The sequence below is a fragment of the Schistocerca serialis genome, chromosome 1, assembly GCF_023864345.2.
Source record: "Schistocerca serialis cubense isolate TAMUIC-IGC-003099 chromosome 1, iqSchSeri2.2, whole genome shotgun sequence".
Taxonomy (NCBI): Eukaryota; Metazoa; Arthropoda; class Insecta; order Orthoptera; family Acrididae; genus Schistocerca; species Schistocerca serialis.
In genome coordinates, this window is record NC_064638.1 from 1082806005 (window position 1) to 1082950183 (window position 144179).

Here is a 144179-nt window from a genome sequence, read left to right on the forward strand (position 1 = left end):
GTATCGGAGATGAAAAGCGCGTGCTCAGCACATAGACCAAGAAGTAACAACCCATTTGCATTGCACTTTCCCACCCCTTGTTTACCCATGACGTCTCTCCAAAAACGGTTGTCCCTTCCCACTCTGGCATTGAAATCACCAAGTAAAATTAATTTATCTTGAATGGGTATTTTAGAGGGAGTACTGTTCAGTTGGTGGTAGAACTGATTCTTTGTGCTTCATCACTGTCTAAAGTAGGAGCATATGCAGAGACGAAGGTGTTGAATCTGTCTGAACCAATGGGTACTCTAAGAGTCATCAGTCTTTCATTAATTGAGACAGGTGTAAGTCGAAGATCTTTCACTATTTTCGTTTTTACGGCAAATCCTGCACCATGGATGCGTGGTTCTCCTGCATCCTTTCCCTTCCAGAAGATGGTGTACCCTGAACGTACCTCACTAATGTGTCCCTCACCTGAGAGTCTTGTCTCACTCAAGGCAGCTATGTCTATATCTAGCCGGGCTAGTTCTTGGGTGATAAGAGCGGTTCTTCTCTCTGGTCTGTAATTGTTCACGTCCAGGAGGGTCCTGACATTCCATGTCCCTATTGTCATAATCATTTCATTTTTCTTTTGTTTACGTCCGCAGTATAAGGTGTGACCTACTGGGTGCAGATTCCCAGCCCGGTTCAAGTGTGACTTTCGATGTTTAGCCCACATTTTCTAGGGCCTTCCCCATTCAGGGTGGGCAGCGGTCAAACTAAATAGGCCTGCCCAGTCGCAGATGCAGGACCGGATTCCCGAGTAGTCGCACGGGTTCTCAGGAAGGCGACCATCACACACCTGCCGCCAGTGTGCAGGTCCAGACTAGTAGCTTCCAACCTCACTCGGAGCCTGCTGCCATCGTCCTTATCCAATCGCCATTGGTCTGTAGAGAAATTGACAGGAGAAATTGCCATTTGCGTGAATTTGTTTAAGGTGTATTACGGCTTGCGAGGAAGTGACCCACACACTATGATTCTAGAACAATTCATCACGGCACATATGTATGTGACATGTGACTTCAGGTATCAGAACTGCAACGAACTGCCGCGAGCTCAATGATGGCTGAGCGGCGCCTTTACAGCCAGTTCGTCTGGCATGACCTCTTCCGCCTCCACGATCGTTGAGAACCTGGGGTATAAGATTCTTCTTCCGTTCGCTTCGCCGTTGGGTCGAAGGGTAGATAATAGATACTAGAGAGGAAAGTGAAAGACACCCTTGGGCCTCGGAAACCTAATACCGTTGGGGTCGAAGAAACCAAGAGTTGGCCGAGGGGGGCCGGACAGGAAAGGAAACAGGAGAAGCCTGACACAAGTAAGTGGAAGTAATGCCAGGCTTAGCTAAGGGCCCGTGTGGTTGCCACCCACATACTCCCAAGACGGGAGCCCTGCAGGGGCCCAACTGTGTACAACATATGATTTAGATCAGTTTGAAGTTGTTCCCAACTGGGCACAGGTGGCAACGGCTAGAACGTTTAATTTTACTTTTGACATGATCACACCTGCTCCAAAATGTGAATACTGCTTTTTAACAACGTAATTTTACGATTTAGCCACATTTCAATCTGATGAAAACAACCCTTGTAGGTGTCGAAACGTAGGTCAATGTATCTACGGTTTATGTGCATCAAGTAGGCGGTTTAATCCTATGTTGAGACAAGTACAAGGTTGCTGAGTAACAGCCATGATCAAAACTGCCAAATCAATAAAGACAAATTCGACTAAAATCTTCCGTTGCTCACGCACATCATAATTATGCACAGGCAAGCAATGCAACAGTAAAATAACCTCATAATCTTCGCTTTTCCAGTTTGTCTCTACAAAATCATAATTCACAATTCATCCTCCTCTCACTAGCTACACTTAAGAACCCTACTGCAACGACAATGCTAGCAGCAACCAAAGGCCGCAGTCCTTGTACTAGGAACCTCTATGGTGTAACATATCGATTATTGAAAACTATTGTTTGAAAAATGTTTAGCGTGAAATGTGATATATGAGATATGCAAAGAAAGTATGATTCTCACATCACTTTCCTTGAATATGTATATGTAACAATTTTGATACATAACACAACATCATTATCAGGTCTAACACGACTTTAGGTGGTTCTAACATCCTTCTCAGCTGTCAAACTTCTCTATGAAGTTACCTTCATGTTTATTCTCATTTCAGCTCTCGAAAAAACCATAAGTTTCTGAAGCACTGTTTTCTATTCCAAGCCCCCCCCCCCCCCAACTCAGATGAAATCAATCCAGAGAAGTACCGCTGGCTTACTGAGACTTGATACCTCTGTAGGCTGGAAGTCTACCTACTTGGAATGTTCTAGAATCTAGAACGTTCTGGAAACCAATACAGGCTTTCCATCTGGCCACATTCGAGTCATGCGCATGACTGTGTTTCTCTCCTTTCTCTCGGAGTTGGCCTCTTATCTTAGCTGCACAAGTAAGACAAAAACAAAACTGGCTTCCAGCTCACTTCCCTCCTTTATGACGTTTTGCGTACTCACTTGAAATTAATTCCCACAGTGAAACATAAAACAACTTTTGACTAAATTGAACACTCAGAACTAAATAGGTAGGTATTTAAGGAAGGAAGAAAATAAAGAAGATATAAAAAGATACAATGAAAATCCCATAAAATTAGCACTAGAGAAGAAAAGGAGCTGTAAGAAAGTTTAACAAAAACTTATGATTGGTAAATAAAGAAGTAATATTAATTCAGAAAAATACAGGGAGCAAAACAGACAAGAAAGAAATTTTAGATGACATAAGAAATTTCTGCACCCAGTTACATAAAATAACACATTAACTACTAATAACACCATACGCAAACTGAAATGACGAAGTCCCAGAAATCCTCCCAAAAGATATAAGACAAGTTTAGTATTTTATCCATCTTCGGCAGCTCCAGTTTTATCTATCGAAATAATGAGCAACCAGCTGCATAAAAGAGACTTTATTTCCTTAACCGGTTTCAGGCACTTTGTGCCCTTCTTTAGAAAGTTGTAACTACCACGTTGACACATATACTGCGATAGCTGTTACTTTCTGAAGAAGAGCACTAAGTGCCTCAAACTGGCTATGGAAATAAAACTTCTTTTTTTCCAACTCGTTGCTGATTATGATTTGAGGGATTAGCGTCCCATCAGTTTATTCCTTGTTATGTACAAAGTTTTCACTGAAGTTTTTGTACTTTCAACATTGCAGCCCAGTCAGCAATCGTGATAATCTAACATATAAGAAACTATGAGCCTCGATTGCGCTAATGAAACCAACCTTTACCTAGGTTTCAGCCCACATAATTGAGCCTCCTTCAGAAGATATAGCTGAATCTATAATTTGTCTAAGAGGGCATGGTCTAGAAATAAAACTACGCCTACTCAGGCTGTTTTAGTTTTATTTATAGACCATTCCCTCTTAGGCAAATTATAGATTCAGGTATATCTTCTGAAGAAGGCTCAATTATGTGGGCTGAAACCCAGGTAAAGGTTGGTTTCATTACCGCAATCGAGGCTCATAGTTCCGTATATATTTCACTGAAATCTCTTCAGGCCGCGTCAGTGTTATTGCGGAAAACGCACAACCCATAGAACAAGCTGGATTCCTCATTCGTTATAACGTATGTACCAATACATGCGCCACCCGTGAAGGCATTAGTCCTGCCAATGTATATGAAATGCCACTGTGAATAGCATTTGTACACTCTGAAAAGAATTTTCATTCGGTCAGCTACACTGCTGGTGTGCAGTTACTGAGGGAACAAGGTGTGAAATTATGTCAGCCACATTGCTATTATACTGGTACTGACCGAACAAGGTGTGAAAACAAAGTACATAAATACATTATGTAACATTTGTGATAACTGTCATATGAGGGAATTTTCCATTGAAAGAGGAGTGAAGTAGCAAGACTTTATACCCGAAACTATTTATTGTAATCCTTGACATGGGTAAGCCCAAAATTATTTTTGAAGAAAGAGGACATAGAATAAATGGAAGAAGACTCATTTATTTGGCATTTACAGAGGTTACAGTAGTCCTAGGCAGAAATATAACAGAACTGCAAGCCTCTGTAAAAGTTTTTTCAGAGAAATGCGAAAAACTAGACCTTAAGATAAATCTGTCCACAACCATTACTACGCACAACAATTGGGCAGCAGCAAGACAAATAATGTTGAACAACATTCTAAAAAATTTTAATAAATCGGTTTATTTGTGACAGTTAGTTGCTATCCACGGCGACTTAAAACCTGAAATTTTTTGCCGAATGTAGTTAGGCTGGAGGGCTTATGGAAGAAACGCAACCGGTTATAAATCTAATATGCCAAGAGAATTGAAAAAGTTTGCTTTAGAACAGTGTGTTCTTCTCTGTGAAACTTGGATTTTAACCGGATTTTTCAAAAGGAAACTAAGTATAGCTCAGCGAGCCAGTGTAAGGTTATTGCTATGTCTCACTAAGAAAGATCAGAAAAGAAGGAAGTCATAAGGGCAATAACAGACATTCAAGATATAGTGGAAAGAGTAACGGTCTAAATTGGAAATGGGCTGGAGATATAGCACGAAGAAACGATGGACAAAGATAGTACTAGAATCAAGTCCCAGAAGTGGAAACAGGCAGGACATACCGCACGAAGAAACGATAGACAAGGACAGTATTAGAGTGGAATCCTTAGAAACGCGAAGAGCGCGAGATAGACCACTCGACCGCTGGGATAAAGAAATGAAAATCACATCAGGCTGGCTTCAACTGGCAGGTTCAAATGGCTCTGAGCACTATGGGACTTAACTTCTAAGGTCATCAGTGCCCTAGATCTTAGAACTACTTAAACCTAACTAACCTAAGGATATCACACACATCCATGCCCGAGGCAGGATTCGAACCTGCGACCGTAGCGCTCGTGCAGTACCTGACTGTAGCGCCTAGAACCGCACGGCCAGACGCTTCAACTGGCAGAAGACAGCTAGAGAGGCACGGAAACAACTCCCGGAATTGCATTTGTTTCTCTGAGATTAATGAAACTACACCTTGTAAGGTTTTAACTAACTAAATAATAAATAAGTAAATAAATAACGTTTCCCGATGGCATGGTGGTTATAAATAAACTCACGCTACTTGAGCGAGCCCCCATGAAAAGCGAATGATCATAGGACAGGGAAACTTTGTAGAAACAACTGTGAGGACAAGTTGACGAGAAATAACGAATCAACTAATGAACGAAACACCTTCTAACTTACACATTAGAAGGTAACATTTGTTAATTGCATACCGTGTTCACGTGAGGCTACAAACGGTGTACAATGTGACGACCAATTGCATTCACGTCCACCTGGAACTAGATATTGCTCTGCTTCCGCCTAAAACATTGGGATGTGGTGTTGGGTACCTCCCTCGCTGTGATCTTCTGTGACATACCCCCCGCCCTACAGGTAACCCCACAGCCAGAAATGACAAGCATTGAAATCTGGTGACCTTGGTGGCCACGCAGTTTGGAATGACCGACCAGTGATTCAGTTTTATCCAGATGTGTTACGGAATAATCGAGTGACCTCACGAACAATGTGAGGCGTATCTCCATCGCCCATCACAACAGCTGAGTCCAAAGCGCCTCACTCACATAGAACAGGGATCACGTTATGGCGGAGCAGATCACAGTAACGAGTGCCGTTGACGCTGCATGTCCTTGGTCCCTGGGGTCAGAGTCAGAGGTTAGTTCCGGCGGAACCGCGAAACCGCTACGGTCGCAGGTTCGAATCCTGCCTCGGGCATGGATGTGTGTCATGTCCTTAGGTTAGTTAGGTTTAAGTAGTTCTAAGATCTAGGGGACTGATGACCACAGATGTTAAGTCCCATAGTGCTCAAAGCCATTTGAACCATTTAGTTCCGGCGCCTAACGGCAAGTCACGACACTAAAACCATTAACATCACACATTCTGCAGCCCACGGTTTGAACATCATTCCTGTAAAGTTAGCTACCCGTACGGTAAGTAGTTTCCCGTCTACAGTAGCTCAAGTGTAATTGTAACCACCCACTATTTTCTCGCGAGTACATAAACTGATTACATAATTAGAAAAGTGTATTTTCACAGCTTGGAATTTTGCATCCGTTACCTTAGTGTGAACGTTAACGCCAGTACGATTCGTCGGACATGGAACGGAGTGAGGACATTTAGTGTGTTAGAAAGATCAGCTCATGAAAATATTCGAGTAGCCACGCTTTTCGCTGCTGCACTGTAAACGACCAGCAGTGTAATTGAATCTAATTCGAGAAATAAATAGCACGCACCAGCAGCAGTAGCAGGTAGGCATGCCGAGGAGAAAGAGCGACCGTCCCCCGCTCTGGTGGCGGCACGGATGGCGGGGCAAGCGACGGACACCCCGGCTGACGTCTCGGGGCGGCGCTGCACCCGCGGGAAATCAAGCCCACGCCTCGTTACGGCGCAGCAGGAGTCGGGCCTCAGGGCTCGGGGCCCTTGCCGGAGCCCTTCCGGAGAGAGACCTAATCTCGGTGATCAAAGGAATGCTTCCGCCTCTTTAGAGCCGGAAACCGCACACGCAAAATGGCTTTGATTTCCCCCTGCCCCGCGGCTGAAGAGCTTATTGGTTGTCCTGCGTCTTCCGATCGTTGCAGGTAGCGATTGAAGATTATTTTCTTTCTTTGCTTTGACAGAAGGAAGAGTTTTACTGCGGAGGAGAACTTTACTGCTTTCCTGGAACAGTTGAAGAGAAACAACACCACTTGTGCATTAAGTGAAATGCAGTCAACTTACTTAAACATTTCAATTAAATAATGTTTTATAGTACAGAAACAGTAGAAGAAGAACGGGAAGAGGGTTGAGAAGAGGGAGGGCTTGAAGACTCAGCTACCACTAATTACTCTTATGCCGTAGAATGTTTTACATGGGATGGTCATTACAAGTCGCCATGAATCCCGTGGTCATTCCTTTCGAAATGCGACCATTCATCTATCTGAGCTTATGATTCGTGTCTGGCATTATCGTCGTCATGACTTAAGCCTAGTCTTCCTTCAAATGGTTCAAATGGCTCCGAGCACTATGGGACTTAACATCTGTGGTCATCAGTCCCCTAGAACTTAGAACTACTTGAACCTAACTAACCTAAGGACGTCGCACACATCCATGCCCGATGCAGGATTCGAACCTGCGACTGTAGCGGTCACGCGGTTCCAGACTGAAGCGCCTAGAACCGTTTGGTCACACCATCCGGCCCTAGTCTTCCTTCCTTCCATTAATTGTTGTTGTTGTTGTTGTGGTCATCAGTACTACGACTGGTATGAAGTTGCTCCCCACGCTAGTTCATACAGTATGTCCTTGGAATACAAACGCTGTAGCTTCCCCTAAAGAAACATCAAGATACGTTCACAGGATTTGTTGACCAGAAAAAAAGCGTTCGATAGTATCAAATGGGACAAAATGTTCTAAATTCATAGAAAAATGGGGGTTAGGCGAGTAATATAGAATATGTACAGGAGCCAAGACAGAACAGTAACAGTAGAAGAACATGAAGGAAATGCTCGGATTAAAAAAGATATAAGAGAGGGATGTAGTCATTCGCCCCTGCTATTATAACACTACCGTCTGCTACTGCTATACCATAACCTTAAAGTTGGAAGCAGGTCGTGAAATAAAACTATCTTGTTAAAGCAATTATGGTATAAAGCAACAGAGCAGTGTTACCCTCTGAGAGGAGTTTTGTTACGTTGACCGTGTTGTACCTAATGGAGGTAGCTTATCGGAACTGAAAGTCAGAATTACGTAAATATGTGAACAGTAACAAACAAATTTTGCCTATCTGCACTGTTTAACTGATAAAGAAAACGGTCGCCAGCCTAACTAGGCAAGAGAATGATTAACATTCTCGTTCAAGAAAATAGTTATTAGTAACTTTAATTGATATACACAACCTATACTTTGTCACGCGCGAGGGCAGTGAACTCTGACACATACATATGTTTACAGTAAGATTGAAACTAACAGTTAGAGCAGCACAAACTACTTGCAAAATTATAACAGATACCGAAACACACTATTACTTTCAGGGCTTATACAAACTGAATGGTCTTTATAACGTTATTATTACTATTCACTGCAGAATCATTAATTGGATATAGCATAAGTCTCTCTCAGTTAAATACTTTACTATTTAAAATGAAAGTTAATTGGAATCCACTAACAGGTTACTTTTCATTGTCTTTTGAATAAAGAAGTTACTGTTTACATAGATAGTTGTCATTCTATTAATAGTTCTGCAGTATGAGCACAATAGGCAAACTATGAATCCTGTTACAACATAATATGCACTTTTAATACCCAAAAGAAACAAGTGCTTAGCAACCTTGAGTATATAACTTTTCACAACTGCAGTTTTCCACCTTTACTACAGTGAGACACCAAATTAACATATTTGTAAAATACTGACTCACCTTCTGTGATTTACAACAAGCAGCAATGTGATCATTTACTTAGCAAAACTTTATAAGCCTCAGTCTTAAGAACTTTTAATTTCGAATTTGGCAACAACACATTAACAACCAGTTTTAATAGGAAAATTATTTTCAGAAAGCATCATTTACTTTAACTCACTCTCTTGCCACATTAACTTTAACTTTCTTTTTACTATGTTCAAGAGCTATTAATTAGGAAAACACTGGGCTTTATTGTTCTTTCAGTAGGGATACTCGGTAATCACTTTAGTTCAAACGGAGAGGAACCTGTGAGGTGTTATGATAAGGAAAAAAAATCAAGGTAGGTACATAAATTCAGTTACATATTACCTTATATTTGAGCACACTAACACATCCATTAAGCTGATCCTTCACTGTACATCATTGTAGCATTCCGATGCAATGATTGCGCAATGTGGTGGCAACTGCATGTTGGTAGGTGGAATTGCAGGTAGAATTGCTGGACTCTGTCAGTTCTTGGTGGCGATGATAGATACAAATTCCAGATTCGTTCCATCTATTTATCCATCCATCCGAGGCATTGGAAAGTAGCAGAAAAAGCCTCTCTCGGAACCAGCACAATATGCATCTTTTACACGGCAGTGCACAGTTTTGTAGCTCATCCCTGACTCATAGTTCGTCCCCGACTGACTTTTTGTTCCACTTTTTCTACCTAGGCCAACAACAATTTGCGCGCGCTACACAGTTCCGTTCCCGAGGGGAACCACACTACCTCTTATACACAAAATCACTAAGATTCCTAAGTGAGGATCAGCAGTTTACATAACAGCAAACAAACGCATTGAATAACACAGGACATTTGCACATATTAACATTACAATTATATATTGTAAGTTTTGTTCCCTCCAAATGGGACAAAGAATTTAAATGACAGAAATACCACACTGCATAGAATTATACTATGACATCAAAGTTTTAACAAAGAAAGGAGTATACAATTTTATGTTATCGATTCAATCCAACAACATTTACAGAAACTCAACGTTATAACTTAAACCAAAACAAAAGGCAAAATAAATCAGTACAGTATTAGAGCTATGGTGTTACACATGCCCCAAGTTTCGTTGAAGTTGCCCGTCAGGGATACTTCAAGGAAACATCCATAACACCTAAGTGGTGTTGGCCGCAAACAAAAAAAAAAAAAATTTTCATCCAACTTCAGTTGGTAGAGAAAAAAATACATATTACAAACATACAGTATATACGCTAAGAAATTTCATACATTTCTTCCAAAACATTTTCAAAAATAAGACAATTACAGTAATTTTCTTTTTCACACAGGTTTAAGGATACTAATTTTGCACCGTTACACAAGATATCCTTAAGCATGTTCATTTCATACACATACAGTTCAAGTAATAGACAAACAGTACACGAAATAAATCTGCATGTTAGTAGAAAGGGTATAGCCTTCTAGAAAAAAATTAAATATACATACACAACAGCACAGAACATTGTAACTCAACAAAACAGAAATTTGTCTTTCAATGTTTTTAAAGAATGTAACTTTCAGAGACACACAAATATACTCATGATCACAGTACATTTTGCAAGTTTCAGCAATTAATGAAATATTGAAAAATTCAGTTTGCACTCACATATGTACAAATATTTAAACAAACAGCTATGAATACTTTTTCCAACTGACTCCTTAATACAAAAATTACTTTTCAAGGTTTTTGTTTCAAAATTTTTAACTTTAAAGCTGCTCTTCATTAATAGCAGTCCAAAATGTTTGCTGCACATAAAGACACTAACCTATTCAGAACCTACCTTAAATCATCCCTGCTGTGTTGTTAAAACAAGACAGTCCAAAACTTTAAGTTATTCCAAAAAACCTAGTATAAAAAACATCTACATCCATTTGAATAAGAATGCATATATATTTTATAATAACATTTCACTGGCTTCAATAAGAATAGTCAGTTCATAACACATTGACAAATAAACCTAACTTACTTCACTGCTTGCCTCAGCACTAGCAGTCCATGTTACACATTCTGCCCATTATTTGTTTCGCAGTCTTTGTATATAAACACTTAGGCACAAAAACATAATTTATATTAAGAACACTAAAAGACACATTTTTAAATTAACACACTGCCCCATCCTCTAGGTTTGGCAGTTCGTAACCACTTATCAATTCCTTGCCCCACATTGGCAAGTCCTTTGGCTACTGCTCACATAGCATTTTAAGTAGTCCTCATCCTCAGGACCACAGCATTTTTATTGTTTAGTCTTGTTTTCCTGCCCAACAACATATTTTTGAGCAGTTTATTGACATCATTTCCAGGTTTTTCCATCATTATGTCATAGCTTTGTTACAAATTTCATTATCGGTATAAAACATGAAACCTGTAACTTTGAAATAGTAATTAGACACTGGTAACAAAATCATTTCTTTTCAAATGACAACATCAGGTAACAAACATCATTAATTGAGAAAATTGACTTGTTAAGGAATTATTTGAGGGTCCAAGATTTTTAGTTTTTCTCCCCACTTACTTACTCAGAATTATTTCTTTTAAAGTCAATATTTAGTTTAATTATTTTTACACACATTTAGGTTATCACATATGTCAAGATAAGTACAATAATTTTATCTACTAGTGCAAGTGGTTTCTGCCAACTTTTTGTGGCACTAAACACATACATCTCACATCTACTTTCCAGACGTTAGTCAGGTTTATCTCATAAATTTTAAACACACATACAGTTTTTCAACATCATAATTATCCCTATTTTCAAAAAACACATTTACATTCAGTCATATTATAGTATTCATTTACCTTGTTTTCAGTATTCTTACCTTTTCTCACCCATATTTTTCTTTCCAATTACTTTTCTGTTACATTTTTCTTTACAATACCCACTATACTTTCATTATTCTTGGTCATTTTCTAGTGTACCCAATTTAATTATTCATTTATTTGACCACAAACAATACATAGTATCTTACATTATTTCCACGCTTTTTAGTTTATTTTGATAGAGAAGAAGGAAAGAAGATAGTAAAAGATCTGAATGATGAAGAGGAAGGTTGGCAGCACGAAAAGAAACGGAAGTAGTGCTGGCAACGACTCGGGTCCCTGGTGCTCGTCAAGCACCTGACAGTGCAAAGAGTGCATGTCCCCTGGTGGTTAACACCCTCATCTGAGGACTTGTAGCTTTAAATACACACACTGCAAACATAAGGCCTTTCAGATTTTTAACTATATTAGAAATAAATTATTATCTTGTGGAGTTCTTTGCACTTTCATAAAGTTACCATAAGCATCATAATTTATAAAGTTTTCAGGTTTCTCGCACTACATGGCCCTCTCTTCATAATTAGACTGGCAACAATAAGTATCCAATTGAAAACGAAACAATTCCTAAGCAAAGTCAAACAGTACACTACAGTAAATAAGCAACAACCTGCCACAGGTCTCAAGGTCAACAAAACAATAATTCACTTTCAAGTAACACTTAGATAGCCTACAATAATAATAAATTCATGCATTATATTAACAATATATATATACATACATCCTGCCCCCAGTCTCTTTATTAACAAGGAAGTCTTTCATGGTTCATAAACAGTGACTTAAATCTGGTGGCTTTTTAGGGCTCCCTACTTTCTACAACTTTCACTAAGCTATTCAGATCTTGCCAACGTTTTGTTTCATCAGGTGGCTTTTTAGGTTTTGAAATTCCAAAGTCTTTAGCAAGGTACAACATTTCCTGTTCTGCTATCAGGTGGTTCTTTTTGTTCCTGTAATTCACACTCCTTCAAAACATTTTTTAAGTCTTACCCCAGTATGGTATCATCTGGAGGTTCCTGCAAATTATGCACCTGTGTTACATTACTGAATAATTCATTCGGTTTTGGCCCAGCTCTACTTTCTTTATCTTGCTTTGGAAAAATGTCATTAATTTTCTCATACTCCTTTTCAGTAAAAGTATATTCACTTTCGTTTACACCTGAAAATTCATCTTTACTGGAGTCATCACTACTCTCTTCCTCGCCATCAGATTCACTTAAGTACTCGACTTTTGAACAATAAGGAAAGTTCATATATTCATTCTTATCTGTATTCATATACCCTTTATAATCTGAACTATCACTGATTTTGTTTTCGTCATCAGATTCGAGCAGGAAAGCAACTTTTAGACAGTGGAGCAGATTATCTCCAGATGCTTCAGCTACTTTGTTATTTGAATCATTTTCTACACAATACATATCGTTTGGACACTCAGTCACTTCAGCTGTAACACTTTGAACAATTTCAGGCTTAAATTCATACTTAGTATAATCGTCATATACTTCGATAACCTTCATTTCATTTTCTTCCATGCTATCATTCCCAGACAATCGTGCGAAATTCCTACTAGACCCTTCTGCCTCAGAACCACAAAACATCTTTCCATCAACAATAATTTCGTCTGCACTGCTTATAATGTCATGTTTACTAACGTCCTCCTCTACATCAGTTTCAGCTTTTATTAATTGTGCACACGTCTTTTGCGTGGCATATTCTACATTCCTTTCCTCTTTATTCATCATAACCTCCCCCATATCTACGTCTTTTACCTCATACACATCATTAACAGTACAAATATTCCCCTTTTCACTCGCCTTTTCTGTCTCCCTTTCTTTCTTTAATAATGTATTTTCGCACGATTCTGATATTGAGTTATCCTTATCATATGACATATTAACTTTATTTCCATTTTTACATTCATCTATTACTGAAACCGGCTAACGGAAGTGTCCGATCCCGCCTATTCTGTTTCTCTCTACGGCAGTCATCTTGTTCTGACGTCTGCCATTTGTGTGTGCCGCCAAGTGCAATGTACGGTGCTCCCACAAGCGCTGCCCGGAGCATAAACGGTCATGTGACATCGCTCTGGGAACGCCACTATGTATCACTCCGCGCCCGTCTCCTATAGGCGCGTCCTTAACCTTCCTGTCCTGTAGCTTACATCTTTCCTTCTCGAATCTATTATTTGACAGCTTTTCTTTGGGCCCAAAACCGGTCTCCGCGTGAATCCGGCCCGTAACACACGCGGTTTTCAGTTTTCCATTTCGTCTCTAGTTTGGAAATTCCGCACCATGTATCCTCTGCCGCGCGTCGTATAATTTCCTCTACCTCTCGCACAACCTCTTTGAATCGTGTTTACACGAAATCTATCGTTTTCAGGTCGTTCGTTTTGGTCATTACTTTCCCGCGAATAATTGTTGTTATTGTGGGGATGGGACTCGCGATTTCTTCGCCAATGATCTTCATCCCCTACCCTTTCCAAAAACGCAGAAAAACTTCTTTGTGTACTCCCAACATATCGTTTAGAATCCTCAGGCAGTTTCTGCCAAAGAACCCAAACGATCTCAGCTGCAGTCCTCCTAGCCTTCAGATGTATCAGCTTTCTGTACCATGATTCGCAAAACTCTTTCATGGTTTGCCTACCTCTGGCATAGTACAGCCTGGCCATTGGAAACTCACGCCACAACTGGTCTTGTTTTTGATCTGACCAGTACTCGTCAATAAATTTTTGTTTAAAGTTTCCAAAAGACATCTGGTTAGTATCCAGATTCAACCCCCATCTTTTTGCTTCTCCCGCTAATGCACTTATCACAACATTGATTTTTTCCTGGTCAGACAAATATTCAGGAAAATTTCTTTCGCAATTCTTTACAAAGTCTAGGGGGTGCCATCCGTTATGCCTCTTTGCAGGGTCGAATTTTTCTTCGCCCTCTAATATTTTACTGAAGGGCATTCATTCAGTAAAATGTGTAAGTCCTGTTTGTACTTTTTTTTTCCAACTCATACATTTTGCCTTGGATTTGTGAAGTGTTATGTTCACACTTCTTTTCGCAAGTAACAATCTGGTTAGTTCTCTACTTGTTTCTGTTACAGATTGTTTAATCTGTGCTAATTCCGCGTTACATTCTGTTTGTATTTCGGATTTAATACCGAATACCTTTTCGTCTACTTTAGTACTGACTAAGGGTTCTATTTGATCTTGAATTTTAATTACTTCAGTGTCAAATCTTTCGTTAATGTCATCAATTTGTCCTTGTATGTTGGCAATATTGCCATTGATGACAGTAATTTCGCTTTTGAGGTTTTTAATTTCATTACTCACAATGTCTACTTTACCATCAACCTTCTCGATTCGTTCACTAAGATTCTTGCTTTGTGCTTGCATTTGCAGACTTATATCACTACCCTGTGCTGCTAATATTGTCACTTTGTGTTGCAATTTGTGCTTTAATATTGTCATTTGCGCAGACAGTATTCTAAGCAAGACAGTCAGGTCTAGTGTCTTTTCACTTTTTGATTCTACTGCATTTTCGTGTTCAAATCCTACACCCCTTTCTGTTTTTGGTGATTCAAACATATCCCTCGACTCATTAGCATAGCCACTGTCTTCGATAACATCGCTCATATTGTCTTGCTTAGTACGAGCGACATTCAAAGCTTCTATCTGTTTATTTACATCGGCGTGGTACCGTACGCAATTTAACTCGCGAGTAATGCCATCTGTTGGTGTGCTGCCTGAACTGCTCTCGATTGCTTTCTGTTCTCGCGTATCTAGATTTATTTCTAATTTCTTGTCCATTTTAGTTGCTATTAAGTATTGATATCTTTAATTTTCAATTTAAGCTGAACTTTCGCTATCCGTTCTGTCAAATAATGTACAGGTCCGAGCCGCTGGACGTTTTATGTTCACTCTATGTTTGTAAAGTGCCACATACTTATATAATTTTTTCCGGCTCTAGGTGTATATTGAACAACGTCCTGTCACGCGGCGCCACGTATAACACTACCGTCTACTACTGCTATACCATAACCTCCTCTGAGAGGAGTTTTGTTATGTTGACTGTGTTGTACCTAACGGAGGTGGCTTATCGAAATTGAAAGTCAGAATTTCGTAAATATGTGAACAGCAACAAACTAATTTTGCCTATCTGCACTGTGTAACTAATAAAGAAAACGGTCGCCAGCCTAACTAGGCAAGAGAATGATTAACATTCTCGTTCAAGAAAATAGTTATTAGTAACTTTAACTGATAAACACAACCTATACTTTGTCACGCGCGAGTGCAGTGAACTCTGACACATACATATGTTTACGGTAAGTTTGAAACTAATAGTTAGAGCAGCACAAACTACTTGCAAAATTATAACAGATACCGAAACACGCTATTACTTTCAGGGCTTATACAAACTGAATGGTCTTTATAACGTTATTATTACTATTCACTGCAGAATCATTAATTGGATATAGCATAAGTCTCTCTCAGTTAAATACTTTACTATTTAAAATGAAAGTTAATTGGAATCCACTAACAGGTTACTTTTCATTGTCTTTTGAATAAAGAAGTTACTGTTTACATAGATAGTTGTCTTTCTTTTAATAGTTGTGCAGTATGAGCACAACAGGCAAACTATGAATCTTGTTACAACATTAATATGCACTTTTAATACCCAAAAGAAACAAGTGCTTAGCAACCATGAGTATATAACTATTCACAACTGCAGTTTCCCTCTTTTACTACAGTGAGACACAACATTAACATACTTGTAAAATACTGACATACCTTCTGTGATTTACAACAAGCAGCAATGTGATAATTTACTAAGTAAAACTTTATAAGCCTCAGTCTTAAGAACTTTTAATTTTGAATTTGGCAACAACACATTAATAACCAGTTTTAATAGGAAAATTATTTTCAGAATGCATCATATACTTTAACTCACTCTCTTGCTGCATTAACTTTAACTTTCTTTTCACTATGTTGAACAGCTATTAATTAGCAAAACACGGGGCTTTAATGTTCTTTCAGTAGGGATACTCGGTAATCACTTTAGTTCAAACGGAGAAGAACCTGAGAGGTGTTATGATAAGAAAAAAAAGTCAAGGTAGGTACATAAATTCAGTTATAAATTACCTTATATTTGAGCACACTAACACATCCATTAAGCTGATCCTTCACTGTACATCATTGTAGCATTCCGATGCAATGATTGCGCAATGTGGTGGCAACTGCATGTTGGTAGGTGGAATTGTAGGTAGAATTGCTGGACTCTGTCAGTTCTTGGTGGCGATGATAGATACAAATTCCAGATTAGTTCCAGCTATTTATCCATCCATCCGAGGCATTGGAAAGTAACAGAAAGAGCCTCTCTCGGAACCAGCATAATATGCATCTTTTACATGGCAGTGCACGGTTTTGTAGCTCATCCCCGACTCGTAGTTCGTCCCCGACTGACTCTTGTTCCACCTTTTCTACCTAGACCAACCACAATTTGCGCGCGCTACGCAGTTCCGTTTCCGAGGGGAACCACACTACCTCTTATACACAAAATCACTAAGATTCCTAAGTGAGGATCAGCAGTTTACATAACAGCAAACAAACGCATTCAATAACACAGGACATTTTCACATATTAACATTTCTACAAAAAATTATTCACACAGAAATTACGATTATATATAGTAAGTTTCGTTCCCTCGAAATGGGACAAAGAATTTAAATGACAGATATACCACATTGCATAGAATCAAACCATGACATCAAAGTTTTAACGAAGAAAGGAGTATACAATTTTATTTTATCGATTCAATCCAACAACATTTACAGAAACTCAACGTTATAACATTAAACCAAAACAAAAGGCGAAATAAATCAGCACAGTATTAGAGCTATGGTGTTACACTATTCAATCTGTACATCGAAGAAGCAATGACGGAAACAAAAGAAAGGTTCAAAAGCAGGACTGAAATTCAAAGTGAAAGCGTTACGCCGGCCGGAGTGACCGAGAGGTTCTTGGCGCTACAGTCTGGAACCGCGTGACCACTACGGTCGCAGGTTCGAATCCTGCCTCGGGCATGGATGTGTGTGATGTCCTTAGGTTAGTTAGGTTTCAGTAGTTCTATGTTCTAGGGGACTGATGACTTCAAAAGTGATGTCCCATAGTGCATAGAGGCATTTGAGCCATTTGAAAGCGTAGCAATGATAAGATTCGCTGATGACAATGCTATCCTGCGTTAATGTGAAGGAGAATTACAGGCTCATCTGAATAAAATGAACGACCTAATGAGTACAGAATATGCATTGAGAGTAAATCGATGAAAGATGGAAGTGATGAGAAATAGCATGAATGAGAACAGATATAAACTTAATATCAGGATTGTTGATCACAAAGTAGTTGAAGTTAAGAAATTCTGCCGCCTAGGCACCAAGATAACCAACGACGCAAGGAGGAAGAATGACATAAAAAGCAGAACAGCGCTGGGAAAAAGAGCACTCCTGCCCAAGAGATGCCTGCTAGTATCAAACATAGGCCTTAATGTGAGAAATAAGTTTCTGAGATTGTATGTTTAGAGCGCAGTATTCTATAGTAGCGAATCATGGAGTATGTGAAAAGCGATAAAGGAAAAGAATCGAAGCATTTGATATATGGGGCTACACAAAAATGTTGTATATTACATGGTCTTATAAGGTAAGGAATGAGGAGATTCTCCGGAGAATCGTCGGGGAAGGGAATATATGGAAAACTCTGATAATAAGAGGGTACCGGACAGTAGGACATCTGTGAAGACATCTCGGAATAACTTCAATCATAATAGAGGATGGCCGAGCGGTTCTAGGCGCTACAGTCTGGATCCGCGCGACCGCTACGGTCGCAGGTTCGAATCCTGCCTCGGACATGGATGTGTGTGTGATGTCCTTATCTAGGTTTAAGTAGATCTAAGTTCTAGGGGAGTGATGACCTCAGCAGTTAAGTCCCATAGTGCTGAGAGCCATTTGAACGATTTTTGTAGACGGTAAAAATTGTATGAAAATAGAGATGGAATACAACCATCAAATAAGCGAGGACATCGGTTGTAAGTTCTAATCTGAGATGAAGAGATTGGCATAGGAGAGGAATTCGTGTCAGGCCACATCAGACCAATCAGAAATCACAAAATATTTCTAACGTTCTTTTGGCACTAGTGACGACGTTTATTTAACGATTGTGAGCTACAGGAGACTTCTGAAGAGTGACGTTCTGCAGCATGTAGTTGTGTGTGAGTATATCAATTACTTAAAATATGACTCGAAGGCAATAACTGCAGCACATTCATTGCACAGCATTCCCTAATTTTCATGTTAGTGCTTATCTGAGATCCACAGTGAGAGTAACATCACATTTCCCATACATTCAATTTTTTTTAAAGTTATGTTTCACTATATGGTTTAGTAGCGACAACACTACTGAAATCTTTGGAGTCACCATCGCTAGGGTAATGAGTATATCGCACACGAGGTCCACCAACTGACCTAGTAAAACAGAGACTACCTCCTTGTTTTCCATACCACCACTCGAACAGCGAAGTTTTTGTCACATATATGTTCATTTACCTTCTTGGTAGAACCTTGGCAGTGTTTCGTCAGAAATTCGCAGTCCAGCACCTTGCCTGTATCTACAGAGGTAACTGTGGCAATTTCATTCAGCGACGTATGACCTCTCTTCTGCTAGGAACCGTTCTATGCAGCAATATTATCAGTGGATTCACAAATATCTACAGTTTCTTTCGCTGCCCTCTGCATAGAAGCTTCACGACTTCTGTTAGCGCGTTATACAAACCTTTGTAGTATCTCCCAAATTTGAAAGGTGACGGTGGGAGATCCATCACAGCGCAGATCATCTGGGCAAATTTTCTTCCGTTCCCAGAACGCCTTATGGCATTAGCAAGGCGAATACCCACTTAACAGTATTCTGTGCATGTTACACGAGATGTCACTGTGCGATTCCTTACTTTACGCATTTGACATTCCACTACAGTTTTGATGGATAGGTTTCTTCTCTTACATATTTCCCCACTAAACGTAAGGGATTTTCCACTATTACAGTATTTACATTTAGCAACAGAGAAAAGCAATTCTGAAAGCTTACACAAAATAGGGAAAGTCGAATAAGTTGACGATATGAAGGTGTATTATAATTTTTCTGGTCTTTACTTTGAAGTCAAATAGTTTATTTATGGAAAACTTATTTGTATATGTAGCCCCTTTAAATTAAAGCTCAAACATTTCGTAAAACTAAACACTCTTTCAGAAGGACATATTTTTGTTAGTGAGGGTAATATGACGTCGAAGTATGGGTAAGATGACGAAATAACAAGTTTATTTTATTGATGGTTATCTGTTTATCACAAAAGTCAAAAATACGATATGTCCCCTTTGCTTTCCTAGTATTTAAGCACTTACACTACGCATGAGCTCCTCTTGGCATCGAGAAAATTGATATCACATTTCTATCTCCCCAACCTCAACGTAAAGAATGCATTCTCTTTCATCGACATTATCAGAATCACTGCCAGCGTACTCAGTTTCGATTGATGAGCTTGAAACTAGTCGCCGAAGTGTATTCCAGGATTCCTTCTTTGTTTCAGTCTAAAACAATCTTCCGAATGCAAGTTTGCGTTTAGAGCCTTTGTCCTTTATTTCTCTTTGCATTCGCATTATCTTTTAGTTTTTATCTTTCTTCATTTTTCTTTGTTGTTTCTTGTTCTCATTGTCGTCTTTCCTTTGTGTCTTTTCTTCTAGAGTTATTTTGACGGGTTTTCTGCTTATGTGTAGATATGGCGACTTATTTCTTCGATTCCTTGGACTTCCTTTGGGTGCAGCTTGAGGTAACGAAGATAAAGCTGAGGTAGATGTGGACTTGGTGGTATTTGTCGGCACTTTAAATGCACTTTCTGCGTGGGATAATGTAGGTAAAATAGATATGGGTGTATGCTTAGATGAAGGCTCTGATAGAGATTCTGCTTGAGGTTCCGGAAGTAAAATAGAGGTAGTTGTAAAGTTGATGAAGACCCTGGTAGTGCGACAAATTCTGCACTTGGGTTTGCTTATATCCCAGGCAGAGCATCTGATTCGGACGGTATTTCATTGATGGCATTGTCCATTGTTAGTGACATCGCGAAGTCTTCATCACCAAATATCTGTGAATTTAAAGGCTCAAGTCCTGTGTCTATAAAACCCTTGATCGGATTGCTCAAAGATACATCTTTACTAAGGGCAATGTTAAAGAGTCTTGCTATTACTCTTTCTGTTACCACTAGAGCTGGATGATTAGCAAGATAGTCAGTACAAGCTTTGCTATGGGCAGTCTTCAGAGAACCGTAAGATGACACATCCACCGATTGCAGTCTGTGACTTGTGTGTCGTGTGAAACGTAGAAGAGCTATGAAATTATCTCTGCAGAGAGTAATGCCTTCCAAAGTGAGATGTGAAGTATTGAGAGAGGGTAAGTTACTCTCCCACCTTTTTTTCATAAAGATGTTGTTACAACGTTACGCAACTTGAGTTGAGACTCTAGAAAGTTAACAGCCTGTGATGGAGCCTGGTAGGCGTCTAAAAGTGTGAGGTATTTTTATGGTTCTTAGTTTGTAGAAACGGCATGTTGGAAGTTGAAAGCAAGGGGCGGCGAGTCTATCCCTCAGTAAATCTTGCCGGACAGGCCCACGGCTGCACAGAGTAGACATAGTACCTCCTAGTCGAGACAGATCTCCAGCAGGACAATCCCGAGCTGTACCTGCATTGGCGCCAGCCAAAGGCTGGGCTGGAGGCAACGGACTGAACTGACACGTCTACACAGTGGAGTCGTAGACCGGGCATTGTGTGCTGTGCCATGCCTAATAAAAATTTACAAGTTTTCGTGTTCGCCGATACTGCAAATAGGCCTGTGACCCACTTTCATCGGCCGCCTCAGTCATACAAGAAACTCTGGCGTCTGAGAAACGTTGAGAGATAGAATCTTCATGACACCTCATACCTAGGACTAACATGTTCCAAGGCACAGTCGATTTAGATAAAAATCTTTATCATTGTATCTGTTCGCTTTTTGCTGTGGGAAGTGACGCGACTTCAGAGAAAAACATCTTATCCCTCCGTGAAAACGTAAAAAGGCCAATAATTGGCGGTTTCTTTTTTTTTTTCAGAGATGCAGGTTTCTTAACTCTTGCGCTAGTAAGACATGAGTTTGTGCTGTCGTGTAGGAGAGGAGATTTAGCGCCTCTAAAGGCCTCTGATAGGCTCCAGACTGGGTGAAGGCGGTGTCGTTCGTGCACTTTGCAGGAAAACGGAATTTTTTACCTGGAGATGTGCGAGGCACTCGGGTTCTGGACTTCGGTCGGAAAGAAACTTTTGGTCGAAGCTCTGGCATGTGTGGTTGATACTTGGGACCTATCCTAAGACTGACTTCACTTGCATGTAGTTAGACTGGGGAGTTTGTGGTGAAGTTCTTACTGTACCAACAGTGTGACTTCAGATGTCTCGGGCTACTCGTTTGCTGAGGCCACACTTATTCGTTTATGGTTTACCAGTCTTGACGTTTGGCATCCTTGTGCGCTCTGTCGTGTAAGTGAGCCAGATTGGTCCTTGGTACGACCAGCGAACGGGTGTGTCACACACTGAAATCTACCGTGATTTCAGGGCTCCGGTAGAGAGTAAATTGCGATCCCTCTGCCTGATCTCCAGATCATGAGACTTTGCATTTCTTTTGTGGCCGCGATCGATTCACAGGTGCCGCCTTACGCCTTGCCTCATCTCGCCAGCTGCAAGCTATAGCGCTGCACGAAGTAAGCAGTGTAAAGTACCGCTGTTCCGCCATTGTCCGGGCATGCAAATCCCAATCGCCACTTCCTCTCACCTGCACCTATCGAAACTTCTATAAATCATTCACCCAAGTCTGCTCAGCATCAGAACAATTCAGATTGCGTTATACACATTTTTAGGGCCAGAGCAGTTGACTCACTTTTCCCACCCAGGATCCTTGTCCATTGTGGTCTTAAACCGCCTTTTAGTTGTTTACGATATTCTATCAGAATTTGTTTAACATTAATTACGTCTGACTTTGTTTTCTTTATTTTTGGGAAAATAATTGTTGTCAATAAACTAAATTTTGCTTACATTCTCAATCATACATCACTTTTATATAGTCACCCAAAGCGTTAACTTCCATTGTGGCGTCACAACCCAGGATAACGTTCGTTGTGTACTATCTTGCCAGGATAACTTTCACTGTGAATGACCCTGCCAAGTAAACATTCATTGTTTTGACTCTGCCAGGCTATCAATAAATCATTTTTTTACAGCCCACAAACGGGTTAACATTCAGTATGATTATCTATTTCTCACTACAGGTTTAACGGGATTTAACACTATTTTCATATTTTGCGCGCTACACTGCCTCTTTCCCTGATTCCTAGCTCCATTTCCTCCGATCTATCTTCTTTATATAGACTGTCCCCGAGTTTATTATGTTGCCTTTCATCAAAATGACACGGCTATACAATAACAAAGGAATTAAAAGCATGGAAACAGAGAAGAGACGGATAATATGACGAATGGCCTCGTACCAGTTTCTCGGAGTGGCCGAGCGGTTCTACGCGCTACAGTCTGAAACCGCGCGACCGCTCTAGTCGCAGGTTGGAATCCTGCCTCGGGCATGGATGTGTGTCATGTCTTTGGGTTGGTTAGGTTTAAGTAGTTCTAAGTTCTAGGGGACTGATGACCTCAGCAGTTAAGTCCCATAGTGCTCAGAGTCATTTGAACCTTTTTGAACCAGTTTCGCTCCGCTCATGACGTCCCTTATGTGTTACAGAGACCTGCGGTCAATTGATCTCGTAGTTGTCACGTCGCAGACGGGCTGTGACACTACGATGCGCACAAACAGCAAGCCAAACTCAACATTCTGGCCCGACTGAACGACCGCCGTGTCATCCTGCGCCTACGGCGTCATCGGATAAGGTATGGATCGCTCTCGTGATCGTTGCCGAATGTCTTGACTTTGGAACTGATATTTCTCATCCACGTAGCTAGCTCCTCAATTGGCCTCACCAGGCTGAATGCATCCCGTTCCAGTCTCCTCATCAAAGAAAAATCCCTGACATTCCCTGGAATTGAACCCGCGTCCTCCACATATCAGCCAGACACGTATACCATTAACCAGACACGTCTACCATTGAGCGACGGAGTCTGACGAGTTAATTGGGGGGGGGGGGGGTGTTGATTATTTACACCAAAGCGATGTGTTTATTAAATGTCGAAATTGATTACGAAGTAACTTTGTTGTTTATTCTTCTTTGCCTTTACTCATTATTACAATTAAGTAAACTTTAACCATGCGGGCTTAATAATAATCGATGTACCTGACCTGATAGCTAATGAAGTAGATCTAATACGTAATGCATTAATAACGAACAGAGTTGTAAGTTAGTAAGCCGTGGAGGCAGATGGGAAGTGCGGTTACAGCTTCGCTCATCAGATCGAGCTGTTTACGTCGCGGTTCTCAAAATGGTTCAAATGGCTCTGAGCACTATGGGACTTAACTTCTTAGGTCATCAGTCCTCTAGAACTTAGACCTACTTAAACGTACATAACCTAAGGACGTAACACACATCCATGCCCGAGGTAGGATTCGAACCTGCGACCGTAGCAGTCTCGCGGTTCCACACTGTAGCGCCTAGAACCGCTCGCCCACCCCGGCCGGCGTCGCGATTCTGTTTAACGAACTATTATTTAACTCGGTTATTACTGAACTCCACAAGTCACAATGCGGTACATGGCTGAAGGTACTTTCTACCACTGCTAGTCGTAACCTTTCTTGTTCCACTTCCAAATGCAGCGACGGAACAACGGTATCAAATCTTTCAGCACGCCTCTGAAATGTATCTATACCTTCCTTTATTCTGATCTGGTGGTAATCCCAAACACAAGAGCATCATAAAGAATGCGACAAGCGAGTGTTCGGTAGGGGGTCATCTTTGTTTATGAGTTGCAGTATACTATAATTCTACCACTAAACTGAAGTCGACCATTCCCCTTTCCTACAACCACCCTTATGTGCTCTTTCCAGTTCAAGTCTCTTTGTAAGGTTACGCTCAGATTTTTAATCGACATTACTGTGTCAAACAGCACATCACTGTATTAGACTATTACAGGATTCTTCTTCCTAATTACGTACATCAACTTACATTTTTCCACATTTAGAGCAAGCTGCCATTCATCACACCAAATAGAAATTCTGTCCAAGTCATCTTGTTCCGTCTTACAGTCACGCTACGCTACGGCGTCATAGTTAGACGCATATGTGAATATCTCACAAGGTTTGCACAAGCACCCACACGATCTGAACCCTTTTCGGAACTAGGGTGCAGTGAATTTCACTGCCGAAGATGAATGTAACCTGTAGGTTCTGCAGGCAAACAAGCGGAAGCATTTTATCAGTTAGTATCTCTTCTTCCGTTGGATGGTTAAAGACTATGGCAGAAATATCAGGAGCCCCGTCCAGACACCAAATGCTCCTGAATGGTCATTTTGGGCTCATTAGCCCGAAATATCGGGGTTTAATTTGTTCAATGTGAAATGGGGTAAATACCAATTTCTCTCCCTAAGCGAAGAGGCCAATACTAATAACAGATCAAAATTAAATTGCACTAGGACATAGCTGCAGTGTGCAAGATAGCATCAGAATCTCACCACGATCTACAAAAATAAATGGAAAACTCTTCCGTTTTCGCCTCGAACAGAAACTTATATAAAGGCTTGCAGTTTCTATTGTTGATTACAGTGATGACATCCTGCAAGGTGTTTCTCACAAAATTCACGGTAAGTGGATGTGATGATGAACTCCTGGACACGATACGTCTGCGACGTCCGATCTTTCATCATATTTTATCATGTTATGCACAGCTATCTTTCTACGTGCAGATACGCGCAGAGATTTCTATACAATTTTTCACCTCTGCTGCCTTTCAACTTACACTGTCCCTCATAAATCCCTTCAACCTTAACGCTATTTTTTGGACAACTTGGCAGAAAAAGAGTAAAATCCTTTCTGTCCTGCTTCATCACTCAGCCTCTTTCTCGAAGTCCTATCCAGTAGCAAGAACCTCACTTTGGAATGACCTCTCTCGGTCGATGTATCACAGAACTTAAATAACATCCCTTGCTTCAAAAGACGGGTAACGACAATCAAGTCTGATTTGCTCTCGTACGCACTCCTCATTCAATTACATCCTTCTTTCCAACCAAATCTTCCTCCTGCCATGTTCTCTTAGTTGGTGCAATAAGCCTATTTCAGCACTGCCAATGTTAGAGCCTTCAGTAATCAGCTCGTAATCTGGAAGTAATTGGGTCTTTCGATCGCGAGATTCAAATTTTGTTCCTTTAATACTACAACAGAGATTTTTGCGTGGTTCGTCTTCCACTTGTGCACATAGTGAAGGTGTCCTGTGTGAAGTGCCTATTAATGAGTGGGATAAATAATTCGAACCTATATGAAGATTTCCAAATATCTCGGAATCTATGAAATTTGGTGGGAAATTTTTTACCTCGACTTAAGCCCCTTTGCTATGGTGTGATTAAATAGTAATGGAGGAATCTTCAGTCCTTCCTGTTACTATGTTTCGTATGTCTGTTTTAAAACTTGTGGAGAATTATTCTCCTTTTTTGTGTAGATTCACAACTTTCATGTTCTTACCTTGGAGATCATTCAAGCTGGTGTTTATTTATAGCTTCATTTAAGTGTGATTTCTACGAATGGGGCACAATTCACACACTATTCTTAATTTAACGTTCGTCATATATTCCACAAGGGTTATCAATCGTTCTCATAAATTTACAATCTTTATCAGAGTTGTCTTTCAATTGTCTCTCTTCGCCGTGTATTCCTACATCCTCTAAATGCAACAAGCGAATTTTGAGGCAGTTGCTAATCAGATTTTAGGCGTAATGATTGTCCCTGGGTACTGCATTTCGTTGCCGTACGGTCCAGCCTCTTACCGATGTGTACAGATAGTTCACTTGGCAAACATGGTGGCAGAGTGAAATAAGAGTTACATCAGTTATTTGCTTCTTCATTTCGATGCCCCAAGGTAAGGAACTAAGTCGATAATATACGTCAGCACGCGTTACTAGTTATGCATAATAACAAATAATCATACAAAATTAATTGCTTCATGCGAAGAGAGGTCAAGGTTAAACAGGAGTAATAATAAGCCTCCATTTCATTTCTTCTTGCAACATCACAAACAGAGCAATTACCTACCACTAGAAGGTACCTGCAGTCATATAAGTAACAGGTTTTTAAACACATAGTAGTAACTCAGCAGCTTTGTGGCTCTTGCCAAGATGAGTGGTAACCATGCAATGTTTGTTTAGTATCATGATAAGAGAAGGGAGAAAATGAAACCCAGTGCAAGCACATAGTCTACTTCTTTCAAACAGCACCAAAGGGACAGCCGATTTCAGCGTCTCCATCCGACTATCGATGACCACTAACAAGGTCACGTGCTTCTCCTACCCAGTTATATCAGTTTGCGTGGTCATGTTCCGCAGTAGCTGTTATATTCAGCTGTTTTTCGTCTTAAGCGTACTACAATTTAAGCGTGTGATACAATGATACAACAGACGCGTTTCACTTTTTCTTTTTTTTTTAGGAAGCATCATTAGCGGTCGTTTTGTAAATGCAGTATACATAATATAGTTCCATAAGTTGCTATTAGTAGATAAAAAGAGTTTTTCTTCATTTGGTGTACAGTTTGTTTGCGGTGTTTACTGCGTGAAGTGCAAAAAGAAAAAGCGAGCTCCTATGGACGATAAAATCGCGAAGGATGAATGTACAAGCAGGTTTTCCTCGACTACAACCTATAACGCGGGAAAGATGTGTTGACTTCAGAAAGTGTAAAAAACGAGTAATAAATACCGTAAGTACACTGTACACTAAATCCATAAAGGAGCATTGTTTTTAATGTACACAAAGTTATTTTAGGAATTTGTTATCTGTACTATTGAAATCTGGATGTTGACACGTTTATTTTCAATTTCTCCGAAGGTCGTTTTGACTTTTCTAAATTCTTAATCAGTCCCATCAACGATGATTTTTTTTTATTTCTATACATTTTTCCTACATTTATTTCCCCTTTGCTTTCCTGCTCTTACTACTTATTTCATTCATGAGTGATTTCTTTTACCATGCTGTATTTCTGTGTTTCCATGAACACTTTACTTCTTTCTTTCGTCAGTCGATTTTTTCCTGAGTTTTCTTGCACATACCTTCCCTGCAAAAATATCTGTCTACTATGACTACTGTTTTTTGAGATGTAAATTCCTCCTCAACTGACTACTGTAGTATTCATTATCGCAGTATCTACAGCTTTAGTTCTTCTCAATGATTCTCTGAAACTTCAGTCTACTCTTTATCGTTACTAAGCTGTTCGTATCAGCACCTGGCTTTTCCTTACAGCACAATATTTGATATTCTCGCCTGGCCATGATGTAATCCAACTGAAATATTCTCGTATGTCCCTTCCTTTTCCAAGTACACCTCATCCTCCTGCGATTTTGGAACAAAGTGTTGAATATTACTAGTTGGAATGTATTTCGGTACTCTATTAGCCTTTCTCCTCTCTCAGTTCTCCTACCAAAGCCATATTCTCTTACAGTACTTGTCCCCTCATCCCCATTTGTCTACTGAACTACCCTCATATACTTCTCTGTCTCTTCATCCCCTGTATGTGTCGTCGACATGTATATCTGAACTATTATTTTAGTGTAGGTTTGCTATCGATTCCGATGAAAGTAACACTATCGCTGAACTAGTCGCAATAAATCATTCTCTTTTCTATCTAATCTTGACGAATGCTAGTCCCGGTATATAATTTTCAGTTATTGTTGAAATTCTTACCTTCTTTCCATTTCACGACACTTACCCCCAGTATACCAGCAATGGACCTTTATTTTTCTCTTCGCTATTTTATTGTTTCCCTACCGCATTTAAGCTTCTTACACTGCACGCTCTGACTTGTAAAATATTACTGTTCCGTTGGTTATTCAATCTCTGTCTCATGCTCACCTCTCCACTGGCAGTCTCCTTCTGGAGATACAAATGAAGGCCTAATGCGGAATGTTCCACCAATGAAGAGATCATCATGACACATTTTCGATTACAGACCACATGTCATGTGAGTACTCCTTGTGTGTTTTTAATGCAGTGGTTTCCATTGCCTTTTGCATCCTCATGCCGTTAATTGTTGCTGTTTCTCCGTAGTTTTAGGTAGAGTCAGCAACTTCAGGGTCGAGAGGGTGCTCCGGATCTCTTTCCTCTCCTGAGCCCTCTTTGACAAGACCTTTGGCAGAACGAAGGTGGTTCCTTGCCCTAGAAATCACCGCCGGCAATGCTGATGATTCTTATTAGAAATTTAAACGTGGCTGGGTCCTAACATGGTATCAGTGGCGCCTAGATAACTGGTAAAAGATATTACCGCTATACTACCATGCCCTACATAAAGTAAATTTGCTAGTATCAAACCTTGGAGCTAATCGGAGGAACTGTGCTATGAAAATGAACATCTGGAGCGTGCATTGCGTGGTAATGAATGACAGATTGCGTGAAAAACGGTTAAGAAGCCAATAGAAGCAATGGGACGCGGTGTTAGAGAAGGATGTAGAAAATTAAAATAGGGATTGAGGTTTGCCACAGAGCCAGCGAGGAAAGGAGTATATGGTGGCGTAACTAGAGGAAGAGCCAGCATGATATGATACAGCTTAAGGCCTCAGGGAGTAATTTACATGTTACAACAGGGAACCGCAGACAATAATAATGGTAGAAGAAGAAATTGGAGTATATAGAACAAATAACTTAGAAAGTTGAGTATAAGCGTTAATCTTAGATGAATAGATGAGCTGTTGGAGGGACTGGATATGCCTCTGTATATAATGTAATTTTCAGTCAGAATGGTTCACTATTCTCGTAGAAGACTTTTGGATTCTGTTTACAATTTCTGGTGATTTTAGGCTGATTAATGCACATGGAATCCCGAAGTATAGAACATCTTTTATAGTAGGACTGCACCATTGCCACAATTTATTTCATGCAACAGTCCAACATTCAGCGGCCCATCCTTTGTGTGTGGGACAAAGTAATGAGCTACGCGAACATCTGCAGAAAGCATCAGTCAACAGCACATGCTGAGAGGTGTTATCGTGGCTGCGCCATTTACTGACGTGAAGTCACAAGTTGTAATACCGAAAATGCAAATAAAATACCTTCTCCACCATTCAAAATTTTCGCCGTTTGATATCCGTTGATAACTTTCACCGTACTTTTGATTCTAAAGCTGTAAGCTGTATTACAGAAACTATACTTAATACGTAATCGATGTGGTAGTGTATTTATTTTTGACTGTATAGAGTTGATTGTAACTATAATGAACACATCGTAAATTGCTTGGTAATAGCCAAGGGAGCTTTATTGAAATGTATCGATAGCAGCAGCAAAATGGTAGCAGCTCTTTCTTTGTTTGTCTTCGCGTATGGAGGGTCCGTGGCGTTGCGAGCAGGGAGGAGGCAGAGCAGCTTAGAGTTATGAAAGAATGCGGGAGTGCTGGTTGGGCGCTCCCGCAGAAGCGGTTTGCAGCTATGCTCGCGCCAGTGTGAACGCGCGTGATCCGTTCACCTGCGAGTATTGAGAGCACGGCAGGAGAGGCCTGGCGGAGGAAGCTGCAATTCCCGTTATTGCCTGTCTCATAATTATCAGTGGCTCTGGCGACGACTCGGGATTCTCGAACAACAGTAGCAGCAGCAGCGACAACGGCAGCTCAGCATTGTCGTCGGCTACATTCTTCGTCGTCCGCACACCTACAACATCGTACGACTGTCAAATGACAGACATAATAATGCAGAGGCTTTACCCAGTTTATTTCTTTCACAAAGTTTGAATAACTTGAATAATAACTTGCAATAGTTCATACTTGTAGGGAGCTTGTGTTGTCATTGTCCTCAGACATTATTACCAAGCAGGTTTCCTTTACCTTTCTATGCAGTCACTAGTGCCGTAAGAATATGAAAGTTGATTGACTATATACCGCGTTGTAGTAACGACCTCCTTTTCTGCCAATGCAGTTATCTGCCATAAGGTGGATGGATGATCTTTCTTTTTATTCAATGACTCACCCATCACGATGTCAACACAACACTCAAAACAGTCACTATCGAGATAAAGATACACTCCCAATAATAATAGAATCTGACCTCGTTGGTGAATTACAGACTGACTGTTACATTTGTTCTTCGTTATTACAAATATAGTGTCAAAGACACCAAGTATCGTAAGAATATGAAAGTTGATTAACTATACACTGCAAGTTTTGTGTGTTTGCTAATGACCAGTTTCAGTCTAAATTCTGTGCCTCAGTAACTGTTCATTCTTGTATTACATAACAGAGGCTACTTAAAGTAAAGTAAAATTTCACTGCCAAAGCTAATAACTAAATATACTGCACAAATTAGGAGTACGCATTTCATTTATTCTGTACTTAGCTTAGCGAGTGACTTCTGCTGTCCTGGTATGTATTTTGTTGTTGTTATTTTAAATGTAAAACCAATTGCCTATATGCTTAAAGTAAATTCAGTTCAATCTTTCAATAATCAACAGTAAATTGCGTGCCTTTTTCTAAGTTTTGCATTATGTTACACTGAGGTTATTGAAAGTAATTTTCGTTTTTTTCATAACAGAGTTTAAGTTAAGTCAGTCATTCATTTAACCATATAATTTTACTTTCAAAATTTAGTATTTCAGAATAAGTAACTACAAACTCAGTGCTTTCTCATTCATTTATTCTCTCATTAACTGTTGTGCTGTGGAACAGCACGACAACCTCCTGTTGCCACGCCAGTGATTATTTACTTACATTTCTTTGCCATTACCTTCTGGAGATTCATGGCCCATCGGGCTGACGACCTTTAATTACCCCGTTTTATAGATAACCGGTGTTTTCTTTGTGTTATCAGTGATTTTTTTTAGTAATTACTACGTGGTTCTCTTCTCCCTCCCCCCTTCCCCTGTGCGGTTAGTGAGCGATTGCACTATACTCCACCCACTTCCAAGTTTTCACCAGTATTTGCTTAATTTTTGAATAGATTCTTCGTTCAGAAGAGTCTGTTGTACACTTTCCTCCAACTAAAAGTGGCGTTATTTTCCTTCAGTAAGGATAGCCTTAATCACTGCAAATTTTTATTAGCCATATGCTATCACCGTCAGTTATATCGCAATCCAGTTGACCGATTATGAAGAGGGAGTTTACAAAGTCAGATCTACACGAAACCGCTTTGTAGTAACAACTTGCTTCTGCAATGCAGTAATCTGCCATAAGGTATATGGATAATTTTTTGTATTCAATGCTCACCCGTCACAATGTCAAAACACCACTCAAAACAGTCACCGTCGAGATAAAGGTACTTATTCCACAGTGCCAGAAGGTCGGAGGAAAGTAATGACAACTCATCTTAACAACAGTAATGCTACAGTCTAACTTCTTTTGGCGAATTACAGACTGACAATTACATTTGTTCTTCGTTATAAGAAATATAGTGTCAATGAAGGTTTGACATTCGTAAATGGATATGGTCCAATTTAGAAAATGCGACAACTGACTTGTTCTCCTTTGTAGGTGATCGTCCCTGTTCAGTTTGTAACATATCCACCATGTGAAGAAAGATATCACTCACATACTAACGTACGCCACAACGATCTTTTGCAAGGAGGATACAGGGCGTATATATCAGAAGGTGATTCCTCGCCATGAATGCGACAAGAAAACTATGATTTCTTAAAACGAAATCAAACATAACGTTACATAAGATTTGAGGTATTCCGAATTGGAATATGAAGTACGCTGAAGTTGTAACACCATTATCAAATGGTTCAAATGGCTCTGAGCAATATGGGGCTTAACATCTGAGGTCATCAGTCCCCTAGAACTTAGAACCACTTAAACCTAACTAACCTAAGGACATCACACACATCAATGCCCGAGGCAGGATTTCAACCTCCGACCATAGCGGTCGCGCGGTTGCAGACTGAAGCGGCTAGAACAGCTCGGCTACACCAGCCGGCAACACCATTGTAGATTATAAGCAGTTTATACAGTGTAATTATGTGTATGTAACTATGAAGTGATTTTTCTGTACTATTTAAGATCTTTGAATTGTCAGAGGGAAGGTGGAAGTCTATGATGTATATATCGTAAAGATTTAATAATGTTTAAAAATAATGAAACTTTATAAAATATGTATGCACGTGAAAGGGAAATTTACCTCTGAATACTGCTTCATACTTAGGGAAGTTGTATTATATAAAGGAAAAGGTGTAGGAAACCCCTCCGCCGCGGAAAGGGCTTGGAGCGCGGGAAGAGGTGGAATTGGCGATCGATCTAGGTGGCAATTGAGAGAGAGAGAGAGAGAGAGAGAGCACATTACGCAGTCAGAGGCGATCAGTTGTACAGTCAACACCGTAGGTGTCAAGTGAGGCATTCGGAAGCCGATTTATGTTAAAATTGCCTCGGATGTGGTTTCGGCTTTAATATGGTGCTCTTCTATTATGGCATGGCTCTGAAATGATTAATACGTCGCCAAGAAGAAATTTGAAAAGAGCCTTGAACTGCAAGAAGTGAGACCAGATTGCTGACACGTCCTTGCCACCACTATTGCGCCACTGCTCCGCCAACTTCAGGAAATCAGATATGTGTATTAGTGTGGATCAATATGTTTGTGTGTGTGCTTTTTCAATACTAATTCAAGTGATAAAAATGCGTGTGTGAACTTTGAAATCGTCCTGATCATAAAACTGTTTCAGGGTCCTATCCTAGACGTGCAAAAGACCAAGTATCCTGTTTCTGAATGACCTTTGAATTGTTTATAATTTGAATCTGCTAAAGTAATCACAAGTAATGGAAAAGGCATATAATCTGACTTACAGGAAATTTAATTTTGACTATTACCATAAACTATTTTCTGATGTTTTATTTGAGAATAACATTTTAGTAAACTGCTGTATAGTATTGAAATATAAACCAATTCAAGTGGGGTTACGAATTCACGTTAGTGTAATGCAATTTGTCTCTGTAATAGTTACAGAATTTGCCTGTAGATTAAATATTAGTTTATTGGCCCCACTATATTCTTTTCTATTATGAGGAAGTTAAATTGAAAATTGCTTTGGCTAAAGGAATCTGAAGTATTTCCATAAAAGAGAGAGTACGAAAAAGTGTTTGTACAGTGTTATTTTATTGCATTTGTGATGCTTATGAGTTAGTAAAATCAGGTCTCCTGTCATGCTTCACTTAGTCTCGTGATGTCTTTGATAACATTTTGGTGCTGACTAATTAATGATTCAGATGATAATTATTATGAATAGAAGTAATATACATTTATCCTTCTGTGATTGCCAATTTATACAAGTAATAACTACTGCTATATACTGTTCAGTTCGTCTGGTAGTCGTTTGTGTTTATTGCACTTTACAAAGAGAAAAGGAATGAAAGTCTTTTTTGCTAAATTATATTTAAATTCTTTGAACTTAATGTTTCAAATTATTATGCCTTATTAGACTGCCAATCATTTATCATTTCATTCACTAGAACTTAATTACTTTCTTAGCATCCAAAATTAACGTCTTTCTGCTAATTGCCATTTATACGAAATTCAAGTTCGATATCCTCTGTTCATTAGATAAACACACGGTCAAACTTCAAAATTCCTCGCAAAGGGTAACACTTATTGCATGTTAACGTTATATTTGGCACAATACAACGTACGTCCATAGGTGTTAAGTATCTAGAAATCAAGGTTGTGTATGACTATCAGCCACATTAGATTAGGCTAAATTGGATTCCTACAGAATGCCCACTCCTTCCAACAGTATTTCGTAATCATTACATTTTACATTAAATTTGGACTGAGCTGCGTAATTCGATGGCTAGTGGACATGTTTCAGAGACATGTATCAGGGATTCAGTCGTCAGTCCGCCCTAAAATTTTTCTTATTAATGCCAAAAATGACGAGTTGTACTGTCATTCGAAATTCACTTTAAATATAAATCTTCCTATAAATGTGTGGGTAAATCCGTTCAAAGGTTCTCAGAAGGTCCCACACCTCCGATAGGATCACAAATAGCAAAGCGCTGCGATGTGCAAACCAACCTTCGGGTTGGAGAAAGATTTTCTTTTGCATTGATATATATGGTAAAATAAATGTTACACAAGTTTTCCACTGTTTTATTACAATTCGTGTTCCTTCATGTATTCACATTTATCAGTCAAAACCTGAAGAAAGTAGTAACATCACCACACAACAGCAGTCTGTGAAAGTGATACAGTTATGTTGCAAAGATTAAATCACTATATCTTCTAGAACAACTTGTCTATCGATTAACTGCATTTTCTTAGTTACTCTCTCTACAAACAGCCAAGGTATCAGCTGCAGTACGATAACGCCGGAAGTTCTAAAGTATCTTGACTCGTCATGTCAGAAGCACTGCAAGTTCAGTTTACTTAAATCACAGGAACCAAGTTGACCTTTCCTTCCTAAAATAAGATGAAACAAAATAGAAAATGTGTAATAAAATTTAAACTTTCATGTGTACACAAACAGTGAAGCAAGATAATCCTACGGTACATTTCTGTCGAACATGGCGAATCATTTACTCGGTTGTTTCTAGAATCAGAAAACTCATATGAAGGTCACTGGTGTATTCATATTAGCACTATTTTTTCATGCCCCTTATAAACTTCTTTATGTATAATTCTAATAAACGAATATGAATTTTAACAATGCTATTGCAAATTCTGTTCAACTACATTCAGTCTACATCGATACCTACATTGAGAATACGAACTGACGTGTATAAGTAGCTATTGTGTCACACTTTTATAAAGCAGAAATGTTGCCTTGCTTGCTTGTAGAACACTTAGTGCTGTTAAGTACAACTGAGAACTGAAACGCATACTTCAAATTATATCTCCAAATCGACTGTACATAATTCAGAGAAGACAGGCGTCGTAGTACCATTATTATCAAAAAATTTTCCACAGCATTCATGGACGGAACATTAAGAGTACAGACTATTTTCTCCTTTTCAAGCTCCCTGTTTGAAGTCTGCAGTCCACAATACCGACAAAATCAAACATTTGTTAAAAACGAATATTTTATGTACAAAACATTAGGCGTACTTATGCGAATTTTAATTGTAATCGAAATTCCATATTTCATGAGTAACTTAGTTTTCCACACGCTTCACCAATTTGCTGTGAAGCAGTGCAGTTACTTGTAGTCCTTCATTAGACGTTAAATATATTATTAGTTCTAGAACTGTTCCTCATACGTTATAGGTCATATTTTCCACGGAAATGCGGGGATAATAAGCCAAATATGTAACTTTCATAAACAAATTTTGTTGCAGTCATACAGGATCTACATTAGCGAAATTGCTAAACTTATTATAAAACCATATACACATGCAGATACCACATCATCGAAATCTCTGTAATTACGTTTTCAACATAATTTACAACACTTTAGGTTAAAAGCAGTTTTATTCCATAGGTCCCAGTTTGTGATTTTAAGTTCAACTCTCACTAAGTACAAGGCGAAAAGTGGCTTTCCATATTACTCACATTTTGCAAGAGAATAGTAACATTATAAAGTAACGTAGACAAATAAACATGAAAAACATAATGGCTCAATGAATATAAACTTGATTGTTGATATTTAGCACATGTTTATGTAAGTATGGCACACTATCCGGTAATCTTCCTTATACATCATTAATCGACAGGTAATTTTATGTTTATAATCACTGTGTCAATTAATGAACTCAATTATGTCGTTCACAGTGATAACATAAAATTACTCAACAAATGAAACTTATGAAGAATCACAAGAGAAACATTACTATTCTACAACGCTAGTGAGCTCGAAAATGATCGAAGCTGTAATAGGAACAAACTAAACACTGTAGCTAGTCACAGTCTACTGAAACAACTTCACACGACTCTCTTCGATGCTTAATTCTTTGCCACCTGTAGAAAGTAGTGTGTTATTCGTCAAACTGATGTGAAATCTAGCCAGATGAAATGAGCACTTGTTAGGACATACTGACATTTGACTCTTACGGAAGGAAACCGAAGGAGTTACTTGTCCCACAAAGAGAAATAAAAAATGAGGTGAGATGCAGATGTCTTCGGCATACTGGTAGTGAAATAACGCTCCTGCGGTTCGTAGTAAGCAATGGATAACACGTTTCTTTAAGTAATTTCCATCGTTTTATCTTGCTTCATTAGTGATACAAAAAAATTTTCTTAAATTGAATGTTATACTTCACTATCGGAGATTACCCTGCATTGGAAGATTTTCTCCGGTGAGTTTCATCACCTAGATTAAGAAGCGTTAGATCTCTATATTTGTCTTTTCCTAATTTCCAGATACAAATTATACATTGTGTTTAAAATAAAAACTGTATTTGCTTCAAAATATCCTTTGATTACAGCATTTAAGAGGTTTACGACGAAATAAAATTCGCTATGATTACTAACCTTTGCCAAAATTGTTGAATGAATATCTCACAAAATAAAAAATGAAAATGAGAATTATGCCTTATATGACTCACGCTGCACAATGACACAAGCAGGAGTGTCACTATGTACTTCACGCAGAATGTAACTTGGCACTTCCCCTTGTGCATCCTGGGACCGGGAGAAGTTTAACAACTGATATACTTTGTATTGACAATATTTGGCGGTACGTGGTACTTTTTTTGCAACAAGCTTCTCATGTCCCCTGTATAACATTGTTTTACTGATTTTTACCTGTCTGTGTCCCTTCTGCTCTAGCAGTAACATATGTGCAAGTTAGTATTATATTACACCCGCTGTACGACGACTGTGTATGTGGGCGGAGGGACTCCATACATCCGCACTAAGTGCCGAGTGTGGGTAAAAACTGCATGTTGTCCCTATACGACAGTAATACCACCCACACTCCATGCCGATGGTATGCAAGCTAAATATCTGAAGCGCAACGCATTTATCAGCAGCACGAGAATAGTAACCGCCAACATGTCAGGATTCTCTGACATTATGAAAGGGTAGTATACTCCAGATTATTGCTCGTACGGTCATGTACCTTGTGGTACTTACTCTCACACAGATATTCCGCCTGGCGCTTTGTTGCTATAAATATAGCTTCGTAATTCACTCTACCGCTCCTGATGACGGAGGCTAGCCGACTAAAACATATAGTGCGGTGAATAAAATAAATCATAAAGGCATAGGTAGAACATTCCTCTTATTACTGCTGAATTTCGAGGTGAAAGAGTCGTCAACGTTCCATCTCGTCACGGAGGATACTTCCGTGAAACAGCATAAAGTCAAGAGATGGCAAGTGTGCACCGAAAATACGAATGTTTTGTAAAATTGATATCGATATTCACGCATTAATATTATCCAACTGGTATATCGATCCACCTCCTCGGTATAACGGGTCCTCGTAATTCTGCATTTGTTTTTCTTTTCCCTAAGTAATTGATGTAAGTACTCACTGTTATTCACCCACATTGCCAAATACTGTCTTTTCTGTTGTACTCTTCAGTTCAAATAAAGGGTGCTGCTGCAGCTACTTGCCTGTCTATTAAGGGAAAATTCCTTCATCTCTGTGAAAGGTACATTTTGCCGCGCGGGATTAGCCGAGCGGTCTCAGGCGCTGCAGTCATGGACTATGCGGCTGGCCCCGGCGGAGGTTCAAGTCCTCCCTCGGGTATGGGTGTGTGTCTTCGTCCTTAGGATAATTTAGGTTAAGTAGTGTGTAAGTTTAGGGTATGATGACCTTAGAAGTTAAGCCCCATAGGATTTCACACACAATTGAACACTCCTTCATCTCTCCATACTTTCTGTTCGTGCAAGCTTCGATCTCGCTTTGGAAATTTTGTACCTCGATTTCTCGCTGCTTTGTGATGTTTACCAACCTATACCTTTCTGCAGCCGTTTTGCTGTTATCTCTCTCGTATTTGTATTAATGTAAGTTCAATGTAATTAATTTGCCTTACAAATTTTCTTTTATTTAAAACAATTAAAGTCTGGACATATTTTTTCATAACAAACAAAACTTGTCAAAGCTTGAGCGAAACTAATGACAGACCTCTTACGGAACAAATTTAGATAAGAACATCTTTTCTTTTTGAAAGTAACAAAAAATTTTCACATAAAAGTCACTCATTTGGAAAAATGTATCAACAATCAAAGGAACGGAAACGTCGATTCACACTTCCTATAAGACCACAGCTGTAATATTACTTAGATGTTCTATGGAGATGTCAGCATACCAATTTTTGAGAAACGTTTTCCGTCTCTAATTAAGCCTCGAAACGCTTTATATGAACATGAGCCAGTAAATAGTGACTTCCTACGGTGTACAATATTGTGAGGTAGTGCTCATTTACCGTCCCGCCTCAGTTGTAAATTTTTAGTTAGTTTCGGTCACTTTCGTTCATGTTCAGATCTGAGGAGTTGCGTCACAAACCCGTCTTATCTGTCCAGAAGCAAATATCAGAGTACTGATACTACTCTTATATTTGGTTCTGAGTAGAGAAGATAGGCTGCTTACACAACTACTTACAAGGGAACCTCCCCATCGCACCCCCCTCAGATTTAGTTACAAGTTGGCACAATGGATAGGCCTTGAAAAACTGAACACAGATCAATGGGGATAACAGGAAGAAGTTGTGTGGAACTATGAAAAAAATAAGCAAAATCAACAAACTGAGTAGTCCACGCGCAAGATATGCAACATCAAGGATATTGTAAGCTCAAGAGCGCCGTGGTCCCGTGGTTAGCGTGAGCAGCTACGAAACCATCGGTCCTTAGATCAAGTCTTCCTTCGGGCGAAAAGTTTGATTTTTTTTATTTTCAGTTTATGTCACATCTTTTTTTGGGAGTGATTATCATATCCACAAGAAAACCAAAATCGGGCAAGGTAGAAGAATCCTTTAAGCCATTCGCCAAGTGTAAAAGTTAGGTGGGTCGACAACATATTCCTGTCATGTGACGCACATGCCGTCACCAGTGTCGCATAGAATATATCAGACGTGTTTTCCTGTGGAGGAATCGGTTGACGTATGACCTTGCGATTAAATGTTTTCGGTTGCCATTGGAGAGGCACGTCCTTTCGTCTAATAATCGCACAGTTTTGCGGTGCGGTCGCAAAACACACACACACTAAACTTATTACGGTTAACAGACACGCCAATGAACGAACGGACAGATCATAACTTTGCGAAAGTAAAGAAGTAAAGTTTTCACTCGACGGAAGACTTGAATCAAGGACCTCGCGTTCCGCAGCTGCTCACGCTAACCACGGGACCACGGCGCTCCTGAGCTCACACTACCCTTCATGTTGCCTATCTTGCACATGGACTACTCAGTTTGTATATTTTGTTTATTTTTTCATAGTTCCACACAACTTCTTCCTGTTTTCTCGATTGATCTGTGTTCAGTTTTTCAGGGCCTATCCACTGTGCCAACTTATAACTAAATCTGAAGGGGGTGCGATGGGGAGGTTCCCGTGTTAGATCTGACGATGATCCAGAGTGATCGAAACATGAAGTCTAATTAAAAATGTCCTGCTTGAGACATAACAATAAATGAGAATTGTCTTACATATCTATGCAGTTGCTGAATCTCTCAAGACTATTATGTGGAGTACAGTATAATTATCTTTTTGTACTATTGTCTTATGCAGTCTCAGTGGGCTCTAGCTTCAAATGTCCTTGCCGAGAAGCCGAAAAAAAAAAAAAAATAAAACAAGAAGAGGTAGTCAGCCTCCTCCAAACTTCAGTCTCTCCTACAGGACGTGCGTAACGCTATCGATAGTAGTGGCGCCGTCGATGTATCGATTCGCCTGCGCGCTCAGTCGACCTCCTCGATGACGGGCCCGTCCTGCTGCTGCTGCCGGCCGCCGTAGCCGCCGCGGCCGCCGCCGCCGCCGGCCTGCTGGTGCAGCCGCGACATGAGCGGCGCGCACAGTGCCCGCACGTCGCGCAGGCGCTGCTCGTAGTCGGCGCGGTCTGCGCCGGGGTGCGCGTCCAGCCAGCGCAGCGCGTCGTCGCAGGCGTCCCTGGCGCGCCGGCGCTCCGCGTCGGGCAGCCTGGAGCCGGCGTCGTCGAGCGCCTGGCGCGCGCCGTACACGTAGCCCTCGAGGCGGTTGCGCGCGGCCACGCGCTCGCGCTGGCGCTCGTCCTCGGCGCGGTAGCGCTCCGCGTCCGCCAGCATGCGCTCGATCTCCGCCTTGGACAGCCGGCCCTTGTCGTTGCGGATGGTGATGTTGCGCGAGTGGCCCGTGCTCTCGTCGCGCGCCGACACGTTCAGGATGCCGTTCGCGTCGATGTCGAACGTCACCTGCAACAGTGCCACAGAGGAGCAAGTTATTTCACGAAGTACTACTCTTATTACATTTATACTCCTCTGTTCACCATAAGAAGAGTGACAGTGAGCCGTGTTGGGCTTATGCGTTGATTTAAACCTTGGTTCTGTAGTGTCGCGGAATAGTAAAGAGTTGGAAACGTGGAATATTGTCAAAATTTCGTTGCCTATGCCGACCTCGGTGAAGATCAGTTTGGATTCCGCAGAAATGTTGGAACACGTGAGGCAATACTGACCCTACGACTTATCTTAGAAATTAGATTAAGGAAAGGCAAACCTACGTTTCTAGCATTTGTAGACTTAGAGAAAGTTTTTCACAATGTTGACTGGAATACTCTCTTTCAAATTCTAAAGATGGCAGGGGTAAAATACAGGAAGCGAAATGCTATTTACAATTTGTACAGAAACCAGATGGCAGTTGTAAGAGTCGAGGGGCATGAAAGGGAAGCAGCGGCTGGGGAGGGAGTGAGACAGGGTTGTAGCCTCTCCCCGATGTTATTCAATCTGTATATTGAGCAAGCAGTAAAGGAAACAAAAGAAAAGTTCGGAGTAGGTATTAAAATCCATGGAGAAGAAATAGAAATGTTGCGGTTCGCCGATGACGTTGTAATTCTGTCAGAGACAGCAAAGGACTTGGAAGAGCAGTTGAACGGAATGGACAGTGTCTTGAAAGGAGGATATAAGATGAACATCAACAAAACCAAAACGAGGATAATAGAATGTAGTCGAATTAAGTTGGGTGATGCTGAGGGAATTAGATTAGCAAATGAGACATTTACAGTAGTAAAGGAGTTTTGCTATTTGGGGAGCAAAATAACTGATTACGGTCGAAGTAGAGAGAATACAAAATGTAGACTGGCAATGGCAAGGAAAGCGTTTCTGAAGAAGAGAAATTTGTTAACATCGAGTATAGATTTAAGTGTCAGGAAATCGTTTCTGAAAGTGTTTTTGTGGAGTGTAGCCACGTATGGAAGTGAAACATGGACGATAAATAGTTTAGATAAGAAGAGAATAGGAGCTGCCGAAATGTGGTGCTACAGAAGAATGCTAAAGATTAGATGGGTAGATCACATAACTAATAAGGAGGTATTGAATAGGATTGGGGAGAAGAGGAGTTTGTGGCACAACTTGACTAGAAGAAGGGATCGGTTGGTAGGGCATATTCTGAGGCATCAAGGGATCACAAATTTAGCATTGGAGGGCAGCGTGGAGGGTAAAAATCGTAGAGGGAGACCAAGAGATGAATACACTAAACAGATTCAGAAGGATGTAGGTTGCATTAAGTACTGGATAGAGTAGCATGGAGAGCTGCATCAAACCAGTCTCAGGACTGAAGACAACAACAACAAACATGCCGAGTGCCAGAGGCAGTAGGTTAGCCAAGAGGTAAGAGAATTGCGCACGTATCGGAAGGCGGAAGGTGTCGTCACGCAGGGGCAATGGCCTGGTTACACACAACAGGCGAAAGAGAATTGCTTAGCACGTGGGTTTTGTTAGACGGAGGCTTGCGTACAGTGCAAGACAAAGGTATAGCGTCAGCTGTACTGCATTTCACAACTTCGCGTAAGTCTGCCGTAACAACACGTAACTCTGTCGCAAGAACACCTAAGGGGCGAGTACGAGAGATGAATCAGCAGTATAAGTGGAACGAATGCGTTTATTACAAACGAGCATGTCGTCAGGACGTCGCTCGTGCTTCCTTTAAATACACCAGCTTTGATAGCAACAAGACACTGGCAGTTAGACTTGCAGTTAGATGTGTACTGGGTCGCTGCAAGGAGCTCAGCTCGGTGATCGACATGTTAATCATTATTAAGGAGATGTTGCAGTAAGGGCAGCCCATCCAGCAGCTGACGTGAGGGGACAGTACCAGCTCTGGTCCTCTCTGCTGCTGCTGTCAATCATCAACACAGGATTAGCAGACATCGCGGCAGACTCGCTCGCAGCCAATGCTGACCACATCAGTGAGCTGTCGTCGAGATCGTGCGGAGCCTAGGCCCTGTGCATCCACCGTCACAACCGGGTGAGCCGACGACACTGGGGGATTGCAGCCCGTTCCACCGGTCCACCTCGGACGAGCCACCAGGAGGAGCAGGGAAGAAGACGGGGTGGGATAGAGTACACTCCGCACTACGAGAACGCTTCTCGTGCCGACAGCGCCGGGACTCCAACCCGGAGCCTCCTACGCGCAGCGGCTTGCTGTCCGCCGCCGAGCTGGCCGGCCAGCCGGATGCCGCCAGCCATGCGCGGCCGAAGTAAGGGCATTCCAACGCTACGTCACAGCACACGGCGCTGCGCTAGCAAGACTGGTGCGGCCCGGAGCTGGTGTCTCCAGTCCACCGTAGGCGACCGGGACCACTGGACCGCCTACAGTTCCTATTCTGTGTTTGGTTTCCCGCGGTTATTGCGATTATCCTGTTGTTCGCTCTCTCCGTGAGAGGCAGCAGTGGTGTGTATCGATATTCAGACCTTGTACTATCTTTGGTCTGGTATTCATAGTTTCCGGCTGTGCTGTGTGCGGGCAATCGGTCGGTTGGCTTGTATCGGCAGAAATCTCCGCGGGGCGTAGTTTGGCCGGGCCCAATGGTGGTCAGTACGAGTGCCGGAGTGTGTGGGGCTGTTCCCTTTGCTACGAGGTCCATGGCTCACCTACCCTGGACACGGAGTTTGAGTCTGGATTTAAATTACCAGTAAGTCAAGAGCGTTCAGATAGTGCCGTCTGGTTCTCGTTGTCAGTTGTTGGGACATTCCCGTGAGCCACAACGTCTGTGTTTGAGTTGGTGAAGGTTTAGCCACAGTCCGGTGGAGTCTAACTAGTTATCGGCAATTGAAGTGCACAGCGGAATTTCCTGCCTTGTGGCCATTAGCGTTCCAGTTACCTGTCCTGGCCGTGGACCTAAATTCATGCAGTGTCCTTCCACACCATGTTGTCACTGTCCAGCATGGTGTGTACTTTGACAGCTTAATGTATGCTTGGTTGTGGGCGTCCATGCCTTGTAGGTTGTGTGAGGTCGAGTGGAGCCCAAATTACCTTGTCGATGGGTCCGTTGACTGTCTGTTGGTTGGATTGTCATCGGATCGACGATGGTTGGGCCGACTGTCTGTCTGACCTGAGTGATGGTTAGTATTTCAAGTGCTGGCCGACCCTCAAAACTTCTGAGTGCCATTAGCTGCACTGCCATCTTATTTTCTGTTCTGTGTATCTGTGTGTATTTGTATGGCTCATAGCCGATGGTTTTGAATTAAAGTTGAATAGTTTTTAGTGGTGTTTTAAGTCATGGGCCTTCAGCCGTTTTAAAATTAAAATTAATTGCTTGTCAAGTGTTAGATTGTTTAGGGTCTTCAGCCTAATTTAAGATAAGGCTTTGTTGTTTAAATTTATTTTACCTTGAGTTTTAAGTCATGGGGCCTTCAGCCGCTTTTAAATTAAGGTTGTTGTTATTCAAGTGCTAGATTTTCGTGCCTTCAGCCAAATCATAGAACTTACTTAACGTGAGGCCTTCTGCTTTCAAACTATTCCCTTTGGCGTCTGAATTTTGAGTTAATGGCTTTTAGCCTTTTTTAAAAATTAAAGTGGTTGTGCCCTTAAGGCATAAGATTTTGTGGCCTATTCAGCCGATAACTAAATTCAAGAATTTGTACTGTAATGTTTGGTCAAATAAATAAAGTTATATGTGTTCGAGTGTAACTGACAGCAGCTCATTTTGGTCCCTTTCCACAATTCCAACTACCTGTCTTGTCCTGCGGGTTTAGCAGGGCGTCTCAGACAGAGTTAACGCTTAAATATACGCTTCCATAACTGATGATGTCGATGGCGTTTGTGGGGCGCTCAACTCCGAGGTCATCAGCGCCCGTAAAAGAGCCCCAACATTCACACAGTCCAATCTAGCCACTTTCACGAATGATGATGGTGATGGTTAAATGATGAGGACAACAAAGTCACCCAGTCTGCGGGCAGAGAAAGTCCCCAACCGGGCCGGGACTCGAACACGGGACCCCGGGATCCAGAGGTAGCAACACTAGCCACTAGACCACGAGCTGCGGATATAACTGAAGACATATGTACACACAACAGCGTGACCGTTTCCTACACATAAAAAAAAAACAAATACCTCGTAGGATTTCCCGGTGTAATAAGTCTTCAAAGTCTCTTTGGGTTTGCTGCCGGATCCTAAAATCGGCCCGATTCGATATTGTGGAGATCCAACTGTTCACCATCATTAGGAGAATGCTGCTGCTGCTGATGAGTCCCCCAGCGGGACCGATTAGCAGAAGCAGGATTCTCCTGAAGACGGCGAACAACTGGATCGCCGACATATCAGATCGAGATGTTTTTTGGACCCGGCAGCAAACCCGAAGAGACTCTGAAGAAAAACAAACACCGTTTACAACACATTTTAATTTATTGTATAAGCATGCACTGCATCATCCTAGCCGTCTGGCACAGCACTTGCAATACCCAGGTAGAGTAAATAAAAACAGCTTGTCTTTAAAACCGTCTACATCGTTTATTAAAATTTATTTATTTATTATGACGCTTCGTCAACTCTCCGTTCTCATTAGTCGTAGGTTTTACCAGTGACGCAGAAACACTTTAATAAATAAATATATTTTAATAAACGCTCTAGACGATTTTGTGCACAAAACATTGACACTAATGCAGACTCTTCAGGAAACTGTTCCAGTTTTTGGGCGGGTTAAATATTAACAGACCTCGGAGACTTGATTTCCTATCCAAGATCAGAGCGTGTAAGGTAAAGACAACCTTCCACCAGCAGGGATTCGTGATTTATTTGAATTCGCAACATTAGGGGTAGCGTCTTTGATTGCTAATCAAAACGTCCTCGGTCGTGATTTCGAACCGTGGCCCACTTAAATTTCAAAAAAAATATCATCAACAGTGGTGGCGGAAGACTTCCGCCGTAAGAAGTCACCCTCATTCTGCCAACGTCCTTGGGAAAGAAGGCGGAGAATCGGACAGAGGCTCAGCTCATCCTCTTGCCACTGGCGTGCGAAACTGTCCCTAAGGGCGGGAGAATCAGCAATGATCAACGGCAGGAGAATGCAGAAGGCAATGGAAAACACTGCATTAAAGACACATAACGTCTATTCACGCCATGGGATATGTAATTGAAAACGTGTCATGATGAAACCTCAGATGTTCAAATGTGTGTAAATTCGTAAGGGACCAACCTTCTGAAGTCATCGGTCCCTAGACTTACACACTACTTAAACTAACTTAACGCTAAGGACAACACGCCCACCCATGCCCTACGGAGATTCCAGAATAGCCCAATTTCGGATATCCAGGAGGGAATAGCCAAAGCGGAGGTGCCCATAAGAAAAAGACTAAATAACCAAAGAAAGGACATTGTTCTACGAGACGGGACGTAGAAATTGAACGTGGTTGGGAAACCAGAAAGTTTGAAAAGTGAAATGATAAGGCTTAAGCAAGAATTAGTGTGTGGGGGGGGGGGGGGGGGCGGTTTGGGGAAAGAAGACAAGGATTTGTGGTCGGATAACATAGGGTAATGTCAACAACAGCATAATAATGGTACAAAGGGACTAGTATTCGTTATGAATAAGAAGGTAAGGCAGAGGGTGAGTTACTGTCAACACTTCAGTGGTAGTACTGTTCTCAACAGAATGAAAAGCAACACCGACAACATCAATTCACGTATACATGCCGATTTCGTAGTCTCAAGATGAAGAGACAGAAAAGTATATGAGGATACTGAAAGGGTAATACAGTACGTAAAGGAAGATGAAAATCTCATAGTCGTGAGGAACTGGAATGCAATTGTAGGGGAAGTAGCAGAAGAAAATGTTACAGGAAAATATGGGCATGGGACAAGGAATGAGAGAGGAGAAAGACTAATTGAGTTCTATAATAAATTTCTGCCAGTAATAGCGAATACTCTGTCCAAGAATCACAAGAGGAGGAGGTATAATGGGAAAAGACTGGGTGATATGGGAAGGTGTCAGTTAGATTACATCGTGGTCACACAGAGATTCCGAAATCAGATTCTAGACTGTAAGGCGGATCCAGGAGCAGATATAGACTCAGATCACAATTTAGTAGTAATGGCAAGTAGGCCGAAGTTCAGGAGATTACTCAGGAAGAATCAATACGCAAAGAAGTGGGATACAGAAGTACTAGGGGATGACGGGACACGCTTGAACTTGTCTAAGGTGGTAGACTAAACAGTAAGGAATAGCTCATCAGGCAGTGCAGTTGAAATGGAATGGTCCTCTCTAAAAAGGCAACCACAGAAGTTGGATGGAAAAACATAGGTACGGATAAGTGTAACTGAGAAGAAACCATGGGTAACACAAGAAATATTTCAGTTGGTCGATGAAAGGCGGAAGTACAAACAAATTCAAGGAAATATAGGAATACATAAATGAGTAATAAATAAATAAATAAATAATAGAATAAGTAGCAAGTACATGGAAGCTAAGCCGAAACGGTTGCATGAAAAACGGAAGAAATCGAAAAGAAATGATTGACGGAAAGACTCACTCAGCACACAGAAAAGTAAAACACCAAAAAAAACTTCCTTGAAATTAAGAGCAAGGGCGGTAACATTAAGAGTGCTATGGGAATTCCATTGTTAAATGCAAAGGAGAGAGCAGATAGGTGGAAAGAGTACACTGGGGGCCTCTTTGAAGGGGAATAATTGTCTGTTGGTATTATACGAGAAGAAGCAGTAGTCGATATAGAAAGGATAAGGGATCCAGTATTAGAATAAGAATTTAGAAGAGCTTTGGAATACTTATGAGAGAATAAGGCAGGAGGGCTACGTAGCATTCAATCACAATTTCTAAAATCACCCGCTGAAATAACAAACAAAACTACTATTCACACTGATGTGTAAACTGTATGAGTCTGGCGATGTACCATCCGACTTTCGGAAAAACGTAGTCAACACAATTTCGAGGATTGCAATAGCCGACAAGAGCGAGAACCATCTCACAATCAGCCTAACAGCTCATCCATCAAAGTTGCTGAGCGGAGAAATATGCAAAACAATGGGAAAGAAATCTGGCGATGTGTTATGATTAGTATTTTGAATTTAGGAAAGGTAAGGCACCAGAGAGGCAATTGTGACATAGCAGTTGATAATGGAAGCAAGACTGAAGAAAAATGAAAGCACCCTCATAGGATTTGTTGACCCGGAAAAAGCGTTCGACAATGTAAAATGTTACAATTTGTTCGAAATTTTGAGAAAAATATGGGTAAGCTATGGGGAAAGACTGGTAACGTACAATACGGACAAGAACCATGGAGGAATAAAAAAAGTGGAAGAGGAAGAACAAAATGCTCGGATTAAGAAGAGCGTAAGCCAAGGATGTAGTCTTTCGCTCCCACTGTTCAGTCTATACATCGAGAAGCAATGACAGAAATAAAAGAAAGGTTCAAGAATGCAATTAAAATTCAAGGTGAAACGATATCAATGATAAGATTCGCTGTTGATACTGCTATCCTCACTGGAAGTGGAGAAGACTTAAAGGATCCGCCGAATGGAATGAACAGTCTAATGAGTACGGGGTATGGATTGAGAGTAAATCGAAGAAAGACGAAAATAATGAGAATTAGCAGAAATAACAACAGCGAGAAACTTAACATCGTGGCTGATGATCACGAAGCAGACAAAATTAAGGAATTCTGATACATAGGTAGCAAAATAATCCATGACAGTTGGAGCAAGAAGGACATCAAAAGCACGCACTACCACCGGCAAAAAGGGCATTCCTGGCAAAGAGAAGTCTACTACTATCAAACGCAGGTCTTAGTTTGAAGAAGAAATTTTCGAGAATGTACATTTGGAGCACAGCACTGGATGGTAGTGAAAGATGGACTGTGGGAAAACCGGAACAGAACAGAATCGAAGCATTTGAGATGTGGTGTCACAGGAGAATGTTGAAAATTAAGTGGACTGATAGAGTACGGAGCTAGGAGATGCTGTGCAGAATCGGAGAGGAAAGGAATATGTGGAAAACATTGACAAGAAGAAGGGACAAGGTGATGGAATATGTATTAAGACATCAGGGAACGACTTCCATGGTACTATAAGGAGCTGTAGAGGAAGACAGAGATTGGAACGCATTCAGCAAGTAATTGAGGACGTAGGTTGCGAGTGCTACTCTGAGATGAATATGTTGGCACAGAAGAGGAATTCGCGGCGGACCGCATCAAACCAGTTAGAAAACCGATGACTCTAAATAAATAAATAATAAAATTCTGGCTTTACACAAACATAGGTAATGTGATACCTCTGCAATGGAGCGACCTTCGCCAATTCACAGCGCAAGCGGCTCAGGAGAAACCACGACCCCTTGGAGGGAGCACCTGATTTGTGGACACTGGAGCCATTCTACAGCCACACAGGGGGTAGGCGGGAGGAAGCCTCGCCTCGCTTAAGAATGGACACCTCGCGAAGACTCTAGTGGGCAATGAGAATCGTGCCAAAACTGATAGAGCCCTGCAGACACTGGGACGCAGTCACAAAAGCATCAATTCTGCTGGCTTGCAGTGGCCTTTTTTACCTGTCTTAGAAAGCAAGATTATGTCGACCATTCCAGCTCCCCACAGGCACTGGGATGGAGCATGAATAAAGCGCCAAGAATTCGCAAAGGAAGTTGCTTGAAAATAAAGAACAGCAAAAGAAGTAAGCCTGCTTAAAAAAACGTTTTATGGCCAGTAAGGACATTCTATGTAAATCCAGACTCGAGCAGATTCTCCGACGGAACACGAACGTGGGATTGGCCAGGTGTGACGCAGAGACTGTCGTCCACAAGGAAGAGTTCTGTGGCTGCTTTCACAACAGCTCAGGAATCCAAAACAACATCGAACAACATGTGTGAGCAACGCTTGGAAAGCCTAGGCAGTGAAATCTTGAGAAAGATGCCATTTCCCAAGTCACACAGCAGCCCTTGCAGTATAGAGCACTTCCTCCCTGCACTGGGAGCCGTGGTCATGAAACAGCGATCAGTTACTGGGCAGCGTTGCAAATATATTCCGCCAATGACAACGTCGAGACGAGAAAAATTTCGAAGAGTCGTTGAGGAATGGATGAGGAGCGAAGGAGAAAGTCGGTGAGACAGCACAGAAGCAAGGTGACATGGCGTCTCTTCCATCCATCGCCAGCATCCACCTTCATAATCGGGAAAACCCTGTTCGGCTGCGCGAACGTACGGAGACCTTTCAACGTGGAGACCAATCTAGGCTGTCGCTGCACGGGCGCGGCACATCGACGAGAACTCCCGACTCAGCCACACGGCTAAGAATTAAATCAAGACCCTAAGCTGTCGACAGGCGTTGATATACATCAACGGGGACAGTCGAAAATGTGTGCCCCGACCGGGAATCGAACCCGGGATCTCCTGCTTACACGGCAGACGCTCTATCTATCTGACCCACCGAGGGCACAGAAAATAGTGGGACTGCAGGGATTTATCCCATACACGCTCCCCGTGAGACCCATTTCCCCAACTTAATATCTACACACTACATTCGTAGTGCCCCTGCCCATTACACTCATTATTCGCCACACACCGTCAGGTGGCTTGCGGAGTATGGATGTAGATGTAGATGTAGTTAATCTTACCGAGTCCCGTAAGAGTTTCGGCAATGCGTGTGCATCCAGCACAGGAGGAGAAGGTCAATGGCCGGTTAGCCTTAACTATATATGAAGATGGTATATGATCTGTCGGACATGTCCGAAAGAGCAGATGCCATCTTCACACTGCTAAGAGGCGACACATCGTCTTGGCACAGCGGTTGGCGCCGTCTTGACGATACGGCAAACGTCTATGAAGAATGGTGAGATGATTAAAAAAATGGCTCTGAGCACTATGGGATTTTATATCTAAGGTCATCAGTCCCCTAGACTTAGAACTACTAAAATCTAACTAACCTAAGGATATCACACACATCCATGCCCGAGGCAGGATTCGAACCTGCGACCGTAGCAGTCGCGCGGTTGCGGACTGAAGCGCCTAGAACCTCTTGGTCACACCGGCCGGCTGAGATGATTCATTCTTCCCTTCTTCCCCATAATAATTGAGTCTTGTCCATGCCCAGTCAAATTAGCCCTGAGTTTGTAATACTTTTGTTTCTTTTTGTGTAAAAGTTACTAAAATTAATGCAGTCGTGTAATGCTTTATTCATATAAACAAACTGTTCCACTCGTTTATCAATCTCATAACCGTTTCCCTTTTCGATATCACTTAATTAGTGATGTTATTTAATTGTCGATTCCCAACGTGGAGAAATGTAATTAGTAATCTGTGAGACATTTTATGCAAGAGATCAAATATTACAGATTTACTACATTTTTGGCCCACCGGTGGGGCGCTCTCATTGGTAATTACCATGCATGTGATATCATAAAAAAGTTTTCCTCATTTACTACATTTTTGGCGTCCAATGCGGGACGATCTCATTATTCATCTACATGTAATTTGATGTACGATGCGAGAACTTCTCCCGATTCGCTATAATAAAGAGCTGTCAAATGAAACCGAGTCAGGAGGAAAATAAAAAAAAGTAAACTGTTCGTTATTTCAAAAGTAATCGCCATAACTTGTAACACCATAGCTCTAATACTCTACTGATATATTTTGCTTTTGTTTTATTCAATATTACATCATTGAGCTTCTGTAAATATGTTTGATTGAATAGATAACACAAAATTGTATACTGCTTTCTTTATACAAACTTTGATGTCATGGTTTGGTTCAATGCAAAGTAGTGTATCTTTCATTTAAACTCTTTGTCCCATTTGGAGGGAACAAAACTTACTGTATATGATTGTAATTCTGTGTGAATAATTTTTTGTAGGAATGTCAATATGTGTAAATGTTTTGTTTTATTTAATGCATTTGGTTGCTGTTATGTAAACTGCTATTCCTCACTTAGGGCTCTTAGTTATTCTTTATGTAAAAGTTGTTGGGGTTCCCCTCGGGAACGGAACTGTGTAGCGCGCGCAAATTGTGGCTGGCCTATGTAAAAAGGGTGGAACTGATAGTCAGTCGGGGACGAGCTAAGAGTCGGGGACGAGCCACCAGTCGGGGATGAGCTACGAGTCCGTGCACTGCCATGTAAAAGATGCATATTGTGCTGATTCCGAGAGAGGCTTTTCCTGCTTCTTTCCAAGGCCTCGGATGGATGGATAAATAGCTGGAAATATTCTGGAATTTGTATCTATCATCGTCACCAAGAAATGACCGAGTCCAGCAATTCTGCCTGCAATTCCACCTACCAACATGCAGTTGCCACCACATTGCGCAATCATTGGAACGTAATACTATAATGATGTACAGTGAAGGATCAGCTTAATGGATGTGCTAATGTGCTGAAATATAAGGTAATTTATATCTGAATTTATGTACCTACCTTGATTTTTCTCCTCATCATAACACCTCTCAGGGTCCTCTCCGTTTGAACTAAAGTGATTACCGAGTGTCCTTACTGAAACTACATTAAAACCCAGTTTTCTAATTAATGCCTCTTGAACAGGGTAAAGAGAAAGGTAAAGTTAATGTGGCAAGAGAGTGAGCTAAAGTTAATGATGCTTGCTGAAATAATTTTCCTAGTATAACTGCTTATTAATGTGTTGTTGCCAACTTCAAATTAAAATTTCTCAAGACTGAGGCTTATAAAGTTTTGCTTAGTAAATGATCACATTACTGCCTGTTGTTAATCGCAGAAAGTGAGTCAGTATCTTACATAAATGTTAATTTTATGTCTCACGGTAGTAAAAGTGGAAAACTGCATAGTAGGAAATTATATGTTCATGATTACTAAGTGTTTGTCTCTCTTGTGTATTATAAGTGCATATTAACAGTATAACAGGATCCACAGTTTGTCTAGTGTGCTAATGCTAGGTAACAAACAACAGAAAGATCTCTATTTATGAAAACCATAATCTATTTATTAGAAAGACAGCGATAAATTACCTGTCAGTGAATTTCAACTAACTTTCATTTTAAATAGTAAAGTATTTAACTTGGAGAGACTTAACCTAAACCTATGTCCAATTTGTGATCCTAGAGGGAATGTTAATGGTAGTGTTATAAAGACCACTCAGTTTGTGTAAGCCCTGAAAGTGGTAGTGTTTTTCTGTACCTGTTATAATTTTGCAAATAGTTTGTGCTGCTCTAACTGTTAGTTTCAATCTTATCGTAAACATATGTATGTGTCAGAGTTCACTGCACTCGCGTGTGACAAAGTATAGGGTGTATTTATCCATTAAAGTTACTAATAACTATTTTCTTAAACGAGAATGTTAATCATTCTCTTGCCTAGTTAGGCTGGCGACCGGCTTCGTTATCCGTTAAACAGTGCAGATAGGCAATATTTTGTTTATCACTGTTTAAATATTTACGTAATTCTTACTTTCATTTCCGATAAGCCACCTCCGTTAGGAACAACACGGTCAACATAACAAAATTCCTCTCAGAGGGTAACACTGCTCTGTTGCTTTATACCATAATTGCTAAAACTAAATAGATTTACTTCAAAACCTGTTTCCAGCTTTAAGGTTATGGTACAGTAGTAGCAGACAGAAGTGTTATACGTGGCTTTTCCGTGACAGGACTATTTGTTCTGTTGGTGCATACTACTTAATAAACCAAACTTGGTATTTCATAGTATAAGCTACGTAAATGCTGCTGTTGTAGTGTTATAAACTGTTAATACATTTACCCCACTATGAGACAAGATAGTCAGTGCCATCTTGGAAAGACATTTGCGGTTGCCTACTGAGCCGTGATTGTACAAAGGCGTGGGCATCTTCGTCTCAAGCAAAGTGATTAGCACGAATGTCTATTTTCAGGGCCCCGGCAATATGGAAATTGCATCGGCAGAGATCGGGACTATATGGAGCATGTGTAAGGGCTTCCCAACGAAACATGCGCAGCGTACTCGGAATAACAAGCACCCCAGCTCCGGGATAATCAAGATTACCTTTTTATTCCACTGCAAGGGCCCCCGTTGCTCATTAACTTTCTGGAGCACGACACTACAACTCAAAGACCTTGTAAAAAATAACTAGACTCACTGACGGCGCTGCAGTCGCGGGATAATTTGAACCTTCAGCTGGACGCCATTATAGTGGTGGTAGTCTGATGTGTTGTGTAGTACTGTTGTTTATGAAGACCCTGATTCAACGTTGTATATTTGTTGGGGCGTACATACAGTATTTGTTACTCGTAATTCTACTGTCTGTACGTTCCAATCAAAAGAAGTACAATGGTGAAGAGTTGTGCAGCGATTAATTGTACAAATAAATTCGAGAAAGGAATGAATATTACATTTCACAGGTATGTGGATATTTTAAGTTGTTTTGTATGTCAGTGCACTTGTTTAGTAAATGTTTTTGTAACACGGTATTACCATAATGTCTGTGCATATATTTGCAGGTTTCCTTTCTCAAAACCACAGCTGTTACAAAAATGGTTACACGCTCTCAGGAGGCAAGATTTCCGACCGACACAATACCATTTTATATGTACCGATCATTTTGAAGAAAGTTGTTTCCTTGAAAATTACGTAAATCGCAGAAAGCTGAAAGATGATGCTGTTCCATCCATCTTTCGTTTTCCAGACCATATACAGCAGAAGATAAATTTTTCTTTGTGAACCACATTTTATTTTAACTATAAAAGTTGAGTTGCAAGCAACACGAAATTTGAGTTAGCAGGCTTTTTATCGTTATAAAATGCAACTGAATGTGTGTAATTGTAATTTGATTTCACAAATTCTCTCGATGGAACAGTTGTTGAGTTTTATTTATTATATGAAAAAACCACACATATAAACTGAAGTGTACATCTTCGAAAGTAAATATTGTGACTAATGCGATACTGGATGCCTGCCTGAAGTCTTGTTTGTTGTAGCTGGCTGATCGGTAGTGTTTTCATGGTCTAGGTTAGGTTGAAACTCGATAATTTGGCCGGCCGCGTTGGCCGAGCGGTTCTAGGCGCTTCAGTCCGGAACCGCGCGACTACTACGGTCGCAGGTTCGAATCCTGTCTCGGGCATGGATGTGTGTGATGTCCTTAGGTTAGTTAGGTTTAAGTAGTTCTAATGACCTCAGCTGTTACGTCCCATAGTACTCAGAGCCATTTGAACCATTTTTTTCGATAATTTGGTCGTGAGTTGCCAAAGCACTACGCCATATATAACGCACTTTTCGTCATAAAATCTAAAAGCAAGGTAGAGTCAGAAAATATCTATTAACATAGTGGGCAAATCTTCGAGTATTTTGATGCATTTTGCGTACATCTATCGTAAATGAACTACAAAAAATGCTAGGTGTCCAGTGGACAACTATTAGCTACGGCAGATTCCATGTACTACGTAACATAAATTCATAAACAGTGACTAATTGCTGTTTGTTCATAAATTAAAAACTATATTGTAGTAACGTATTTAAATGAGGCATTATGTTTGTGACCTAACTCTAGGGAAGGCATTTTATAACCAAAAGCGATGTATAAACATTCGAAATCAGTGCGTCAGTTTACCACTCTAATGGTCGCCGGTATAGCGTCCCCAGTGCCATATTACGAAAAGACAATATTTATAAAGAAGACATTCATAATTTGTAAGAGATTTTTTTTTCTCATGTAGCCTTAAAATAGTAATTTCTCTGTGTAGGTTTAGATTGCAAAGAAATAATTTATGACAGAATGATCTAAAGAGACGCCCAGTTACACTCTTTTGTTAATTTTTTAGTCGACTTCACTTCCTCTTTTGTCTTGAATGTGTCTAGAGGGACATCTTGCGTGTGCTGACGAATGTAAGCATATTTGTATGAGTTAAGCATATAATATACTGATTTAATATTATTGTTCACTTTTAATTTGTAAGAGGTGATCCCGATTTCATGTCCGCCTTCCTTGAATTAACCTGCATTCAAGTAATTTACAGCTCAACAATCGCAGCGGCCGATGCAGCCAACGACGCCATTACGTGGCGATATTAACTTATGAAAATTTAACGGAAGCTGAAAAACTCGCCCGCTATTAGCATAATATCAATTTTTCTCCACAGCCGCACGAAGTTGCAGAAATACTTAGCTTTAAGATTCTTATTTTCAGTACCATAGCCGAGACCCAGAGCCAGGACTCTGACTACAATACAATGGTTAACGGAGGTAAGAAAATACTCTCGCGCGTGTGTGGGCCGCAATTGTAATTAATAACTAAAGATCTTTTGCTTTAACGTCAACTGACTAGCCGAGGAAATTTATATGAAAAGTTTATTACATTGTTCAACTTAAATATCATTTTTATTAAGGCCCACCACGTAAGTCGGCAACAATCAAAAAATAATAATAACAATAACAATATATACATTAAATTACGACGGCCGACGGACGCGAGATTGGCGCCGCAACTTTGGGGCCCGATTAATATGATTCTATTGTAATGAATGTAATTATGTATGTGTCTAATTGTTGTAAAATATTAATGCTTGTATGAATTCTTTTACATGTACAACAACAAAACCACACCCTGAGGAGATCTGGAGAGGAAAAAGTGTAGAAAAGAAAAAGGATTGCGAGAAAGAAAAATAAGTAAGGTAAGGCCTATTGTGCAAGCATCCTGTGTAGCTCTGTGCGGAATATCGAACACATGTGCACATGAGATACCTTCGGTGTTTTGTGTATTTATGTGTTTATTTTTGGAGGGGATAATTAATCGTGTGTGTATCAGTGTTAAAGATTCGTCAGTGGCTTAAAGTGAATTTAGTATGGGTAAGATAGGACAACCTAAAGCATCCGTACCAGAAGAACAAAATTCTGTTAATATGGAAAGTGAGGATCATTTGCAATACGTAAACGAATCCCAAGCCACCGCCTCGGATAACATAATTTCCGGAGCGGGGGGCGAGGATCTGTGGACGGTGAATGACGCTCCACAGCAGAATGGGAATAGAGTAACAACTCCACTGCCTGGGCAGGGGGGCCAATCGAGTGCTAGATTAAGTGGGGCACCAGTATGCTCACCGCTTGCAGACCCATTTGCAGAATTTCTGCGCAGGTTAGAAGAAAGAGATAGGGAAAGAGATCAGAAACTGGCTCAGATGCTCCATGAGCAAGAGCAACAAAGAGAACTGAAAGAAAGGGAAAAGGAAAGAATGTCAGAACAGAGGGAAAAACAAAGAGACGAAAAACTGGCTCAGATGTTCCATGAGCAGGAGAAAAAATTAACGCAAAAGCTCATTGAGCAAGAGCAGCGTAGTGAAGCAAAACTCGACAGTATCCAAAGCGAACTTGCCGAGATGCGGGACGCGTGCAAAGAAATACCCGATCTTGTGCAAAGCTTAGCCGGAGAGATGCAAAAATTACAGATATCGCAGGCTAGGCTTGAAGACAATGTCCAGACTTTAACCAACCGCGTGGATAATGTGGAGATAGATGCACGGAAAAGTATTGACGCATATTTGGAAGTGCAAGCTCAAAAAGTAGAAAAAGAATTAAATGAATGGCTAGAAGTAAAGGATCGCGAGATATCTGCAAAGATTGAAAGCGATGTAAAAACAGCTGTAGAACAAGCGACTGCGGCCGCGAGTGTAAATATTGACGCTAGCGCTGCCGCACTACGTGCCGAATTAACACAGATCAAATCCCGTGTGACAGCGGAGTTGCCAAATTGGCAACAGGAGGTCGCGCGGAGACTGTCTGCGTTGGAAAGCAATGTAAACAGTGGCGGACAGATCATGAATCCGACTTCGCGTACTGATTACTGTAATAACGCTGACGGTAGGCAGGGTGCGAGTGCGCAACCGCAACCTAATGCGAATTATGAGCACGAACAACACGCGATACCGTGCAGCGCACATCACGAAGTGATGAATGTCCCAGAATGTAGCAATCAGATGTGCAAAAAAGAGGACAATGTAATAAAACACAGGACATTCCAACCCTTCAATAGCGAAAAACGAAATGTCCACCCTGTTGTATTTATTAAGAGCTTCAGGAATGTGTTTCCCAGGACATGGACGGAAAGACAAAGAATACAGTTCGTGGTCTCCTTTATTCAAGGTGACGCGGCACTGTGGGCCACCGACGTGTCCGAAAAATGTCTAACCATGCAACAGTTTGAAGGTGCATTCTTGCAAAAATTCTGGTCCGATAGCGTCCAAGAAAGACTACGAAAGGAGTTGTACAGTCCAGAAATGTACAATCCTAAGATGGGAACGTTACGCAAATATTTCGAAAAGTTGTAACCTCCCCACCGCAATTTTAAAAGACAATATAGCAATACTTAATAGAAATGGGAGCCAAGTGTAACCTCCCCACAAAAATTTTAAAAGAAAAGGACGATACTAATTAGAAATGCTGATGGACATGACTCTATGCGTAACCTGCCCACAATGAAATGTACTGACAATGGCAACAAAAATGTGAAATTCGCAATCTGACTCAAATATAAATCCTTCAAAAAATTAAAGTCCATTCAGTGACAAGAAAATTCAATTAAACCGAAAGATCGGTCTTTGGCCCTGTGTAAAACAATCAGAATTAAAGTCTTACCTCAGAATAAATGGATGTCACATATCTGCTCTTGTTGTTGCGCACCGCTTGGAGGAACTGCATTGCAAATAATAATATTCTCTTTTTTTGTGATTCTAGTGAAATTTTTCTTCAAAAGAAGTGGAATGAAATGGGAAGTGCAACGAGATCTTCAGTTCAATAAAAAATTAAATTTTTGAAAAAATGCTTTTGAAATAAAAATTATTATTAGGGAACTTGTTGGAGAATAATTACAATAAATAAATTTTTACATTATCTAATGATTATATTAATTAATGGTATACCTTATTCACCATCTTGACCAGTGTTGCCGACCGCCTACATCATACAACCGCACTGGGCTGTTACTACTGACCGACCGCTCTGCATGACGACTACTGACTGAGTACTGCTCTGCATAGCGACAACTAGACAGAGCTACAGACTCGCAACGACTGCTACTAACAGACTCGCAACGACTACTGACGGACTCGCAACGACACCTCTGACAGAGAACCGCTCGCAACACTCGCGCGGTCAAGCGCATACTCTCTGGTCACAGATGCTACAATGCCTCGCCATCGCTGCTGCGTTACATACGTGTTTCATAACCCTCCACTGGGGGGGCAAAAATTTGGCAGCGATGGTGAGTCATTTGGACTTGCCAATCGCGGCAAAATTTTTCTTTAATTAACAAAATTCTACAACTTACAGAATATTTAAATGTTGTGCACACGCACTAAGTACAAAATATACCAGACAAAGACAAAATGTGAGTACAAAACATAGTAGCAAATCAGAAAAATGTATATACAAATTATTTGACAGATAATAAAGTGCACAGGCACTGAAAAAATTCTTTAGCATATGCAGAACAAATAAACAGACTGGCAAGAATAATTAGATGTAGTACATAAAGTAAATGTTGTGCACACGCACTAAGTACAAAATATATCAGACAAAGACAAAATGTGAGCACAAAACATAGTAGCAAATCAGAAAAATGTATATACAAATTATTTGACAGATAATAAAGTGCACAGGCACTGAAAAAATTCTTTAGCATATGCAGAACAAATAAACAGACTGGCAAGAATAATTAGATGTAGTACATAAAGTAAATGTTGTGCACACGCACTAAGTACAAAATATATCAGACAAAGACAAAATGTGAGTACAAAACATAGTAGCAAATCAGAAAAGTATATACAAATTATTTGACAGATAACAAAGTGCACAGGCACTGAAAATTCTTTAGCATATTCAGAACAAATGAACAGACTGGCAAAAATATTATGTTGACAAGTGACATAAGTGTACTCGCATTGGAGTTCAGCGAATCGAAAAATGTATAACCTATTTTTTTTTTTTTTTTTTTTTTTTTTTTTTTTTTTTATGTGGCAAGAATCAGGATAGGAAAGGGAAGGATTGCATCATGGTTGTAGCACTTTAGATTGCACACAGCTGCTCTGAAAGTCCATATCTTTCCACAGAAGTACAACACCAAGTGACACAACTTGAAGTTCTTTTCCCATCAGAATTTATCAGTGTAGCCAAGACACTGAACTGTCGTAGTAATGTTCCATGTTTTCATTTTGGCAGTACATTAGGTACACCAAACAGTGGGACCATAATAATGTCTTCATCGCTCATGGTGGTGGACAGCATGTCGTGTCAACACCACACTCTTACAAGGCACACCAACGTAGAATTAGTGCAAAACCAAAGATAGTGCTCCATGATCACTAGGATAAACAGGACAAATGGACATTGCAGTAATTCAGGGTAGTCAGCTTATGAGGTGAAGGACATCAAGTCACATAATATTGACAATTACAGACTTAATTAGTAGTTTGTGGCATTCATAGCCCAGTTATTGAACATTTCTGTACCAAGTATGTAGTATTACAGAAAAATGTTCATTAATTGTTGTACATAGAATCAGTAGCCTTCTTTTCCTGGTTACAAAGCATTATGAAATAATCGCATTCTTTTCAGTTACAGAGTATAATTAAGAATCATTAACCTTCTCCTAATTACAGTTAATTAATCATTTGTCATTCCAATAATCATTAGCCTTTTCCTAATTACAGTTAATTAATCATTTGTCGTTAATTGATCATTTGTCTAATTACAGTTAATTAATCATTTGTCGTTAATTAATCATTTGTCTAATTACAGTTAATTAATTAATCATTTGTCATTTCAATATAGTAAGAATTATTGGCCTTAATTAATTACAAAGCATTATTAAACAGTACCATAGTTAATTAATTATGTGTCATTACAATCTATTAAGAATCACTAGCTGGCATCATGGGTAATCGTATTACAATAAACAGTGGCGGTCCTTGGCCAGTTACAAAGTATATTTAGTAAGACAGAATAATGTTCATCAGAAGTCTTAGTTAAAAAGGAGAGTCAATTATTGGCCTAGCATTAACATAATACATTGAATGATACAAATTATTGGCACTCATTGGCTATTAACCAAAACATGAAAAGTCAACATGGGAAAAAAAGGGCTAATTAATGGCATAATTAATAACAATTCTTCAAGTGACATTAATTATTGGCACTCAGTGGCCAGCAAGTATTGAATAGAATCATCATTCAGTATTATTCAAATTATTACGAAGTCATTATTAAAAATCAGTTAATTATAGTCATAGCATTAATAATCATGGGCATTACAAGTACTCATTACAATAAACAGTGTTCCTCATTCAGTAGTATTCAGATCATTACGAAGTCATTATTAAAATCAGTTAATTACAGTCAAATCATTAATAATCACAGGCATTATAAGTAGTATCATTACAACAAACAGTGGCAGTTATTAGCTAGTGACAAAGCATTATTTTGAATATAGTCTCATTAAGAGGTCATTACTCAAGTGACATGCTATTCAGAGTTGATCAGTATTATTCAGAATTATCATAAACTAGTGACATTATGTGGGACTGGTAATACATTTTTTTGGTAGCAATACATTGCGTTGGGATCGATAATTAGTTGCTGAAACATAACTATTTGCTTTTGACCTATTGCAGCAAATGAGGATAGGTAACGTCATTCGTCATGAGTCAGCTGTAGCAAGATTATGTAACAAGGCAGTACATGTGATCACATTTATAAACGATAGACACAAATGGGTAAAAAAATATAAAAATGCAAGTACTAGAACAGGTATAATAAGTAACAGGTTTAGTCAGTATCATGAAAAACTTCTCCTGGAAAAATTACAAAATGGATTATTGACCTGAAAGAAGAAACGCACACTATGCTGAAAAGTAGTGAACTTCGAATTAACAGGCAGTGAAATGTGTATAAAAATGTGTTCCATAGCTGTCCTTTCCAAAACTTTCTGTCATCCTACTATGCAATGTAACACCTGCTGTCAAAGCAAACTGCAACATATACTTAAATAACTACGTAGCATAAATACATAACTTCAACATTATCCTCATCTGTAAAGAAAAAACTTCATTATCCACATTACCATAACTTCATTATTATCATCACCTGTAAAGAAAAACTTCATTATTCATAATACCATTTCCTTCATCATTATTCATCAGTATTCATTATCATCTGCAAAAAATCACTTCATTACTTATTATTCAACTATTCCTTATCTCTAGCATATTTCATCACTAAAACTAAGATGTGTAGTTCTCTCTGACAGCCTGCATCAATCACCTTGTATTCTGAAAGAAAAAATTAGTTAAGACTGCTATTCTTCGATGAGTATAGTATATTCTTGTTAATGCCTGTTAATCCTGATCCATTTACTCTTCCTCATAAAGTTATTGCATCTCCTTTCGTTTATTCCGTAGGTGAAATTCCCATTTATGTTAAATTTATTTCTTAGAATCATCATTCCTTTCTGAAATTGATGAACAAAGATTAATGTCCTGCATTTAAATCATATACCCACTAGATAATGACTGGTTTATGGTGACATAATTAACCATACAGCATAACATGACAGAAAACGTAATATGTTAAAGACGTTGACAGTGTTCAGATGCAAAAATGTACACCGAATAATACAATGCAGCAGCAAAAAAAAATGTTAAACAGTCACGATCTTGAGGTGTCATATGGCAACAAAAAATGTCAAAGTCAACTGGTGTGTGTTATATCTTAACTATTTCACAGTACATACAAACAAAACTTGAAAACAATCATACACACAAAAAAGTGGAAAATGTGCACGGTCTGATGTGTAACGACAAGAAAAGCGACCTGCTAACCTTACCTTGCCGGGCACTTGCCAAGAAAAAATACGATAATCATCAGTAATTAGTCACGTGAAATAATTGCATTAGTAAATGGCATCATAGTGTGTTGAATCATACAGTGGTTTCACTCAATAAACGGTTTAATGTTTGAGATATGGTGATTGCCTTTCGATTTTCTGGTTCTCAAAGTTTCGACGTGTACAACATTGGGGTGAGGGATGCTGCGAATCCGATATGGACCTGCGTATAGAAGTTCAAATTTACTGCACTTACCTTTTAATTTGCTGGATAAATAATGTGTACGTACTAGTATCTTCTGTCCAACGTGAAAGTCGCGGCGTGTACAAACCTGTTTTTGCTGTCTTCTCCGGCGCTCTGCGGCACGTTTGATGTTCTTCAGCGCAATGTCAATTATTTCGTGGTGTCGTAGGCGACGACTTTTGGGAAATTCTATTAATTCTTTAATTTTGTTCGGTGGTTCAACGTTTTTCAGTATAACAGTCGGAGATAGCATAGTGGATTCATTTGGAATGGAATTAATTACATCTTGGAATGAGAGTATGTGTGTATCCCAATCAATATGTCTTTTGTGGCAGTATATTCTACACAGTTTACCAATTTCCTTCATTAACCTTTCACAAGGATTCGAAGAAGCGTGGTACTTGGATATATAGATCGGAGAAATGTTTCTGGCTCGTAACATGCGTGTCCATACGCTACTACGAAATTGAGATCCATTGTCAGAAATTACTTTCATTACATGCCCTACAAGAGATAGAAAATGTTTTACAAATGCTTTCGAAACAGTTTTGGCAGTAGCTTTGCGTAACGGAGTGAAAGTAACAAATTTTGAAGTGAGCTCAACAGCGACAAATATGTAGCAAAAACCTCTGTTAGTTCTGGGAATCGGACCAAAAATGTCTACTGCGGCCATGTGTCTTAATTTAACAGGTATAATGGGATATAATGGAGGAATATGTGAAGTGGTGTCTGATTTAGCTTTCTGGCAAATTTTACAAGACGCTAAAACTCGTCGTATACGTTTCTCCATGTTGGCAAAATAACAGTTCTGTCTCAGTATAAGAAAACATTTTCTTGCTCCGTAATGTGCGTAACTTAAATGAGTGTACCAAATTAATTTGTTGACCAGTTCGTCAGGAATGCATAATAACCAATTGTTGCTGTCAGGATGAGAGCGGCGAAACAGAATGTCATTGCGGACAGTGTAGTGGTTTCTAATCGTAACATTTTTCTTATCTTGCCAAAGGTGTTTAATTTCTTTCCACACGTTGTCTTTATTTTGTTCTTGTGCTATGTCCTGTAATGACGATGAAATAAAATTTTCAAATGCAACTTGCTGAATGTACATGACACTGAAATTTGCTTTGCAGAAGTTGGTTGCTACGTCTTGCTGATTGTTGCCGAGAGAACGCGATAGTGCGTCTGCTATAACATTTTGTGTACCGGGAATGTGAACTATTGTAAAATTAAATTCCTGTAAATATAGTTTCCATCTGCTTAATCTGTCGTGCGTGAATTTGGCCGAAAGTAAAAATTGTATCGCTCTGTGATCTGTGTAAACTGTGGTATGCCTGCCATAAAGAAAGTGCTTAAATCTCGTGAAAGCCCATACAACACATAATGTTTCTAATTCTGTAACGGAATAATTTCGTTCAGCGGGTGACAAAATGCGACTTGCAAATGCGATGTTTTTAATTACTATAGAATCATCTTCTTCTACTTCCTGGAAAATGTGTACGCCTAAAGCGGTGTTGGAACTGTCGGTAGCAATGGAAAAATTTCTAGTAAGGTCTGGGTGCGATAAAAGTGGTGCATTCAACAGAGCATGTTTCAAATAACATTCTCGTGAGCAAAATTCTGCGTGTCAAAAGTAATGTTTGCGTCACTGTAATATGCAGTCTGTGCTCTATCTGGTTAAATTCTATCGTACGTCCAGTTATTTACGGGAGGATGCTGTGGCATTTCGACTATTTGAACTGTTCTGTTAACTATTCCTGACGTATTACGCTATGGATGACACCTATTGTCTGGATCATTCATGATTATTTGTTGTTGCTGATGTTGTTGCTGCTCATAAGATCGACTGTTACTAAATGTACGCTGAAAATTGTGCTCGTTATTTTTACGTCTGTCAAGACAGTAATTTCTATACGGAGCATTGCGATACGAGTTGAAATAGTGTGTTGTCTGTACGTGGTTATTTCTTTGCTGCCATGCGTTATTATTTGTTGGAGCTGGGACTACATGTGCACGCGGCGAAACATTAAAGCCTGGTTGACCTTGTAGACTTCATTGTTGGTTACGTATGCTAAGCGGCTGACTTTCATGCTGTTGTTGTGAAAAGGTCTATTGTTACTAAAATGTGGTTTGCTATTGCTGATAATTTTACACATACTGATGATTACGATTTTATCTGTTATTAAAGTTACTCTGGTTCTGGAGTGCCTACTGAAAATTGTCACATTCGGTAAAATATTTCTCATATCCGGTTTTCATTATTCGTTTCCTAATACTACGTAGAGCAATAGTTAAAGAGCAGTTTTGATAGATATAAAGGATAGTGGAAGAGAAGGCAGCAGTGCAGAAAACTAAACATGAAACAGCACTACTACAGCTCGGGGCCCTATGCTCGCTACGGCACATATTCATTAAAGCGTAATGAATCCCCTGAGGTCAATTACGCACTGCAAATAAATTTTAGCTTTTGTGTTACAGGCAATAGCGGTAAAATTTCAAAGGCAAATTGTTGTATCCGTGCTAATTCAAATTTCTTCATTACACGCAATGCTGTTGTAAATACAAAAATAAATTGTCGCATCTGGTTCAAAGCTAGCTTCTGCATTACAGGTAGTAGCGGTGAATGTACAAAGATAAATTGTCGTATACAGTGCAAAGCGTGTATCTGTGTTCTCCCATTATTAAATTCCTTACATTTTCTTACAAATGCACACTGCTTATTATCAACGTTCTCGTCACTGAATTTGAGAACACGTTCGGGTTTGTGTGTGAATCTGTTTGTCTGTGTCGTTTCGTACTTCAAGTTACGTAGCTTTTCAGATTTTAAGTCGCGTGGCTTTTCGGATTTTACGTCTCGTAGTCTCTGTAAATTACTCACATTATACGCGCTGCGTGAGTCTGACACATGTTCATAAAGTGGCGTCTGTTGCGGTATGTTATTAACTGAAATGTTTTTCATCTCTGTTACTTCTTGTTGTAAATTTGACAACTTCCTACGTAACGTATTGTGAGATGAATCGATCTCATTAATTGTCTGCTGTAAATTTTGAAATTCAGGCGTTTGGATAAATGAAACCGGTGCAGTATCGTCTGATTTATTGTCATTAGTATTTTCGATAGCATCAATACGACTGGCCAATTCATCACATTTTTCAGTCAGTATTTTAACCTGATCATCGGTTTTAGAATCAGACGCATTAATCTGTTTTTGCAACTTGCGCGTAGTTTCGCTCAGTTTTTTAACATCACCTTTGATAACATCACAATCCTGTGTTAGATCTAATTGTTCGAATCTATCTGTCACTGTTTGAATATTTACTGTGTGTGTATCTGTTTTTGATTTAAGGTCAGAAATTTCATCCCGTAATTCCGCGTTCAATTGTTCTATGGTATTAATTTTGTCGGACACTGTAGTAATATTATTGTCTACATACGTCTTCGCTTTCGCGAATATTTTACGTTTGTCCTCTTGTCTCTGTGCAGTGATTGTTTCCATGACTTGTCGTTTTACTTTGTTTTGATCTTGAATAAATCTGCGGAAACGCGTGTTACTGTTCTGTATGTGCTGACTAAAGCGCTCGTTAATCTGAGTGTTCTGCTGTTCGAATTTCGCGTCTATCTTTGCGTCCATAGTGCGCGAAAGTTCTACCGTCATTGCTTTAAACTCGTCCCGTAATTGTGCAGCTTTTTCAGAGCACTGTTTAGCGACTCCGCTAATTTCGTCTCTGAGTGTTTCGGTTGCGACTGTTTGCATTTCTCTTAATTCTTGCGCAACAGATTTAATTTCTTCGCTATTTTTTTGTGAACACGCCTCAATTTCCGCGCGCAACTGTTCCTTAGTGTCATGACACTGCGCGGCAACGTCTCTAATTTGCTCACTAAGCTGTCTGTTCTGTTCCCTAAGTTGTTTAAAATCTTCACTCTGTTGCCTGAAATTGTTGTCTGTTTTCTCACTCTGTTGTTTGATATTTACGTCATTTTTATCAAATCTTTCATTAAACTGTTTGAAATTTTGCCGCAAAAATGCCATAATTGGATCCGATTCAAAATTAGCATTTCTATTCTCTGTGCTGTGTGGTGGTATATGTGCAATTGTCACGTTCTGTGCTACCATTTGGTCATTCTGCATTTTAGAAAAAGGTTTACCAGTCAAATGTACATTATCAGTCATTGTTTCGGAATTAAATAAATCCGCCCTACTTTGTGTGATCTGTTCATATTCATTAGACAAATTTGTCTGTTCGTTACTTGGGTTTTCCAAATCGGGTGTGTTAAGCTCTGCAGCGCTCATTACAATAGAGCGTTCTGCGTCATCAATTGTCGTCAAGTTAACAGACGAGACAATTGAGTTCGTTTGTTCATCATTAAGGTGAAAGTCATCATTAATGGTTGTATTGCACTGATTGTTAGTGAACGCAGGATTGTCATCATCACACTGCGTGTCATAATTACTATCGGTCACGCTGTTTGAGTCGGTAATTTCATTCAAAATACCTCGCGATACACTATTCACAGTCTTTCGCGGCATTTTTTACAATAGTCACAATTTTTCAGAAAAATAAATAAGCACAATGCAAAAGCAACACACAAATACAACAAAGCAACAAATTGCCGTTGACCTGTAGAGAGAAAGTCACAATATTATTAAAAGCGTTGCGCTAAATCCTAATTATATCTAAGCAAACAAGAGCAGATATCTGACTGTTGCTCAAAAGACTCTCAACGAAATTCGATCCTGGACTGGGTGTCGCCAAGTGTAACCATCCCACCGTAATTTTAAAAGAAATAAATGACAATATAGCAATACTTAATAGAAATGGGAGCCAAGTGTAACCTCCCCACAAAAATTTTAAAAGAAAAGGACGATACTAATTAGAAATGCTGATGGACATGACTCTATGCGTAACCTGCCCACAATGAAATGTACTGACAATGGCAACAAAAATGTGAAATTCGCAATCTGACTCAAATATAAATCCTTCAAAAAATTAAAGTCCATTCAGTGACAAGAAAATTCAATTAAACCGAAAGATCGGTCTTTGGCCCTGTGTAAAACAATCAGAATTAAAGTCTTACCTCAGAATAAATGGATGTCACATATCTGCTCTTGTTGTTGCGCACCGCTTGGAGGAACTGCATTGCAAATAATAATATTCTCTTTTTTTGTGATTCTAGTGAAATTTTTCTTCAAAAGAAGTGGAATGAAATGGGAAGTGCAACGAGATCTTCAGTTCAATAAAAAATTAAATTTTTGAAAAAATGCTTTTGAAATAAAAATTATTATTAGGGAACTTGTTGGAGAATAATTACAATAAATAAATTTTTACATTATCTAATGATTATATTAATTAATGGTATACCTTATTCACCATCTTGACCAGTGTTGCCGACCGCCTACATCATACAACCGCACTGGGCTGTTACTACTGACCGACCGCTCTGCATGACGACTACTGACTGAGTACTGCTCTGCATAGCGACAACTAGACAGAGCTACAGACTCGCAACGACTGCTACTAACAGACTCGCAACGACTACTGACGGACTCGCAACGACACCTCTGACAGAGAACCGCTCGCAACACTCGCGCGGTCAAGCGCATACTCTCTGGTCACAGATGCTACAATGCCTCGCCATCGCTGCTGCGTTACATACGTGTTTCAAAGTATATAAACAAAACCAGGTACTGGGACGAGCCAATGTCCGATCGTGATATAATCAGATTAATAAAATTGAAGTTGCCCAGTGAAATTAAAAGATATTTCATCAATGTGCCGGAATACGATATAGAACAATTCATGGAAATAGTGGATTCTGTTGACCTATTGATCGAAGATATGAAAACTGAAAACAAGTGGAACCATGCAGGCTATAATCAACACAAAGCCGATTACAATAGCAGCCACAGTAACGGTAGTAACTTAGTACCAAATGGTAACGGGAATAGGCAAGAGCACCGGCAACAGAATCAAGGCACAAACAATGGCAATGGTTATAACGGCAACGGTTATAATCGTCAAAATCGAAAGAGACATCATGATGGACGCATGAGTAATGGATATAATGGTAACGGCAATCCGCAATGGCGGAACAACCGAAACCAGTGGCGTGGTCGTAACGAACCGACACCACAGTGGCAACAAAACACAGCGCCACAATGGAACGCCAACCCAGGTCCGTCACAGAACATGTCAGGGAGTTACAACCGACCACCACAAAACCAGAGCCATACACAATATCAAAATACACCATCGGGGAGGCAGGGCGGCCAACCCAACAGTAGCAACAACAACAACAACCAGAACCACAATGTGAGGTTAGTGGAAGTGACAGACAACTGTCAACCCACTAATACTCATCCGTTAAACTAAAGACAGCCACAATACGCTCTCCGTTGTTGGCTGCAGGATGGTGTAGTGAGGGCACATTCACGGATGACAGCCGTAAACTTTGTATGCTGAGGTACAATGAAGGAACAAAATAGAAAAGGAACTTGTAGACATACCGCAGACATGTAACCGAACCGACAAAAGTGTTGTGCAGGCTATATTGCAAGCAGATATGTATGGAGCACCAATACACATAATAGTCGATACCGGTGCGTCAACCAATGTCATGAGCGCAGATTTTTACAAGTACTTGAGTCAAAATAATAGAATACCAGTATTGCCAGTGAAGAATTGTCGTGTTACAGGTGCAATAGGTGCACAATCTCATATCATAAAGCACCAGGTGCAAGTCGAGTTTACGGTAGGAAATGAAGCAATGAAAAGCTCGTTCCTAGTAGTTAAGGGATTAGGTGTTGCTTACATCCTGGGGATGGAATTTTTACGCCAGAGGGACGCAAAAATCGACCTCTTGTGCGGGGAAGTAAGCCTTATGAATGAGGATAGACGTGTAATTTTGCCGTTGTTGAGGACACGGGAAGTGCACGGTAAATATTGCCGGAGCTTTCAAACGAGATTCGAAGGAATACAGGTAATGAATTTATATTCTGACTTAAGTACAAGACAAGCATGTTATAAGGAGTTTATTACTGAAGACAGAGAGGAAAAAAGGAAACTGATAGCCATGAAAGTTAGGGAGTCAGAACATTTGACTGAAGCACAACAAAACGAATTGACTCAGCTACTTACAGATTATGAGAATGTGTTTTCGGAAAAACCTGGTGTTATCGAGGGCTACACCTGTAACATCGAAGTGGTACCTCACGTTACTTTCTGTCACGCAAACTACACCATCCCGTGGTCAAAGAAGGAGGCAGTTACCAAGGAAATAAGAAAAAATACTTACAAAGACTTAAAGAAGTTCGCTCAGTAGAGCAACGTTTACATTTGTGTGTAGTAGGTTAAGTTTATAGTGTATATTTTCTGTGTGTAAATGTTCCGATTTTAGTGTAATATTTAAAGACAATGAGGCACACAAGATTAGTGCGATTCAATTTTGTAGATGTTAAGGAATAATAGTATTTTTAAACAATTGCATTTTGAAGAAAAAAAAATGAACGTAGGTTTAAGAATATTTTACAAATGTCATGTTTAAAAATGCTTTAAAAATATGTTTAAAAAAAAGTCAACAGCATGTAACGATGAAAGAATTTTTCATTAGTGTGTCATGAATATTTTTGAACTGTAGTAGTAATGAAACTTATGAAAATTTAATATTATAATGTATATGTTGTTCCATGTATTTATGTCTATACCGATCTTGAAATATGCTCAATCATAATTTACTAAACAACATGAGTGCAGGGTGTACATCACCCAAGGTACCTCATGTGTTGTGGACAAAGTACAAAGCAAATCTGTAAACGCGACTACCGCTAAGCACTGTTAAAACATATTGCCATCTGCTAAGGCAGAGATTTGCACGAATTTGTAGTGCAAACAAAAGTCACAAATCTAACATTAATCTAGGAACTTGCACGCTAGGCCTAGATTATAAAATGTGTACAATAATGCGAGAGGCAAGGTTTTGTAAAGTCGAGCCTGGCTCTGGAGAGCAAGTACGCAATGAGTGGGCAGACATGACATGGGGACTTACCTCAGATGAGACGGAAATACAATTGTATAGTCAAAAAAATCTGAAGGCAAGTACTACTCTAAGTGGAAAATAAAAAGAGATAATTAGTGCGAGAGACTGGTAAAACCCAGCACTAGCCAAAATCCAGTTCAGACTGAATGAAATACATTAGTGTTTGTGAACTAATCGAAACAGTTACTTTAAGCAGTGTGAAAAACTGTGAAGGTGAAACTGTGATATGGACAGTGAAGTGCTAGTATTGAACGTTCAACAGCGGTGAGGACGCCAAACGCCAATATTACGCACGAAAAACTGTGAATTTGCCTATAAATGTGAACTGTTAACGTGAAGTGAACCCACAGTCAATATTTTTGGGACAGACTGTAATTTCAGTGAGTACAACAATGCGAGATTGGAATGCGATGCGTGGACTGTTGCAAAACAGCGACCGCAGAAACCGCGAACGTTTGTGCTAAGCTCGTACTGGGACACTCACCAGTGCCTGCGAGTGCGGCGAAAACATAAATAATTTTGTCAAGACAAAAACTGACGTATGATGGAAACAGTATTGCATCAAAACTGCATTCACGGGAGAAGGTCCATGTCATGTATTCTGCAAGACAGTGCTAGCTTGACACTCGGAAACTGGCGAAAACTTAACAACAACTGCCGCACTAATAAATGCTCCTTTCCCACTAGCGTAACCATCTGAAGCGGGAAACAAATATTACGTTGGTTGTGTGTGTGTTTCATGTACTACGTCGGAGATGCGTAGCAGAGCTGACTCCTGCCAACAAGAGCGGGGGGCGGATATCATCCCACTCCGCCACGCCCGGCCGAGACAGAAGCGCATCGCCAACGGTGCAGCCGATCAGCTGATTCTGACGTTCCGCGACGGCGAGACACACGCTGGCGTCGAGCGGGCGTTGACCTCTCCGCAGCCGCCGCGAACGCCGAGCATCGAACACACCAACCGACGCCGTCGCGAGCCAAACGTCGCGGCGTAGATCATCAACGACACCGCAATCAATTGTTTTAATGACCTCATTTTTTGCATAGTGCAACAAAAATATTTGTATGCACATCCTGTACTCCAATGACATCCCAGAAACAATTAAGTGAAAGTGACCAAAGCAGTTAGTCTGTCGCTCCGCCGAGGTTTTCCCCAGGTTTCCCTACGGCCGCGCCAAATGGGGAGCGAACAGTTGACACCCCTGGGACTTCAAATATTCCGGACTAACTCGTGATTGTATACCTTTGAACACTGCAAAAGTTGCAACCCTAAGAAGAAGCAACCAAAATAAAACTAGTTGTATTCTATGTCCTTTTGTACATGACTGCATACGTAACCAATTGTATATTATATTGTTATGTAGATAACTTCATCTGTATTACACTTTGTGTGCAACACACCTCAGTAATTACAACATACGATGTGACATATATAGACTATGAAAGAAAACTCTGCGTGTGGACACTGTGGACATGAAAGTGGAAATATTTATGTCAAAAAACACGAACATTTTTTATGACATAAACATTTCGGGGGGCAATATAGCGTCCCCAGTGCCATATTACGAAAAGACAATATTTATAAAGAAGACATTCATAATTTGTAAGAGATTTTTTTTTCTCATGTAGCCTTAAAATAATAATTTCTCTGTGTAGGTTTAGATTGCAAAGAAATAATTTATGACAGAATGATCTAAAGAGACGCCCAGTTACACTCTTTTGTTAATTTTTTAGTCGACTTCACTTCCTCTTTTGTCTTGAATGTGTCTAGAGGGACATCTTGCGTGTGCTGACGAATGTAAGCATATTTGTATGAGTTAAGCATATAATATACTGATTTAATATTATTGTTCACTTTTAATTTGTAAGAGGTGATCCCGATTTCATGTCCGCCTTCCTTGAATTAACCTGCATTCAAGTAATTTACAGCTCAACAATCGCAGCGGCCGATGCAGCCAACGACGCCATTACGTGGCGATATTAACTTATGAAAATTTAACGGAAGCTGAAAAACTCGCCCGCTATTAGCATAATATCAATTTTTCTCCACAGCCGCACGAAGTTGCAGAAATACTTAGCTTTAAGATTCTTATTTTCAGTACCATAGCCGAGACCCAGAGCCAGGACTCTGACTACAATACAATGGTTAACGGAGGTAAGAAAATACTCTCGCGCGTGTGTGGGCCGCAATTGTAATTAATAACTAAAGATCTTTTGCTTTAACGTCAACTGACTAGCCGAGGAAATTTATATGAAAAGTTTATTACATTGTTCAACTTAAATATCATTTTTATTAAGGCCCACCACGTAAGTCGGCAACAATCAAAAAATAATAATAACAATAATAATATATACATTAAATTACGACGGCCGACGGACGCGAGAGATTTTTTGACTATACAATTGTATTTCCGTCTCATCTGAGGTAAGTCCCCATGTCATGTCTGCCCACTCATTGCGTACTTGCTCTCCAGAGCCAGGCTCGACTTTACAAAACCTTGCCTCTCGCACTATTGTACACATTTTATAATCTAGGCCTAGCGTGCAAGTTCCTAGATTAATGTTAGATTTGTGACTTTTGTTTGCACTACAAAATCGTGCAAATCTCTGCCTTAGCAGATTACAAAAAATGCTAGGTGTCCAGTGGACAACTATTAGCTACGGCAGATTCCATGTACTACGTAACATGAACTCATAAACAGTGACTAATTGCTGTTTGTTCATAAATTAAAAACTATATTGTAGTAACGTATTTAAATGAGGCATTATGTTTGTGACCTAACTCTAGGGAAGGCATTTTATAACCAAAAGCGATGTATAAACATTCGAAATCCGCGCGTCAGTTTACCACTCTAATGGTCGCCGGCCAACTATTCAATTTGTCCGCTCTTCACAGTCGACCACTCGTGCGGTTGTGGGGGCCTGCTACAACTTAACGCACAGCGGTACGTGGACAAATGGAAGGATTTAAATGCGTCTTCAAATCCAACCGCCCAGGAATCTTGACGGATGGCATCATTCTGTCGCAGGACAATGCCCGAGCACATGTTCCCGACGTTGTTTCGAGTATGCTGCAGAACTTTCGTTGGGGCGCCCTTACAAATCCTCTTTATAGTCCCTATCTCTCCCACACGTGATTTCCATATTTTTTTGAGTCCTGGAAAATACATTCGTGGCCGTCGATTTTCGGACGAAGATGTGTCTGGGTACAATCACGCTTCCGTATGCAACCGCTGACGTTATTCTATGCACTCGATGGTCGTCTTGTCTCACAGGGCGATAGAGTATGAACCGTTATGGCATTTACATTTGAAATAAGCAAATTTTCCATATCTAGTTTTTATTTTAGTGCCTCTTATATTTTAATCACAGCTACATACATATAAAACAAATCAGAGAAGAAAGCTGAACCATGAGAAGCAGACCAAGGTGACAAAGGGGTGGAGGAGGCATCGGTGATTCTTACCACATGTCTGGCGCCTTCGGTCTGCTCTCGCATCATTAAATAATCGCGAACACCAAGCGAGCGGAAAGCAGTCGATATTGGACGAGATTGTTACGTTCTGCTCGGATTGAACAGTTAATCTATTACTACTGCATGGCGGTGAATGCCTACAGGAAGACACGGTCGCAGACGGTGACCACGCTTTAGCTGCTGGTAGGTTTCTAAGCTGTAACAGATTGGACCGCATGTGACTCTGGGCAGACCTTTTATAGGCTAACTGGTGACACTCTGCTTAGCCTCCGGCATCAAAAAATAGCACTTTACTTCGTGAGAACATGAATGGCCCGAGTGTACTTCCTGTTATGTAGATATTGCCCACTTGCTTTTTGCCCCAGAGGTTCCCTGCCCTGGTGCAGTCTCAACAACTGGAACTGCGGTTTCTTCTTCATCTGTGTGTATCCCAGGAGCAAAATCATGTTCCTTTAGAACTTCAACCGTCTTTAACTGTTGCCATCATCCAAAGTACATTATTAACCCCTCTGGAAATGAAAGGAGCCGAAATCTGTTGCCAGATTTCGGTTCCTCAGTCTATTTGGAATTATTCATATAAACCTTCTCCTCTCCCTGGGATTTCTGTAATGGTTTGATTCGTCGTAGAATTTTCAAGTACTTCGACATAACATTCATATTTCAATAATGAATACACCGGAGGGCTATTCATCATCAAAGTGTCCTGAATATATGGTCTTATTTTTTATTCATTGCGTTAAAATACTGACCAGTCTTGATCGGAAGCTTTATAATCACTCTTCAAAATGGCAACCGATTTCGATTTTTATCAGAAATCATCTTCAGCCCATGTCCCTTCAGACGGTGAACAGAGTGGCTGGAGCATTGGTAAGTGTCGGAGGACACCACTGGTAACCGCTATGGTGCAATTTCGTATGACAGCAGCAGCACTCTAGCGCTCATCCCACGCACCCTGACAGCAAACTTGTAAGTCAGTCTGGTGATTCGACCATTTATGCTGCCATTCATGAACAGCAGTCCAGGGGGCATTTTCTGATAGGATAACGGTCGTCCACACACCGCTGTTGTAACCAAACGGCCTCCACAGAGTCGACATGTTGCCTTAGCCTGTGCATCACTAAATCTGTCTCCAATCGAGCACATATGGGACATCATCGGACGGCAACTCCTGCGTCACCTCCAACCAGCATTAACTGGCCCTGCATTGATCAACTAAGTGCAACAGGCATGAAACTCCATCCCAAAAACTGATATCCAACACCTATACAACACAATACCTGCACATTTGCAATCATGATTCGATATACTCGTGGCTGTACCAGTTACTTATGATCCAGCGTTTCATTTTTGCAATGGATTTCCTTGCACTTACATTAACTGGTGTGTCGGAGGACACCACTGGTAACCGCTATGGTGCAATTTCGTATGACAGCAGCAGCACTCTGGCGCTCATCCCACGCACCCTGACTGCAAACTTGTAAGTCAGTCTGGCGATTCGACCAGTTATGCTGCCATTCATGAACAGCAGTAGAGAGGGCATTTTCTAACAGGATAACGGACGTCCACACACCGCTGTTGTAACCTCGCGTTTCCACAGAGTCGACATGTTGCCTTAGCTTGTGCATCACTAGATCTGTGTCCAATCGAGCACATATGGGACATCATCGGACGGCAACTCCTGCGTCACCTCCAACCAGCATTAACTGGCCCTGCATTGATCAACTAAGTGCAACAGGCATGAAACTCCATCCCAAAAACTGATATCCAACACCTATACAACACAATACCTGCACATTTGCAATCATGATTCGATATACTCGTGGCTGTACCAGTTACTTATGATCCAGCGTTTCATTTTTGCAATGGATTTCCTTGCACTTACATTAACTGGTGTGTCGGAGGACACCACTGGTAACCGCTATGGTGCAATTTCGTATGACAGCAGCAGCACTCTGGCGCTCATCCCACGCACCCTGACTGCAAACTTGTAAGTCAGTCTGGTGATTCGACCAGTTATGCTGCCATTCATGAACAGCAGTAGAGAGGGCATTTTCTAACAGGATAACGGACGTCCACACACCGCTGTTGTAACCTCGCGTTTCCACAGAGTCGACATGTTGCCTTAGCTTGTGCATCACTAGATCTGTGTCCAATCGAGCACATATGGGACATCATCGGACGGCAACTCCTGCGTCACCTCCAACCAGCATTAACTGGCCCTGCATTGATCAACTAAGTGCAACAGGCATGAAACTCCATCCCAAAAACTGATATCCAACACCTATACAACACAATACCTGCACATTTGCAATCATGATTCGATATACTCGTGGCTGTACCAGTTACTTATGATCCAGCGTTTCATTTTTGCAATGGATTTCCTTGCACTTACATTAACTGGTGTGTCGGAGGACACCACTGGTAACCGCTATGGTGCAATTTCGTATGACAGCAGCAGCACTCTGGCGCTCATCCCACGCACCCTGACTGCAAACTTGTAAGTCAGTCTGGCGATTCGACCAGTTATGCTGCCATTCATGAACAGCAGTAGAGAGGGCATTTTCTAACAGGATAACGGACGTCCACACACCGCTGTTGTAACCTCGCGTTTCCACAGAGTCGACATGTTGCCTTAGCTTGTGCATCACTAGATCTGTGTCCAATCGAGCACATATGGGACATCATCGGACGGCAACTCCTGCGTCACCTCCAACCAGCATTAACTGGCCCTGCATTGATCAACTAAGTGCAACAGGCATGAAACTCCATCCCACAAACTGATATCCAACACCTATACAACACAATACCTGCACATTTGCAATCATTATTCGATATACTCGTGGCTGTACCAGTTACTTATGATCCAGCGTTTCATTTTTGCAATGGCCTTCCTTGCACTTACATTAACCGGTGTGTCGGAGGACACCACTGGTAACCGCTATGGTGCAATTTCGTATGACAGCAGCAGCACTCTGGCGCTCATCCCACGCACCCTGACTGCAAACTTGTAAGTCAGTCTGGTGATTCGACCAGTTATGCTGCGATTCATGAACAGCAGTAGAGGGGGCATTTTCTAACAGGATAACGGCCGTCCACACACCGCTGTTGTAACCTCGCGTTTCCACAGAGTCGACATGTTGCCTTAGCTTGTGCATCACTAGATCTGTGTCCAATCGAGCACATATGGGACATCATCGGACGGCAACTCCTGCGTCACCTCCAACCAGCATTAACTGGCCCTGCATTGATCAACTAAGTGCAACAGGCATGAAACTCCATCCCAAAAACTGATATCCAACACCTATACAACACAATACCTGCACATTTGCAATCATGATTCGATATACTCGTGGCTGTACCAGTTACTTATGAACCAGCGTTTCATTTTTGCAATGGCCTTCCTTGGACTTACATTAACCGGTGTGTCGGAGGACACCACTGGTAACCGCTATGGTGCAATTTCGTATGACAGCAGCAGCACTCTGGCGCTCATCCCACGCACCCTGACTGCAAACTTGTAAGTCAGTCTGGTGATTCGACCAGTTATGCTGCCATTCATGAACAGCAGTAGAGGGGGCATTTTCTAACAGGATAACGGTCGTCCACACACCGCTGTTGTAACCTCGCGTTTCCACAGAGTCGACATGTTGCCTTAGCTTGTGCATCACTAGATCTGTGTCCAATCGAGCACATATGGGACATCATCGGACGGCAACTCCTGCGTCACCTCCAACCAGCATTAACTGGCCCTGCATTGATCAACTAAGTGCAACAGGCATGAAACTCCATCCCAAAAACTGATATCCAACACCTATACAACACAATACCTGCACATTTGCAATCATGATTCGATATACTCGTGGCTGTACCAGTTACTTATGATCCAGCGTTTCATTTTTGCAATGGATTTCCTTGCACTTACATTAACTGGTGTGTCGGAGGACACCACTGGTAACCGCTATGGTGCAATTTCGTATGACAGCAGCAGCACTCTGGCGCTCATCCCACGCACCCTGACTGCAAACTTGTAAGTCAGTCTGGTGATTCGACCAGTTATGCTGCCATTCATGAACAGCAGTAGAGAGGGCATTTTCTAACAGGATAACGGACGTCCACACACCGCTGTTGTAACCTCGCGTTTCCACAGAGTCGACATGTTGCCTTAGCTTGTGCATCACTAGATCTGTGTCCAATCGAGCACATATGGGACATCATCGGACGGCAACTCCTGCGTCACCTCCAACCAGCATTAACTGGCCCTGCATTGATCAACTAAGTGCAACAGGCATGAAACTCCATCCCAAAAACTGATATCCAACACCTATACAACACAATACCTGCACATTTGCAATCATGATTCGATATACTCGTGGCTGTACCAGTTACTTATGATCCAGCGTTTCATTTTTGCAATGGATTTCCTTGCACTTACATTAACTGGTGTGTCGGAGGACACCACTGGTAACCGCTATGGTGCAATTTCGTATGACAGCAGCAGCACTCTGGCGCTCATCCCACGCACCCTGACTGCAAACTTGTAAGTCAGTCTGGTGATTCGACCAGTTATGCTGCCATTCATGAACAGCAGTAGAGAGGGCATTTTCTAACAGGATAACGGACGTCCACACACCGCTGTTGTAACCTCGCGTTTCCACAGAGTCGACATGTTGCCTTAGCTTGTGCATCACTAGATCTGTGTCCAATCGAGCACATATGGGACATCATCGGACGGCAACTCCTGCGTCACCTCCAACCAGCATTAACTGGCCCTGCATTGATCAACTAAGTGCAACAGGCATGAAACTCCATCCCAAAAACTGATATCCAACACCTATACAACACAATACCTGCACATTTGCAATCATGATTCGATATACTCGTGGCTGTACCAGTTACTTATGATCCAGCGTTTCATTTTTGCAATGGATTTCCTTGCACTTACATTAACTGGTGTGTCGGAGGACACCACTGGTAACCGCTATGGTGCAATTTCGTATGACAGCAGCAGCACTCTGGCGCTCATCCCACGCACCCTGACTGCAAACTTGTAAGTCAGTCTGGCGATTCGACCAGTTATGCTGCCATTCATGAACAGCAGTAGAGAGGGCATTTTCTAACAGGATAACGGACGTCCACACACCGCTGTTGTAACCTCGCGTTTCCACAGAGTCGACATGTTGCCTTAGCTTGTGCATCACTAGATCTGTGTCCAATCGAGCACATATGGGACATCATCGGACGGCAACTCCTGCGTCACCTCCAACCAGCATTAACTGGCCCTGCATTGATCAACTAAGTGCAACAGGCATGAAACTCCATCCCACAAACTGATATCCAACACCTATACAACACAATACCTGCACATTTGCAATCATTATTCGATATACTCGTGGCTGTACCAGTTACTTATGATCCAGCGTTTCATTTTTGCAATGGCCTTCCTTGCACTTACATTAACCGGTGTGTCGGAGGACACCACTGGTAACCGCTATGGTGCAATTTCGTATGACAGCAGCAGCACTCTGGCGCTCATCCCACGCACCCTGACTGCAAACTTGTAAGTCAGTCTGGTGATTCGACCAGTTATGCTGCGATTCATGAACAGCAGTAGAGGGGGCATTTTCTAACAGGATAACGGCCGTCCACACACCGCTGTTGTAACCTCGCGTTTCCACAGAGTCGACATGTTGCCTTAGCTTGTGCATCACTAGATCTGTGTCCAATCGAGCACATATGGGACATCATCGGACGGCAACTCCTGCGTCACCTCCAACCAGCATTAACTGGCCCTGCATTGATCAACTAAGTGCAACAGGCATGAAACTCCATCCCAAAAACTGATATCCAACACCTATACAACACAATACCTGCACATTTGCAATCATGATTCGATATACTCGTGGCTGTACCAGTTACTTATGAACCAGCGTTTCATTTTTGCAATGGCCTTCCTTGGACTTACATTAACCGGTGTGTCGGAGGACACCACTGGTAACCGCTATGGTGCAATTTCGTATGACAGCAGCAGCACTCTGGCGCTCATCCCACGCACCCTGACTGCAAACTTGTAAGTCAGTCTGGTGATTCGACCAGTTATGCTGCCATTCATGAACAGCAGTAGAGGGGGCATTTTCTAACAGGATAACGGTCGTCCACACACCGCTGTTGTAACCTCGCGTTTCCACAGAGTCGACATGTTGCCTTAGCTTGTGCATCACTAGATCTGTCTCCAATCGAGCACATATGGGACATCATCGGACGGCAACTCCTGCGTCACCTCCAACCAGCATTAACTAGCCCTGCATTGATCAACTAAGTGCAACAGGCATGAAGCTCCATCCCACAAACTGATGTCCAACAATTATACAACTCAATACCTGCACATTTGCATGCATGATTCGATATACTCGTGGCTGTACCAGTTACTTATGATCCAGCGTTTCATTTTTGCAATGGCCTTCCTTGCACTTACATTAACCGGTGTGTCGGAGGACACCACTGGTAACCGCTATGGTGCAATTTCGTATGACAGCAGCAGCACTCTGGCGCTCATCCCACGCACCCTGACTGCAAACTTGTAAGTCAGTCTGGTGATTCGACCATTTATGCTGCCATTCATGAACAGCAGTCCAGGGGGCATTTTCTGACAGGATAACGGCCGTCCACACACCGCTGTTGTAACCAAACGGCCTCCACAGAGTCGACATGTTGCCTTAGCCTGTGCATCACTAAATCTGTCTCCAATCGAGCACATATGGGACATCATCGGACGGCAACTCCTGCGTCACCTCCAACCAGCATTAACTAGCCCTGCATTGATCAACTAAGTGCAACAGGCATGAAACCCCATCCCACAAACTGATATCCAACACCTATACAACACAATACCTGCACATTTGCAATCATGATTCGATATACTCGTGGCTGTACCAGTTACTTATGATCCAGCGTTTCATTTTTGCAATGGCCTTCCTTGCACTTACATTAACCGGTGTGTCGGAGGACACCACTGGTAACCGCTATGGTGCAATTTCGTATGACAGCAGCAGCACTCTGGCGCTCATCCCACGCACCCTGACTGCAAACTTGTAAGTCAGTCTGGTGATTCGACCATTTATGCTGCCATTCATGAACAGCAGTCCAGGGGGCATTTTCTGACAGGATAACGGTCGTCCACACACCGCTGTTGTAACCAAACGGCCTCCACAGAGTCGAAATGTTGCCTTAGCCTGTGCATCACTAAATCTGTCTCCAATCGAGCACATATGGGACATCATCGGACGGCAACTCCTGCGTCACCTCCAACCAGCATTAACTAGCCCTGCATTGATCAACTAAGTGCAACAGGCATGAAACTCCATCCCACAAACTGATATCCAACACCTATACAACACAATACCTGCACATTTGCAATCATGATTCGATATACTCGTGGCTGTACCAGTTACTTATGATCCAGCGTTTCATTTTTGCAATGGCCTTCCTTGCACTTACATTAACCGGTGTGTCGGAGGACACCACTGGTAACCGCTATGGTGCAATTTCGTATGACAGCAGCAGCACTCTGGCGCTCATCCCACGCACCCTGACTGCAAACTTGTAAGTCAGTCTGGTGATTCGACCATTTATGCTGCCATTCATGAACAGCAGTCCAGGGGGCATTTTCTGACAGGATAACGGTCGTCCACACACCGCTGTTGTAACCAAACGGCCTCCACAGAGTCGACATGTTGCCTTAGCCTGTGCATCACTAAATCTGTCTCCAATCGAGCACATATGGGACATCATCGGACGGCAACTCCTGCGTCACCTCCAACCAGCATTAACTAGCCCTGCATTGATCAACTAAGTGCAACAGGCATGAAACTCCATCCCACAAACTGATATCCAACACCTATACAACACAATACCTGCACATTTGCAATCATGATTCGATATACTCGTGGCTGTACCAGTTACTTATGATCCAGCGTTTCATTTTTGCAATGGCCTTCCTTGCACTTACATTAACCGGTGTGTCGGAGGACACCACTGGTAACCGCTATGGTGCAATTTCGTATGACAGCAGCAGCACTCTGGCGCTCATCCCACGCACCCTGACTGCAAACTTGTAAGTCAGTCTGGTGATTCGACCATTTATGCTGCCATTCATGAACAGCAGTCCAGGGGGCATTTTCTGACAGGATAACGGCCGTCCACACACCGCTGTTGTAACCAAACGGCCTCCACAGAGTCGACATGTTGCCTTAGCCTGTGCATCACTAAATCTGTCTCCAATCGAGCACATATGGGACATCATCGGACGGCAACTCCTGCGTCACCTCCAACCAGCATTAACTAGCCCTGCATTGATCAACTAAGTGCAACAGGCATGAAACCCCATCCCACAAACTGATATCCAACACCTATACAACACAATACCTGCACATTTGCAATCATGATTCGATATACTCGTGGCTGTACCAGTTACTTATGATCCAGCGTTTCATTTTTGCAATGGCCTTCCTTGCACTTACATTAACCGGTGTGTCGGAGGACACCACTGGTAACCGCTATGGTGCAATTTCGTATGACAGCAGCAGCACTCTGGCGCTCATCCCACGCACCCTGACTGCAAACTTGTAAGTCAGTCTGGTGATTCGACCATTTATGCTGCCATTCATGAACAGCAGTCCAGGGGGCATTTTCTGACAGGATAACGGTCGTCCACACACCGCTGTTGTAACCAAACGGCCTCCACAGAGTCGACATGTTGCCTTAGCCTGTGCATCACTAAATCTGTCTCCAATCGAGCACATATGGGACATCATCGGACGGCAACTCCTGCGTCACCTCCAACCAGCATTAACTAGCCCTGCATTGATCAACTAAGTGCAACAGGCATGAAACTCCATCCCACAAACTGATATCCAACACCTATACAACACAATACCTGCACATTTGCAATCATGATTCGATATACTCGTGGCTGTACCAGTTACTTATGATCCAGCGTTTCATTTTTGCAATGGCCTTCCTTGCACTTACATTAACCGGTGTGTCGGAGGACACCACTGGTAACCGCTATGGTGCAATTTCGTATGACAGCAGCAGCACTCTGGCGCTCATCCCACGCACCCTGACTGCAAACTTGTAAGTCAGTCTGGTGATTCGACCATTTATGCTGCCATTCATGAACAGCAGTCCAGGGGGCATTTTCTGACAGGATAACGGTCGTCCACACACCGCTGTTGTAACCAAACGGCCTCCACAGAGTCGACATGTTGCCTTAGCCTGTGCATCACTAAATCTGTCTCCAATCGAGCACATATGGGACATCATCGGACGGCAACTCCTGCGTCACCTCCAACCAGCATTAACTAGCCCTGCATTGATCAACTAAGTGCAACAGGCATGAAACTCCATCCCACAAACTGATATCCAACACCTATACAACACAATACCTGCACATTTGCAATCATGATTCGATATACTCGTGGCTGTACCAGTTACTTATGATCCAGCGTTTCATTTTTGCAATGGCCTTCCTTGCACTTACATTAACCGGTGTGTCGGAGGACACCACTGGTAACCGCTATGGTGCAATTTCGTATGACAGCAGCAGCACTCTGGCGCTCATCCCACGCACCCTGACTGCAAACTTGTAAGTCAGTCTGGTGATTCGACCAGTTATGCTGCCATTCATGAACAGCAGTCCAGGGGGCATTTTCTGACAGGATAACGGTCGTCCACACACCACTGTTGTAACCAAACGGCCTCCACAGAGTCGACATGTTGCCTTAGCCTGTGCATCACTAAATCTGTCTCCAATCGAGCACATATGGGACATCATCGGACGGCAACTCCTGCGTCACCTCCAACCAGCATTAACTAGCCCTGCATTGATCAACTAAGTGCAACAGGCATGAAACTCCATCCCACAAACTGATATCCAACACCTATACAACACAATACCTGCACATTTGCATGCATGATTCGAAATACTCGTGGCTGTACCAGTTACTTATGATCCAGCGTTTCATTTTTGCAATGGCCTTCCTTGCACTTACATTAACCGGTGTGTCGGAGGACACCACTGGTAACCGCTATGGTGCAATTTCGTATGACAGCAGCAGCACTCTGGCGCTCATCCCACGCACCCTGACTGCAAACTTGTAAGTCAGTCTGGTGATTCGACCATTTATGCTGCCATTCATGAACAGCAGTCCAGGGGGCATTTTCTGACAGGATAACGGTCGTCCACACACCGCTGTTGTAACCAAACGGCCTCCACAGAGTCGACATGTTGCCTTAGCCTGTGCATCACTAAATCTGTCTCCAATCGAGCACATATGGGACATCATCGGACGGCAACTCCTGCGTCACCTCCAACCAGCATTAACTAGCCCTGCATTGATCAACTAAGTGCAACAGGCATGAAACTCCATCCCACAAACTGATATCCAACACCTATACAACACAATACCTGCACATTTGCAATCATGATTCGATATACTCGTGGCTGTACCAGTTACTTATGATCCAGCGTTTCATTTTTGCAATGGCCTTCCTTGCACTTACATTAACCGGTGTGTCGGAGGACACCACTGGTAACCGCTATGGTGCAATTTCGTATGACAGCAGCAGCACACTGGCGCTCATCCCACGCACCCTGACTGCAAACTTGTAAGTCAGTCTGGTGATTCGACCATTTATGCTGCCATTCATGAACAGCAGTCCAGGGGGCATTTTCTGACAGGATAACGGTCGTCCACACACCGCTGTTGTAACCAAACGGCCTCCACAGAGTCGACATGTTGCCTTAGCCTGTGCATCACTAAATCTGTCTCCAATCGAGCACATATGGGACATCATCGGACGGCAACTCCTGCGTCACCTCCAACCAGCATTAACTAGCCCTGCATTGATCAACTAAGTGCAACAGGCATGAAACTCCATCCCACAAACTGATATCCAACACCTATACAACACAATACCTGCACATTTGCAATCATGATTCGATATACTCGTGGCTGTACCAGTTACTTATGATCCAGCGTTTCATTTTTGCAATGGCCTTCCTTGCACTTACATTAACCGGTGTGTCGGAGGACACCACTGGTAACCGCTATGGTGCAATTTCGTATGACAGCAGCAGCACTCTGGCGCTCATCCCACGCACCCTGACTGCAAACTTGTAAGTCAGTCTGGTGATTCGACCAGTTATGCTGCCATTCATGAACAGCAGTCCAGGGGGCATTTTCTGACAGGATAACGGTCGTCCACACACCGCTGTTGTAACCAAACGGCCTCCACAGAGTCGACATGTTGCCTTAGCCTGTGCATCACTAAATCTGTCTCCAATCGAGCACATATGGGACATCATCGGACGGCAACTCCTGCGTCACCTCCAACCAGCATTAACTAGCCCTGCATTGATCAACTAAGAGCAACAGGCATGAAACTCCATCCCACAAACTGATATCCAACACCTATACAACACAATACCTGCACATTTGCAATCATGATTCGATATACTCGTGGCTGTACCAGTTACTTATGATCCAGCGTTTCATTTTTGCAATGGATTTCCTTGCACTTACATTAACCGGTGTGTCGGAGGACACCACTGGTAACCGCTATGGTGCAATTTCGTATGACAGCAGCAGCACTCTGGCGCTCATCCCACGCACCCTGACTGCAAACTTGTAAGTCAGTCTGGTGATTCGACCAGTTATGCTGCCATTCATGAACAGCAGTAGAGGGGGCATTTTCTAACAGGATAACGGCCGTCCACACACCGCTGTTGTAACCTCGCGTTTCCACAGAGTCGACATGTTGCCTTAGCTTGTGCATCACTAGATCTGTGTCCAATCGAGCACATATGGGACATCATCGGACGGCAACTCCTGCGTCACCTCCAACCAGCATTATCTGGCCCTGCATTGATCAACTAAGTGCAACAGGCATGAAACTCCATCCCACAAACTGATATCCAACACCTATACAACACAATACCTGCACATTTGCAATCATGATTCGATATACTCGTGGCTGTACCAGTTACTTATGATTCAGCGTTTCATTTTTGCAATGGCCTTCCTTGCACTTACATTAACCGGTGTGTCGGAGGACACCACTGGTAACCGCTATGGTGCAATTTCGTATGACAGCAGCAGCACTCTGGCGCTCATCCCACGCACCCTTACTGCAAACTTGTAAGTCAGTCTGGTGATTCGACCAGTTATGCTGCCATTCATGAACAGCAGTCCAGGGGGCATTTTCTGACAGGATAACGGTCGTCCACACACCGCTGTTGTAACCCAACGCCCTCCACAGTGTCGACATGTTGCCTTAGCCTGTGCATCACTATATCTGTCTTCAATCGAGCACATGTGGGACATCATCGGACAGCAACTCCTGCGTCACCTCCAACCAGCATTAACTAGCCCTGCATTGATCAACTAAGTGCAACAGGCATGAAACTCCATCCCACAAACTGATATCCAACACCTATACAACACAATACCTGCACATTTGCAATCATGATCCGATATACTCGTGGCTGTACCAGTTACTTATGATTCAGCGTTTCGTTTTTGCAATGGCCTTCCTTGCACTTACATTAACCGGTGTGTCGGAGGACACCACTGGTAACCGCTATGGTGCAATTTCGTATGACAGCAGCAGCACTCTGGCGCTCATCCCACGCACCCTGACTGCAAACTTGTAAGTCAGTCTGGTGATTCGACCAGTTATGCTGCCATTCATGAACAGCAGTCCAGGGGGCATTTTCTAACAGGATAACGGACGTCCACACACCGCTGTTGTAACCTCGCGTTTCCACAGAGTCGACATGTTGCCTTAGCTTGTGCATCACTAGATCTGTCTCCAATCGAGCACATATGGGACATCATCGGACAGCAACTCCTGCGTCACCTCCAACCAGCATTAACTAGCCCTGCATTGATCAACTAAGTGCAACAGGCATGAAACTCCATCCCACAAACTGGTATCCAACACCTATACAACACAATACCTGCACATTTGCAATCATGATTCGATATACTCGTGGCTGTACCAGTTACTTATGATTCAGCGTTTCATTTTTGCAATGGCCTTCCTTGCACTTACATTAACCGGTGTGTCGGAGGACACCACTGGTAACCGCTATGGTGCAATTTCGTATGACAGCAGCAGCACTCTGGCGCTCATCCCACGCACCCTGACTGCAAACTTGTAAGTCAGTCTGGTGATTCGACCAGTTATGCTGCCATTCATGAACAGCAGTCCAGGGGGCATTTTCTGACAGGATAACGGTCGTCCACACACCGCTGTTGTAACCCAACGCCCTCCACAGAGTCGACATGTTGCCTTAGCCTGTGCATCACTAGATCTGTCTCCAATCGAGCACATATGGGACATCATTGGACAGCAACTCCTGCGTCACCTCCAACCAGCATTAACTAGCCCTGCATTGATCAACTAAGTGCAACAGGCATGAAACTCCATCCCACAAACTGATGTCCAACACCTATACAACACAATACCTGCACATTTGCATGCATGATTCGATATACTCGTGGCTGTACCAGTTACTTATGATCCAGCGTTTCATTTTTGCAATGGCCTTCCTTGCACTTACATTAACCGGTGTGTCGGAGGACACCACTGGTAACCGCTATGGTGCAATTTCGTATGACAGCAGCAGCACTCTGGCGCTCATCCCACGCACCCTGACTGCAAACTTGTAAGTCAGTCTGGTGATTCGACCAGTTATGCTGCCATTCATGAACAGCAGTCCAGGGGGCATTTTCTGACAGGATAACGGTCGTCCACACACCGCTGTTGTAAGCCAACGCCCTCCATAGAGTCGACATGTTGCCTTAGCCTGTGCATCACTAGATCTGTCTCCAATCGAGCACATATGGGACATCATCGGACAGCAACTCCTGCGTCACCTCCAACCAGCATTAACTAGCCCTGCATTGATCAACTAAGTGCAACAGGCATGAAACTCCATTCCACAAACTGATATCCAACACCTATACAACACAATACCTGCACATTTGCAATCATGATCCGATATACTCGTGGCTGTACCAGTTACTTATGATCCAGCGTTTCATTTTTGCAATGGCCTTCCTTGCACTTACATTAACAGTTGTGTCGGAGGACACCACTGGTAACCGCTATGGTGCAATTTCGTATGACAGCAGCAGCACTCTGGCGCTCATCCCACGCACCCTGACTGCAAACTTGTAAGTCAGTCTGGTGATTCGACCAGTTATGCTGCCATTCATGAACAGCAGTCCAGGGGGCATTTTCTGACAGGATAACGGTCGTCCACACACCGCTGTTGTAACCCAACGCCCTCCACAGTGTCGACATGTTGCCTTAGCCTGTGCATCACTAGATCTGTCTTCAATCGAGCACATGTGGGACATCATCGGACAGCAACTCCTGCGTCACCTCCAACCAGCATTAACTAGCCCTGCATTGATCAACTAAGTGCAACAGGCATGAAACTCCATCCCACAAACTGATATCCAACACCTATACAACACAATACCTGCACATTTGCAATCATGATCCGATATACTCGTGGCTGTACCAGTTACTTATGATCCAGCGTTTCATTTTTGCAATGGCCTTCCTTGCACTTACATTAACCGGTGTGTCGGAGGACACCACTGGTAACCGCTATGGTGCAATTTCGTATGACAGCAGCAGCACTCTGGCGCTCATCCCACGCACCCTGACTGCAAACTTGTAAGTCAGTCTGGTGATTCGACGAGTTATGCTGCCATTCATGAACAGCAGTCCAGGGGGCATTTTCTAACAGGATAACGGACGTCCACACACCGCTGTTGTAACCTCGCGTTTCCACAGAGTCGACATGTTGCCTTAGCTTGTGCATCACTAGATCTGTCTCCAATCGAGCACATATGGGACATCATCGGACAGCAACTCCTGCGTCACCTCCAACCAGCATTAACTAGCCCTGCATTGATCAACTAAGTGCAACAGGCATGAAACTCCATCCCACAAACTGGTATCCAACACCTATACAACACAATACCTGCACATTTGCAATCATGATTCGATATACTCGTGGCTGTACCAGTTACTTATGATTCAGCGTTTCATTTTTGCAATGGCCTTCCTTGCACTTACATTAACCGGTGTGTCGGAGGACACCACTGGTAACCGCTATGGTGCAATTTCGTATGACAGCAGCAGCACTCTGGCGCTCATCCCACGCACCCTGACTGCAAACTTGTAAGTCAGTCTGGTGATTCGACCAGTTATGCTGCCATTCATGAACAGCAGTCCAGGGGGCATTTTCTGACAGGATAACGGTCGTCCACACACCGCTATTGTAAGCCAACGCCCTCCATAGAGTCGACATGTTGCCTTAGCCTGTGCATCACTAAATCTGTCTCCAATCGAGCACATATGGGACATCATCGGACAGCAACTCCTGCGTCACCTCCAACCAGCATTAACTAGCCCTGCATTGATCAACTAAGTGCAACAGGCATGAAACTCCATCCCACAAACTGATATCCAACACCTATACAACACAATACATGCACATTTGCAATCATGATCCGATATACTCGTGGCTGTACCAGTTACTTATGATCCAGCGTTTCATTTTTGCAATGGCCTTCCTTGCACTTACATTAACTGGTGTGTCGGAGGACACCACTGGTAACCGCTATGGTGCAATTTCGTATGACAGCAGCAGCACTCTGGCGCTCATCCCACGCACCCTGACTGCAAACTTGTAAGTCAGTCTGGTGATTCGACCAGTTATGCTGCCATTCATGAACAGCAGTCCAGGGGGCATTTTCTGACAGGATAACGGTCGTCCACACACCGCTGTTGTAACCCAACGCCCTCCATAGAGTCGACATGTTGCCTTAGCCTGTGCATCACTAGATCTGTCTCCAATCGAGCACATATGGGACATCATCGGACAGCAACTCCTGCGTCACCTCCAACCAGCATTAACTAGCCCTGCATTGATCAACTAAGTGCAACAGGCATGAAACTCCATCCCACAAACTGATATCCAACACCTATACAACACAATACCTGCACATTTGCAATCATGATCCGATATACTCGTGGCTGTACCAGTTACTTATGATTCAGCGTTTCGTTTTTGCAATGGCCTTCCTTGCACTTACATTAACCGGTGTGTCGGAGGACACCACTGGTAACCGCTATGGTGCAATTTCGTTTGACAGCAGCAGCACTCTGGCGCTCATCCCACGCACCCTGACTGCAAACTTGTAAGTCAGTCTGGTGATTCGACCAGTTATGCTGCCATTCATGAACAGCAGTCCAGGGGGCATTTTCTAACAGGATAACGGACGTCCACACACCGCTGTTGTAACCTCGCGTTTCCACAGAGTCGACATGTTGCCTTAGCTTGTGCATCACTAGATCTGTCTCCAATCGAGCACATATGGGACATCATCGGACAGCAACTCCTGCGTCACCTCCAACCAGCATTAACTAGCCCTGCATTGATCAACTAAGTGCAACAGGCATGAAACTCCATCCCACAAACTGGTATCCAACACCTATACAACACAATACCTGCACATTTGCAATCATGATTCGATATACTCGTGGCTGTACCAGTTACTTATGATTCAGCGTTTCATTTTTGCAATGGCCTTCCTTGCACTTACATTAACCGGTGTGTCGGAGGACACCACTGGTAATCGCTATGGTGCAATTTCGTATGACAGCAGCAGCACTCTGGCGCTCATCCCACGCACCCTGACTGCAAACTTGTAAGTCAGTCTGGTGATTCGACCAGTTATGCTGCCATTCATGAACAGCAGTCCAGGGGGCATTTTCTGACAGGATAACGGTCGTCCACACACCGCTGTTGTAACCCAACGCCCTCCACAGAGTCGACATGTTGCCTTAGCCTGTGCATCACTAGATCTGTCTCCAATCGAGCACATATGGGACATCATTGGACAGCAACTCCTGCGTCACCTCCAACCAGCATTAACTAGCCCTGCATTGATCAACTAAGTGCAACAGGCATGAAACTCCATCCCACAAACTGATATCCAACACCTATACAACACAATACCTGCACATTTGCATGCATGATTCGATATACTCGTGGCTGTACCAGTTACTTATGATCCAGCGTTTCATTTTTGCAATGGCCTTCCTTGCACTTACATTAACCGGTGTGTCGGAGGACACCACTGGTAACCGCTATGGTGCAATTTCGTATGACAGCAGCAGCACACTGGCGCTCATCCCACGCACCCTGACTGCAAACTTGTAAGTCAGTCTGGTGATTCGACCAGTTATGCTGCCATTCATGAACAGCAGTCCAGGGGGCATTTTCTGACAGGATAACGGTCGTCCACACACCGCTGTTGTAAGCCAACGCCCTCCATAGAGTCGACATGTTGCCTTAGCCTGTGCATCACTAGATCTGTCTCCAATCGAGCACATATGGGACATCATCGGACAGCAACTCCTGCGTCACCTCCAACCAGCATTAACTAGCCCTGCATTGATCAACTAAGTGCAACAGGCATGAAACTCCATCCCACAAACTGATGTCCAACACATATACAACACAATACCTGCACATTTGCATGCATGATTCGATATACTCGTGGCTGTACCAGTTACTTATGATCCAGCGTTTCATTTTTGCAATGGCCTTCCTTGCACTTACATTAACCGGTGTGTCGGAGGACACCACTGGTAACCGCTATGGTGCAATTTCGTATGACAGCAGCAGCACTCTGGCGCTCATCCCACGCACCCTGACTGCAAACTTGTAAGTCAGTCTGGTGATTCGACCAGTTATGCTGCCATTCATGAACAGCAGTCCAGGGGGCATTTTCTGACAGGATAACGGTCGTCCACACACCGCTGTTGTAACCCAACGCCCTCCACAGAGTCGACATGTTGCCTTAGCCTGTGCATCACTAGATCTGTCTCCAATCGAGCACATATGGGACATCATCGGACAGCAACTCCTGCGTCACCTCCAACCAGCATTAACTAGCCCTGCATTGATCAACTAAGTGCAACAGGCATGAAACTCCATCCCACAAACTGATGTCCGACACCTATACAACTCAATACCTGCACATTTGCATGCATGATTCGATATACTCGTGGCTGTACCAGTTACTTATGATCCAGCGTTTCATTTTTGCAATGGCCTTCCTTGCACTTACATTAACCGGTGTGTCGGAGGACACCACTGGTAACCGCTATGGTGCAATTTCGTATGACAGCAGCAGCACTCTGGCGCTCATCCCACGCACCCTGACTGCAAACTTGTAAGTCAGTCTGGTGATTCGACCAGTTATGCTGCCATTCATGAACAGCAGTCCAGGGGGCATTTTCTGACAGGATAACGGTCGTCCACACACCGCTGTTGTAACCCAACGCCCTCCACAGAGTCGACATGTTGCCTTAGCCTGTGCATCACTAGATCTGTCTCCAATCGAGCACATATGGGACATCATCAGACAGCAACTCCTACGTCTCCTCCAACCAGCATTAACTAGCCCTGCATTGATCCACTAAGTGCAACAGGCATGAAACTCCATCCCACAAACTGATATCCAACACCTATACAACACAATACCTGCACATTTGCAATCATGATTCGATATACTCGTGGCTGTACCAGTTACTTATGATCCAGCGTTTCATTTTTGCAATGGCCTTCCTTGCACTTACATTAACCGGTGTGTCGGAGGACACCACTGGTAACCGCTATGGTGCAATTTCGTATGACAGCAGCAGCACTCTGGCGCTCATCCCACGCACCCTGACTGCAAACTTGTAAGTCAGTCTGGTGATTCGACCAGTTATGCTGCCATTCATGAACAGCAGTCCAGGAGGCATTTTCTAACAGGATAACGGTCGTCCACACACCGCTGTTGTAACCTCGCGTTTCCACAGAGTCGACATGTTGCCTTAGCTTGTGCGTCACTAGATCTGTGTCCAATCGAGCACATATGGGACATCATCGGACGGCAACTCCTGCGTCACCTCCAACCAGCATTAACTAGCCCTGCATTGATCAACTAAGTGCAACAGGCATGAAACTCCATCCCACAAACCGATGTCCAACACCTATACAACACAATACCTGCACATTTGCATGCATGATTCGATATACTCGTGGCTGTACCAGTTACTTATGATCCAGCGTTTCATTTTTGCAATGGCCTTCCTTGCACTTACATTAACCGGTGATCTTGCAGTGTTAATCATTTAAAATGGTTACCTAGACAAAGGAATTACCGAAATTTCATTACTGTACATTAATTATTAATTAGTGTTGCGATTTTTTCCGCCATTGTAGTTTAGCTAGCGACCAACTTACGTGGAGTAAACGACAGTCTTCATCATCTGCATTTGTTCTTCTCTAACGATGATATAGGACATATGGTGTACCAGTACTATACGAAACTTGCTTGCATCCTTAAAGATCAGTTTAACCGTGCTATCTGGATGTCGCATTCCTAATCACTGATGGTGGTCGTAAGGATGATGTCCAAACTGTAGTGCGAAAATTTCAGTTTAACGACAGCGCCGACGATTTTCTAAACCCCTTTCAAAGGAATCATTGCGGCTTTTGGCGTTACTAGTTTCAGGAAATCACGGAAAACGTTAATTTGAGGAGCTGGATTGGGATTTGAACCACCACATTCCTAAATAAGAGCACAGTTTCTTATCACACTCTCTTTTCACTCCATGATCTCAAACATCGCCCAGTCTATTAACAACGTGCACAGGAGCATCCGGTACTTGTGTGACCCTGGAACAGATAACAGTACAGGCGAAAAGAAAAATATATTTTCAGATTTTATGGTAAATATGAAGTATCTCTTTATCCCTCCACCCCAACATGCATAGACTAGTAGGCACACAATTCAGTGACCAATAGGAATGTTAAAAATACCTTTAGTAAAACTGCCCTTCTGATTGAAACGAAAACTGTTAAACTAAACCTTAAACTATTGGCTACCAGTACACACTCAGAAGCAAATTACCTAAAATGAAATAAATAAATGAACGAAGCATCCGTGAACAAATGCGAAAACACACCAACAAACTGCGTCTCGTTCCAAACCAATGACAAATTATGACGCATACACCGCCTGACACAAAAATGAGGAAAGCAGAAGATAGGGTCGGATGTCAATGTAATTGCGCACACGTACGCATCATTGATGGATACATCAACGGCTGGAGTTTGTGTGACAGGAAAAATGGTCACCAGACTGCATTCATTTTCTTTGTGTTGAGTTTCGTTTCTGGTTCTGGCAGGGTATATAAGGGGTGTGAATAGCAGGCGGATATTGAGTGATGATTGTGAAGCTCACAGAGATGCCACGTACTTCTGGGAGACAGCTGCTGACAGTGTTTGGAAAGGGCCTCATTGCGATTCGTCATTTGTCCTGTTAGTCGAAACGAGCAATATTCAAATTTTTTGGGCTCTTAGGTGTGATATTCCACTGCATGGGAATGTGAGGGCAGAATAGTCCCGTGAATGTTCCGATCGACCACGTCTATCCACCAAAATGGAGGATCGCTGCATGGTGCATCATGAACAGTATAACTCCTACCAATCCGTGCCTGCCATTCGAGAACAAATAATGGACTCCTTGCAACATCGTCCTTCCACGCCATTGGTCAATAAGAAGTGTAAAACGTCGTGGTCTCCTGACCTTCATTGCTTACATATTCCGCCCTCACAATCATATTACGCACATCAAGACGCTTCATTCGCACCCAAACTCGATAAGATAAAGTCAATGTTGTATGAATTCATGTAAACGATATGCAAATAACAAGTGCGCACCAGGGTTGAAATACTCGAGGCTGGCGTACACACATACAATCCAGACACAACGGTAACAGGAGCTTTTAGTTCGAGAGAGGCAGACCACACACCGGGAGGCCGGTCCCTTCATAGGATGAGTCAACCTCGGCCGCCTGTGGAGCAGACAGCATGTGCCCGAGTGAAAGGGGGAACGACCACGTGTTCGGCTTAAAAGCAAATTCCGCTACATTGTGTGGGAGCGTCCAACCTATGCATTCTTTACACACAGCACGCAGTTTCAGAGATTTTCACAGGGAGGCAGCAAACGCCAAACGCCAATACTACAGATTTCCGGAGTGGTCGCCTTAAACGAAACGTCATTCTCCCGTTTTAGAAGAGCAATGCTGATTGGCAGACGATATTTCTGACGCCTTGAGCTGAAGGAGTAATGGAAGAGACCGGAAGATATATCCCTTCACATCTGGCGTGGAGAGGCGCCGTTCCGTTGTCGCTCTTGGAGCGAGGAACAAGTCTCTCCTCAGTACTTCACTGGAAGAGCACCTCTGTCGAGAGCGAATCGAAGTGCGACTTCATAGTGAGCCCTTACGTTCACTGTGTTGGCCGACACACTTATTGTGCGGTGTGAAGGGACAGAGTTATAGTTAAACGCCTGCGAGCGAATTTTTGAGTGGCATCGCGGTGGGCTGGTTATCTGACCAGTGTACCACGCCAACAGTTAGACTAGGGGCGAAAAGGAATCCTTGACTTCATCAAGTCGTAGGGAGAGTTTCATTGGCGAACGTCAATCCAGATAGAACGAGAGTTATCTTATTTGTCAGCAGCGAGCAGCGCAGACAGCAGTCATCGCAGCTTACGGTGTTGTGCACTACAGCTATTGCGAGCCCCATATTTCCTCCACAACAGTACACTTCACTGCGTTTCACACGCGACAGCCTCGACCGTACCTAGCAACAATCTAAAGGATAATTATTCAAGTTGAGTAGGCGCGCCTCTCAGCCATTCTGCCAAGTCAATAACAATCTTAAACTTTGTATAGAAATTTCATTACGGGATCCTATCCTTGAGAGGTAACTTCACATTCCGAAAAGAACCAGGATATAACTTGTTCAATTCATAAGTAAAAGTGCCATTATGATTTCCCAGAATTTTTGCAAAATAAATAATAATTTTCGTTAGTTTCATGTTTTTCTTACACTAATTAGCACTACTCCAGTACCCAAGGATCCCACTAGTTACGTAAGAAATCTTGTGAATTTTTGTGTCATTTCCTTACAGCGGACGACACCAGAAGATATTTATTGCTGAAGGTTTTTCAGGCATTTCTCTTTACAACGTTAGGAGCGTCTGTCTGACTTCTGTAGTAGTGTGGGGGAAATTGCATCTTGCAGGAGCCACAGGGTAAAGGGTACATCTCAGATTAATCCGTTGCGCAGAATAACAGAAAAGCAGATCAACCCCACGCTCACAGAAGCAGCAGCCGGACTCCAATTTGTAGCACAATACAAATGGCTGCGTTTGCAGTGGTGCCGTAATCGTGAAGCATGGACTGCAGATGAATTGGGTCACACTGCTTTCAGTGTCTAATCGTAGTTCTATACTGCCTGGAATGACCATTGTCAATGAGTGTGGCGACGATCTCGATAGAAGTCCCATTCTTCAAATTTATTGGAGACGCACAGTGATGTTATTGAGTGGGGACCCATCGATTGTGACTTCAGGTCAGCAGGTAGTAATTCAAGGAACTGTGGCGGCACAATTATACGTCACGGACATTCTGTGTCTCCGTGTCTTACCTCCCATGCGACCGTGCTGTGGTGCCAATTTTCAGCAGAACAATTTTCATTCACACATGGCACATGTCTCTAAGATCAGTCTGCGTCATACTGAACCATTCCCCCGGCCAGCAATATTCTCACATCGTCTCCTACAGAACCCGCGTCCAACTAGTTCGTACGTACATTAGGTAATCAAAAGTATCCAGACAGCCCCAAAAACATAGTCTTATACAGAAGGTGCAATGTGCTGCCACTGCCAGGTACTCCATATCAGCATCCTCTAAAGTCAATAGACATCGTGAAAGAGCAGAATGGGCCGCTCCGTGGAACTCACGGACTTCTATCGTGGTCAGATGATTGGGTGTCACTTGTGCCATACGTCCGTACGCGAGATTTCCACACTCCTGATCATCCCTAGGTCCACTGTTTCCGATGTGATAGTGAAGCGGAAATGTGAACGGACACAGCACAAAAGCGTACAGGTCGACCTCTTTTGTTGACGGACAGAGACCGCCGACAGTTGAAGAGGGTCTTAAAGTGTAATACGCAGACATCTTTCCAGACCATCACACAGGAATTCCATACTGCATCAGAATCCACTACAAGTACTTCGACAGTTAGGAGGGAGGTGACAAAACTTGGATTTCATGGTCGAGTGGCTACTCAAAAGCAATACATCACGCCGGTAAATGCCAAACGGCGCCTCGCTTAGTGTAAGGAGCGTAAACATTGGACGATTGAACAGTAGAAAAACTTTGTGCGAAGTGACGGGTCACAGTACATAATGTGGCGATCCGATAGCAGGGAGTGGGTATGCAGAATGCCCGCTGAACGTCATCTGCCAACGTGTGTAGTGCCAACAGTAAAATTAGGAGTCATTGGTGTTATTGTGTGATAGTGTTTTTAATGGAGGGGGATTGCACCCATTGTTTTGCTTGGCACTATCACAGCACAGACCTACAATGATGTTTTAAGCACCTTCTTCTCTCTCACATTGGAGAGCAATTCGGGGATGGCGATTGCATCTTTCAACACGATCGTGCACCTGTTCATAATGCACTGCCTGTGGCGGGGTGGTTACACGACAATAACGTCCCTGTAATGGACTGTCCTGACTTGAATACTACAGAACACCTTTGGGATGTTTTTGGACGCCGACTTCGTGACAGGCCTCGCCGACCAACATCGATACGTCTCCTCGGTGCAGTACTCCGTGAAGAATGGGCTGGCATTCCCCAGGAAACCTTCCAGCACCTGACAGAACGTATGCCTGCAGAAGTGGATGCTGTCATCAAGGCTATGGGTGGGCCAACTGCATACTGAATTTCACCATTACCGATGGAGGGCGCTACGAACTTGTATTTCATTTTCAGTCAGGTGTCCGGATACTTTTGATCACATAGTGTAGCACCGTCCAAGTGCCAGTATCCAGTATCAAGCACTTATTTACTGTGGTCCAACTTGCCTCACGAGAGAATTCAAAGAGCTTATGAGATCACCCTCAACCGAGTCAGTGCCTGAATCGAGGACAGAGATAGTGCACCACGATACTAAAAAGTGGACTCATACTGCATAGTTCTTTGTAAATTTTACACGATTTTGTCATCATTGTAATAATATCACATATCTATAGAAGTAGCTGAGTTTCAACTAATTCTCCTCCTTTTCTTGGGGCTTCAGTTTTTTTGGTGCGCAGTGTGCTACATTAACAATCTATAAAGAAAGTTTTGAAATTATGCGTACCCTGTCTGATCCAAAACGTCCAGCAACATATTAGGGGGCGTTAATGTGAGGTGTGCACCCTTCGCCTTCACGACGGCTTGAACTCAGCTGTGGACACTTTCAGTAATGTACCTGAATGACTGTGGAAGAACGTTAGGCCATCGTTCCTCAAGAGCAAGAGTCGCAACCAGAGGACATAGTGAGACGGGCACCGATGAAGACGTTGCATCTCATCCCATGTACGTTCTTTTGTGTTCAGGTCGGAACTATTGACACGCCAGTCCATTTCAGGAATGTTACTGTCCACAAACTAATTCCTCACACTTTCTGCTTTATCAGAGCGTGCACTGTCATGTCGATATAACGAATTATCGTCTTTGAACAGTTCCTCTATTCTACGCCGAACACAATGCTGTAAAGTGTGTTCATATTCGTCCGCATTTTGCGTTTTCTTAAGTACGAGGCGTGTTTTTTAAGTAAGTACCGTTCAGAAATTAAAAAAAGACGTGCTAAGATATCTCAATAATTTTATTTCTACATGAAAGCCTGTACCTTAATCTACGCACTGACGCCATTACAGTCTGATTCTTCCTTGATTACGTTATGCACTGAGTGTTGAAGATGCCTCCGATAATTGTGAGTCCCGCCGACTGTGAAGTACGGGCTGTTATAAGATTTCTTAGTGCTAAAGGCCTAAAAGCGATCGATAATCATCGTGGTATCTGTGCAGTTTACGGAGAAAATATTATGAGTGATGGAATGGTAAGAAAGTGGGTGAGAGCATTTAATGATGAACAACGGAGTGGGCGTCCTTCGGTCGTTAATGAAGGTTTGATGCAGGAACTGGACAATAAGGTGAGAGAAAACAGACGCTTTGCTATTTCTTACTTACGGGATGACTTTCCTAATGTTTCTCGTAGTGTTTTGTGTGGCATTATGGCAGAGCACTTGAATTACCGAAAACTGTGCGCACGTTGGGTACCGAAAATGCTGACGGATGTGCACAAAACCAAGCGTTTAGACAGTGCATTGGCTTTACTTGAGCGGTACCACAACGACGGTGATGATTTCTTAAGCCAAATTGTTACGGGCGATGAAACATTGGTGGTCTACGTCACACCAGAATGAAAGCAACAGTCCATGGAAGTTGAGCAAGGGCATCGTTTTGCTGCAAGAGAATGCCGGTCCACATGTGGCGAATCAGACCAAAGATCTCATCACATCTTTTCGATGGGAAAGTCTAGATCATCCTCCGTACAGCCCCGATCCTGCACTTGAAGAAACACCTGAGCGGTCAGCGTCTTCAAGACGATGACGAAGTCATAACAGTGGTGATGCAGTGGTTAATAAGTCAGGAGGCAAACTTATATGAGGAGGGTATTCAAAAACTGATACAACGTTGTGACAAGTGCCTCAATAATGACGGAAATTATGTAGAAAAGTAGATTAAGCTACAGGCTTTCATGTAAAAATAAAATTATTGAGATATCTTAGCACGTCTTTTTTTAAATTTCAAAACGGTATTTACTTAAAAAACACTCCTCGTATAATAAAGAGATCATATCGCAACCACGAAAAACATCTCCGTATCGTAATACCACCTATTCTTTTACTCACTGTTGGCGGGTAACGTTCTCTAGTCATTCGCCAAACTCAAACGCCTCCCTCGAACTGCCAAGAATATAGCGTTATTCATCACTACAAATCACCCGTTTCCAGTCATCCACTGTCGCATTTTACACCATCTCAAGCATCACTTAGAACTGACTACAGAAATATGTGTCTTGTGAGACCCTGCTCTTCCATTGTATCATACTCTTCTTCAACTCCCTACGTACAGTCATGCTGTTAGCTTGGCTGTCGGTAGCAGTTTACAAGTCACGAGTGATTCCATTGTTGATTTCGTGCGATGTTTGACAGCCACCTTCCGGAGTGGTCGACGATCCCTATACGTCAGTACATGAGGACTGCCTGGTCTTTGGTTAGCCGAGTTTGTTCCTTCGCGTTTCCACTTAACAATCAAATTACCAACGGTCGACTTGGTTAGCTTTAGAAGCGTTGAAATGTCTTTGATGGATTTGCTACGCAGGTGACAACCAAGGACTATCACGTTCGAAATCGTGAGCTCTCTTGACTGAACCATTCTGCTGTTACTGCTTCTTTACTGACAACAAAATACTCCCCGCCTCCTACTACTATCAGGTTCTCCTGTCATGACAGGTAGCAGTCAGTTCTGCGTTACGTAGTGCTGTCTGGATACCCTTGATCAGCTAGTGACGTAGACCCTCCTTGACACGCTATCATGGTCGGTATGTTGCAGCTCAAACCAATTTTCAACCGCGACCCTATGACCGCGTAATTGTGGATGGTTCATCCGATGACGCAATGCAGAACTGCTTCAAGTACGCTCAGTCGAGGTCATGTCAGCAGGTTTCCCATGCCATTAAATTCTGTTGATGGTTGTCTCCTGTTGGAAGGTGTTCGGTAGATGGGTGCGATGTGCTCGTACAATATTGTCTTGAACCCATCGCTCAAATTTTGACTGCAGATCTGGACAACGTGGTGGGGGTAACCGTCTCGATACTGCACAACGCTCAATTCAGCCGCGAGAACGATAAAAGGCGCCCTACGTTCGTATATGATACCTACAGACCCCATAACTCTGTTCTACGACAAGCATCAGATGTCTGACAAGTCATACACTTGTCGGTGAAGAGAATACAACGCCATCGCCTTAACACAACACAGAAAACAGCCATACCCTACCGCTTTACTCGCGGTGCTTTGGAATGGCTTGTACGGTTCTTGCTAATGCGGCTAGATACTTCATGTCGTACATTACGTAACTAAAAGCCGCGGGAGTATTTAATATGCAGCCACGTAAGTTACTAACGTATCATGTACACGTACCACCCAAGTGTCGTGAATCTTGTTAATAATATTTGACAAGATCGATAAGACTGAATATTGGCAGCGCTCTTTATTCGAGTACAATGTTATACAATAAAGCCATATGTATGTACATTATTTTTCCTTTCTGAGTCCATGAAGATAAATAAGTTGAATATGTATACTTGTTCTTGTTTGGGACTAGAATTCTGAGAATATTTCACGTCAGTCCCAACGTACATCACAAATCATTGTCACTAAGTCGGTAACATCTGACATCTATCAACGACGATGTTATTACTGCAGGTATTCTTTCTGAATAGCAGCTAATAAAGAAGCCAGTAATCACCACTAGCACTACACAGCACAGTCGTTGATACCAAGATAATAAAAGTGCTTCACAATCTATACAGAAAGAAACAAAATAATAGCACTTTCTTGCAACAACAGTAGAAACTCATAGACCCTACCTACGTTGATTGCATTTACGTTTTAATCACAGAGAGGAAAAACATGAAGTTGTGACCCGTATGAGGCAAAAGCTCTGCGTAGCGCACGTGCGTAGACTCTCACATCAGCAGTCTCATTTTCCCTTCATAGTTGATGGCAGCCTGACAGGATTGCGCTGCCAAATGAGATGGAGAAGAGCCAAAACCGGGTTACGACATTAACTCGACGTCTAGGATATTACGTGCACACGACGGTAGACTGTCGAATGAGAAACTTGCTTATAGAGTCACATGCGTCCAATTCTGTACAGATTCTGATAATTCTGAGCCATTTGTTGCTGTTCCCTTTAATACTCACGAGAAGGTTATATTTCAAGCATTTTTGAGAATCTTCAAGAAATTACATCCTCCTATGACGCACAGCAATAGGAACTAAGAAAGATGTATTTTACGGTATATTATTTTCGTTTCAAAATCTAATATTTACTGATGAGCCAGCACATTACTCCTTGTTAATAGTGTGTTGGTGCACCTTTGGAGCGAAATACGTAAGTTAATCTGCGTGGCATGGATTCCACAGTAACTTGGTATGATTTTTTTCTAGATCTCTACTCACGGATCAAGTATTTTGGCTTTTGAGTGTGGAGCTCGCGCCCAACGGCATCCCACATCTGTTCCGTCGGCTTCACATCAGGCGAATTCGGTGGTCAGGGTATCAGTGTGAGTTTACGGTCATGATCGACTAACCACTTTAGCATGAAAAGTGGCTTTTGACATGGGCAGTTAGCCTGCTGGAAGATGACATCGCTGTCGCGGGAAAGCTCAATCATGGAAGAGAGGTAGGTGGTCCGCAAAAATATTTGCGTAATCCACATTCGTCATGGTGCCTCAGATTATTCCCACAGCTCTCACGGAATATCACGTGAATGTGATCTATAATTCATAAATTAAGACTGCCCTCACCAGTGTGTGTCTGTTTCGCCTGGATGACGGCGTGTTCGGACACAATCATCACCTTGACGTAACAAGCAGCGTGGTTCGTCGAAAGAGGCAACACGTTTCCATTGATACACGGTCCAAACTCGATGATTCAGTGCCCACTTCAGACTTAATTAACTATGTAGTTGGGTCAGCGTGGCGACAGTTTGGGACCGTCTGCTGCGGATTCCCATGTTCAGCAATGTCTACTGAACGCCGTGGTAAGAAACACTAGTCCCTGCAAGAGTACCAGTATTGCAACTATGACGTCAGATCTATTACAAATCGCTTTACAGAGAGGGAAAGCCTCCGATCTGCAGTTTCTGTGATTAGGCGCGGATGTCCCACGCCTTGTCCCCCCCCCCCCCCCACCTCTTCCCCTACTCGTGGTTTCACCGCCCATTAACCACTTTATCTAGATGCTCACAACACTAGCACGCGAATAGCCGACCTGCTTTACAATTCACAAGTCGACCTTGCTTCGCTTGTACACCATCCTTATCGGACTAAGAGTGCGCGATGTCAGAAGGTGGCATTCAATACCACGGCGAGCAGTGGCAATCATTTTTTGAGTATTTAACATCAAGTACTAAGATGTGAGAAATGTTAGATTTTGTTAACGAGAGAACGCCTACGCGATTATGAGAGAAACTTGGAGTTCCACGACATAGATTCCACTATATGGGAGACAGGTTTCTACGAACGGGCATGAAGACAGGATACTCGTGAACCTTTAAAGACGAGTTATTTCAAAAAATAATCGTTCTGTCAAACGGACATACACCAACGTTTTATCAGTTTTACGAAAAACAGAGCTGAAACTTCATATTAAGTAAAGACAGAACTCTTACATTTTTATGTCTCTATCAGAGATTTCTGTCGCTGTTAATATAAAACTTACGAAAGTTTCCCAGCTTACGATGAAAGTGTTCATGACGTAAAAGGAGAAGATACTTGCGTTTGATAGAAGTATCATCTATATAGTACCTGTTTATAAGAGCTCTTAGTGCTTTATTAATTTTGTGAATTTCTGTCATAATGCCTGAAAGGTGAATGATACAATAAACTTCACTGAACTCAACACTATACTATATGAAACCATAAAATGTGGAATACATTACATGTATTCGCAGTTGCGAATATGGACAACCATTAGCTAAATGATGGAATGTCGACAGCGAAAATTTGTTCCAGACCGGGATTCGAACCCTGATTTCCCCGCTTATCATGAGCGATAGCTATACCATTAGAATATCCGAGCCATAAGGAGGATATCCTGGCTGGAGCCCGGCTCTGACACAAATTTTAATTGCCATCTTTCCATCATACAGGTACTGGTCATCCATATTAGTAATTGTGAATATATTTAACGTATTCCATAACGCCTGTGGCACAACGCAAGCACTGCAACATCATACAATCTATGGAAGTTATAAAAGACACTACGTTAGATTATTTAGTTTTTATTTTATTTTTTTTTATTTACACGTCAAGTTCCGTAGGACCAAATTGAGGACCAAATCTCCAAGGTAATGGAACGTGTCAGTACATGAAATTACAACATAACAGTAATAACAGATGTTCACGAGCACGAAAAATCAGTCTATAAGTTTAAGCAAACGCTATCAACAACACAATAATATCAGCTTAATTTTTCAAGGAACTCCTCGAGAGAATAGAAGGAGTGACCCGTGAGGAAACTCTCCAGTTTCCTTTTGAAAGCTCGTGGATTACTGCTAAGATTTTTGAATTCGAATGGTAGTTATTGAAAATGGATGTAGCAGTACACTGCACACCTTTCTGCACAAGAGTTAAGGAAGTCCGATCCAAATGCAGGTTTGATTTCTGCCGAGTATTAACCTAGTGAAAGCTGCTTATTCTTGGAAATAAGCTAATATTGTTAACAAGAAATGACAGTAAGCAATATATATATATATATATATATATATATATATATATATATATATTGAGAGGCCAGTGTCAAAATACACAGACTCCTGAACAGGGGTCGACAAGAGGTTCGTAAACTTACACCTATTATTCCCCTAACCGCCCGTTTCTGAGCCGAAAATATCCTTTTAGAATGGGGAGAGTTACCCCAAAATATAATACCATATGACATAAGCGAATGAAAATAAGCAAAGTAGACTAATTGTCGTGTCGAACGATCACTCACTTCTGATACAATTCGAATAGTAAAAATGCCAGTATTAAGTCTTTGAACAAGATCCTGAACACCGTGATCCGAATATTGCTCATTAATGTGGTGGATCTAATAACAGATATAGCCGATGGTGCCTGGACTCAGTGTAAATCAATTGCTTTATTCAAAATAGTTAAATAAAGAATTTCTGAATGTAGTGTAAAATGATGTATGTACACTAATAAGTCAGAACATTAGACCACCGACGTACGTCGATATAAACCCGTCCAGGCGATAGCAGTGTCACCTGGCGAAGAGTGATTGCTAATGAGACACACGCACGTTGCATGTAGCATCAGTGAGCGAACTGTCCGTGTGTAGAATGGGGAAGGCGCGCGATCTATCTGAATTTGACCGAGGACAGATTGTGATGGCCTGGAGGCTCGACAAGAGCGCTTCGGAAACTGCACGACTTGTAGGGTGTTCGAGGAGAGCTGTGGTGAGTATCTCGAAAACGTCGTGAAACCAGGGAGAAACCACGTCCAGACATCGTGAGTTTGGGGTGGCATCCCTCATTAGAGATGTCGTAGGCTTGGCAGACAGGTAAAACAGGACAGCGAACTGTGGCAGATCCAACATGAGATTTTAACGCTGGGCAGAATGCGAGTGTGTCTGAACACACAGCGCACCGAACACTCCTAATGAGAGGCCCCCGCAGTAGACGACCAATGGACGTGGCAGTGTTAACACCACGACATCGGCGACTATGACAGATGTGGGTGTTTGGCCATTGGCACTAGACGTTGGCGCAGTGGCAGAGCGTTACAGGGTCTGACGAATCACTATACCTTCTACATCATGCCGATGGGAGGGCGCCAATCCGTCGTCTTCCAGGCAAGCAACTCACTGACTTACTGCAGGACGGAGACAAGCTGGTGGTGGCTCCATTATGCTGTGGGTTACACTCACGTCGGCATCCATGGGTCCAGCAGAGCTCCTGCAAGGTACCATTACGGCCAAGGAATATCGTACACTGTTTGTAGACCACGTACACCCCATCACGACGACCATGTTTCCCCACGGTAGTGGCAGTTTTCAGCAAGCTAATGCTCCATGTCACAATGTCAGGAATGTGACCCCCTCCTCGGAATTTACGAGAATTAGGTGACTTGTGTGTTCAGATGTGGTGCCATATCCCTCCAGTGATCTACCAAGGCCCCATTGCTTCCATGACACGACGGGTCTCCGCTGTTATCCGTGCCAATGCTATTAGATAGGTGGCCATATTGAGCTGGCTGATTAGTGCTTTTAGGGAGAGGATGACTAGTCGTGAAAGTACCTAAGTATAGAGCATTGTATGTAGTATATACGTACATAATAACAAATACGTTTCTACAAGAAATATTTCGGCTAACTGCATCTCAAACAGTTACTTTCAAAGAGACACAGTAGAGGGGTAACTCCTAGTTCTGGTATTTCCTCAGTTTATCTTATAGCATGAGCAATAAGTGTCTCTGTCATCCGTACTTCACACAACGTCAGATGAAAACTCTGCCTCTGTTGCTTATAATGAGATAACAAACAGTGTTGAACCATTTTTATTGAAATACTCAAAATTGTATACAGGAAAGGAAGAGGTGGATAGAATCCACATAACATAAACTTCGCAAGATGAATAATCTTACAACATACGAGACGCCAAATGATGGAGGTCCGTATCTAGATTTTAACATCTCGTTGACTTGTGTTTATTGGAGGCGAAGTAATAGCTTCAAAGTGTGATAACAGTCGGCCGTTGCTCGCTGAAGACTCTTCTAGGCATTCACACAAACTTAAGAGAAACTAGAGAGAACCAAATGTTGCATCACTACTCCAGAGTTTTAAGGAATACCCCTACGTTACTTCAATCTCTGCTTATTTAGCTTCAAGCAAAAGAATTATAAATCGAAAGTGGAACAGACCTAAGTATCAACTATTAAAGTGGAAAGAAGGAAGAAAATTAGATAAAAATATTATGAGAAAAGTAACAGTGACAGAAAAGTCTTGGAACCACGCCAGTTGACACACATGATAAAGAAGGTAACCAATACGAGAAAATGAAACGCCCATCATTGACAGAATAACAAAGACACGAAAAGGGTGAAACATGCTGTCCCAGAAGGAACAGGAGAGGGAAGAGCAGAAAATTAAAATGGGATAAACACACCAGAACTTAGATTATTATTTGATTTAACTCATAGCTGATCTTCTCTCTTTAGATATCTCCACCACCTAAAGGTCCTTACCAGCGCGCACAGATTCCAAGTGGTAGGTGTCCCATTGTCTAACACCTTTATGATGTGACACGCCAGCTGGCGCTGAAAAGTTGGCATTGAAATCTACCTGCTGGCGCCAAAGCGAACTTTCGCTTTTCACTGGAAGCATAACCTCACTCAGCTGGATGACTGCTTACAGGGACCCACCGAGCGAGGTGGCGCAGTGGTTAGACACTGGACTCGCATTCGGGAGGACGACGGTTCAATCCCGCGTCCGGCCATCCTGATTTAGGTTTTCCGTATTTCCCTAAATCGCTCCGGGCAAATGCCGGGATGGTTCCTTTCAAAGGGCACGGCCGACTTCCTTCCCCGTCCTTCCCTAATCCGATGAGACCGATGACCTCGCTGTCTGGTCTCCTTCCCCAAAACAACCAACCAACCAACAGGGACCCACGTAACCTAATTAAAATACAATGCATTTTCTGTCTGCGTCAAGCGCTCTGGTATGTACCAGGAACATTTTCAATTTCCTTGTATCGTTGATACCAAAACTAATATTTGTTTGTGTTAATGTACGAGCCTCTCTAATAGAAATTATTCTTTCTTGAAACCTTACTCCAGCATTACAAATCTGGTTGTTGATGATTTACGTCCTGTGCTCCGGTGTCCACAAACCATTAGAAGAAAAGGTGATAGCACAGGTGGGCCGCTCACCAGCGAGGAGCCAGCAAAGCATATTATGAAATCTTAAATATTGCTACTGCCTCAGACAACATATTTTTCCCCAAAACCTATCCACGACCACAGTGAAATGTTCTTCTGATTTTTATCTCTCGATTTTATCATATTGGAGTGATGTACTGAATCCCATGATCAGGACCAGCTCCATTAGGACATGGTCTTACGTTCAGGAGGCTTAGCTAGTCCACTGTGATGAGCGATTCGGAAGACCTTTCGATGTCAAGGCAATGAGCAATGCGTTGTTAACGCTTGGATGTACAATAGGGGTCCTTCGACCAAGCAATGTTCCATGTTAGCAGTAAAAGTTCTTAAAGAAATTTTATTTTGTTTTGCTCTCTGCAATCCTTGGAAATGCAATTGACTCTCTCTACTAAAAACCTTATTTGGTGCTAATGAAATTAATTACTGCATGTGTAAAATACCGAAAGGGGTATTTTGGACTCCTTAATGAGCAAGTCATCTTTCGAATTGTTCATTTAACTTTGATCTGAATGGCACGCTATGTTGACAGTAATTAATAGTCGGCTCTCCTACGCTCATTGTTAAAATGTCAGAAGTACTAGGAAAGCTAATCATTTCTTTACTCCGAAACTGTTCCAGTTGAGCGTAAGTTTTAGTTTCACGAACAGAATAATTATGCAAGACATTCTTAGTCTTTACCTACGGAAAAGGATAAAAAATAACATATTCTGAAATCAAAATTTCTTGAATGACCTGAAAATGAAGTTCCCTTTATCAGGAATATGCCGGTGATTCAAAGCTTGACTGGCCCAGGGTAATGAACTCGCGTCTTCTAGCATTCCAAGTGAAGACGGATGACAGAAATTCTGATATCTTTATTGGCCTTCACGGGACTCAGTCGAGTAAACGATTGCCACAATGCAGCAGAACTCGAGCACACAATATTGTAAAAGTTCCATCAGAACCAGTAACATTTAATATAACTTTCACTCTAAGAAAGCATGCGAGCGCTTTAATTCGCAAAGAAAGATAGAGGGGACCGTGTATTGTACTAATCTAGAGCCTCTCGGTGTAGCCGCGCGGTCTTGGGCACCTTGTCACGGTCCGCGCGACTCCCCCCGTCGGAGGTTCGAGTCCTCCCTCGGGCATGGGTGTGTGTGTTCTCCTTAGCGTACGTTAGTTTAAGTTAGGTTTGGTCCAATAGGACATTACCACCACCACTAATCTAGAAGGTAGGCACATTGCTAATATCACTAAACAATTATCAGAACGTAACGTCTGAGGAAATGAATGCTTTTTTTGGAACACGATTGGACAAAACAAATCAGGGTTATTTCAGCCACAGTAAAGACACTAACGAAGACGTGGAAGGAACCTCAACGAACATTACAATGGATAATTTTTCCAAAATTTGCCATTATTCTAAGAATTATTGCAGGAAATTTACAATAATGCAAACCTTGAGACAAAATAACGTCGCAAGTCCACACAGAAAGAAGGTTCCCAGGTGAAGAGAAAATTTATCCTCATTGTCTTCTAGACTATTTGACAGTTGTAGGTTAAGTTCCCAGAAAAACAAAAGTGTCACAGTGCTCTGTTATTTACACAACAGTATCACGTATATGAAGGGCGCAAAAAGAAGACGGAAATAGTTTTACTCAAGAATAAAAGTTAATCAGGAGTGGACCTTCTTAGTCAGAAGTTACGTACATAAAAATGCAAGGAACAGTCGCGAAGGTAACATTTTGACATATGGAGAAATGTAATGGGTGTCGCGTCCATAAATGCTCTATGTTTATTTTCGTAGCAGCATCCCAATAACAAGGCAGCTGATCTGATAAAGAGACAGTTTTCCTGAAGGCAATCAGGAAAGAAGCGATATGATGTTATAAGGAGAGAAGAGTCCAACATCAAACACCTCGAAAAGAATGTTTACAAGCCATAGCACCCACCAGCAGGTGAAGATAGTCCGAACTCAAAGCTCACCAAAAATGATGTTACGTGTGCTCACATAGATCAGACAGAAGAAGTGATCAAAGACGCAGAAACGAAAAAAAAATACTAGCAAAAACAAAGTGTTATTGTTTGTGAGATTCAAGGGCATAACTTCTGATGTAAGCCCAATAAAACTGAAAGTTTGTTATTTTATCCATGTTGGGTCTTGCGAACTACGCGCCCATTAATGATAGTTAACGTTGTGGCTGGTTGAGTCATTCACAAAATAAAAGTCTGTGGCTTAATTTCAGAAAAATTATAACGTAATTTATGATATTGTATTTCATGTACTAAAATGAAGGTCAGAATATCATTATAATTGCTTTCTAACTAATTCTTTGCCACTAAACCCAACATTATTTGATAACATTGTTTTAACAAATCGGTTTTCGCATTTTTTCTGATGAAGGGGGTCTTATAGACAACTCTCATGTATTTCCGAGAGTCCAGCCACTCATGCATCCAAGGTTTAAAACTTGCTAGAACATGACAGTTTTTAGCAATAGACATTTATCACTTATAATACTAGCACGCCACATATCTACAGTCTGGTCACTACATGGAAGAATATTGCATCGTGATGATGGATGTTATCAACCATTTTCAACAACGTCACCTTGAGGCATCAGACCTTCCTACTACTGCGAACGTCAGATTTCAATTATAAACTTCTGTTGTTCGGTCTGCCTACTCTGCGGAACTCTCTGTGTTAATACTTAGCACTTATCGTAGTAAGAGTTCATTGATCATTGCGAAATGTCAGCGCTGTACCCCTTTTTGTTTTGTTTATTCAAGGTTACATTATTGTACCGCATTTCTGTTAAAATTCTTAATTTTGTGTTTTGACGACGTTCCTGAATTGACAACTGGGTGCTCAGCGTAGGCAGTACGGGTGTTTCTGAATGAACAGTGCAGCCTTAGCTTTTACACCATTAGATAACTTCTTTGCAAGGATGTGTAAACAAGACATTATTGTACACGAGGGTAAACTGTAAGAGGTTGCGCTTGTTTGAACAGACTGGCCTTCTATTCCGGAAAATTGAGACTTTAATAAGCATTTGGCGATCCTGATTTAGGATTCCCGTGCTTTCCTTAAATTACTTCAACCAAATTCTGGGATGGTTCCTTCTAGAAGCCTACAGCTAACTACCTGTCCCGACCATGTTAAAGTAAACCAATAAATATATGAATACCTGTAGGTATGAATTACAATTAAACGAAAATTAAAAGCAAGGTCACTATGTTAAATTTGTTATCCTGTTTAATTGGTTTATGACCAACTAACTTTCAACGGGTTGGCTATTGACTAAAAATGGTTATGAGCTTGTCGCTATCCCATAACTTTCAAAGTTATACTTCATTGTGAATTTCAGGAACTGAAAAAGAGATCGCTGTTTCCAGAGCTTGAATCTACTACGTGATCATTTCCAAATAACAGCATCACATGAAAGTATTGTAAAAATTTTATTTGTGTACAAATACAATAAAACTGTTGTACACGTTCTTGTTGTGATACGGTTTTCTTTGGATTACTCTTGAGCCAATCTAGATTTTTATTGTAGTGATTTGTCAATATCTTTATAAAATTTTTGTACACTTCTCTTCTATCCTTTATCTCCCAGAGCTTGTTCTCAGTATTGCGTCAAAGGCTCTAAAACACTCAACAGAGACAAAGTTTTTGTGCATTTCTCTTCTACCCTTTACTTCCCAAAGCTTGCTTCTCAGTACTGTGTCAAAGGCTTTAACATACACAACAGCGTAGGGGCTACCGCTCGAATCTCTTTGCTTTTTAGTAGTGTTCTTCAATATAAAAGCTTTTTTACTACACAACGTACGCCTTCACAAGACGGAGAGATGTGTTGGACATTCCCATCGCGCGGTCTACCATTACATTACTTTCATGAGTAACAGTATTTGTCTTCACAGATTAATCCACGCTACTGAAACAATAGAAATTAAAAGCATATCTACTGGAGCAGAACCCAGTGTAGCTTGTGACATGTTCTCGGAACACATATTGTTCATAAAACGCTACCACCTCAGATCCATCGGAATGTAATATTCGTTAACAATGTATCTAGTGAATTTAATAATAGTCCAACGCAGATTGTCTCAAACGTAAGCACTTAGTTCATGACTGAGCACTGTAGGCAAAGCTCTCACTGTTACGTAGCCAGTACTATATTGTATTTCCGTCACGGTACAAGGTCACAAGGAGTGTACTTATTTTCTAAAATTTCACGCAGTCTTTTAATGTCCAGGTAATATTGATAACAAAACAAGAATACAGAAACGCTGCATTCGTTACATTAACATCTGTACTATTAAAGAAGTCCACATTGACACTAACAGATAGAGAAGAAGTAATTTTCACGTCTAAACATCACTGATGAAAGTGATCTCCACAAGCATAAAAAGAAGACATATATATCATTAATGTAACATGTTCCCACTTGGTCTGATATGCCAGTTGTTACTTCATTTGCTTTACAACCAATTCGTCTCAAACAAATAATTGAGCTCGAGGACGTATTCGCTTTGCTAAGTAAGAAGTATTTTTGCGGGAACAATTTCAGTTTTATTTCGCGGCACAGTTAAATTTGACACGATTTCTGCTTTGAATTGCTCCCGCATACGAAAAACTTTATGATTATTTTTCTGAATGAAATTGGATTTCAGTAACAATACCTTTTCCATTTTCTGTAGTTTAAGATTTGTGGCGAGAAATTTTAAATACAACATCGGTTCTCTTTTTTCTTAATTTTAAGCTTCTGCAGGTAATACGGTCTTCTGTATAATCTGTACACAGTGACAGCTCAGTAATTTCCTGCTGTCACTCTTCCACTCAATTTATTTGTTGACTTGGTCGTGTTAAGACCGAGAGTGGGATTTATAATTCAGAATTTAAAGCGATTCCTCACGTCCACGTTTGCTCGGAAAAATTCCATCAAACACCCGTTAGACCGACTCTTTTACGGCACCCAAACGGAATACGACGAGCCAAATTAATCGCATGTGACATTCTGGGTGGGTTGTGTAATTGGCCTGTTTCACTGGAAACTGAAACATCACTTGGCTTCACATTCACAGGGCGTTGCATTCTGTGTGTCACAAGTTTACCACAGACTCCAGTTTGTTAGTTAAAATACGTCAAGAATTTCAAATTTAGAATATTTTTTTCATGGGATGCTCAAAAGAGGACCTTAAACTGCCCCTGACTTCCCTCCTTTATTACACTGGAACCATTAATCATCACTAAGGAACTTATTGAGGGCACAATAGTTAAACACTCCAGTTACATTATGGGGCTACGCAGCACCTACAACGACTTCTGTTTTCATTGTTTCTCTAAATCACTAAAGACGGTTACCGGAGCGATTACTTCACCATGAGATGAATAATGCCTACATCGAATTAGATGTAATGTTCCGTATCAAACGGCACAAATTTAATCCAAACTGTCTTTTTTATGCCCCAGAGAATACTGTGAAACATTTTGTTATTCAACACAGTGTGATTCATTTTGTTATGCATATAGCATCGAAGACTCCGGAACTAACACGTATGAATTTGACACAAACTTCCCTATTCCTATCTTTAATACATTACGACAACCACTGTAAGAAATGAATATGTCACAGTACTCTCCCTGTGTCCCCCAATCCAAAGCTTGTTGTAGACTCTGCCCTTTAGCTGAAATTCCACAAATGGCCGACAAGGAAGTGATTTGCAGATTGTACAAGGAAGACGAGATCGTAAGATAATTACAAAAGGAACATTATGTTCACTAAAGGGTACCACCAAGCCGAGTTTTTTTGCACAAGAGGATGTTGCACAATTCGGCTTCACCAAAATTAATAAATTAAATAGCCCAACTACGAACATGTAGAAGAATCACTCGAATATTTCCTGATAGGCTGTGTTCGATAAATCTCTTTTTCTACCGAAGTTACAGTGTCTGGAAAACATGTGTAACAGTTTTCATGATGTATCGATATCGGCTTATGTACCACGTACTACAAAAATTCTTTTTACTATGATTTAGTTTGAATATTACGTATACATACTGTTGAGGCGTTAGTGATGAGAATTCGAATAATTAATTTATAGGGTTGATGTATAATAAGCAGTGAGTACTGTTAAGGAAACACTTGGTTACAACACAAAAATTAACAACATTTTTTCGGACGAAATGCAACTGAATAGAGTAAATAATCTGTAAAAATATTCATTTATTGAAGATGTAATTGACAGTGTATTATATGACTCCGTTTATGAGTATCACAACAAATGTCTAAATTTTTGTATAACGTTACATGGTTATAAATTACAGCTTTACACGGTTTTAAAAACCTTAGCTAAAGCTTACATAACCGTTAGATTGCTTCACGTCTGTAGATGTGAATATAGAGTGAATTGTTGGTAGCAACAACTGCTTATGCGTTCAGCTTGCCTGTAAACATCAGTATTGAAACAATATCTACGCAGGTACTGGAACACTATTTAAGTAGAAAACGTACACTGTTTTCATTTGGCAAAACAGACTGCAAACCGTCCCTCCTACACATACACTCACAAATTTTAAGGAGGAAGATCATGTGCGCTCAACACATTAATTGTAGATTCGAAGCTCTTTTACGCACGGTATATATAAAGTGAAAATAAATTTTCGAAACTACCGCTGTTGTAACTGATGTGCTAGGCACTCTACAAAAATATTAACAAACAAAAATACTTGCATAAACTGCACGCAGTGGCAAAGTATGTGAATTTTATTATGACTGATATTGCTTCGTCACATACTTGACAGTATCCATATTTTGCTGATTATTGCAGACTGATGTTCGTGAAATAACAAAAAACACACGCACATAAAAAATCTATGCTCGAAGATGGTCGTCCGTTATGCAAAATGCATTGACTATAGTAATAACATGCGTGCGGTTTGTGACTGAGGTTAGCTTCGTATGTAATAGTTCCTCGTTTTAATCGCCTCTGGGCTTACAATTTATGAGATGGGTAAAAAGAAGAATGAGTAAATACCAAAAAAAATTGTTTTTAGACATTTAAACAGACTGTGACAACACGTGAAATCGGTAGACGTGAATTTGGAGCACGACCGCCGCAAATTTTGTAATTCTTAGAAATACTCGCTGGCAAGTGCCCTACTAAGTTACTTTTTTTTGCATTTTATTATTTGTATTTGGTCGTAACGGACGTCACATGAGATCCATTGAATTTCTTTGTTGATCCTTTCACTCAGTTTTTTATTACAGAGGCCAGCCAACTCTCTGACCGAACACGCACAGCCGGCCTCTGTGGTCAAGCGGTTCTAGGCGCTTCAGTCCGGAACTACGCGGCTGCTGCGGTCGCCGGTTCGAATCCAGCCTCGTGTATGGATGTGTGTGATGTCCTTAGGTTAGTTAGGTTTAAGTAGTTCTACGTCTAGGGGACTGATGACCTCAGATGTTAAGTCCCATAGTGCTTAGAGCCATTTTTTCGAACACGCTGATTTACCGTGTGGGCTGCTAACTGAGCTGCCCAAGCACGACTCACAACGCATCCTCGCAGCTTCACTTCCGCCCACATCTCAATTCCTACCATCCATACTGCGATGAATGGTGGTGAGTTGGGTAACTCAGTTGGCAAAGCTCTTTCGCACGAAAGGGTAAGGTCTCAGGATTGAGTCCAGCTCCGACACGCAGTTTTAATCTTCCAGGAAGTTCCATACCAGCGCACACTCCGCTGCAGAGTGAAAAATGCGTCCGAATACCACATTAATCGATAAATATACATTTTGAAAGAAATTTCCGACATTTGACAAATTACTGTTCATTTATTTCACACAACCGTGATTGCGGCTTTGTGGATGTTCTCAAGTGCATGTCGAAATGTTGCGATTTATCTGTTCTAAGTGACATGTCATCGTAGAAAAAACGTACCTCCTACCTTTTAACGGCGATGACATGCCAGTTAGACAGGTGATATACATCGTAACATTTCCACATGCAATTGAGATTGCCCATAAAAAAAGTCAACATGCAATTTAGAATTACCATTAAGCCGAAATCACGATTTTGTGGATAAATGAATAGTAATTTACGGTCATATAGTGGAAATTTCTTTCATAAAGTCATAGAGGAATGAGATCCTCCACGATAAAAGTATTGATTTACTATCTGCACAGGCAGGCCTACCTGAATCTTAGGAACGCCTCTGGGAGCAGGTGGGATGCCACACAAGTCGAACGTTCCCAGCAGGTTGTTATCCCTTGTAAGAGCGCGCTCACCCTCGAAGACCTGGACGGTGACAGCGGGCTGGTTGTCGGAATACGTCGTGAACGTCTGCGTCTGCTTGCAGGGAATGCGCGTGTTCCGTTCGACGATGTTGGTCATGACGCCGCCGGCAGTTTCGATGCCTAGCGACAGTGGCGTCACGTCCACCAACAGCACGTCTTGAATCTGGGAGCTGGAATCGCCGCTGAGGATGGCGGCCTGCACCGCCGCCCCGTAGGCCACCGCTTCGTCCGGGTTGATCGACAGGTTGAGGGCTTTGCCGTTGAAGAAGTTCTGGAGCAGGCTCTGGATCTTCGGAATGCGCGTCGACCCGCCGACCATCACGACGTCGTGTATCGCCGACTTGTCCAGCTTGGCGTCGGCGAGCGCCTTCTCGACCGGCTGGAGCGTCGACCGGAAGAGATCGGAGCACAGCTCTTCGAAGCGGGCCCGCGACACTTTGGTGTAGAAGTCGACACCCTCGAAGAGCGCGTCGATCTCGATGCTCGCTTCGGTGCTTGAGGAGAGCGTCCTCTTGGCGCGCTCGGCCGCCGTCCGCAGGCGGCGTAGAGCGCGAGGATTGCTGCGCAGGTCCTTCCGGAACTTCCTCTTGAACTCCTCGGCGAAGTGGTTCACCAGGCGGCTGTCGAAGTCTTCCCCGCCCAAGTGGGTGTCTCCCGCAGTCGCCTTGACCTCGAACAGTGAGCCTTCGTCGATTGTGAGCACCGAAACGTCGAAAGTCCCGCCGCCCAGATCGAAGATGAGCACGTTCTTCTCGCCGCGCAGATTTTTATCCAGGCCGTATGCCAGCGCCGCGGCTGTCGGCTCGTTGATGATCCTCAGCACGTTGAGACCCGCGATGGCGCCGGCGTCTTTCGTCGCTTGCCGCTGCGAGTCGTTGAAGTACGCCGGCACGGTGACGACCGCGTCGGTCACTTTGCCACCCAGGTACGCCTCGGCTGTCTCCTTCATCTTGGTCAGCACCATGGAACTTATCTCCTCTGGGGAGAACCTTTTCACCTCTCCTTTGTACTCCACGACGATCTTCGGCTTCCCTCCGTCGTTGACCACTTTGAACGGCCACTGCTTCAAGTCGCCCTGGATCTTGGGGTCGTCGTACTTGCGGCCGATGAGCCGCTTCGCGTCGAACACTGTGTTCTGCGGATTCATCGCCACTTGGTTCTTGGCGGCATCTCCGATCAGGCGCTCGCTGTCGCCGAAAGCGACGTAGCTGGGTGTCGTCCTGTTGCCCTGGTCATTGGCAATGATCTCTACCTTGCCGTGCTGCCAGACCCCTACACAGGAATACGTAGTGCCGAGGTCGATACCGACCGCTGGCATCTTTGGTGCCATGGCGTACGGGGTTCGCGAAATGTGCTATACCTGAGGATTGGATTGCTTCGCGCGATAGTCTGAAAGTACACGTGAGGGCTTCTTCGATGCCGGCTTTTATACGGCAGCTATGCAGGCGCAGTGCCACTGGAAGTTTCTGGATGCACCGCTCACGTCAGCGCGCTCCCATTGGCTGGCTGGGTGGAGTGCGGGCTATTTTCTGTCGCAAATGCAGGTGGGGGTCACAGAGAGGAAGGGGAAGAGGGAGAACGCGCGCACGAGAGTGCGACAGAGGCATGTGTTGTTTGGGAGAGCGCGGTAACCATGACAACGGTGTGAGTCAGAGCCGTGTACCGACGAGAATAGCAGAGGACGGGCCGCCAGGCGGTTACGTCACGCCAGACCGCGGCGCGCTCGCGAACAGACGGGGCCGCGAGGCGCGGTAAGCAGACCGCCCTTCCCTCTCCCTCAACCCTTCCCACCCCGCCCCCGCGCTTCCGGCATCTGCATTCGGCTGTAAAGTTGGCCGCGCCCTTGACCAAGGACGGTATCCACACTGCCGCTTCGGCTGGCGTGCGGCGCTGGGCGATCGATGAACCTGTTTCTGCAAATACAGCACTCCCAAGCAGAGTAGCTTCTAATCATATATTTGAGGTGCAGAAGTAAAGCGACGTTAGGGTAAATGAGTATATCGTTCATTTCATTTTGATCTAAACTCACCACATTCAGTAACAAATTATCTACGTACTAATTACCACATCGTGCTAGTTTGACTAAGAGTTCACCCAAGGCACCACAGTGCTTAATAATATGCCGCAACTTCAGTAGAAGCCCACATACAGTTACAGACTATGGCCATCCCTTGTATACGTATCTGTGAGCTCTTCTTCTTCTGAAAAGAACTTTTAGGTGAGAAAAATGGTTCAAATGGCTCTGAACAATATGGGACATAACATCTGTGGTCATCAGTTCTCTAGAACTTAGAACTAATTAAACCTTACTAACATATGAAAATCACATCCATGCCCGAGGCAGGATTCAAACCTGTGACCGTAGCAGTCTCGCGATTCCAGACTGAAGCGCCAGGAACAGCTCGGCCACACCGGAAGTCAACTTGGAGGTGATTCTACATTATCGTTTAGATTGAACTGAACACACAACTGCTGCCTATGAGAACGTGTCAGCGTCACTTCATTCACTATAGAAATATCAGAAGATATTCCTTCTCGAGCTTAAAAAGGATCTCCCCATACCCGATTCAGGAGATCCTATTCTCCAAGGACTTTCGTTACCAGAATTCACGCGCTGCAACTGGCGATGAATGCTTAAGTTCGATACATTTGTGACGTACTTTGTTCATTCTTGTCTACAAACAATTATCATCGCTTTTTGCAGAAATGCGTAGAGACTATAACACCGTACGATTGCTCTGTCTTCTTCTCGTTCACTGCACTCGCTCTTACCTGCAAATATTACACTGCTATCTGAACTGCACAGCAGAAATAATCCTCTCTGTACCACTATGTAACACCACCATTTCCTCTGTACCGTCTTGTGTATGAGGAACCCGACTTTCGAATGTTGTTGTTGTTGTGGTCTTCAGTCCTGAGACTGGTTCGATGCAGCTCTCCATGCTACTCTATCCCGTGCAAGCTTCTTCGTCTCCCAGTACCCACTGCAACCTACATCCTTCTGAATCTGCTTACTGTATTCATCTCTTGGTCTCCCTCTACGATTTTTACCCTCCACGCTGGCCTCCAATACTAAATTGGTGATCCCTTGATGCCTCAGAACATGTCCTACCAACCTATCCCTTCTTCTGGTCAAGTTGTGCCACAAAGTCCTCATCTCCCCAATCCTATTCAATACTTCCTCATTAGTTACGTGATCTACCCATCTAATCTTCAGCATTCTTCTGTAGCACCACATTATGAAAGCTTTTATTCTCTTCTTGTTCAAAATATTTATCGTCCATGTTTCACTTCCATACATGGCTACACTCCATACAAATACTTTCAGAAAAGACTTCCTGACACTTAAATCTATACTCGATGTTAACAAATTTCTCTTCTTCAGAAACGCTTTCCTTGCATTGCCAGTCTACATTTTATATCCTCTCTACTTCGACCGTCATCAGTTCTTTTGCTCCCCAAATAGCAAAACTCCTTTACTACTTTAAGTGTCTCATTTCCTAATCTAATTCCCTCAGCATCACCCGACTTAATTCGACTACATTCCATTATCCTCGTTTTGCTTTTGTTGATGTTCATCTTATATCCTCCTTTCAAGACACTGTCCATTCCGTTCAACTGCTCTTCCAAGTCATTTGCTGTCTCTGACAGAATTACAATATCATCGGCGAATCTCAAAGTTTTTATTTCTTCTCCACGGGTTTTAATACCTACTCCGAATTTTTCTTTTGTTTCCTTTACTGCTTGCTCAATATACAGATTGAATAACATCAGGGAGAGGCTACAACCCTGTCTTACTCCCTTCCCAACAACTGCTTCCCTTTCATGTCCCTGGACTCTTATAACTGCCATCAGGTTTCTGTACAAATTGTAAATAGCCTTTCGCTCCCTGTATTTTACCCCTGCCACCTTCAGAATTTGAAAGAGAGTATTCCAGTCAACATAGTCAAAAGCTTTCTCTAAGTCTACAAATGCTAGAAACGTAGGTTTGCCTTTCCTTGATCTTTCTTCTAAGATAAGTCGTAATGTCAGTATTGCCTCACGTGTTCCAGTATTTCTACGGAATCCAAACTGATCTTCCCCCAGGTCGGCTTCTACTAGTTTTTCCATTCGTCTATAAAGAATTCGTGTTAGTATTTTGCAGCTGTGGCTTATTAAACTGACTGTTCGGTAATTTTCACATCTGCCAACTCCTGCTTTCTTTGGGATTGGAATTATTATATCCTTGTCGAAATCTGAGGGTATTTCACCTGTTTCATACATCTTGCTCACCAGATGGTAGAGTTTTGTCAGGACTGGCTCTCCCAAGGCCGTCAGTAGTTCCAATGGAATGTTGTCTACTCAGGGGGCCTTGTTTCGACCTAGGTCTTTCAGTGCTCTGTCAAACTCTTCACGCAGTATCGTATCTCCCATTTCATCTTCATGTACATCCTCTTCCATTTCCATAATATTGTCCTCAAGTACATGGCCCTTGTATAGACCCTCTATATACTCCTTCCACCTTTCTGCTTTCCCTTCTTTGCTTAGTACTGGGTTTCCATCTGAACTCTTGATGTTCATACAAGTGGTTCTCTTATCTCCAAAGGTCTCTTTAATTTTCCTGTGAGCAGTATCTATCTTACCCCTAGTGAGATAAGCCTCTACATCCTTAAATTTGTCCTCTAGCCATCCCTGCTTAGCCATTTTGCACTTCCTCTCGATCTCATTTTTGAGACGTTTGTATCCCTTTTTGCCTGCTTCATTTACTGCATTTTTATATTTTCTCCTTTGCTCAATTAAATTCCATATTTCTTCTGTTACCCAAGGATTTCTACTAGCCCTCGTATTTTTACCTACTTGATCCTCTCCTGCCTTCACTACTTCATCCCTCAAAGCTACCCATTCTTCTTCTACTGTTTTTCTTCCCCCATTCCTGTCAATTGTTCCCTTATGCTCTCCCTGAAACTCTGTACAACCTCTGGTTCTTTCAGTTTATCCAGGCCCCATCTCCTTAAGTTCCCACCTTTTTGCAGTTTCTTCAGTTTTAATCTACAGATCATAACCAATAGATTGTGGTCAGAGTCCACATCTGCCCCTGGAAATGTCTTACAATTTAAAACCTGGTTCCTAAATCTCTGTCTTACTATTATATAATCTATCTGATACCTTTTAGTATCTCCAGGGTTCTTCCATGTATACAACCTTCTTTCATGATTCTTAAACCAAGTGTTAGCTATGATTAATTTATGCTCTGTGCAAAATTCTACCAAACGGCTTCTTCTTTCATTTCTCTCCCCCAATCCATATTCACCCACTACGTTTCCTTCTCTCCCTTTTCCTACTCTCGAATTCCAGTCACCCATGACTATTAAATTTTCGTCACCCTTCACTATCTGAATAATTTCTATTATCTCATCATACATTTCTTCAATTTCTTCGTCATCTGCAGAGCTAGTTGGCATATAAACTTGCACTACTGTAGTAGGTGTGGGCTTCGTATCTATCTTGGCCACAATAATGCGTTCACTATGCTGTTTGTAGCAGCTTACCCGCATTCCTATTTTCCTATTCATTATTAAACCTACTCCTGCATTACCCCTATTTGATTTTGTGTTTATAACCCTGTAGTCACCTGGCCAGAAGTCTTGTTCCTCCTGCCACCGAACTTCACTAATTCCCACTATACCTAATTTTAACCTATCCATTTCCCTTTTTACATTTTCTAACCTTTCTGCACGATTAAGTGATCTGACATTCCACGCTCCGATCCGTAGAACGCCAGTTTTCTTTTTCCTGATAACGAAATCCTCTTGAGTAGTCCCCGCCCGGATATCCGAATGGGGGACTATTTTACCTCCGGAATATTTTACCCAAGAGGATGCCATCATCATTTAATCATACAGTAAAGCCGCATGCCCTCGGTAAAAATTACGGCCGTAGTTTCCCCTTGCTTTCAGCCGTTCGCAGTACCAGCACAGCAAGGCCGTTTTAGTTAATATTACAAGGCCAGATCAGTCAATCATCCAGACTGTTGCCCTTGCAACTACTGAAAAGGCTGCTGCCCCTCTTCAGGAACCACACGTTTGTCTGGCCTCTCAACAGATACCGCTCCGTTGTGGTTGCACCTACGGTACGGCTATCTGTATCGCTGAGGCACGCAAGCCTCCCCACCAACGGCAAGGTCCATGGTTCATGGGGAATAATTTTCAGAATATCAGGAAAATAAAATTCCTCCCAAATTTCAAAAGACAGGTAGTGGTCCACCTGCTACCGCAGTAGCTATCAAATCCATACACTTGTCTGCAGCTTACATTTCCCAACCCTTTCTCCGACACACTTCTTTCCTCCCTTTTGTTTACGGAGTTCTCTGCTTTAACCGTTCATTTCTAGCAGCCATTCTCACTATCATTTCAGTCAGTCTTTTCTTTCATTATCCCTTCCGCATTTGATAACTTTAAAAATGGCTTCAAACATGCTAAACAGTATCATTCTAAATGCCAATTAAGATTATTATTATTATTATTATATTATTATTGTTACTGATATTCTTGTGAATTTTTTTTTAATCTATTTAGTATGTTCTGTTCGTGGAGAGATTTAGGAGAGGGCTGAGAGATCCTAATATTATCGGACTAAATAAGCGGTGAAAAATAAAAAAGTTAATAAATTAAGTTCTAATCCAGAGTTATTTCGATTACTTGGTAAAATTTGTCAAACCGTATGCTAAAACCAAGAAATCCAGTCGAAGACATACATTTTTCTGGAACAGGAGCCACATCTGAGATCGTTCCAGTCTAGTTCGTACAATATTCGGAATGGACACTAACACAGTCTTTTATACAGAGAGAAAGTTTATTTCCATCTGACTGACGCTAAAGCTTAGCTCTCCATAATTGTTTCCGAGAGGCAATTACGGGAAACAGACCATTCCGCAATACACTGACGAAAATGGGACTGTACTAACCTCTGTAGCCGTTAATTTGTTTTTTTTTCTTTTATCTCTTCCCCCTGTTTCAGACCAGTCTTATAATATGAATTCTTCATTTGCGTGGCCATACTGTCCGTAGTTGCCTGACAATTCTTGAGGGTATTTTCGTTCTGTCGCTGAATCTACAAAAGCTGCGTGTTTTCTTCACCATATGCGTTTCTCTTTATTGATGTAAAGCATCATCAGTGGTGGTGATTCCCGCTTGATTTCAGCCTACATCGGGAAATGCTGCCCGCTAGCGCGTCGTTGATGTTTTTCTTCTTTAGACACTGGTAACTGTAGTCTGGTTTTTAGTTTCTCTGCAGCACTATGCATTTTTTATGTTTTACACTGCACACATTTTCTCACAGCACTGGAAAAGAAACAGAGAGAAGCATGTTTAATCTAATATTTGCAACCATCATTAATTATAGAACGTTTCCCGACCACACTGACAATATAAATGTGTTAGAGCAAATTTACAAAAAAAAGAATACAAAATGAGATTTCATAGTTATGGCGAAACTCTTGTAGAAACATGGGAGGAAACAGAGAACTCAGATTCTCTTTTTTATGACTGTAAAAAAGTAGCGAATTATTTGCCAATAAATAATTTCCCACAGAAATAATAAAAAATTATATTAAAGCTTATTCATTATTTTAGTTCTTTCTCACTCAATAATTAGAGATGTAGAAAAATTCAACTAATAAATTTATAGCACTGGTATAACAAACGTGGCATGGATTTTATTCTTCCGCTAGAAGAAATAGAAAAATTATTTTGATGTTCTGAAAATTTATTAAGTAATAAATAATTTTAATAGGCATAAGACACTGTATCACAATTTTCTAGAACTTCTCTTTTATCACACTGAAATGAGAATTCTTTCTTAACCTATTTGTTGATTAGATTTTTAGTATCAACATCTCTAGTGATCTGATTGTACTCTAATTGTATCTTTTCTTCACTTCACTCTCTACTAATCTTATCATAGATCCATAATTCAGCTCTTGAATATTGTTATAGTTTAAAGTGAAACCCTTTCCTGCACCACTGTGCTTTTATAATTTTTTCACAATAAACTTTTTGGTCCAGTCAACCCCCAATATGTTATCCATTTGCTATCTCGTAACTCATCTGTCCATTCAACCAAAGTACCACTTCTTTCTAAATTGACTTTGCCATCATCAGTATATACTACAGAATCGGTATCAAAGTATATAACTATTTTCCTAATTTATCTAACCTTTCATAAAATTTAAGTCTTGCATCTGATGTAGTGAACGCTGCTACAAAATACTTATAGCTGTGTTATTTTCCACATAGTAATCCTTCAGATTGCACCTCATCTGTACAATATTAACATTAATAAAATTTATATCCATAGTGTGGTGTCACCGCCAGACACCACACTTGCTAGGTGGTAGCCTTTAAATCGGCCGCGGTCCGGTAGTATACGTCGGACCCGCGTGTCGCCACTATCAGTGATTGCAGACCGAGCGCCGCCACACAGCAGGTCTAGAGAGACGTCCTAGCACTCGCCCCAGTTGTACAGCCGACTTTGCTAGCGATGGTGCACTGACAAATTACGCTCTCATTTGCCGCGACGATAGTTAGCATAGCCTTCAGCTACGTCATTTGCTACGACCTAGCAAGGCGCCATTATCAATCGCTATTTATCTTGTGATGCATGTACCGTCAGACCGATGTTCACCAATTATGGATTAAAGTTAAGTATTCCAGAAGCTACGTACTATTTTTGCTACTATAAAGACCTTGTCATTTTCCAGACCTCACGCCATCCTGCGTGAGCTTAAACGCGTGCCTTTCGGCTACCTCCTAGTGGCTTGGCTGTCTTGCCAAGTCACAACACGTAGTATCTAACTTGTCATTCAACAGCATCTCATAAAAATGTTGTAAATCTGTGACATACTCACTTTATACTAAGTTTGCAGGTATGCCAAAAGTTGTAACGCCGGAAATGCATATCCTCCTATTTCCATCTATTGTACTATAATTTGTTTTCCTTATTTTTGCTACCTGAATATATGATATTTCCGTGTCTTTACATATTGTAATTGTTTTACTATTTGTATATATATATATATATATATATTTATGCATTTATGTCGATGTATAATTGGTTTGTTTCGTAAATATTATTTGTATTTTTACCCTGGGTCTTGCCTAGGGAAAACTGCTATCGAACGATTACATCGATGGGTCGTGTGAAGAATCAAAGTGTGTAGGATCTTTGGTAGTGTTAACTCTGCCGCGTGGAGCGCGGGCAGAGGGAGTATGGCTGGAGTAGCGAGTGGAGCAGGTGTGAGGTGTGAAGCTCCCGCGAGTTGCCGCGCTTTCGGGGTTTGGCAGCATGTAATTACGCTCGACTTGCGATGATAGTTTCTGACATGGTGTCGCGGACAGGAAGCATTAGCTGGCGCACGTCAAGAGCCCGTTTCGTCTGGTGACCGTGTCGAGAAGAAGGCGCGCCAACGTCCAGCTTCTGCAACAGCGACGGCCGACAATGAGTGACTGTCGCCACATCCTCGATCGACGGCTTCAAACCTTCAATCAACCAACAAGGAAGACTGGAAGCACGTAAAGTTTTAGAACTGTATGGCAGTCCTCAGCTTTTCAAACTTTTAAAATTGTTGCATCACAAAATTACAGCTACTTAGCATGAACCTTTGTTGCTCATTGTCCCAATTGCATTACCAAGCAGGGTCCCTTCCTTTTCCGAAATGAACCCGAGTGTCGTTGAAATTCAAACGCCAGCATAATTCCATTTCACTGCTTTAATTTCAAAGTTCAGTTTAAGTATTCATAGCTGGCTACAATATTTAGATTACGCAAGCACAAATTAAGAGTGCGAGTTTTGTTACCGTATTTTAGCTTACCTGTGACTGCAGGTCAGCTTGGTACGTACTAAATCTTACTATTGTTAATTGTTCAGAATCATTTAATTCAAGTTCAAAGCTAAATCTCTTATTTCTAAATTGCGTAGATTCAAGTAGCTTTTGAAATGATTGTTGAGGTAGTCCAAGACTAACTGTATTTTACTGAATTGCGATGTGCTTAAGAAAGAAAGCTTCTTATTAATTTCAGTCACTAAATTAACTTTCAGTTTTCCGGTTTTATTAATTCTTTTGCTAAATTAAGTCAGAGTGCACCGAAAGTTATTACTTCTGGCAAACTTTCATTTTTCACACTACACGTGTCAACCTTCAGTTGCCACGCTTCTAGTGCTAATTATATGTGTAATTACCTTTCTTTTTCAGTTACTATAGTAATTGTCCTTAGGACTGGCGACCGTAATTTCCCCCAAATCTCAAATATCTAATTACCGCTAGTTAATTGTTAACGTAACGGCCGCACATTTACTTTCTTCATGAACTTTACCCCTTTTCAAAATTAATTTCCACCAGTTTCAATTGCATTTTTCCTTTCATTTAGATGTAACCCTTTCCTCCCTCTTTACCGACAGATTAACTTCGGTGACGATTGCTTTTTCCCAAATTTCCATTAGGTACACGCGGTTTAATTTTTCACTGTCATTAAGGTCGATAAGTGAGGGGGAGGTTACAAAGTGAATAAATTATTGGTCGCGCGCGTTAATCCACTGTCAGTTGCAACAGTTTTCTATGAAACTGAATGGAGGGTTCGGAGACTTTACATATTACTGCAAAGTGCGCTGGTTAATTAAGGGCAATGCCTGGAAAGATTTTTCGATATAAAATCTGCTATTGTTGAATTTATCAAGGAAAAACAAGACGAGGAACGAAAATTAGAACATCCTGAACGGATTGCAGACCTTACATTTTAAATGGACGCGATTGCACGTTGCGCACAGTAAGAAATTACGAGATGAGATACAACTTCTTTATGACTTGATGGGGATTCATTTAGAAAAAAAATCGTACTGTGGTAGGGACAAGTTCTGATAAAAATCACCGTCTATTTCCCTACGTTTTCTGATATTACGGAAAATGCGAAGTTTGAATAATTCATTGTGCCCTTTATAAATTTTTTGAGTACACTGCCGATCTTACATCTGTTTCCGAACTGTTTTCATGACCTTTTGCATTTTAGCTGCAAATGCCACTGAGTAGATGCGTATGGAACTGACTGATCTGCATTGTAAGACAACTATATAAGATAAACTATTTTTGGTTAAAACTGTCCATGAGTCCTACGTTGTTCTCCGCGGGAACAGTTTCACATTTTCATAATGAGGTTCCAGACATGATAAAATACACATTTCGATCAAATTATTTGTGTAAGGCTTTTTTAATTATGAAACTAAATAAATCACCTGATGGCGAAAATCTGCGAAATTTTCTGCCTCTGTCCGCTTGCCAATAGTTTGCACAAGATAAAAATTGTATTCAGCATCATACATAATTAAAGAATACTGAAAATTGGTTTTATTTGTAATCTATGTTGTTGAGAATTATGAAATCAAGTCGTGTGCCTTACGAATGCATTAACATCAAAATGTGTCTCTTTCATACTTTTACCCTCTTTCCCTTCTCATGCTCAGACATCATGGTGTGGTGACGCGGGAAGTGTGCAGCCAGGTGAGAGAGCTACGGTACATGAGTAAGAACACTGCTGGCATCGCAATTAATGTCGGTCCCTGGTTTTTACAGCTTATAATGACACAAACTAGCCTCTAATGTAATATATTATGGTCCTTCTCTCTGCTGCTAGAATCTGCAGTACTCTAAGGCAACCACTTTCATCCACACTTTGCTGTCTACACCAGGTGAATTCGGTGGCAGGTTTCCCAGGTCTCACATTAATCCCTTGATACAGTAGCACGCGTAAAGCGCCGTGCACGTGCAGTGCCTTGAATGGTTCAATGACTACGTGATTTAAGCCTGTTGTGGTGTTAACGTTGTAGAACAGGTAAGCTAACTGTCACTGCGACTATACGGTTTACGTTGCATGTGTATCCTTTGTGTTAATCCCTGAACAACAGTGCGCTTGTTCTGTCTTCCTCTTTTCTAACAATGAACTGTCAGTAGTGCGTCAGTTCCGTACAGTTGTATATCTCATCAGTAGCAACCATCAGTCAGCTGTCTCAGTGGCATACGCCAGACATTGGCCACTGCTTGTTTTCCCTGAGTAACTGTCTGCTATCAGTAGAACAGTGGTGCCCGGTTTAAAACACATCTACTGCTATTCAGCTGCTCCCCAGCCACACTGTGTGGATAAATACCCACCCACATCTACAGCCAAATCTACCATCCACTTCGCAGTGTCTGGCGGAGAGTGCTTCTGACACCACTGCTGTCTTTCTGACCTCCCCTCTCCCCCCAACCCCCGCCCCTCGCCTCTTGGCTGTTATTTTCACAAGCGGATTGTAGAAAGCGTACGTTTTCTGAAGCTTCGCCTCAGGTCTAATTTTATTGATTTTCTCGCTGTGGTCATTTCACGAGATGTGTTAATGAGGAAGCATTATGTTGCTCGTTTGTTCGTAGAACGCACGCTCTCCAAATTTCAGCAATAAACCTCTCCCTGATGCACAATGCCTCTCTTGTACCGTATGCCACTGTAAACTATTCAGCAACTTCGTAACGCTCTCGCAGTGACTCAACGACCTCTTGACAAAACTCGCCACTCCTCGTCGGATTTTTTTTTCACTCTGATGTATTAATCAAAACTGGCAATTGTGTCTCTTGTGCAGTAGCCAAAAATCGGCCGTAAAACTGTTTTGAAGACACTTGTTTTGTGGAACTGCATTAATTTAAAATATTTCCAGCGGGTTGCAGCCTACAATTTGTTCTACGTGGCCATTTCTCTGTAATTGTTCCATCATTTTCGGATGACTTTCGGCTCACTCTGCAGATAACGATACATAGCCGAAATATTAGAAGAAACTAAATTTATGCTACCGCACACCCGAAATTTAAGGGAGCAGTCACCGCACCTAGTAAAAACAGATGTATTCCACTGGAATGACAACTGCTCGTCCTTGAACTACACATCCTTTTCCAGTGATCACATTGAAAGCATCCAAATGCTTATTTGCATGAAATAAGCCTCAGTCAATTAATTTATGAACTGATTCTTCAGTTTCTCCCGGCGTATTTGTTGCTCCAACAATCCACGGGTTTACTGCCGGTTCATAGTCTCCACCGGGGACTAGGCTTGGGACCCGGCATTGAATGTAATTAAGAAGCGTCTCAGCAAGAAGCACGAACTGGCGACGAGGGCGGACGTAGCAAGCACATCGACGCTACGACAGATTCCGACGCCCACGTCTTCGCGACCGCCGGCGCGGACGGCGAAGAGAACGGTCCGCGGGGGGAGGGGATTTAAATCGGCCGCCCGCCCTCAGGAGCTCAGTTCATCAGAGCACCTGACGATGGCGACATGTCTGATCGCCGAAATTTTGTGTTCGGCAGTATACCCGTGGACTGTTCGAGCAATTTATGAACTGATTAATAGTTAAATCGACTGTTATTACAGTGAATCACCGGAATGTTATCCCCTGTCTAGCATTGGATTAAATTAAATCCAAAAAACTTAAATGGAATATCAAAAACCAGTTAATTAAGTCAGATGACTCTGAGGGAGCCAGACTAATAGTTGGACGGGCTGCACAAGAAACGTTACAAACACAATTCACTAGAGAGTTTACACTTATTTCACGAATTAAATCAAACGACAATATCGAATCCGAGCAATAAACATCACTAAAGAAATGTGATATTATATGCATATCACAGTAACTATTTCAGTAACTATTTCTCAACAAGTGAGAAAAACCTCAGTTTGGTATTAAAATTAGTTCGTCTTACCTACATGCACACTCACATTCATCCCACAGTACACGCACAATATGAAAAGAACCTTCAGATACATTACATACCAGATAGGAACACGATGGAGCAGAAGAATTTGAGTTTTACTGATCAGTCGTGAGGTAGGTAGCCTGCGAAGACATTCTAACCTCGCAGATACAAAACACAGATATATATAGGATGAAAGCAAACCCTCATTCGATTCGAAATTCAATTTAAACAGCAAGCTTTAATGAACAGGAACGGTACGCTGAAAGTTATCCACGTGGGGGAAAGGCACGTGAGCTAGTTTATGTAGTCAACAGCCGGCCGTGGTGGCAAAGCGGTTCTAGGCGCTACAGTCTGGAACCGCGCGACCGCTACGGTAGTTCTAAGTTCTAAGGGACTGATGACCTTAGGAGTTAAGTCCCATAGCGCTCAGAGCCATTTGAACCATTTTTTGTAGTCAACATAAACAAACATCGAACTCACTAACTGAATTTAAAATTTAAAAAAAAAACGGGAAAGAATTCTACACGGTAAACATGTTCACACTTCGAGAACCACGCTAACTGAAACCAGACAGGGCTTTAAAAACGCGCTCTCACGTAACTAAGTGGCAGTAGGACACAGAATAGCGTTAAATGTCTGAAATATTAATAAGTATCGCCGCACTCCCTAATTAAAATGGATACTTTTACCATTATTATACTGCTAAGAAATGCATTCGTGTCCCAACCTCAACAAAATCCTCACACGTTACAAATATTTAAATTTACGGACCGCGGGAGACAACCTCACTTGCGGAAGAACCTGTGCTGTTCCGCACTATCGGATGTAGGTTCCCAGGTAGAGGCGAGGATGGGTAGAAAAAATACGTTCCGGCTACATCTATCAATTTCTATAGTACCTGCTGACCAGCCTCCCACGGAAAAACATGTGTATAAGAGTAGCTGCAAGCCGTTCATCGAACTTGAGTACAGAAGAATCTAAGTAACAACCTAGTATACACCATAACTGTATCCACAACACTACAGAAACCCCATCTGTGGAACGCTGACATACGTAAGTCCACGTTATTGTATTTGTTTACTAATGGCCGTTTACACAGTTACAGATGACATGATGTACGTCGAGAAAGATGGCAACAGAAAAATATAGAAAATAATCCACAAACAGAGACAGCAACCTTAAAACCACGCTTTAATGTGGAATTATGACAGTATTCACAGAAAGCAATATTTAAAAAACACACAATGCACATGTGATAACGTTTTACAGTGTTTTATAAGTAAGCTATTTTCTGCATGTTTTAGATTTAAAGACGCCACTGATAGTGGCGATATTTATCGCTGAAACCAGTTTGGGGAATAAATAAATAAACAACAAGATTGTTTTACATCAAGGGGCACTCACAATTCCCACATCGTTGCTTTTGTATGCAAACACGGACCAAACGGAAGAGTTCCAAGGTAAGATTATTACTACATATCCTTCATTGCTTTAGTGACCTACGGTAAATTATACCTGGAAGAGGAGTAATGTCTTTTGCTTAATGCCTGCAGAATCCCACACGTACTACGTGGATCTTATATGGTCCAGATACCAGTTTATTTTCTATTTTTCGAACACATTCCGGCCACTTCTGTGCCACTTTTAGTTTCGGAGCCCTTAAGTTTACTGATCGCCTAAGTAGATGTTTTCCACCCGCTAATAACTGCCTTTCCTCTAACGTTATGCTTGGCGGAAGTTGCTTTAATATTAATCGATAAGAGAAATACCGTGCAGTGACAAGCACCAACTGCTTGCCTTGGCTACAATTTATCAAAGCTCTAGACATGAAACGAGGTTTTAGCAAAAGCCTAAATCAGGATTATGATTTGCTTTATTCGACTTTGACAAGCTGTGGCAGATTTTATGAAACCGCGTGTTTCTAAGCAATAGCTGTCCTTCGTGACTCGTAAGTGCGTGATGACGACAGCGCACGTCTGGAAAGTTCCACACAGAATATGCAAATCTCTGAGTGCTCCCCCTACGCCTGGGGCCACCCACGGCCACAAACAACCCAACTAACGGGAAATGTCAGTTCTAAGGTATTCACTTGTTCTCTGTACTAGCAGCCTCCGTTCCAGATGCCCGTCACAAGTACATCGTCAGTTTTGGCATAACATACATCTGAAAATAGGAATCCAAATCTAACATTACCTGGGATGTGATTTGTAACGAACCTGAAGAGCATCTCTGACTGCGTCTGTTTATAATCTCAAATTCCAAAATGTGGAAAATATTAAGGTGTAACTGTATTAAATTAGCATTCTGCTGTTTTATATCTGTACCTTTCTAAACAACTGCAACCTCCTTTAGTAGGCCTATACTGTTTTAACTGTATACGTACTCAGATAACATGTTTATTCGTTAACAACTCGTCCTTCCACATTTAAACTGATTCTTATGCATCTATTCGTAGCTTCATCCAATGTTAACGAAATATCACTACTCTTCCACACACAGGAAATGACGAAATCCGCTATGGCCGAGCGGGATGGCTCAGTAATTAGCTCACTGGATTCGCATTGTGAAGTTCTACGATCCAAACCCGCGTCTAGCCATCCGTTTTTAAGTTTTCCGTGATTTCCCTAAATCGCTTTAGGCAAATGCCGGGGTGGTTCCTTTGAAAGGGCACGGCCGATTTCCTTCCCCATCCTTGACACAATCCGTCTCTAATGGGCTCGACATGGACGGGGCGTTAAACCCAATCTTCCTTCTTCCCTTTTTGAAATTCTGTATGTATAACATAACCAACTCTCTGTTTAAAGCACTACCTCTATTTTCAACGAGTAGAACTTATACACGCATGCACACACTCATGCATTCAAACATAACCTAAATGCATTAGTCAAGTCCGATGAAGAGATCAAAACTAAATATGAGATACATACGCAGTCCACATAAGCAGAGGTAGGTTGGAATTATGATCTGTGGCGGTTGTTAACTGTAAGGGAAGAATCCTGAAAACATTTCAGTCTGCTTAATACTCTGGTTTACGTGGTAAACAGCTTTGATTTACTATGGTACACTCTGAATGACAAAGTTCAGCCACAAAAAAATTTTGCCATTAACTTCTAGTAATCCAATACGAGTCCGTTAATGAAGTAAAATTACTGTCAAGATTCTTCTGACCAAATCTGTTTTTAACTGAACTTGTATACTGTTGATGCTCGGAGGGGTTATATTGAACTTGCGCTACGTGGGAGGGGCCTATGAAAGACGAGTAATCCTAGGACAACGAAGCTTCGCGGAAACATTTATAAGATCATGCGGAAGAGACGTAACGAATAAACCATTCAAAGAAACGCATTTATATTTCTACGTGAGAGGGTAGCAATTGTTAATTGCGTACCATGTTTACGTTCCAGGCCAGAATTGTTGCTCAGTGTGACGACCATTTGCATCAACAACAGCCTGGAAATGCACAAGAGATTGTTCTACTACTTCCAGAAACGAAGGTGAACCATGGAATGCCTAGTCGTCGTGACAAAGCTTGTACACTGCTTGAAGATCGCATATTGCGTCCAGCATTTGCAAGTTATTACATCAGTTATTACATCATTTGTGGCACTGTTCGCAGTAGGTCTCATCCGTAAACAGTTCCCAAATCGGCAGTAAATTCGAACATCCCAATCATGTTCTTCAATCCCAGTGGGGAAAGAGGGGCTTACTGTATTCTTTCATTGCGTCGATACTCGCGAAGAGCAACAGCGCTGTTGCTGTTGTTTTGATAAAACAGCTTTACGAATAAAGCCCTGATTACCTTACCCAGATTCATGTTGATTGTTTACTACTGTAATACAGACTGGTGCTTCTGTTTGAATCCTACGCCGTCGTGAGCAGTACCGGCGCCTAATATATATACTTAAGCACCACCACACACAATATGTGTGTGTGTGTGTGTGTGTTGTGGTGCTGAAGTCTGATCAAGTTCGTTGATTTTTACTTCTATAGGGAACGGAAAGGGTAAAGAGTTCCGCTTTATCTGTTTATTCTTCTATCAGCTTTAGTTTGGTCACACAGAGGGGTCCTTTAACTCGCTGCTTTTGGTGTGGTTTGTTTGAAATTTGTGTGTAGAAGCGCTAAGCGACTTTATGTCCGTAAATTATGTAGAATTACGTAGGGATAATATTTACGGGGACTCAAATACTATCACCTTCGGTACTTTATATTTGTGGTTGCGTGAGGGTTCTACCGTACCTACTGTGGTGAGCTGTGGTGTACTGTCGCGTATCATGTCCAACTTCCGAAATAAGGTTCGTGCCTTCTCCTTGACCTTGTCTGAGAGGTAAGATTAGCTTAAGGCTCGATGAATATCATGATTCCGGATCCACCATTGGACTTCAGTGATCCATCGTAGGCATCTGCTTTGTATAAACTGTAACTTCTTGTAGTTAGTGGCACACGTAGTACCCCAGGAGGTCGATCCATACAAAATAGATGGTTTGATTGTGGCGTGGTTCAGCTGGAGTTTCGTGCGTTGTCTGAGGTACGAGCTCTTAAGAAATGGGAGGAGAGCTTCCAGCATTTTGAAGCCAGACGTCTTCTTCCCCATAATGTGATGACTATACAGCAGTTTGGCGTCCAGATGAACTTCGAAGTATTTTACAGTTGTTGCCCACGGGAGTGGCTGGTCTGATATCCGTAGGCGGTCACTGACAATGGGTCTCCGACGTGTGAAGACAATAACTTTGGCTTTCTCTGCATTGACCGTTATTTTGTTCCTGCGGGTCCAGTGGTCCACTAAATCTAGTTGGCGCTGCATCCGTGTGACGAGGTGGTCCATTCTGGTGCCTGCAGTCAGGAGCGCTGTGTCGTCGGCATAGAAACTCGCAGTAACATGTGGCACCGTCGGGAGGTCGTTAATGTACAAATTAAACAGCACTGGAGATACGACCGATCTTTGTGGAAGTCCTTCAAGGACAGGCCGTGTTGTTGAACTCTTGACATCAGTGCGTACATATAATCTCGGATCCTGGAGAAAATTGTCGAGAAGTTTTAAATAGCAGTCCGGCAGGGGAGTGGTACGTCGGAGCTTGACGATCACGTTGCGTCACCATACTTTATCGTAAGCCTTCTCTGTATAGAGAAAGAATCCAATGGTATATTTTTTTCTTGTTGAAATTGTCTTGGATAGAGTCCTTGATGCGTAGTAGTTGTAACTCAGCCGATAGCTTTGGTTGGAAGCCAAACTGCTCCGGTCGGATGATATTGTGTGCCACAAGGATGTCCAGAATGCGTTTCGGTAGGACATGTTCCAGTATCTTTCCCAGCGTCGGCAGTAAGGTTATGGGTCTGTAGCTGTCAGGATGTGGAAGATCCTTGCCCGGTTTTGGTATTGGCACTATTCCGGCAATATTACATGCCTGAGGCAGCTGTTCACTATCCGAGTGAGAAGCACGATAAGCTTTCTCGATAGGTGCTTCAATTCCGTATTGCCGATTCCATCTGTTCAGGGTGAGGCGTGTTTGATATACTTGATAATCCTCTGAATTTCGTACAGCGTTGTCAGCTGGGGCATAGTATTAGTCGGGGTGCCCCATTCCGCCGCTGTGTCCTCCTCTGCACAGTGCAGTGCATCATCTCAATCCTCTGCGGGGGGCGTAATCATATGTTGTTAGTATGTATCCGCATACACCATGTACCAATGGGTCGTACAATAGGCCATGAGGTCCTCGAATTGCCCTTTTGGGTGCTGTTGCTGTCTGAGACTTTTAACTATTCGCCATTCATCTTTGGTGCGCAATAGAAAGTTCTCCATTCGGAATTCCCACGTGTCTTGCTTCCAGTCCTGAACTTTCCTCCGGAGTTCTAGGGTTAGTCTCTGAGTCTCCCGTTTGTCATCCGGATGACGGTAACGGACCAATCATTTCCGCCATCGGTTGCACCTTGTTTTAAGGTCCTGAAGTGGTGGTGGGAACTCGTCATAATTGACATCTGGTTGCAGACCCTATGTGAGTGTTCGTTGTTTCGCACTGTCAATCTTCTTCGTGAGTACTGCGACTGCCACATCATCGCTTCTCTGTTATTAACAACCTGGGTTGGTCGAACATTGTTGTTGAGGTACTGCCAGTCGTAAGTTCTTGTCGTCGGCGGTGGGAGTTGCAATGTGGCCCTCTCGAAGAGTCCTAAAACCGGTCTGTGGTCCGACGAAAGATCATCCAGCGTCCGCAGATGGAGATTCAGGTTGATGCTCTTGATTATGGCGATGTCTAGAGCATGGGGGTCTTGTGTTTGGACGTAAGGTATCCTCGTCGGTTCCCGCGGGCCGTGGACGGAAACATGTAAATCCTCAACCAGTGCAAACAACAAATGTCCTTTTGGGTTAGTCTTACGGGAATTCCAGGCAACATGTTTACCAAGGAGGATCTTGTCGTAATCCTCTGTAACCGCGTAAAGATCTTCTGGGTGGAGAGGATTCTTTGCGCTAAGGTAAGCTGCATTACAGGTACTGTTTCCAGGTGTCATGTGGATTGTTTCTGCCGTGGCCTCTAATGTCTGGAGTTGGGGTAAATGTTCTTGGTGGTGACGAAAGCATTTTTTGACGAGAACTGCGGTCCCTCCACCCCGCTGGTCCCGCCTGGCCGTCCGGTAGATGTGCATGTTCCTCAAGCGGAGGTCGGTTGACTCGCGGAGATGTATTTTGGAGAAAAATGCTACATCTATCCTGTGGCGATGTAAGATGTCCGTGAATTCTGTTTTCTTCAGTTTCAGGCCATTGGCATTTCAGATGCAGAAGTTGAGATTCCTCGTGTGATGCCGTCAATCCATTTAGGGTGTTTGAAAAGCTGTCAGTACGCTTTCTTCAAGCGAGAGGATAGATGTCAGCTTCTGGTAGAGGGCGGTGAGTAGTTGAACTATATCTGTTAACGCTGGTGTAAAGGTGGTCGATCAGGCAGGTGATGTCTCCGCTAGTGTTGGCATCAGTGGATGGGCATTTATTGCTTCGGAGTAAGAGCGCTGTTGTCTTGTTGTCGTAGAGTCACTCTGGGTGCCGGTTGTGGTCGAGAGGCGATTGTTTCCGCAGGGAGAGGTGCCGCTTGTTGTTAGATGGCCTGAATCACCGCTATGGCCGAGTTCTTGACAATTATAGGCCGTTGTGAGGTCGACTTCTTTGGTGTACTTCTACTATAATTCCGCAGGAGTTCTTGAAATTTGGAGCATCCACGGAAGGTAGCTGCATGTTCTTCTTCACAACTGGCGCACTTTGGGGGCGCCGTTTTTGTATTGGCACAATTCGATGATTTGTGGGAGCCCCAGCAGCGGACACAGCGGGATGGCATGCTGCAGTAGATCGCCGTATGCTCGAAACGTTCACAATGTCGGCACTGAACTGGTCCTTCATTACTATTATAGGTTTTTATTATCACTCGTGTGTAGAGCACGTACTTGACATCATACATCTTGTCACTGTCTTTTCCGGATGGAAGGGTGACTCGGTACACAGGTTGCGGTATCAGTCGTTTCGTCTTCTCGTCGCGTTCCTTACGTTGGTAGACTTTTAGCACTTTAAAGCCTTTTTTCCTTGAGGGCATAGTAAAGTTGTTCTTCGGTAACTTCCGTCGGAAGGCGTTTGACAACTACTGTCAATTTTCTGTCGCTTGGTGCTTGGTGCGTAAAATACACTCCTGGAATTGGAAAAAAGAACACATTGACACCGGTGTGTTAGACCCACCATACTTGCTCCGGACACTGCGAGAGGGCTGTACAAGCAATGATCACACGCACGGCACAGCGGACACACCAGGAACCGCGGTGTTGGCCGTCGAATGGCGCTAGCTGCGCAGCATTTGTGCACCGCCGCCGTCAGTGTCAGCCAGTTTGCCGTGGCATACGGAGCTCCATCGCAGTCTTTAACACTGGTAACATGCCGCGACAGCGTGGACGTGAACCGTATGTGCAGTTGACGGACTTTGAGCGAGGGCGTATAGTGGGCATGCGGGAGGCCGGGTGGACGTACCGCCGAATTGCTCAACACGTGGTGCGTGAGGTCTCCACAGTTCATTGATGTTGTCGCCAGTGGTCGGCGGAAGGTGCACGTGCCCGTCGACCTGGGACCGGACCGCAGCGACGCACGGATGCACACCAAGACCGTAGGATCCTACGCAGTGCCGTAGGGGACCGCACCGCCACTTCCCAGCAAATTAGGGACACTGTTGCTCCTGGGGTATCGGCGAGGACCATTCGCAACCGTCTCCATGAAGCTGGGCTACGGTCCCGCACACCGTTAGGCCGTCTTCCGCTCACGCCCCAACATCGTTCAGCCCGCCTTCAGTGGTGTCGCGACAGGCGTGAATGGAGGGACGAATGGAGACGTGTCGTCTTCAGCGATGAGAGTCGCTTCTGTCTCGAGGGGACACTGAATAGTGCACGGTACATCCAAACCGTCATCGAACCCATCGTTCTACCATTCCTAGACCGGCAAGGGAACTTGCTGTTCCAACAGTACAATGCACGTCCGCATGTATCTCGTGCCACCCAACGTGCTCTAGAAGGTGTACGTCAACTACCCTGGCCAGCAAGATCTCCGGATCTGTCCCCCATTGAGCATGTTTGGGACTGGATGAAGCGTCGTCTCACGCGGTCTGCACGTCCAGCACGAACGCTGGTCCAACTGAGGCGCCAGGTGGAAATGGCATGGCAAGCCGTTCCACAGGACTACATCCAGCATCTCTACGATCGTCTCCATGGGAGAATAGCAGCCTGCATTGTTGCGAAAGGTGGATATACACTGTACTAGTGCCGACATTGTGCATGCTCTGTTGCCTGTGTCTATGTGCCTGTGGTTCTGTCAGTGTGATCATGTGATGTATCTGACCCCAGGAATGTGTCAATAAAGTTTCCCCTTCCTGGGACAAAGAATTCACGGTGTTCTTATTTCAATTTCCAGGAGTGTATGAGAAGCTGTGGGTCGTGAAGAATTTTATTGCAAGTCTTTGGTTCTCGAAGTACTCAAAGTGGTATTTGATGCCGTCGTTTTGGAATATAGCTTTAAGGTTACCCTCTAGACGTCCGTTCAGCGTTTCACTGAGGTGAATGTTATCCTTCGTGTAATAAATAGTGACTGGGGGCATTTTGCGAAGCACATTCTTGTCTCTGTCCACGGCTTCTGCGGCACTATAAGTTCATACGTGTGGGTTGTTGGGGGGTGCTGGAGGCGCAGCTTGAGGTGTCACTGGTGGTTGTGGGGATGGCCTCTGTTCGTCTCTTAGCCGGGTTGGCCAAGTCCTTGGCTACTGTGTTGCTTCTGCGCCGTTTGTTGTGTACGAGCGTAAAATCCCCCTCTGCGTGTGGGGAGTCGTTGTCGTTTTCTGCTGGAAATGTCGCTGCCATCTCCGCGTCGTCCTCGGTTTAGTGGGAGTGCTGTGATTCGATGACCTTATCAGCAACACGCTGTAATTCTGTAGGCGTGATGTTAATATCATAGTAATGTTCCATTTAAGATTGTCTGTTGTGCGAGGATTGTCAGCATACACTTTGTTTTTTAGTTTGCTCCATAAATAAAAATCACGCTATGAGAATCCGGCCGGGGACCTATACTGACAATTTTGTCTTCAGGGAAGACTTTGGTGGTGTGCACCTTACTTTGGTTGGGTGTGTGAGTGTTTGCTCCATGTTGTTGGAATACTGTAGTCAGCTTCTCTTCATCTGTTAATTGTGCATAGAAAATCTCAAAAATCTGTAGATATCTGGCACTGTTTGATGTGTAATTAAAAAGTATGGGGCCAATAATGTTCATGCCGGACAATGCACATCAAATACCTGTCTTCTTTGAGTGGAGAGGTTCTTTTTACAGAATACGTGGGTTGTCCTGCGACCAGTATCTGAAATTCTGGGGGAGTACACAAACTGACAAATGAAACCAGGTTTCATCTGATACGAAGTAAAGTAAGGGGTCCAAGTAACCGTTAGCAATAATGAACTCTTTTTTCCTGATAATCACATTTCAGTTCTTGCACCACAGTCACAAGATACGCTTTTCATTTCATATATTTTAGTACACGGTGACACGATGTACGAGATACGTTAGCCAACTGCGATAACCTCCTTGCCGACTTGTGGTAATGTTCGCGAGAATTCTGTCTACAGTATCAGGGGTCCTCACTGTCGGTTGCTTATTCCTCTGCAGATTCAGAACGGATCCTACAGCATTCCATTTCTTGTACGGATCTTCAATAGTGCGGAGTTTTCTACCACTGATGGTCGTCGGGAATTTCCTACCAGGATACTTCGCTTGAAACATTTCTTTACGTTCTTTGATGCAGCCTGTCTTTATGTAGCACCCCACAATATCAATTACAATTCGCTGTTCCAATGCAAACTGACGTATTTCTGTAACAACGCAGTAAAACGAGTTTCTCAGAACAACCAACGACGAACGCACAGCTGTACTCACCTTTCCCTTCTCATCAATTCTGTTGAGAACCTCATTCCCTAGCTTCCAACACATATCCATAATATCACATGTCAAACGCCTCGACACTCTTCCTGTTTTTACCCAGTCTATGATTCACATACATGCAGTGTTGTAGACGTACATCCTCAGAAATCTCTTCCTGACACTAAGGCCTATGTCTGATACTAAATACTTCTTTAAGTGGGAATACTCTCTTTCTTGCGATGTTCAGCTTCTATATACTAATTACTTGGTCCCTCATACGTTATTTCGCTTTCTAGTTAACAGAATTGCTTCAATTCTCTATCAAGTGCTCCGTAATTTTGATGTTTAAGTTTATTGCCAATCGCATCTTTTACTTTTGTCTTTCCTTGGTTCACTGTCAGTCCATATTTTATGTTCGCTAGACTGTTCATTGACTTCAAGAGTATCGTAATTTTTCGACACTTCCGCTACGGATACCGGAGATATTAAAAAATCTTGTCATAGCTCTCCTGTCACCCTGTATTTCATTTCTACCCGCGAAACCTTTATTTGTATACGCCATTGCATCCCAGCGTTACCGCTTTCCTCATCCTCACTTCTCTCTTGGTGCTCCGTTTTTGTAGCTCCATCTTGATTCTTGTATGTACTGAATGTCACTCGACTTTTCCTGTAGCCTGCACATTTTCTGAGGCTCCATTTTACCATCTAATGTTTCCTATAAGTCAATAAATTCTATGAAATGGTCTTATATCTGAAAGACAACTACTAAATCACCGCTTTCAACTCTCAGTTTTTACTTTTTTTAATATTTTCATTATTTCGCCAAATATATATCAAAATGGCAGGAGCGTCAGTCGTGGGGAGTGAAACTTGCTGGGTGGTTTCACTGCACATAGTTGCAAGTTATCTTTTATTAATAAACATGCTATCAGCATATTAAACTTAGTGGCGAGAGCGATTTTACATACGTAAATCACGACGCAGTTTCACATGCATTTGCGTTTGGTTACATTAGCCAATACGTTAAAACGTCCTTGGTCTTGCTAACCACGTTATTACTTACTCCTCTGGGTCTTTAATAAAAACTCTTCGAACTACATATTAAAAAATTTATAAAAACATATATTTTAATTAATTCACAGGTCTTAAAAACTTCACGCAGCCCTAATGCAACCAATACTCTAAAACGTAACACAGTCTAACCTTAGAAAAACGATAACCTGTTGTTTGTTGTGGTCTTTAGTCCTGAGACTGGTTTGATGCAGCTCTCCATGCCACCCTGTCCTGTGCACGTTTCTTCATCTCCCAGTACCCACTGCAAACTACATCCTTCTGAATCTGCTTACTGTATTCATCTCTTGGTCTCCCTCTACGATTTGTACCCACCACGGTGCCTCCAATGCTAAATTTGTGATCCCTTGATGCCTCAGAACATGTCCTACAAACCGGTCCCTTCTTCTCGTCAAGTTGTGCCACAAACTCCTCTTCTCCCCAATTCTATTCAATACCTCCTCATTAGTTATGTGATGTACCCATCTAATCTTCAGCATTCTTCTGTAGCACCACATTTCGAAAGCTTCTATTCTCTTCTTGTCCAAACTATTTATTGTCCATGTTTCACTTCCATACATGGCTACACTCCATATAAATACTTTCAGAAACGACTTCCTGACACTTAAATCTATACTCGATGTTAACAAATTTCTCTTCTTCAGAAACCCTTTCCTTGCCATTGCCAATTTACATTTTATACCTTCTCTACTTCGACCATCATCAGTTATTTTGCCTGTTTCATACATCTTGCTCACCAGATGGTAGAGTTTTGTCAGGACTGGCTCTCCCAAGGCCGTCAGTAGTTCTAATGGAATGTTGTCTACTCCCGGGGCCTTGTTTCGACTGAGGTCTTTCAGTACTCTGTCAAACTCTTCACGCAGTATCATATCTCCCATTTCATCTTCATCTACATTCTCTTCCATTTCCATAATATTGTCCTCAAGTACATCGCCCTTGTATAGACCCTCTATATACTCCTTCCACCTTTCCGCTTTCCCTTCTCTGGTTAGGACTGGGTTTCCATCGGAGCCCTTGATATTCATACAAGTGGTTCTCTTTTCTCCAAAGGTCTCTTTAATTTTCCTGTAGCCAGTATCTATCTTACCCCTACTGAGATAAGCCTCTACATCCTTACATTTGCCCTCTAGCCATCCCTCCTTAGCCATTTTGCGCTTCCTGTCGATCTCATTTTTGAGACGTTTGTATTCCTTTTTACCTGCTTCATTTACTGCGTTTTTATGTTTCCTCCTTTCATCAATTAAATTCAATATTTCCTCTGTTACCCAAGGATTTCTACTAGCCCTCGTCTTTTTACCTACTTGATCCTCTACTGCCTTCACTACTTCATCCCTCAGAGGGACCCATTCTTCTTCTACTGTACTTCTTTACCCCTCTGATGTCAATTGTTCCCCTATGCTCTCCCTGAAACTCTGCACAACCTCTGGTTTAGTCAGTTTATCCAGGTCCCATCTTCTTAAATTCCCACCTTTTTGCAGTTTCTTCAATTTTAATCTGCAGTTCATAACCAATAGATTGTGGTCAGAGTCCACATCTGCCCCTGGAAATCTCTTACAATTTAAAACCTGGTTCCTAAATCTCTGTCTTACCATTATATAATCTATCTGATACCTTTTAGTAACTCCGGGATTCTCCCATGTATATAACCTTCTTTTATGATACTTGAACCAAGTGTTACCTATGATTAAGTTATGCTCTGTGCAAAATTCTAACAGACGGCTTCCTCTTTCATTTCTTACCCCCAATCCATATTCAACTACTATATTTCCTTCTCTCCCTTCTCCTACACTCGAATTCCAGTCACCCATGACTATTAAATTTTCGTCTCCCTTCACTATCTGAATACTTTCTTTTATCTCATCATACATTTCATCAATTTCTTCATCATCTGCAGAGCTAGTTGGCATATTAACTTGTACCACTGTAGTAGGCGTGGGCTTCGTGTCTATCTTGGCCACAATAATGCGTTCACTATGCTGTTTGTAGTAGTTTACCCGCACTCCTATTTTTTTATTCATTATTAAACCTACTCCTGCATTACCCCTATTTCATTTTGTATTTATAACCCTGTATTCACCTGACCAAAAGTCTTGTTCCTTCTGCCACGGAACTTCACTAATTCTCACTATATCTAACTTTAACCTATCCATTTCCCTTTTTAAATTTTCTAACCTACTGCCCGATTAATGGATCTAACACTCCACGCTCCTATCCGTAGAACGTCAGTTTTCTCTCTCCTGATAACAACGTCCTCTTGAGTAGTCCCCGCCCGGAGATCCGAATGGGGGACTATTTTACCTCCGGAATATTTTACCCAAGAGGAGGCCATCATCATTTAACCATACGGTAAAGCTGCGTGCCCTCGGGGAAATTTACGGCTGTAGTTTCCCCTTGCTTTCAGCCGTTCACAGTACCAGCACAGCAAGGCCGTTTTGGTTATTGTTACAAGGCCAGATAAGTCAATCATCCAGACTGTGGCCCCGCAACTACTGAAAAGGCTGCTGCCGCTCTTCAGAGACCACACGTTTGTTTGGCCTCTCAAAGGATGCCCCT

The 144179-nt window shown here is 42.2% G+C and overlaps 1 protein-coding gene across 1 annotated transcript; it reads right to left on the minus strand.

The window, feature by feature from the left end:
- Window positions 1–35751: 35751 nt before the first annotated feature.
- Window positions 35752–117794, minus strand: LOC126416024 (heat shock protein 68-like). Its single transcript, XM_050083478.1, has 2 exons — window positions 116288–117794; window positions 35752–40766 (listed from the first exon to the last, which is right to left on the minus strand). The coding sequence occupies exons 1-2, from the start codon at window positions 117716–117718 to the stop codon at window positions 40278–40280; spliced, it is 1920 nt and encodes a 639-aa protein (XP_049939435.1). The 5' UTR covers window positions 117719–117794; the 3' UTR covers window positions 35752–40277.
- Between the last annotated feature and the right edge of the window lie 26385 nt (window positions 117795–144179).

Coding starts and splice junctions, on each gene's coding strand:
- LOC126416024 (XM_050083478.1), bottom strand. CDS start 117,718: ATGGCACCAAAGATGCCAGCGGTCGGTATCGACCTCGGCACTACGTAT. Junction 40,767..116,287: donor GAGGCGTTCCTAAGATTCAG/GTAGGCCTGCCT, acceptor GCACTGTTGCAG/GTGACGTTCGACATCGACGC.